Here is a 144,179-nt window from a genome sequence, read left to right on the forward strand (position 1 = left end):
AAGAAACATTAAAAAAAAATCCTAAACTGGGCTGGATTTTTCATTTAATGGGTGGTTTTGAAGCACAAGTTTAATTTAAACTACACATTAATAGTTGCCAACCAGCAAGAAGCCAAATTAAGTACAAAAATTCTGCCGAAATGATGCACTGCTATACAGGTTTATGTTTATTATCTATTTCTGCCTTCCCCAGTGATCGTCTGAACTTCATTTGCCCAACTGCCTTTCACTTTAGATAAGAGGATCATTTCCTCTCCTATCAGTTGAAATTAATTTTTGTCTGTTGCTACCTAAGTGCTCACATAGAGCATTTTCCATCTTCAAAAATAATAATTCAAAAATGATACATAAAAGCCCTTCCACCTTGAAGTAACAATCTGTACAACCAAAGCTAACTATTTAGGGGTCCCTTGCTTCATTATCCCAGAATCTGATTAAAATGCCTACAAATAGGGATTGTCCTTGCTGGACAACATAATTCCATAGTATCTTCCCCAAAAATTTTTTATTTAAAACACAAAAAAATCACGTAACATTGTCTCTTCAATTGACATAAAGAGATGTTTGCTGTTCCTGAGCTTCAGAGGGTGACACCACCAGCCTGACTGAGTGCCGTGGCTAAGCAGATGGAACAGGATGTAACTGATGCAGGAAAGCAATTTTTGAGAGCTGCAGTTTCTTTTGCAGGCAGGGTGAATATCTTTGTTTCAATCCATTTGAGTAGTTCAGTTAAGGACTATTAAAGCTGAAAAACCAACATTAAAGAAGAAAAAGTAAGATTGCCTATTTTCCTCTGTCAATCTACAGCTAAACCCAAGTGTGAGAGGATAAGATCTTTCTCTAAGATTGTCAACGCCATGGCTACCGGAAGCCTCCAATTTAATTCCCCTTCTAGGGGCCATTATTTCAGTTATTTCATAAAATATTTTAAAATGCAAAGATACTTTTGAAATGCATCAAGCGTTTTAAGATAGTTTTAATGAACAATTTTAAGTGACCTCAAATAAATTTTAGTTGAATGTCAGTTTTTATACAAAGACAACTTGATGCAAATCATAAACAACTAAAAATGTCAAGTACTGTTCACCATTTTGTGACAATAGAGGATAATAAATTATTTTTTAAATAAAATATTTTAAACCTAAACCAGATGTATTTAATGTGTATAGATATGATGTTAACTCTATAGATACATTAACTCTCACTAGAAAGAGAAAAATGGCCAGATCTGCTAATACTGACCAGCTGATTTCTGTTTACACGTTCACCAGAAAAGAAAAATCCAGTTCTCTTACAAAAGACAACTAAAATTTAAAAAGTGAAAAGAAGATCTAAATTATCAATATCAAATCTTTCTCATTGTTCTTTTAAGGAATAGTTGAAATTGAGGATTTTCATTTTTCTGTGAAAATTAAGGATTTGCATCCAGCCACCCTTGCCTCACCTGGAACATTTAATCAACATTTTTTAATATTAAAGACAAAAATAAATAAGAACAATGCTTAGCACATTTTATTCTTTCTTACTTTTTTTTTTTTTAAGTAGGAATTTATTACTCATATTTCCCGTGGGGAAACCACACAACCTCAAGATTTCCAAAAAAAGGTGCCTGTAATTACTTTTCTAAGCTTGCATTCATGCATCTGAATAAGTGAATTGATTGTGAGTATGTTCTGCAGCTTCTAATAGGTCCTAACCATTAGGCCGATCAAAAATTTCCCAAGCACATTTATATTGTTGCAAAAGCGCTGACAGGTCAAGAAGCAAACTTTCAAGATAAATACGTATGTTTTGCCAGCAATGGAAGCTGTGGGGGAAAGTTTTCAGGTCCAGTTTTGGAGATCTGAGCCTCTGCTCAGGGCACGGGAACTTCTCGTGGGGTCCCCCTGGCCCGGGCAAAGCCTGAGTGCGAGTTTGGCTCTGCTCGGCAGTACAGGACCGTGTGCGGGGCTCGATGGCTTCTTTTCTTTCCTCCAGAACCCTTCCCAAGGCTCTCTGTTCCACCCTGACCTGGAAGAGATGTGGAAAGTGCAATTATTCTGTCCAGAATGGGTATTTTCCAGCTCGGGATTTTCAGACTGCTGTTTGATCAGCACTAAGTCACCATGTGTACCCAACCCAGATGTAACTCCACTAATCGTTGCTCGATATCCAGCACGCTTGCTTGCCTAGCAGGCGAAACGGGAACGTGCGAGCAGGAATTAAATTTATTCTTGTAAGGATTTGAAATTTTTTCATTTGAGAATCGCTCTGCAGTTGTGCAGTAAAGCCCTTTACATGTAATTCGCCTCTCCTCAATGCATGCGTTTAACTCTCTTGCTCTCTACTCATAATATCATAGGAGTGCAATATTATATATTTATGATTCTACGATGGCCTGATTTCAAAGCCGAGGGAAGATGTGCGTGCTCGGTGCCTCTGAGAAACACACCAGGCGCTGTCAGGGAAGGGACCTTCCCTCGGCCACCCCCGTGTCCCCCTGCACCCAGCCAGGGCCGGACCTCCGGAGTCCCCCCGGCGACCTTCTCGCCCCCCAGCACCTGCGCTGCCGAAGGGACGGGCAGCGGCTCTCTTGGCCGTGGGCGCTGCCCGGAGAGTCCCCCCGCAGACCCGGCGCCAAACTTCCCCCTGACCGCCGCGGGAAGGAGGGAGCCAGCAGCACCCCATCCCCCGAAAGGCCGGCGCGGAGTGTCCCGCCTGCGGACCGCACGCACCCGCTCCCCGAGGCCGCCGTGCCCCGGGCCGCGCAGCCTCCCCTCACGCCGGAGGCGGCCCCGCGCCGCCCCCGCTGACCCGCGCCCGCGGCGGGAGGGGACGGCCCGCGCTCACCGCAGCGCAGCCCGGCCGCGGGCACCGAGCTCCGGGGCCATGCCGCGCCGCGGCCCCGGCGCAGCAGCGCTCCGGCCGGGCGGGGAGGAGGCAGGGCCGGCAGTGGGGGATTCCTGGCCCCCCAAAGGAGGTGGGGGAGGCGGGGGAGGGGAGGCGGGGGGGAGGGGAGGCTGAGCTCCCGGAGAAGGAGACGATCGCTCGCACAAAATCCTGCGTCCTCAAGCCGGCCCCGGCGGGCAGGGTATGTATCTGGGGAGCCCCCCCGCCCCGCTGCCCCCGCAGGGATGGGGGTCGAGGCTGGGGTCCGGGCGGCCGCCCCGGGCGGGAGAATCGCGCGCAGGGCCCGTTCCCGATGCGGGATCGGTGGAAGGCGGTGAGGTTCGACCGCCTCCCCCGGCTGGGGACCGAGGAGACGGGGGGGGGATGGGTCCGCCTGTGTTGCCGTGCGAGGGTCTGAAGCCCCCCCAGCCGCACCCCCCACCTACCCACCCCCAAGCGCGTCAGGGTTTTGCTTCTCCCAACCAAGCTTCCCCTTGGCTTCTTAAAAAAAAAAAATATATATAAATATATTTATATACACACATACACACATATATATACACATAACATCTATGCCCCAAAGCCAGAGAGAGTGAGGCAGGCGCGGGGGGAGCGAGGGGGGGAAGGGCTTTTCTGAGGATCGGGAGAGAGGCGGAGGGAGAGGCGCCGGGAGCCTCGCAGCATCCCGTGCCCCGGCCCCGCGGCGCTGCTGCCGCCGGCCGTGCGGAGCGCCTGCGGAGCAAGGTAAGGGCTGGCACCGCGCTCCGGGGACCCTGCGGGCCGCTCTCCCCGGCCGTGCGAGCGCTCGCTGGCGAGGGCAGAGCGGCCGCTGCCCAGCCGCCAAGTTACTTTGTTCGCAGAGTTGCCGCGGAGGCCGGGCTGGGAGCCCCGGGCGCCCCGGGCGCTGTCGCTCGCATCCCCGCGCCGTGCTCAGCGTCAACCGGGCAGCAGCGCCGAGGAAGCCCCCGTGGAAAAGCCGTGCGCGCCTTCCCCGATAGTCCCCTCGCACTCGCACAGCCGGGGGAAGGGGTGATGGAAGAGGAAGAACTTCCCTTTGTCGTAGGAGAGGATTGAGTGACCTCCAAAGTTTTGTTCCGGGAGGAAACCGCTCGAATAAGTTTGGTAGGATTCATGCCGATTTGCATGTGATTTATTGCGCTGTTATTTGGTATCCAGCACGCTTAAAGCAGTATAGCAGACCAAAACAAAAAAAAAAAAATAAGGTAAAAAGGTTGAGGACGTGTAATAGAGATTTCAGTTCTTTTCATTGCTTTCTTAGGATTAGCGTTTTCTATCTCGCATTTTCAGATGGGTAGTGTGGAGTACATTTATAAATGGGTGTGCTTGTCCGTGGGTAACACTGAGGGTACAGATGGGAAACGTGAAGAACTGGGCAGATTTTAAATGCTTCATTCTCTTTGGCGGAAGATCAATAGTTGAAGATTCCTGCTTGCACAGTCTGTTCCTTAACAATATTATCATTGAGAGATCTGCTGATAATGTATGGTATTGATAGCCATTGCAACTTCAGTTTAATGAATTTTGTGGTTAATTTAGACTAATGTAAAGGAGCTCCGGATATTCTGGATAAATTGATAACTAGGCATGATTATTAAACTTTGCATAATATTAGATTGTGATGAAGTGAACTCTCAGGTTTTCTAAGGTAAATATTTAAAATGCAAGGCTACATTTTAAAAGTGCCTATCTGAAATCAGACTACCAAAAAATCATGCATCTTTTGAGAAGACCAGTTATGGAGTCATTGGCAAATGACAATCTGTGTTGCACCTATTTGGAATAAACAGTTTTGTGATGCCAGACACTGTAAATTCTCTGGTAGTGTACTACAAAAATAGGGGGGTTGCTGATTTCTATTTGTATATAGATTTTCTTGAAATTATTAAATGCAGTAGTTTTCCCTTGTATCATATGTCTGTGAACTGATTAATATTAGTAACTACCCATAAAATTTCAATGCTCTGTTTAAACAGTTTTAGCTTGGCTCTTGGGGTTTGTTTCATTGTCTCAATCTATCTGAGACATCTTTAACAATCTTTAAAATTTCTTGCTTGTACACTATCCCCTCTATCTCCTTTCTTCTCTTCCTGATCTCCTGTGGTATAATTCATGGCAGAGTAACTGCAGAGAATACCTGTATATGTTTGTGTGAAGTAAAATGTCCATTTTAAAGATACACAAATGTTCTTGGTGGACAGGAGCCGTCCCCTCATGCCTTGTATGCAAACCTTCTGGGCTGCTATTAACAAGAGAGTTGCTTTGGTGTTAGTTTGTGATGCCAGACAACAAACATTAGAGAATGCAAAGATAAAGCTGGTGCTCTGATCTTTGTTTAAACAGGTCATGGTTTTTATTTAATGCTGCATGCTCATTATGGGAACTGTCAGCAGGAACGTAAAGCAGACTGGAGTTCTGATCTGGCATACATTCATAGATGACTCTGACATTGATGTTTCTGCTTCTTCACTTAATAGTTCATAGAATGTAGTGTAGTTTTTGGTCATATTTATTTAATTGAATGTACTATATGTACTATAAACCTCCTGCCAGGAGCCAAACATGTTCAGATCTGCTGCCTCAGGTGCAGTCCTCTTGACCTGAAGAGTTACGCTGAAGTGGACTTTTTTATTTAGTAGAACGAGTAAAAGTGTATAAAGAGATCATTGGTTTTTAAGTCAGCTTGAGCTCTGCCACTGAATTAGAAGGAAGGAGACTCAAATCCCCTGAAACCAGGTAACTGCTTAGTCAATTACCCAGTCAGTTTCTTTTTTTCAGACATATGGAAACAATATCAAATAGTAATTAGAAAGTGCATTCATAATTGAGAATTTTAATGCTTTTCATCCACGAGAACAGTTTTCATCTCAGTTGGTTAATAAACATAATACAAATAATCCAGTGCAGTCCATTTGATCCTTGCTGAATTTTGTTTTGAAGAATTCATACGGGATGTGCAAGGTAAGCTGAAGGAAAAGCTTTTTCACATGTTCAGTTACATGAAGGAATATTAGAATATTGCAACATACAGTATGAGCTTTCAAAATAAGACTCAGTGTAGCCCTGGAAACTTTAATTTGGGTGTTCTGGATCATACATCGGTTTGGGTTCTGTCATCATTTTCCACAGGTCAATTTCATCTGTCTGAGATGAATTCTAATTATTATTTCTAACTTAAAATCTCATTTTAAATCCTGGCTATTCTAGGTTATCTTTCAAAATATAAGCAAAGTTGGTTAATGTAAGACAGTTCTTTAAGGTTGCTGGATTGTTATCCTTTAACTTCCCATTAGAAAATCAACTTTTCAGTCAATGTAATTACAAATAAAATAGCATGAGAATGTGATGTTCAGGCAAGGTTGCAGAGTGACAGCCCCTGATAAGATCCATTGCAAAAAGTGGTAGAGCTGTTGCAGTGCTGGCTGTTTCCCTGCTTCTGCAGTAACCACCTCTGGAGTCAAAGCAGTTCATCCCTGGGCGCTGCTCACTGCTTGACCTCATTGTTGAGACTGTCAACAAGTGTGGCAGTTTTGCCATGCTTTGACAAGGCAGTGGGAATTGTATTAGGATCAACAATTAGCCATCGTGGTATATATGAGGCAACTTTCAGTCATAACTGATCTGGAATTCATTATACTAACCTAAACACAAAATGCTCAGTACCTTCCATTCAGTCACAATTTAAAATGCTATGATTTACTATGGGAGTAGAGGCTGAGTTCATAATATCATTTAAATATGCTGTATTCTGTATCAGTGAGGTAAGGGCTCGTCTTTACTGATTGAAAGGTGCAATGCAGAAATGCATTTCAACTGCAAGCATTAGCCATCACTTGTTACATATGTCTAATTTGTACATTTCTGCTAAAACCAAGAGTGTATCACTTTTCTTTGCAAGCCTACTTTTTATGTGGTGTGTCCTCTTCACCTTTTAAATTGAATTCCTCTGTCATGCAGTCAGTCCAGCTTCCCTTACGGCATCTAGGGTCTTGTCAGTGAACCAAAGACTGAAGCCAGCAGAGCAGCTGCACAAGTGGCATATGAAGGAGGAGATTGTGACTGATATTTTTGGTCGTTTTTTCCATGTTTTCCTAATTGGCTGTTTTGCACAAGCCTCCTTTTTTGCCGCTCTCGGAATCGCATTGCTGCGCTTGATGCGCTGTGGAACTCCAGCACCCTGCACGCCACTGGATTCCTTATCACCTTTTCCCTCCTCTCACCGACTCTTATCAGATGCCATCTTCTTCCCACTTGTGTCTTTTGTGATGCTAATCTTGCATTATTTTTTCCTAAAAGAAAATGGAAGGAACACAGTGTGCTGCCATTGCACTGATAATTCCTGTGCTACATTGTTTTCCTCCCATATCCTTTGTTGAGTTTCTGGAGGCTGTAATCTGGGGCAGAGACTGTTTTACTGTAGGGCTGTATCCAGCATCATTTGCTGCTGGATTTCACCTGGTCTGTGGACACTCATAATGTATTTGTAAAAGGATTATTTTGGCTTGGTGGGACAGCCCCTCTTCTGGTTCTTTGGTAGAAAAGCAAAACATTTCTGCTTGGAGGTTTTCTATGCTGTATCGCTGTTCTGAGTTTTGTCCCTCAACACTGTGTCCCTAATATGAGAGGATTTTGGTAAAAGTTTGACACCTTGCCTAATGTAGTGGGGATGGGGTAGATCAGAGTTTAGCTACTGACAGAGATTAACTGGCTTGTAACTTCAACAAGGACGACAATAAATGTCAATTTCAACACATATTAGTGGAAACTTCAGGTTTGTCAACATCAAAAAAAATGTTCAGATTTCACCATGTTGATCAAAAAAACAGAAGGGAAAAGAAAAAAATGTACAATGAGTTCGTTTCAGAATTTGGTTATTTTCCTCCCAGATATTTTTACATTTTGATCTCTGTTTACTTTCCATCCCCAAACTGTGTAGTTTTATTTTAGCTTTTTTTTTTTTTTTTTTTTTTTTTTTTTTTTGTGTCCCATGGAAATCTTTTTACCAGTGCAACTAAAATTTTTCAAGTGAGTGTTTCAAGCAGCCAGTGAATCAGCTGATGGGCAGAGCACAGTTCAGGGGCAGCCTTTCTTTATCTCACATGGACCACGTAGGGGGGCTCTTTGTGGACATGACTTCAGGTTGGGAGTGGTTGTTGACTGTTTTTTCCTTACAACAGTCCTGGAGGCAATACCTGGAAAAATAAAGGTAACAATCCCAGTGACTCCATCCCTGAACATGAATCAGATGACATGAAGGGTTTCAGTGGGATTGATGCAGCTAAATGAGGGAGAAGTGGAAACAGCAGAAATAATATGACAGCATAGTAAATTTTCAAAGTTTTGTGTATAAGAGAAAAAAATGTAGCTGTGAAAGATTTGCTTGTTTAATTTTATAATTTATCTCCAGGTCTTAGTAGAAAAAGAGACACTGATGCCAGAAGTAGTATCACTATAAATATATTTGCATGTGAGCTGTGTTCTACATCCCACCTTTGACATATGTGCTGGTACTTTGGCATTTCATTCATCTTGAACTACAGGGATGGATAGGCCACTTCTCTTCTGGGCTCTTGTCCTTTCAAGAGTTGTTAGCATCAGATTTCTCTCTGAAATCAGATGAGAATATTGGCAGTAGAAATGAATCCACAGCCAAGCAGGGCTGCTGCACAAAAAGGGAAGAGCCTGTCAATTTATTACACACAAATTCCACTGAAAGCAATTTGGATAAAGTGAGTGTCGCAGGCAAGTGGCTTTCACCCAGCAGGACTTGTACTAGGCTAGGAAGTGAGGATGTGGTCAGTTGTCACAAAAGAGTAAAGAATATGAACATTCTTCAATTTAAAATTAAACCAAACTGTGTCTTAAATATGTTTCAGTACTTAGTCTCCTCAGTAAATAATATTTTGAAAGATTCAGGAGTAGATGACATGCTCAAATTGCAAACTGAAATGTAGAATCAAACCCCCACAACCCTAATTTATTTCTGTTGGAATGTCCATTTTTTTGTAATTTCCCACATAACTTGTATTTTTAGCTATTTTCCTTTAGAATGAGTATTCTCATTTGAGGAATTCTAATTTTTCCTGAATGAATATATACACATGGTTTACAGTAACATAGCAGATTATATATTACTGCCAGAGACTAAGGCAAAAGTGAGAAATTATTTTTGTGGCTCTTAGATATTTATTTAAAATTTCCTTCCCTAGAGGTAATTACTTACATAGATTATCCACTCTGCAGGTATTTTTAGATAACTAAAGGTAGTATTGAGTGAAAATATTATATTTTTCAGGAAAAACATTTGGTTTTACTTAAAAAAGTATCCATTTAAATACTTCATTGAAATATTACAATGTTTTTATACATTCAGGCACTATCGTATGTAGGATTATAATAATGTGTTTAGCCTTGACAAATATTCAATCTGTTTGTAAATCTTAGAGCACTCCAGTATTTAAAACATATATTGGATATATGATAAAGCAGAATTTTAAGGTGGAAACAAAGCAGTATTATTAGGTTTTGTTGATTTTTCAAATTGAATAAATGAACAGTTTATTTGTATGGAGGAGAAATTGATTCAGAAAATTATACTTCTAATGAGCGAAAATAAAACTAAATTTTCATAAATAGAATATTCATTTACTGTATAGGTTTGGGAACTAAGTAAGGAAATGAGAAAAAGTAATTAAAAATCAAATTATCATTCAAAAAAAAACTGACAAAGAAGGTTTCTAAGTGGTAACTGCTTTAAATAAATACAGAATTGAATTTCTTAGGTAAATGTGCCATTTTTGTATTTTCTGAACTCAGTGTCTGCATGCTTTCCTGGATGCCTTGTCAGAACTTTGGTGTGCTGTAGGTACAGTATATTTTTGGATGAAACTTCATAGAAGTGGATGTTACCACATAATCCCAAAACCCAAATAATTTATCTCATTTCATACCTGCTGTGTCCATAGAATCTTTTTATTACAGTTAAAGCTCACAAGTATGTTCGTGTTCTTTATAAGAAAAATAATGAGAGAAACGTGCAGTATTCATGTTCGAGAGCAAAGGAAGTAACTAATTTGAAGAAAAAAAATTCAGTGCAGAGTTTTCTCATACTGTATGTGACAGGTCATTATAACCTGCAAAGGAGAGCAATGATGTGTGTTTTAGAATGGTGAGAGATAGCTTGGGGGATTTTGTTGCCTGTTTTTTTTCCTAATGCAGGTTAAGGTGGTTGGAATTACAGAGAAATAATAGGTATGTTTAAGTCACTGGTTGTTTCTTTTCCCATGTTAGAAACCAGATTGCTCAGTGCCCTGCAGATCTGCAGTTAACAAATATGTGAGATATATGATGAGGCACTGAAGTATTCATTGATATCTGAAATATGAGATTCTAAACAGAAGAGGACAAAAAGAGTAGGGTTTTGAGGCTTACAGGTAATTCAGAATTACGTTCCCTCGTTTTGCTTATATGGGTGGAAATAGCCATGACTTCCAGGGAAAAGATGGAGTCACAGAACTGAGTATTATTTGATTGATATCAAATTTAGATTTGCTAGCACAGAAATGTTTTCACCTCAGATGTTTTCTAAAAAGGCCTAGAAGTGCATTTAGTTTTGTTTATTGTTTTAAATGCAATGGGAAATGTTCCTATCTCTGACAAATCCTATTAATTTAGGAAGCCTAATGATTCCATCAGTAGAGGTGTGCATGATCAAACTTAAAATCCTCAAGTGTGTCCATGACATTTGACTGTGCTTCCATCCCTTTAAAGTCCTCATTTGTCAGGTGAGCACTCCAGACTGCCAAGGGGAAGCTCAGTGGTTTTGCTTTCCCAGGACCTGCATTCTGTTTCAGAAGATGAAGAGGAGGAAGAGGAAAGTGTATCTCTCTGGAAAGATTTTAACAGCAGTGTTATTTCCCTGGCTCATCCTTTCCGGCAGAGAAATGCCTTTTTAGGATTATTTCAATATTCATTTTCCAGTAGCAGAACTGAAGATAGCAGACTGATTTCATTGATTGGCCTCTATCTGAACTGTGTGAAATGGGTATTTTAGCAAAAACCCTTAGTATTTTCAGCCTATTTCTCAGAGTAAGTGTTGCTTTTCTAGTCTCAGTATGTTCACTTACTGGTGGTCAGTTTGTAACAAGCGTTTTCAGGAGTTAAAGCAAAAGCAGGAATTTGTGACGGTGGAGCTGATTATTGTAAAAATTTTGCTGTGACAGTTGTGATTTTGGGGGTTTAAATAAAGGGTCTACTTCCTCATGTAAGGGGTGATCTGACAGTTTATGAGGGGCACTGTAATATAGGGAAGACTTGGGTGCTTGTAAAAGCTCTTGAAAGAGTTTCTGCTTAGCAGTGTCCAAGACTTGCATGAGAAGCAAGTGTGTCACCATGCAGTCTATCACAAACTCTCAATGCTCCTCTTTAAGGTGCTTTACTGCTCTTGTCTTACTGGCTTTCCCTGAAAAAAATACAGCTTTGATGTTTCATAGCTGCATGGAAATGCCTCTTTTTTTTTTTTTTTTTTTTTTTTTTTTTTTACTACATTTTATTCTTTCATTGCCTCCCCAACATCAGCTTGAGAGGCTGGCTGAGCAAAATTAACATGTTTTCTGTAGCTGCCTCTTTGCCCCTGACCTTGGTACTGCCTGGAGTCCCAGCATTCTCTTCTCTCTTTGTCTCACTGGTGGTGGAAAATCTGGCAACTGCCCCTGTTCAGCTTCTTGCTGTGATGTGCTACAGTCACACTGTGCTTCTTGACCTTCAGATGTTTGCAGCTTAGCAAAGTTCAGTTCTCAACAGGGAACACCTTTATCGTTTTCTCCCAATTACTGACTTTTAAAAATTATTATTAAAATTATCATAATCAATATTTTATCTTGGTTTCTAATTATTATTTCAGTGACATCTGCTTGATCCATGTAGCTTCAATTCTGGATTCACATTGTGTGCTGCAGGAATTATTTTCAAGAAGTGTCGGTGGTGTTTTTAGACTTGAGACAAAGGGTGGATGATGGAGAGAACAGTGGGGCAGTGGAGTGAGATTTGGGAAGAGACAGTGGTCATGAGAGTGAACCTAGAATAAAGCAAAATATGTGAGTGGAGAAGTGAGATCAAAATAAAACATTGGCTTGAAATGAAAAAAAAAAAGATAAATAGGATGTATAAAAAGGCTGTGAAGTTCATCTAGATGGGGAAATATTTATGCTGGTGAGATATAACACCAGAAATTTCAGGCTGAAGAAGTAAAAAAAAATATAGAATCTTAATACAAAGATTTGTTTGAGGACCTCATAAAGTACTTAAATATATCTGGGTAGTCCTAGCTGCCTAGTCCAGTAATTCTTTAGGAGAGGTGTTTCAGTGCTCACAGTTTATATCCTGATGTGAAGCCTTCTGAAGGCTGGAGCAGTGTCCATTACACATAGTGGACTTTGGCGCCCATTTGAACACACGCTGGAGAAAACAGCAGGAAATTAATGTACAGAGAACATTCCTGCCTTCTGTAAGAAGATGGCTTAGCTGATTTAATAGCTTTTTCTCAGTCTGTGATTCCAACAGCCAGGTTTGTGATATTTATTTTAGTATTCATGTTCTTGCAGTCCTTTTTACATTTCTCTGTTTTTCCCTGGCAGACATCCCGCAGCTCCATAAGTCTGGGGGAAGAGGATGGTTAGCATGTTGTTGCTGTGGGGATTTGAGTCTTAACTCTCTGTGTTGTTAATGCTGGGCATATAATTTTAAAACTTGCATGCTGCAGAAGCAGATAATTATTTCCCTGCTGCATTTTATACTGTGGTTTGGGAAAGCAATACATGTCAGAATATTAAAAGAAAGGAAAAGTTACAATTTGGGGAACTATTGGAAATGGAAAGAGAAAGAGGGGAGTAATGGGTGTCAGTCTGGTTATCAGTCAAGCTGGAAGGAGACAGCTTGTTCTGTCGAACACCAAGAATGTCAGTAGTCAGCCAATCACTTATGCAGGAAGAAAACCATAGACTGAAAGGTAAGGTTCAAAGACATCTGTGTATGTTTCTGAAATGAGCTTGAAATCAGCTTGATACCGAATTATCAGCTTGATACTGAATTATGCTTACTGATCCTGTGTGTTACATAGATGATTTCTGTTTAGCACAGGGCATTCAGGGCATTTCAGTGACTGCTGTTCTTTTTTTTTTCTTTTTTTTTTTAAGATCTTTTCTTCCCTCTCCTCTCCTCTCCTCTCCTCTCCTCTCCTCTCCTCTCCTCTCCTCTCCTCTCCTCTCCTCTCCTCTCCTCTCCTCTCCTCTCCTCTCCTCTCCTCTCCTCTCCTCTCCTCTCCTCTCCTCTCCTCTCCTCTCCTCTCCTCTCCTCTCCTCTCCTCTCCTCTCCTCTCCTCTCCTCTCCTCTCCTCTCCTCTCCTCTCCTCTCCTCTCCTCTCCTCTCCTCTCCTCTCCTCTCCTCTCCTCCCTCCCTCCCCCCCTCCCTCTCCCCTCCCCTCCCCTCCCCTCCCTCCCTCCCTCCCCTCCCCTCCCTTCCCACAACTTCCCTTCCCTTTCCACCTTGTTTTATGGTTTTTATGTGTCCAGGGTTGGCACTGAGTGACTGTCACTGAGCAGAAGACTCAATATACCGTTGCATTTTTTTCCCCTTCCTTTTTTTTTTTTTTTTTTTTTAATCAAAGGAAACAGGTTGTCTTCCCATTTTTCACCTGCATATAGGATAAACATTTTGCTGGGTGTTAGCTGCCATTCTCTCAGGCTGGCCACATGGTGTGTGGTTCACTCACTCTCCGTGGGCAAGGGTGGATTCCCTGCTTAAAAGAGCTCTCCAGCACTAAGGGTGTGTCAAGTGGGGTAGTGGATGTGTTTCTGTTCCCCAAAAAACTTGTCTTTTGAGTTAAATTGTGTTGGTACATGCCATTCCACTAACCCAGAAAGGGGAAGAGAGCCAAAGGGTGGACATTGGGGTACATGCAGGTTTATCTGCAGCAGACTTGACATCTGACTTGTGACAAGCTGTGAAGGACAGAAGCCAAAGAGCAGACTGACAGAAGCTGTTTCCTCAGCTGCTGTGAGCTCCTGAGAGCTTCCCAAGGCTAAAGGGAGATTCTAGGTCCCTAAGGCAGTGCCTTAACTCCTTTGAAACCCTGGTTCAGTTGTGCACAATCCCCAAATTGTAAAAAAAAAGGCTGTGTTTTTGAGGTAGTTTGAAATCCTTATGTGGAGGTGTGGAATCATAAATTATTTCTCTTACTGGAGAATATTTCTAGAGGTCTAATAGTTTCTTTCAAACAGAAGTAGGTTCACTTAGAACAGTTTGCCCCCTATAAAATCTCTGACCTTGACTATTCAAACTTCTTTACAAATGCATCATTTAATACAGGAAGCTCCTTAGGGAAGGTTCTTCACATCTGCTGTCATAATTTCTTATTTCCTAAATGCAGCAATTTATACTTGATTATTCTTACAAGGATTGTGCCTCCCTTCCCTCCCCCTGCTCTGGCACATTCCTTTGTGCTGCTGCTTCTTCTGCAGCCTGAACTCAGCATCTGAGAGTGTTTGAAATCCCAAATTTTCTTTGTTGTTATTCTAGCATTTCCTTACCACTCCGTTCTAGGGGAGGGCATGTAGGAATCTGCTCCTTTATTCTGAGGCTGTTTCGCTGTGGCTTGTTAGTGAGAGCAAGTTGTCATCATCTTACAGCCATTCAGCCAGTAACAAAAACCAAGCTGAATCTTTCATTTGGGCTTCCTGAGAACAAGATTTTGCCAAACAAAAATACTCTGCCACTTCTTGGAGCACTTAACATCTGCGGTAGTTAAGCAGAGGGCAGCAGCCCAGATTTTTAAAGATGCTTAAGTGCTTTACTGCCACTAAACTGAATTGGAGCTAAGTACTTGTAAATAGCTTTAAAAATCTGAGTGACTGTGAAGGCCTCCCTCAGCCATCACTCTCGGCAGTGGTCCCTTCAGAATGGCAGAAAGGCACATCGGCATGGTCACAGAAAATATTTCTAGTCCTGCTCTCCAAAAATCTGCATATTAAGTGAATTGTTGCAGTCTAGCATGGCTTTTCATGAAATATGTCTTTGAATCAGATTTCTTGTATTCCCTTGAAGAAAAGAGCCCCTGCTTGCATGAAAGTCAATATTTAAGTCAGACAACTTTTAAAAAGAATGCAAAGTTATACTGTAAAAATACCCACCTTTATAGCTTATAATCCATTTTTTATTAAAACTGGGAAATAAGAGTAAAATTCACATTTAAATTACTTTCTGCTGTTTCCAGGGGATACTCTTTGCATTCTAGTTGGTTTCACATTGTTCTTCCCCTACCCATTTTTGGTACTGCTGTTCTAGACTTGCATAACCTTTGGGGGAAAAATTATTCCCAAACATAAAACCTGCAGGGATTTTACATTTTTTAATATTTAGTAACTTTTAACTGTGTGTTACCCTTGGAATCACTCTGTTTTCCTGTGAATTCAGAATGCTGGGCTAGTCCTGACTGGAAATTATTTGAAGAAGGGAGCCCTTTCTATATATGTCCTTCACTCAAGGAGTTGTGTGCTCCTCAAGGAGTTCCTTCAGTGATGCTATAAAACCAGGATTGAGTGCACAGAAAGCCATTCACTCTTCTGTTGATGTAAAGAACAGGCACTTGCAAAGCTTCTCTCTAATGTCACAGAGTTTGGGAAAATTTAGTTAAACTAGTTCCTGTTCAATTTACTTGCATTTGAGTGCTGTGCATAGTCATGTATTCCATTTCAGGTTTGGTGGGGGTTTTCTGAGGGAGGATGGGGAATAAAACTTCATCAGTTCTATGAAAAGAAAACAAAGAATGTGAACGATTGTATTGGAAAAATATTGGAATTGATGTGGCTTGGACTTATCTTTTGGGTTTGGATTGAAAGTCTGAAACACTTGAGCTATGTTCTTGTTATAAATGAATGAGCCAATTTGATTAAAAAGGAGAATTTAGTCCATAATTAAAATACAATTGTAAAAAGGCCTCAAGCAAAGATCACATTGGTGCTGAACCAGGCTAACAGCATTGGGTGCGACAGGGGGGCTACTATGGCTACTCTCCTCTGTGCCTCACGGAGAGACAGCTCTCACAAAGTCGTTTTTATACATTTCTAAGTGTAACGAGTTTACTTTTACTCCGTGCTTCCCACCCCTAGTAAAGCACGTTCACCAGGTTGCTGACTAGAGAAGTTTGTGTACTTTGAGCAGTCTGTCTCCGTCCCTCCACCTTCCCCTCCCGTTCCGCACAGCCCTCGTGCCAGAGGAAGTGCTGACAGTGACGCTGCGTGTCTCCCTGTGCCGCAGGTGTTTGCGAGGGCAGCGTGCTGGCCGGGCCGGGGGCTGCCATGCTGCTGGCCCCTGCAGCAGGCAGATAGCAGAGATGGCGGCCTGAGGGCGCCGGGCCCGCGCGCAGACATGGCCTTCGCCCAGTCCCACATCATGGCGGCCAGGAGGCACCAGCACAGCCGGCTCATCATCGAGGTGGATGAGTACAGCTCCAACCCCACACAGGCTTTCACGTTCTACAACATTAACCAGGGACGCTTCCAGCCCCCGCATGTGCAAATGTAAGTATTATAGTGCTGTTATTGCTCCGGCACAGCCTTCGGATTATGGTTATTGCCTTGTCGATGTGGTATTCCATGGACCAGTCACAAAGAATTCAAGGAACGCTGTTTTGCCGCCTTTCTAATAATATTTACTATAATGACAAGAAATCAGGCCATTTGAAAAGTACTTTGTTAAAAGATGGGAGAAAGATTCTCTCACTGGTGTAAGTGTAATACATAGTACTTAGGTATTGAAAAGAGAAATAAAAAACAAGTGGTGGCAATAAACCGCGAGATGATACAAGAATGATACTTTCTGCAGTCTTAATAACTAACGTTTGTTTGCTTTGTGCACTTGCATATTGATGTACGTGGTTGCTGAACATATCAAGCCTGGATCTGTACAGCACACATTCTGGTTGGTTAGTTATTTTGCAACTGCATATAAGGGAAAAATCATATAAATACATAAAATACTGTGGGCATCCATCCGAAAACTTACTTTCCAAAAGTGCCAAGTGCTTAAAGAGTAATTAAAATAATGTGTTTGTTTCTGACTTCTTATATAATGACAACATCAGTAAAATTAACTGCTCTAGATGATTTACTTGTAACGTAAAGTGGAGAATTATAATTACAAAATGAAACCTGCCATAAAGTTTAAAGCCAGAAGGAAGAGCAAAACAGTAAAGCTATTACAAATAAATTAAGTATAAAATTCTACTGTAAAATATTTTTATAGGGAATGAAAATGTCTGCACCATTTTATTGTGTATATTAAAGAGAGAAGCAGCCTTATCTTTAGATCAGATGGCTGGTTTTAATTTTTTAAAGAGAACCCTTTTCGTTTAGGAAGACTGAACAAATAGTCACCTGATTTACATTTTGCGTATTTAATATGATTTGATAACTTAAAAGTGTAGGTCATGATTTCTGCAGTTAAAAAACTCAGCACTTGTGACTGGTAGAAAGCTGTGTGTCTATTTAGTGAATGCTTTTTTGGCATAAATTAGATTATATAAAAAAATCTGATGACTAACATATATATCAAGATGGTGAGCAAACACTTGGTTTTTGGGGGCAGTATATTATGGTCTGTGTTGGGGTTTTTTAGATCCTACTGAAATGCAAACAGTAAAATGAGTTGAGTGTTAGCACTGGGAAACATCTTTTGTTTATAGAGCTGGCAAATGGTAGAAAAAGTACAAACAAACAAATGTGGGTTCTGAAATACTTTTACAAATGAAAATGCCAAATGCAGGTTGCCTGATTTGTTGAGGCTTAGCTATTCTTTGTGAATATTCAGACAGCTCCTGGACACTCAGAAGTCTGTTTCCTGATCTTAAAAGCTAAATGTTTTTCACTGGACTGAAAATAAGTTATTTATTAGTATTCACTTGGCTCTCAACAATATGCTGCTTAAAGTTCTAACCAGTAAGAAATCATGGTATGGGAGGCTTAGGCAGTCAACTACATGATCGAAACCCAGCACCCAAGCAAGGAGTTGAAAATAAGATATCCTTAGAAAATAGTTTCTCAGAAGAGTTTAGCAATCTCTCATGAGTGATTAATACTATTGAAGAAGCTTGTGCAAATAGAAAAACTGGCCAAATCAATTGAAACATGTACCACAATCTGACCTACGCTTTCTCTTTGTACAGAAATAGTAAATAATGTTTCTGAATACCAGCAGGATTGCTTTTTCTTCCTACCAGTGAACAGAATAGTAACAAAGAAGGGAAAAGTAGACATAAAAAGGGTGACAAAAGCACCTTTTATTCACATGATTGTTGTGGGTGAAATCCTAGCCCTGCTTCTGTGCATGCAAGTTTTGTCCTTAACTTCAGGGAGGTGAAGGCTTTGTGCATGGTTCAAAATACCTCCATTAGTGATGTTGCAGACAATCAGCAACATTTCACACAGACCTGTTAACATCTGAACTCTCAGTAAACTACTTTAACCATGGGTGAGGGGGAGCTGAGGGTTGTATGCTCCTTTTCTTCTGCTCTTCCTTGGTCTTCTGTGCAGGTTTGGATTTCTTATTTGATGTTTTAGCTCCCAGAACATGCTGACAGCCCTTTCTAGACCTGTCGTAGTCTGGCATCCCTGTGCTTGTGAGATGACTGGGTTGCCTCTGACAAGGAAGATGGTAAATTCTGCCAGTGTTTTCAAGTCCATCAGTCATTTCTGGAAAGTGCCTGTCTCACTCCTTCCTGAAGTACTGAAATCTAGGGTATAAACTAACCTCTAGAAGTGTTTTTGCTCTGAGATGTTTCAACTTCACTTTTCAGTTTCTCTGCAAGTTTTCCTTCTGATCTAAAGAAAAACAAAAGCATTTGCACAAAAATAATCAGCAGATCTGTATTCCTCTGCTCATGCTGCAAGCTGTGCATTGGGTGTTGGTGTGACAGCTGCTGTGGGAATGCGTTACACAAGAATATGGGGATCGAGCCTTCAGAAATTATTTCCAGTAATACAACTTAGATGAGTTTGTGAAACTTGACATATGCTTTTACCTATATATGGTCTCAGTGCATGCATATCACTTTAACATGAGAAATCTGCATCTCATTTATTTGGGTGGTTTTTTTTATATTGATGCCTTTTCCCCACGAAAATTCTCTGGCCTATTGCAGAGAATTTAAAAGTTACACATACCTCAGCAACCAGGAAAATTCTGTCCACACCTTCCCCATCTCCATCCAAAGCATGTGCATTATATGCTGCATGGGGTTGCCATGGTAAGTCTGCTGTTCTTTCCACACAGCTTCCTATGTGAAACATACACTGCTTCCTAGCACCCGGCTCACTGCTGTGCTGAGCTTTAAAAGATTTCTGAAGGAGAAGCTGTACCTGCTTTAAAGGCTACCCTAGCATGAAAAGACAAAGAGTGGTGTTTTAGACCAGTCCATATCCTTCTGTTTGCCAAGGCAGTATCCATGATTTAAAGCTGGCTCAGTAATGCCATCTGTAACTCGCTTTGGGAAGTGTTGGGCAGGGAGAGCAATAATTCAGTTTACTGCGCTGGTGTTTAATCCTTTTAGCTTGAACAGCTACAGTGATAGCCAAGGTCAGCCCCTCAATCATTTTTATCCAACTTTCCTGGTTCATTTTGTGAACTGACTGCACTATCCTTCACCCAGCTCCCACCTGAGGGCAAATCCTCACCTCCCAGTCGGAGCCCCACCATTCACCACCCACATTCCTCTGCACTCCTGCTGCCTCCCCTGGAGCCTGCCCTGTGAAGCTCTCTCCTCCTCCAAAACAGAGGCATTTTTAACATCTCAGCTCTTTCCTTCATCTGCCCTTCCCCACATGCCCTACACAAGGTGTTTCCAGCTGCTTGGAGTCCAAGCACTGCACTTTTTGCCACCCAAATTTTGGAGTTCCCACTGCATCCCTGCTTACTTATGCCCCTGGCATGTAGTTCATCAGGTAGGATTTGATCACAGCTGGGTTTACCCCTCAGAAAGTATTCAACTACTTTCTGCTTAAAACCTGAACTTCAGAAAGACAGCCTTAAGGTGTTTGTACAAAAAAGCTGCTCCTCCAGCAGCCTTTACAATACAAAACAATATAGAGTTTTGCTATAAAAACCCCAATATTTCTTCTTCCTATGTGGCAAAGATACAAAATAATTGATTCATACTCTGGTTTTCTAGTTACATTGTAGAAAATGCTAAGAACTTTTTCTGTATTTAACAAGGTTTTAGATTTGTTCCTCACCCTATCACTTATCCTGGGAAGTTGTCAAAGCCACCTCAGTTTATCTGCTTATGAATTTCATAGATTTTTTGACACAGGGAAAAGGCTGAGTGATTAAATATTATTATCTTACACCTTTTAAGCTCTAAAATGCTTTTTGAAAATTTACCTAGTAAACAGAAGTAGTATTATTAAAAGAAAATATCTCTGTAATTTTTTCCCCTGAGTTTGTTTATGTAAAAGTAAGCTCCTGAATTAAAGCACAACCAGCAAGGGATAGAAATATGTACTGTATACTGCAACAGGGAGCAAAACTAATTTTATTTGCCCTTTCAAAAGAAATGTTGTAAAAGTAAAATAGTTCGTAACATTTCTGTATATCTCTCTGGTTTCTAGTGACATTAATATAACTCTTGCATCTCTTGCTTTTTGATTTTTTTCCACCAGAATTCCCTAACTGGAGTAGCAGATACAGTATAGCTGCATATAGATAGATTTGCTTCCATGTACTCAAACAAAATATGGATTGAGGTTAAAAAGATTGATTTGAAAACAAGTATTCCTTCTATGGCAGAGGGGTGTTCTCTGATTTCCTCTTGTAAAATATAAGTGAGTCTCATCAAACTGGGTCAGATCTTCTAGTTTCTTCAGCTTTGAATGTAGAGATTGGGTTCTGAACAATGCTGCCTCACCCCTCACAGCATCTGATTTCATTTAGTGTAATTAAGCCCAGAAAGTCGTCACTTTGTCCTGACAATAGTCAGGCTTTAACATACATTTACAGCTGTTAGGAGAGTTTTAATGTTGCTTTGCATTAACACACTGAAACATATCTCCAAAATGTGTTAATTAAATTTGCTCAAATTGAGTAACTTGCAGAAAAGAAGTTATAATTAGGAAAAAAAAGCATCTAAATGTATTTATGTATCTAAAATAAATCTTTTTCCTGTGTACAGTGTAATCATATTTAAACAATGAAATGGGATAGTACTTTTCCTTTGAAAATGGCAATACCTTTTATTTATTTGTATTTGTGTCAGAGTTACTGCTAGAGTCCAATCTTTTTTCCTTAATCTCTTTAAATTAATCTATCTACCCAACAAATACTGCAAATGTTGTGATGTGAACATCAAGAATTTTTACACCTCCCATTAGTGTTAGGTTTGTTTTAACAAATCCTTCCATCAGGCAGATTTAGAAATCTGTGTACTCTTTTGTAAAGGTAAAAAAGTAGTGTCAGAATTGCAAAGCAGACACTAAGGAGTAGGTAAATACTTTATAACCTTGTTATGATGCGTTTCCTGCAGGGTTGATCCGGTGCCCCATGACGCTCCGAAGCCTCCAGGATATACACGATTTGTCTGTATTTCTGATACTCACTCAAGAACTGATCCCATCCAAATGCCATATGGAGATGTGCTAATACATGCTGGTGATTTTACTGAGCTGGGGCTTCCTAGTGAAGTAAAAAAATTCAACGAGTGGCTAGGTAGGTATTGAATTCTGTGTGGATTCGACAGTAAATTTGTTTACTGATTGTATCTGCCCCTTCTGCCTCCCAGTTAAAAACCATCACACACTCAGAAATCATGAATATTAATTTGACTTTTAAATTTGAATGGCAGTGAGCAGAAATCAGATTTTTTTTCCTTAGATTCAACAAATATTTTTGCATTTTTCCAACTGAGCAAATAGGATTTGTGAGACTATTCATCTGTTCTGCCTTCACACTCTCAAGTGTACATTAAGCAACTTCTTGGTGTTAGCAACAATTGAAGTCAGGAGGCTTTAATGATTTGCATAAAACCTCTTGAATACATTGTTACAGCTTTGCTGCTTCCCCTAAAAAGTTGTTGTGACTGAAAACATTTTTCTGTTTAACCCCAGAGGGCTCATAGGTTTGAGGATTTTTTTTATATCTGAGGCTCAGCTGCACCACAGAGATGAATTCTGAACAAAGCAAACCCTGTGTGCCTGTGGTTGCTGCCTTGGATGTAGCAGACCAGATGTAGATGCCTTCTGTAGGCAACTTTTGGCATTGCTAACTGAAATTCTGTTCCACTGGGCAAGAGAGTGATGATTTACATGTGCTTCTGCAATGTTTTGTATATGGTAAAAAAAAAAATAAATTAAAATTGGAAAGCATGCACTGTATCCAGACAAAAACCCTCATCAGTGCTGTTCTTGCAGCATTGCAGATACCTTAATTTAGAATAAAAGTGGCTTCTGGATTTTAGGACTTCATTAATTAAAAAAAGGTGAGAGGGAATGAAGGAGTTGGAGAGTGAAAGTACACAGTTTAAACAGATTTCAAGTTTTTGTGTTAATTTTCTTTCTTGTAGTTGATATTTTTGCATTTTTTTCCTTTTCTTTTTTTTTTTTTTTGCTACATATTGCAGCAATCCTCTAGGAAGGCACAAAGCAGACAGATGCATGTAAGCTGAAATGGAATTTAAAAAGGAAAGTCAGGACTTCACAATTTAAACAAATATTTACTAGCAAATAATTATTAGCAAGGCTGATAAATATTTATTTGAGCTCAGGAACCCAATAATATGCCCCGCATGGAACAATTGTTTTTTTCTGTGACTATGAAGGTAGAAACAGCAAATGGAATAATTGATATAGAGCCATCAACTCTGTCTCTGCACCCAAATGGAACAGGTTGGTTATAAAACAGCAAGTTTTGACCCTATTTTGTAGGTCTTTACCATGTATTATAGTAACGTGCTGAAAATAGCATTTACAAATTATTCAAACCATATGGTTACCCCTTCTAAATAATCCTGATTTTATTTATCTGCTGGTGTGGGAAGAGAAGTGCTTTGGGATATTGCTGGTGAGCAAGGATGGGGCTGTGCTCATTGCTTGCTGCAATTGGAGTTTTTGTCTCCAGTTCTCCATCTGCCTCCCTGCTGGTCACAGCTGTACCGTGTTCTGAAGATGTCTGTAAGCTGAAATCCTCTCAGAATGGTAGGAAGATTTCCCAAGGCATTTCTGTGATGTTCTCTTCATCATTTTTATTCCAAAAAAAAAGGGCTTAATTTTCTGACTTTTCAGGCATGCTTCCAATTTCATGGTAGTGTGCGCTTGGGAAAAGGTGATCTTGGTGTTTGGAGTTATATTTTTGCAAGAGCAAAAGATTTGAGATACAGGAAGGTAGCAAGTTAAAAGGTTTTTGTTTCTTGGCAATTTAAAATAAAGATTTAACTTAAATTTTTAATAAAGTTTTTGTTTGGTTGTTTATCAACCAGTTTATCAACTCTTGAATATACTGAGTGTTCACAAAACCTGCAGTAAATGGCAGAATGGTTAAAAGCATCCCCATTGAGAAGGAATTTCAGAAGGTTTTGCTGATTGTCCATTTTTTTGTGAAGGCGTTAGTCTCCAACAGCTTTGATTTTTCTAGATAGCTGCTTCCAGTACCTTCCATAATTTTGCAGCTAATCCAACCTTCTCCTTTTTCCTTAATATTTTACTGGTTTCTTGAGAAAGTAACTGACAGATTCTGGCACCAACTTTTCCTCCAGTGACATTCTTCCTTGCTGCTGCCAGATTTCCCTGTTTATTCCTTCATGTACAAGGCTCACTTTCCCACTTCTTTGTTAATCCGTGTCTCCTGCTGTCCTTAGATTACAACTTTGTTTTTGCCTTGCAATAAACACCAGGTTTGGTACAGCTTCCCTTGATCTCAGCTTCCCCTCAAGCACGAGATACAAACCCTCCTTCTGCTTTTTCTCCAAATCTCTATGTGCATCACTGATTCCCACCTTTCAGTTTTCAGTTCTGCCATACCCTCTTGGGTCTGTGCCACTCTGATCTCTCTGTTTCATCTTTCCAGATGAACTCGCCCTTCAGCAAGTTCAGATTTTATCTTTGCGCTTTACACAAAACTCCTGTGCCTGTCTGATGGAAAATTTATTTTACATTACCATCATTACTTTCCATGGGCCTTATGGTTCTATCAAGCACATGCTCAAGTGTTGTGCTAATAGAGGCACATTGGCTGGATGAGTCATCCCCTAAAATCTGTTCTCTTTTTCTGACTGTCCCTGGTTCCCAGGAAGGCCGCTACCAGCTCGGTAACGGCGCTTACGATCCCAGAATTGTCCCTGCCTGGGGCTGGTACCCAGGTCCTCTGTTTTGGCAGCCCTTTAGTCACCAAGTTTTATACTTCTGACCCCTAAAGCCCTCTAGTTCATTTCAGTTTGGTCTTTCTGGTGATTAATTGCTTTCTGTCATGTGTGTTTTTCTCTAAGCCCTTTCTCAGGGAGAGAGTTGAGGTTTCACTAGGGCTGGCTTGGTGTCTAATGCTGTGGAAGAGATAAAATGTTGGTGATCACTGTCTGGGCTTATTTTCCCAGCCTTCTCTGGTAGGCAGTCCAGCATTACTTTTAATTTAATACATAGATTTTTCTTCTCTGAGTTTTTTAATTGCATTTTGGGTCTGTGCAAAGTTTGAGCACAGACACAGTTTTGCAGCAGAGTTCCAGAATAAGCACAGTTCATCCCTGTGCTGTCATAACAGGGATGTTGAGATGAACTGTGCTTATTCTGAACCTGTCACCTACTAGTTTCATTTGGTATTTCCTAATACTGGAAGAGGCAAGAGAAAAAATTTATCAATTCTTTATTCAGCTTAAAAATTTTTAGGCTCTTTCCATATCTGCCCCTAAGATATTTTTCAGGCTGAAGATTGTTCAGAAGTCCTTAAATGCCTTTGATCATCTGTGTCACTCTTTGTACCTCTTTGTTCCACATCCTTATAAAAAGAGTAAGACCAGAACTGCATATGTTCTGAGAACACTACAGATTTATTCCCTGCACAATGAAATTTCCTAGTTCTCTTTTCCTTTTTGGTCTTGTGGATTATTCCGTTTTTAACAGAACAATGAGATGGCATTTTTCAGGGTAACTTAGGAAATTAAGGGAATAGAGGATGAATAGTCAGTTTACAAAGCATACAAACAGTGCCAACCTGCTCATTGCCCTCCCTTCTTTTTGTCTGAATAGACCCTTCTCCTGTTACCATATCTCAACTTTTTTCTTTTTTTATCTAGTTTGTTCTCTTACTGTATTTTTCTTCCAAATTTAAAAATTCAGTTTTGGAGAACCAGAATAAGATGAAGTACAAGGTATGTTTTATGGTAGGAATGAACAGAAGGCCAAGAATCCAGGGAAACTTTCTGATGATTTTTAAGAATGCATGGTATGACTTTGAATGTGTGCTAATTTTCCAGCATGTTCAGGAGATTTTAATGATAACATTTCAAACAGACAAAAATAATCTGCAGCTTCTTCATTATTTTGGGTTTTGTTATTTATTCCCTTCCTTACCTGCATGTCAATCAAACATGTTGTAGGACAAATACAAAGACATATGTCCTGCCTTAGTACACTCATCAAATACTGACTCCAAAACCATCTCTATTTTTTATCTCCTATATTGCTGGCACTGAAAATTGCCTGCTTGGCTCAGTTGCTCATGTAATTCCCTTTGCTCAAGCCTGTAATATCATTTCCAAATTGTGTATGCTCCAGGACCCGCTGTCACTTTGAGCTTGTGGGTTACTTTCCTGGAAATTTAACTAAATAGCTGATCTGTGGTATAAGCTGCAACACATACTTCCATCTTTTCTCTGAGAATTCTCTTCTGTGCATGGATCAGGAAGATTACTTAAACTAACACATTGTGTAATATATATTGTTTCAGTGTGTTTGCTTGAGATTTTCCAATTTCTAAGACAGACTTTCTATTTCAGATTCAAGTTCAAGGTAAATTAGAAATAAAAAAAGAGAAAGTGACTTGCAGTTGTAATGGAAAACAATAATTAGCTCTTCAGAGTATTTTCCTGAAAATATTATTACATGTTGTACACACACAAACACAGACAAAAAAAAGGATTACATTATTTGACATACATTTCAGAAGTTAACCTAGGAAAACTCAGCACAAAGGATAAGATTTTTTTTCAGGCTAAAAAATAATTTAGAGTGAAGATGTCTACCAATTGTAATAATTAGCATTACTAGAACATTACCTGTTTCTAGAATTAGATTGTATTTGATCTAAACTTGTAGTATTAGATTCTGTAGACAGAATCAGAGATTTGTTAATAAATATCATCTCTACTTTTTAAAGGTTTTGAAAAAAGATCTTCAGAAAAACTTGTGGTCACTAGGCTTAGCTTTACTTTTGTTTTACTGCTCAGCTTTGCAAAATGATTGTAATTCTTTTTCTTCCTCTCTTAACAGGTATATTTTTAAGTTCAGCAATACTGACATTTAAACCAGATTAAAACATGTTGAAGATGAAAAAAATCAGCTTCAGAGCAGCAAAAGGAATTAGAATTTATATACTGTAGTCATGCCATTTTGACCATCAATAATTACACTATTTTTATGTTAATGTAGAAACCCCTTGAAAGAAGTATTTAAGCATTAATTATCTATTTACAAAAGAATGGCTTTGGAAATGCAGTGAAAAACATTGAGCTGTGCAGGGATTCAGAATAGATGTCAGTTTTAAAAGACTGAAAGCAAATGTTGGTTTTTACTGCTGTTCTTAAATGTATGGTGCCTTGATGCATTTATACATCCAAGGCTCAGACACAGAAAATTGCACTGCAGTGCACTCTCCCAGTATTTCTCCAGTTCTGGGGAGTTAGGATGTCCTAGGAACTTCAGAATATTAAACTGGCTTCTGTGAGGAATATTTAAGTTGCATCCCTGTATTGGGAAGATGATCCAAAGGAACTTTTTTCCACATAGACTTCCTGTGCCAGTGGTGAGAAGCTGTAGAGGTGATAGGTGCTGAAGCATTGTTCCTTCATTTCCAACTTCCAAACCCATGAGCTTCTGGGAGATGTCTTGAACTTTGTACTAATATTGAGCTTGCCTCCTTCCACTTATGCATTGAAAAGTACCCAAACTCCAGGATTCTGAGTCTGAGGTTTCATAAACACCGAGATCCCTGACCCTTCAAATGAGCAAGTGAATAAAAATACCTAGTCTTATCCCAGACTAGCAGACAAGGGCAGCTTTAGGAAGGCAGTGTGGCCCAGAAGTGAACAACCCCAGAACTGGAAAGATCTGGGATGTGAGTCTGTGAACTGTCATTGCCTCTGGCAGAGAGATTTGAAAGAGCCTGAGGAAGACAGGCAACCAAATTCTAGTTAGTCATCTTCAGATTTGACAGCCTCTTTATTTTTCCCCCTTGTGAAATTGTGAAAATGATGCTTGATCCACCTACTACATGAATGTGTTGGAGGATTAATTATTCTCAGCACAGCACTTTGAACACCTATTGTGCAGCACTGTACACAAACATTAAACATGGTTATTAGTGCTGTGCACCTCGTACGCTGACATGACACACGGCTCTTTGTAGTCTTCCCTTCCAGAAGGTGACAAGTGGGAGATGCTGAAAGCACCTCCGTGGGATCTGAAGATCTGAATAGGAATCTGTATCAGTGTGCACAGAGATCCATGTAGGAAGTGTAAAACGTTTTTTAATTGTTACTTTTTAACTCAGTTTTCCCAGCTCCTTCCTTTTCATGGTCCCCAGATACAAGTTGTAACCAAAACTAGAATATTTCAGGGGGCAGAAAAGATGTGGTAGGAATTATATCTCCTCAGAAAATTTAAGATCATAACTATCCCAGGAAGCAAAAAACCCCCAATCAGAGTTATGAAAACGGACTGTGTCTTACATAGTCAGTGATTTTCAAGCCATCAAGTGCCATAAGCTGAGGGGACACATCAAAGGAAGGTTCAGTCCAGGCAGACATTGCAGTTGTGCAATTTTTTAGACATCTCTTACAGACCACAGGTGACAGAAGGTGCAGATCCATGTAACCTTTTGTCTTGATTCAGTGCAGCTACTCTAATGGCCTACTTATGCATTGGGCTGGTTCTGCATAATTGCAGGGTAATTAAATAAACCAGGCTAAAAGGAAGCCACTTTTCCTTTAGAAGTAATTTTGACCAATTATATGTGTGTGGGTGGGTATAAAGCACAGTATATCAAAGAGCCTAAGTTGGATTATAATCAGGTGTTTTTTAGTTTGATTTGCCTTCGTCTATTTTTAAGGAATCCTGTTTTATCAACCTGAGTAGTGTTTTATGTGTTTGCTGTTTTAGTGTTTGGTATAATTACTGGCTTTTTCAATGCAAGAATGGATAGAGCTGGAAGGTTACAGATGACTTCAGAGGGAGTGTTCATTTACAGTATTATTCCAGATTACACACCATACAAAAAGTATGTTAATGTGAATTTCCCAGACATCAGCACCAGTGTTTAAACACAGAACTGTCAAAAAGATGCTAAAAAGCAATCTGAGACAGTTATGCAGTCTTTCCACTGTATCACTCACTGCTGTATTCTAAAAGGTTGAAATGAGAGGGAAGAAGCACTAAGTGGGCACTTACATGATTGTCACTTCTTTTAATGAATACTAAAAATTTTGCTCAGTACAAAATACCAGGAAAGAAGCAAAACACATCTGCCTGTCCAGGTTTGCATTTAGCTCAGCAAAGTTGGGAGCTGATAACCACTGTGAGCTTCAGAGGAGGTCCAGAGTTGATAAAGATGCCTCACTTGTTACAAGAGAAGCCTGGATTATGGACACCATGAGTTTGCTCTTGGATTATTTGCAGTGTTGATCTGGTTTACTTGGTTGATAATAGAACAAGATGAACCCTTAATAACACAGACTTCCACTTTGAACAAGCTCAGCTGCAGAGAAATAGCAAACAGACAGTGTTGCTCAGCAGGCTGCATTATGCAGCCTGTAGTCCAAGTAATGGTTCCCCAGCACTTCAAGTTATTTTGTAAAAATTATGTTTGCCATAAAAAGAACCTACTGGAGTTTGGAAGTAAAAAATTGCTGCAATAATTCTGTAATTGGTGCATAAACATGCAAAAATTAGATGTTCGGTTGATTTTCTTAATTAGTAATCTGCAGTAATGAAAGGAATAAACAAAGATGTTCCTAGCTGAAGAAATATATATGTTCCTATACATATTATATTACCAGAACTGCTGTCATATTCTTATCCTGAACAAATGAAGGCTAAGAAACTTTCTGAGGAAGCTTTGCTGTAAACTGACAAAAACTCCGTTGATGAAGTGAAAAAGTCTGTAAGATGATAACACATCTGGCTATATATAAGTTAAATATGATAACCTGAGCTTGTTGATAGTAAACTACTCTCAAATGATAAGAAATTATATTGATGGAGGAAATTTAGGGCCGATTTTTTTGTGTAAGGAGTTGTTCTGGGAGCAGAGCCACTGCTGCCTGACTTCTTGGTTCTTGTCTTATAGATCTGCTGTGGGTTCCAAGCTGCCTCATTCCTTTGAAACCTCTCCATCAGATTGGGAATTATTTACCTTAGACACTTTCAGGAAATTCAAGGGAACATAATTACCTTTGAGGTCTTTATATAGTAAATGGCTTTTCAATCTGCTGGGCAGTTTCAGACAGATGCAGAGTGACAAGCAGGCAGAAGTCTAAAGCATTGTACTTCAGCAAGTTCCATATTTTCCCTAAGAAAAAAGATATCTTTTTCTAAAACTGCTAAATTAAGGGCAAGATAATGTGTCTCCAGCATTTTATTGCATATAAGGGGAGATTACAAAGTGGAAAGGGGAAAATAAGAGAGGAGCCATAAAGAGTCATGTAGCCAAGAAGAAGGAAAAGGATGGGAGAAATCTCTTATCCCACATTAAGACAGAGGCTGACAGAGGTGGATGGTGGCTTGGAGCCCCATTCCAAATTGGCAGAAGGCAAAAGTTGAATGTGGCCTGAAAGAGAAAGCTCAGAAGCCCAGGGCTGAATCTGAGCCAGTGTGTTTCTGATAGGATTTTGATTTGTAAAGGTTTCATTCCAAATCCAAATAGGATGAAGTAGATATAGGTTGATTATGGAGGAAAATAATTTTAGTTTCTTGCAAATTAAACATTATGAGAGTTAAAAACCCCAACACTTATTTTAGGGAAAAATAAAAGAAATTTTGCCTAGAAATGAAATTTTTATTCACCCCAAAATATTTTAAATGGACATTTTGCTTAATTTTTTTCCTTGGTAATGTCAGAAAGACTGTATGAATTTCTAAATATAACCCATTCCATCCAAGTGGCATTTTAATACAGAAAAAATATTTAGGTAAAATTTTTCCAACCAATTCTAGTTGCAGTTTATGGCCAGATTAGAAGCATATTTTTGCAGAATCTTCTCAGGTGCCAAGAACAGAAGGATACCTGGACTTTGGACAAAAACACTTGCCTTGTTTTGGCTGGTCAAGAGAAGAGATAAGACAAAAAATGTAACTTCCCCCAAATTCATAACTTTTCTTCTTTTTTTTCTTTGTTTGAAATTACATCTTTGACTCCCATAGCATATGTTCTTGCATGTGTTTCTTGGCACTCCTGAAGGGCAGATCTGTTTCTTACATGCTTCCTGCCTTATTTTTTTCTGGGGAATTAATTTTGTCCTGGATATGTGTGCAGGATTCCTGTGACAGCCATAATTTTCTTTAATATCATTGTATACACAGAGCTTCTGTATTAATACTGAGTTTGCTACCTGCCCACCAGCAAAGCCATATGCTAGAATCAAATGTTAATTGGTTATCAGTTGGGGATTTAGTCCTACTCATCTGCTAGATGGATAGTATGAGAAACTTACACCAGAGTTAATGGAACATACTCTCTAGTCTTGTCAAATTGCCCGTCTGCCATAGACTTGTTCCATTACAATCAAAACACAAAATGAGGTTTGGATTTGTTTTAGCTTTGCAGGCTCTTTAAAATTCTGGTTTGTTTTTCAATGTGGCTTGCTTGACAAGAGTCTAGAGAATCAGGGAGGATGGAAGGAACCTCTGAAGGACATTGAGTTAAACCTTTTCCTCAAAGCAGGCATGGTTAGAGACCAGAACCTTGGCCTGATGAACTCAGTGCCTTTGAGGGAGGAGATTTCCCAGCTGCTCAGGGCACCTACTTCACTTTTTTACCATCCTCATGGTAAAATTCTTTCCTTGTGGCATGTTCTCACTTGTGCCTGTTGCTGTTTGGCATGCATCTCTAAGAAGGACTTGCTCTTGCATTTACCTGGGCTCAGGTGGTTGCAGACCAGCAGCAGGGTCTACCCTGCACCTTCTCTGGGTCTGAACAGCCTCAGATCTCAGTCTCTCCTCTCATCCCAACCACCTTGGCTGCTCTCTGATGGGCTTGCCTCAGTTTCTCAGTAGCTTTCGTGTCACTGAATAGCCCAGATAGGACCCCACACTCCAAAGGAAGTCTCACAAGTGCTACATGGTGGAGAAAGATCACTTCCATTGTTCAGCTGGTTTCTGAAAACTCGGTGTGGTGATTAACACAGCCAGGGTGTCACGGCCACAAAGACTCCCTGCAGAATATTTTTGAGTGCAGTTACTCCTTCCTGGGTGCAGCTGTGGGAATAACTGATAAACATGGAAGCATTTGAATTATCTATGATCAAGAGCTGTTGGGATAAAAATGGAAAGTGTGTGTTCTAGGACTGTGCATAGGAACACAGCCATACAACAGCTCTAAGATTATGTGCCCTTGGGGATGTCCTGCTCCTAGCCAAGGAAGCCAGGGCTGCAAATTGTGCAGAAATCTGTTCCTTACACATAACTTCACAGCAGCAGTGCCTAGGCAGGAACAAGATTTCAAAGATTTATACCTAAGTCTGACTTTGTAATTCAAGAGCCCTCGGAGTATAAAGCAAAGCACATTCTAAAGTATTCCAAGGAGCAAAGTTTGAACAAAACATTGCTAAATCTATGAATAAGCAGCAGAAAGTACCCTATTAGTAAAAAAATTAAGATTTGAAAGGTAAAAAGTGTAGTTAAGGGGACAAAGAAAAGAAAATAATTTTACCAAAGCCTGGTGTGGAATGAAAGAATATAACAAACACCTGAGATGCATACTCATCAAAAACACAGTTGTTAATTGAAAAGCTGACAGACCTGTAACTACAGCAGTGCCTCTGGCCGCCACTATAATAAATGTAACTGTACATTTAGAGTAATTTGCTAATTTGCCTAAGTAACACCCACAGACAGCAACATGACATAAATACATTAGTGGAAGCAACAACTATAACCAGCTCATACAGGTTCTTGGCTGCTAGACGGATGGATCAGATGAGCTGGAAAAGATTTACTGAACAGAACAGAAAGGGAGCTGGTAACCACATTGTGGGATACAGGATTTCTTTATTCCTTTAACGCCTGAAGATGCCCCATGTTGCAGCATGTAAATAACATTTTTAACTTGTGTGTGTGTGTATACACACCTAGAAAGCTTGTACAGGTGGAGTACACATCTGCTAAATGCCAAGTGTTTCAGAAACTAAACAGAGAAGCCTTTCAGGTAAATCATTGAATCTTGAACCTTTAACATGCAATTATGAATATCTGAAAAGAGTTTTTGGTAAATATTCTAAAGACATGTATGTATTTGGTCCATAGGAAAGACTGGAACCTGTACCATCAGCTTTCCTAATACAGGTGTTCCAAGTGTCTGAAACTTGTATTTCAGAATTACCCACGTCTTCATCTGGCAAAGTTCAGCCCTGTGTCACCTCCCTTAGGCTAGCACTGTTCTGTCTTCTGTTTCCATAGCTCTGAATCACACTGTTGCATTTTATTCTGAAGTCCTACTCATGCCAACTTTTGCCATTGCATATTAACTCGTTTTTTGTGTTCTCTAAATAGCCTGCCTCCAGGTTAAGCTTGGGCCATCACTAAGGATTTTTATGTTATCAGCAATGCATTTCTAAAATTAAAATCCCAAAAAATTGCTGTTACGCAAGGTGGGTTTAATTTTCAGTAAGATATTTCTTTCTGGTCCCAATCTCCTCTTCTGACCGTCTTGATCCTGATGCAAATTAACAGTGCAGAAACAAAGCTAATGAATGCAGCTTTGCACAGTTTCTCTCTTTGTTTCTTCCAGATGTGCTTAGGAGGTTTGTGCTGAGCTGTTTGAGACAGGCAATGCCAGCTCTCAGGGGCAGAATCCAGTGAATAACCAAATGCAGAGTCAGGTGAAAAGTTTCTGTTTCAGTGCTGCTCTCAGGAAGAGCCCACGTGTGTGGGCATATATATTCTTGCCTTCATCAGGAGGTTGTTCTAAGGTTTTTCACTAAATACGGGTTGTAAAATATTCTTGAACATGAGTCACTTTAAATTATAGTCTGCAGAGCTAAGGGAGTCACTGAGAAAATGGAGCAGGAAAAAAGCCATGGGATAGAGGCAAAGAGTGAGATTTCACTGTGGGATGTGGATTTTTGACAGCCAAACTGAGTCCATGCCTTGCTTGAAGGCTTGATATTAATGTCAGGGCACAGACCCCTCTGGCTGACCCAAGTTCTGAGTGTCAGTACAGGCTGACAAAGACCTCAGCTCTGGGAGAAGAGAGCTGACATGATTTTATGAAGCATTACGGCTGATCTTCTTTGAACCCTAATTTCTGTCAAAGAGTTATCATCACTGTCACAGTAAATGATACTTGCAGCACAAATGGCAATTAACTAGAAGTAAATAGTAGAGCAGAAGTCTGCAGACTGGTTTTTAAGGTTGATGAGTTGAAAGTAATTTCAACACATTAATGCTAAGCATGCTAAATCATAGTGTGCCATGAAAAAGACAGTAATGTCATTTACCTGAAATCAGCAGGAATTACAATAACATGTAGTAGGGGTAGGCTCGATTGTTTCAAATATGTGAGCATATTACAGGAACCGATAACACTTTGTCTATCTGTTTGCTTTTATCAGATTTTTCATAAAACAAGTAATTTGTTTGTTTTTCACTGTTTTAGGTAGCCTGCCCTATGAGTACAAGATTGTGATAGCAGGAAATCATGAATTGACCTTTGACCAGGAATTCATGGCTGACTTAATCAAGCAGGACTTTTACTATTTCCCCTCTGTTTCTAAGCTGAAGCCAGAGAGCTATGAAAATGTACAGTCTCTTCTAACAAACTGCATCTATCTTCAAGACTCTGAAGTGACGGTGAGGGGATTCAGAATATATGGCTCCCCTTGGTAAGCAGGTTTTTAAGCATACATAAAAAAAATATTGTTGATTGCTATCACATCAGCCATTTTGTCTGCATCAGCTGTATTTGAATTGCTGTGTTAGGAAGAAAAGTAACACTCACTTTGATAAAGTTTTTATATTTTCTTGTAATGAATCATTTCTGTGACAAAATAATGTACTGTACGGTGGGTATGGTTAACCAAATAATGATGGGAAAAAAAGATGGTGTGCTCTTCAAACTCTCAGCCAGGAACAGTTGTTTAACAGTCCATGCAGGGGGCTTCTGTGTCATAAAATATTTTTTCTATCCTTGGTGAATTTATTTAATTACAGGTTAATTTTATCACAAGGGTATATTCTTTTGACAATTTCTATCCTACAGAAAGTATTGGAGGTTCATTAGTGTGTACAGTAGTCACTTAATTCAGCAAGCTTATTTCAGCAACTCTGAAGGTCTTTTATTGCATATCCCTCAGAATCTTACTTTCTTTTATAAAGTAATAGCTTTCCTCAAGGTCTAGCTGAGCTTCTGAAGTCAACAACGCAGTGGCAGCTTAATATTTCATGGATTTTGCTCTACTGCATAGTGATCACTTAGAACTCTTGACAGTATTGAAGGCAGATGGACTTTGGTTCCTGACTTCCTTGTATGTGCTGCTTCTGTATCTCTTACTAATGTCCCATTCCTGTTTATTATTTCTGCTGATGGGCCTGTAAATTGAATCTTTTTGTGAGCATTTGGTACATGTTTAAAATAAGTAAAAATGTATTTTAAAAGGCAGAGTTTTAAGGGAATATATTATTCTTCCTTTTAACATCACATCAGGCTGAAATGTAGCAAACAAGTTGTCAAACCTGATGCATATACCCTGATGTGAATTTTCAGTGTGAATAAACTGTGAAATCTCTTGGATTTTTTTTCTTTTTTAGTGAAAATTGTCTTTTTCCCATTTGGTTACTTGAGATGGGTGTTAATTTTGTCTGAGCTTATTATTCTACATTTGTCTAGATTAGTTTCTCTCTTAAATGCACCCTTCTCTTTCTCCCTTTCAGACTTCCAGATCTTTCTGGTTTTTTACAACCTACCAACCTGCTGTTTTATAGTTCATCTTCCTCTTGTGTGTACAATGTATGCAGTCAATGTGCATTTTACTTAATTTTCCAAATTATTTGGGAAGATGTTAGATGGTATCAGTCCCAATATTGACTTCCGAGAAATGCCACTTGGCATATTTTTCCATTTTGATGTTGAACTGTAAATACTGTAATTATGCTCTGTTTTCAATATGTCTGGCAACCTCATGTCTTCATTGCAGTGTTGGTAACCAGGCACCATATTTCCAGTGTCAGTAATAATTTTCCAGGCAGTGAAGTACCAAAAGTTGCATGGAAGTCTAGAAAAATGAAATTAAAACAAAATACTATCTATAAAATAGTACTATGTAGAGGCTAAAGAGAACCACTTGAACTTTCTGTGTGTGATTAGAACTGCAAAAACCTGTTGAGAAAGCCTTTTGTCCACCCACTAACCCATAAATAATGTTTCTGTAAAATCAGCTCTACCACATTCCCTTTGTGACAAATCCTGTCACTCTGCACAAGTTGCCTGAGCTATCTGCCATGATCTATCCTTCAAATAAAAACAACACTTTCCATCTCTTCTGCAACTCCACGTCATGGCTACACTTCCACACTCCATGTTTTACAATGCTGCTAAATCATCTCCCACCCCTTTATGGTCCAGGAAGTTGAGTGTTGCGAGGTCTCCTGAAGATATTTGCTTTCTCCATCTGGGAGAGAGTCTTGATGAAAGTCTTCCAGCCACATTGAGCTTTTTTGCTCGCTATTCAGCAAGGCAGAATGAAGTTTCCATGCCAATTGATGACGTGTCCAGTGGAAACATCAACAGTAGTAATAACAGCCCTTCATCAATCTATCAGGGCAGCAGATGCAGAGTCCCATCAGCCAGGTCACCAGTCAGAAAGCTTGGAAAGGCAAACAGCTCTTGTGTGGGGGTTTGACTAGCTGCTGCTGGATTCCAGGCTGCGGTACACTCCTGTGCCTAGTGAGCACCTCTGTTCTTTGGCATTTCTGTTGCTATACTTTGTATGCCCTAAAAGGAGATGTTTGTCATATCCTCTCTGGGAAACCAATCTCAGTTTCTTTTTACATCATAGTAATGTAATCTCTAAAAAGATACAGAAATTTGCTGAACTTTACATAGTGAATATTTTTTTGAACTAGCATTAAAAACCTTGTCCGCTAGAAAATATTTATCAACATAGTCAAAACCTCACAATTTTAAGTTTTTTAAGGTCTCAGAACTCCATAAGAAAGTCAAATTTCATGTAGTTGCTTGTCTACTATCCTAAATAATTTTCTGTTTCTGCTTAAAAAATATGCATTTAAACTTTCCATTTCTAGTTGCAGCACTGACCTTCTGTCTTTACATCACCTTTTGTAGAAATAATTAGAAGCTAGAGATTTCCCTCATTCATAAAACACGTTGATCAATAGTTGCAAAGTACTTTGAGAACACTGGAGTAAGGTCTGAATGAAAGCCAAGCAGCATTAACTTAGTGTCATTTACCTGTAGCCATCTGCATTTGTATAAATAACCTGTAGACATTAGATTATACTTCTATTTAAAATGTTTTAGTTGCAAATTAAACCATGAGAGCTTGATTGGTTTGTATAACATGCCAGTCTCTAAGGTCTTTTAAATATGTACCACTCGCGTGTGGTTAAATATTTTTAATAGCACTTGGTATTTGTCTTCTATTATTATCTAAAACCAAGTGGTTATTTTTAATTGCACAGAAGAAATGGGACAGTGTTTTGTCTCAGAAACCAGTGCTCTAACTCTCCTGGGCTCCAAGGTCAAGAATTCAAGTGCCAGATTGAGCCTCTACTCACTAAAAAAAATTTAACTGTCTTAATTGTTAATTACACAAGAATTATCATTGAGCAGGGAGCAGCCATTTTGAAATGCCACTTGCAATGCACAAAAGCAGCTACTTAGGAATTAGCACTTGCAAAAGCCATATCTTGGACAGTGGATTATCAGGATAGATGATAAGGAGGAGAAGTGTGAAAACATTAGAAGTTTCATGAGAAACTCAGGAATACCAAGACTTGAAGTGTGTCCAGAGCAATGCTGACTGCAATGGGTAGCTGTTTGGCCTAGGGGCATGATGCTTCTCACAGCGCTTATGGGGCTGGCTGCCAGATCCGGATGGATGAGCAGGGCACCAGTAAGAATGCAATGTGCTTCAAAGAATCCCAGGATGGCTCAGGCTGGAAGGGACCACAGTGGGGCAGCTGGTCCCACCTCCCTGCTCCAGCAGGGCCATCCCACAGCACAGGGCACAGGATTGTGTCCAGAGGGGTCTGGATTGGGTCCAGAGGGCCCCAGCTCCCTCAGCCTTTCCCTGCCACAGATGCTCCAGGCCCTGAATCATCTCTGCAGCCTCCACTGGCCCCAATCCAGGAGCTCCCTGTCCCTCCTGTGCTGAGGAGCCCAGGACTGGACACAGCACTGCAGATGTGCCACACAGGGCTGGGCAGAGGGGCAGGATCACTCCTGACCTGCTGGCACTGCTCTTCTTAATGCACTTCCTTCAGTACAGCTCAGATGCTGGGAGCTGTTGGCTCTTCTTCAGTATAAAGGCTGGACACCCTGATTTATTTCTGCAAAAGCAAGTCATAGGAAAATGCACTCTGGTTTCATCCCAACAAAACCCAGGGCATAGCCAGAACACATTCACAGACCTGGAAACAATCCTGTGCACACACCAGCTATAGTTGCTGTGAATGTAAAAGAGAAGACTTTAGTTTTTCAATAACATTTACTGTAAAATGGAAAGCTTCTAGTTGAAAAGTACTTTTAAACTCCCCTTTTGTTCTGAACTGTTATGAAGATAGACAAACTGGCAGATCGAATAACTCAAATAATTCTGTGTAATAATTCCATATAATATACTTGGGACTGTTAAGATTTCCAAGGATGAAGCCATTTTCTAGAGGGTTTTCATTTATTTTTCAGTAACAAAAAAAAAACCAATCATGTAATAGAAGTAAAAATACAGCCAGCAGGAACACCAGAGAAGTGGCAGAGAAAACACCCTTAGATGTTTCCAAGACTTGGCTAGACAGTCAAGGCTGACCAGATCTAGTGGTGGTGAGAGGTAGTGAGTGGTAAGTTGGACAGCAGATCTCCAGAAGTCCTTTTTGAGCCATCTTTCTGTGATTCTGTCAATCCCACTATGGAGCTAAAACTTTGTGTGAGGCAGACACCTGAAATGGGCAGGTATCAACAAAGGCCTTGCAACAGGGAGTTTGCTGTTGTTATCACACTCACTACAAGCAGTAGATGGTCCCTTGAAGCAGAAGGTCTTTGTCACCACACAGCGTTCTTTGTTATCAGATAGGGTATTAACTCTATGATTACATCATTCATGGAAAAATACTAATAATTTATTAGTGAGTATTTGAGTCACAGATTTTCAGCCTTCTATTGTAGTTCATCACTCCCTCCCAGTACTATGATGCAGGTAAGAGTTTTGGTATTAGCCACACCTTGAAGATAGACTATACCATCCACTCTTATTTCTGTAACTGCCAAAGATTTTAATTGCACAATTACACACTGTGTTTGCTCAAAAAGACCTGATGCATTCAGTGCACAAGATCTGCTGTGCTTGCTGAACAAGTCCACTGGATATTAATCCTTTTACAGTTCTTATTCAGAAATGCCCTGTAAAAAACAAATGCCTATAAAAGTGCATGTGAAATTTTGTATGGACATGGGAACAGGTCTCTGAGGTTTGTAGAAAAGATGTGCATCTGCTAAAGGACTGTGTGTATGTTCTGATCTGGTGGAAAATGGTGAGTGGCCTTTCTGTTAAGAAGTGGATGATTGTGCATTTGTGACAGGATAAGAGTACATATTTTACTTGATGGTGCAAAAGAAATGCAAGTAGCATTTCTTTTGAAGGAGAAGATCTTCTTCTAGCTTTCCATAATAGTTGTAAGCAGATGTATACAGCTGCAGGAGAAACTTTGGTCCTCCTGCTTTCAAGCAGGCATGCAAGGTGGCAGGAAAGCATGTTATCTCTTTCAGCACTTTTTTTCCATTTTCCACCATGTGGGAAAGGAAGGGACAATCACAACTCTCTTGCAAACATAGGACAGTTTCATTATTCTAAATGACATATTGGTCTGGATAACTTAAAGAAGCCCTTTTGGATGAGATTGCCTCCAGACTCTATCCAGAGTGCATTTCTACTTGGCTTCAGTTTTCTGTAGAGATCTATTCTTGTGAAACAGAACCTCATTTTTCTTTTTGCAGAAGTAAATTTTTTTTCTAGTGTCTATGTATTCTCATTTCCTCCTTCATTCTTTTGTTAAAGGCCTTATGAACTCCAGAAACTTTTAATTTCCCAGTCAGGGAAGATGTGAGAGCAAATATTAATGTCAGTCTGGAAAGGCATTTGTGATCATTTGTCCTGCAGAGACAGATGCCTGGGCTGGACTCCTGGGGTTTTGTAGGTTCCCTCCAATGAAACGTTGATTTGATTTGGCCTGGCATGTTTACACATGGATCAACAGCTCTGGTGCCACATTATTTTTCCAAAATTGGGAACTGAGAGAAGAAAGTTAAGGTATGTGGGAAACAGTTTCTTTCTGTTTAAGTCTTGTTTTTATTGAGTTTAGCAAACTGGCTGAGGCCCATCTCACGAGCTCTGGCTTCGCCAGAGAAGATGGATTAATTCCTTCCAGTTTAAAGAACATCAGCATGTAGGTTGCATTAGTATCATCCCAAAGCAGCCTTGACAGGGACCTTATTCTCCAAATCATCATCCCCCTTTGGCTGGAGAGCTGGAATTTGGTTCCAACCTGTTGTCCCTTTCTTGGTGCACTGCAGTTGTCTGGACTATTCCAGCCAAGTGTCTTTACTCCAGTTGTGCATCCAGTGTGGATGCACAACTCTTGTCTCAGTTGATATTTTCTTGTCTGATTTGTGTTTTATCACAGAGTAGGTGACTTTGTTATTTGACTTCTTGAATATGTTCTCTTTTTTCTTTCTGTGTGTCTGCGCATGTGTGTAACTTCCATGTGTAATCAAAACAGTTTCAAAGAGCATGCAAAGGGCCAAACTGAGGCAGCCCTATTTTGGTTCCACACAGACTCCAGGCCTAAGTCTCCATTTCAGTGCCTTTCTCCTCCATCTTTTCAAGAACAGCTTTTCATTCCTCACTGAACTCAGTTTCCATCAGTGAAGATTTATAGATTCATTTCATGAGAGGGACACGCTTTCATTTTGCCAGTGATTAATCACCTAATGTTTACTTTCTGGGACCTTGTACAAATTTTTAGTCATTGAGGTGAGCATCAATTAAAATGAAACTGTATTAAAATAATATATTGACTTCATTTAACATAATAAACCTCCCAAGCTGGGAGTGTGGCTTCCATATAGAGCAGCAGCAGCAGCAGCAGCAGCAGCTCAAGTTGTTACACTGTGGGTTTCACTCCCCAGAATTCCCAGAAAAAGCTTCTGCCTCAAAGTGACCATTCCAATTCTTAGTTCTTATGTCCCCTTTCAAATAAAAAAAAACTGATTTAGCATCTTCCACATAACAAAAATATATAGGGAATCAAATGTTTTATTACTGGACAAAACCATACCAGATGTTTTTCTTAGTAAAATATCTGATCCTTTTATGTTCTTTTTGTGCTGCACTCTCACTTGGTCAAAAGATAAAAATACAAATAACTGAAGTGCACTTGCTTCTGTACTGTTTCCTGAGGAAAATTCCCTCTAAAACACTTCCAAACTTCAGATTAAGTGGATTTCTGAGCAGATGGTTTGTTTTCCATGTCTGTACTACAGTTTTGTTTGGATGGATGCAGAAATCCTGGATGTGGATGAATTCTAGACTGCTGGGTTTGGCTGCTCAGAAATATGTTTTAAAAGTGGTAGATATTCCCTGATTGTTAAAGTTGGGAACTATTTGGAGTTGTTTCAATTAGTGACTTTGAGGCAGGCAATAGAAGTGAGTAATTTAGGTAGACTTGACGTGGTTCTTGAAAAAAATGAAAGTAGTCAATGGGAATAATAGACTCTACTCACTATTTAGAAATGAGGCATCTCAGGTTTCAGAAATTTTTGAGAGAAGTTTGGCATCTAAGCCTACCTGATGTGGCTGTTTTACTGTGGTGAGAATGCTGAAGATATTTTCTTTCAGGCATTCAGTATGAGGTAGGTAAGACGTGACAGATGTGTAAGAAATAGCAACATGTTCAGAAGAGAAAAGTTCATCATCCTGTAAAAATATATCATCAGTCTGAGGCACACAGATACAGGTTTAATTGTATTTTAACAGAATGCTGGAGGCATATATTTTTTTTCCTCTTTCATACTTACAAGAAGCCATTTTCCATTTTGGAAGTGGTGCTTCTAAAACTACTTAAAACCACACTGCACTTGTAGTTTAGTCTGCAGCATATGGAAGATTATAAGCATGGTTTTTCCTGCAAAATTATTTTGATCTATTAAGCTCAGCTGTTCAGGGAAAGTGGTGTGGAGAACTGAATGATACTGAACTTCTGGAGTGTGAAAGGTCTTCCAGTGGCAGAAAGTGAGATTTAACATCCTGCCGTTTTAGCATCAGGAATGGATCACTGGATCATTTTTCTCCTTATTTTTTCTTTTGTTTAACAACAACAACAACAAAAAACAGCTTAAATTGGTGCATTTGATGTGATAAATTTGTCTTGGAAAGCCTTTCATTTTCTGCATGACTTGAAAATACAGGAGATGTGAATGTCATTCAGCAGGCTCTGAGTATACAGGTGCTACTGCTTGTGTGAGCAATCATACTGAATTCAGGAGAGGTCTTTTTAATGAATGCTTCCATACAAATTAAGTGACTGAAATGAATTAGCAAGAATCGTTAACATTTCTGAAAAAAGTGCATGGAAGAAAATAAAAATTTGTTAATTCCAAGTGAATTTTCTATGTTGAAAAAGTATAGTTGTTATTAACTATATAAACTCTGCAGTAGGTATGTGAACAAATGAAAATGCGGAATGAACTACACCTTTTGTAGTCCATAAATACCTCACAGTCAAACCAATAAGTTCTAGTTATTAGGTGTTTCTGAGTCACAGCAATTTAGAATACCACTTTTTTTATTCTTTTCTTGTTGATGACCATTCCAGAAAATGTTTTCTCTCAAATAAAATTTCTTCTCAGCATTGCCTAGGGCTGAGGAGTCTGGAACAGAGCATCACAACAGAGGAAAATCAGTACTTTAGAAACCTCTTGCCTGTTGTGTATTAGGGATATGGACCAGTTCCTTAACACATTTCACTGTGACCTCTTGCAGGGGGAGTTTAAGCAGTTAATAAGCCAAAGTAAGAGCTCACTTTGCAGTAGAGCTCTTCCACCATGTCTGTACAAATGTGCAGGACACACACATGCATGTATGCTGAATATAGACCAGAAATTATGTTGATTTCAACATAACAATTTTGGGCAAATCCTATTTCTTGTAATGTCTGAACATTTTGTGTGGCTTTGGATATCTTCATATGAGTGGAGATTTGCATTTACTTGCTTTTCAATATTCCTCCCTTTAGTTAAATTTGAGAGCAGTTGAAAAGTATATTGCTTTAGTTTAATTAGCTTGGTAGGGAAAAGTCCTTTCTTGGGCAGTAATTATTAGTTGTATATTATTAAAAGGAAGTAGTTCACGTTCAGTTACTTAGCAGAAATAATTGAATCTTCTGATCCAGTAAACTAGCTCACTTTGGATTCAGCTGTTTTTTAATTTAAGACCTGTAGAAGAGGAGACCTGTAATTTCACTATGGGGAATTGGCTTCACTTTCCTGCAGTCCATAAACCACAAGAGTGAAATTGCTATCCCCCACAGCAGTTTTCTCTTTATTTTTCACATTTGCTTGAAAGTTTAATTTTATGAGACAGAGCTGATTTTGAAGTTTAAAGTGCTTTTTTTGTTGTTGTTTTGCTGCTTTTCCCCCCATTTTTTTTCTCCTTGAACAAAAAGACTACCAGCTCTATCTGTAGTCTGAGCTGTAGTCCCAGACAGCAGCAATTTCAGGGTGTTTCAAAGATGTAAACACAGTTGGGCACTGTGATGAGCCCCTTGGCAATATTCCAAGAGAAACACAAATAGCCAACTAGTTCAGAGTGGGTCTATGTGGAGCTGATTCTCAGCTGGAGTACCTTGGCAGTGCTCCACCAGCTTTCAAGCCATTTACACCTGGTGAGAATCAGCTTCCCTACTCCGTGGTAGCTTGTATGTGTGCATTTTCCCCAGGTTTTAACACAGTAAAGGTGTTACTACATCAAGAAGGAAATGGCGGCTCTACATGAAGAAGTGTAAATAGAGCCACTGGCATAGGAACTAATTGTAACAAAGCTGTCTGAGTTCTTTCTCTTTTCCCTGACTGGATTTTAAAGGGAAAAGTAATTTACCACTTGTGAAACTGTTTTAACACAGAACACTTCCTTTGGAATTGCTGTTCATAAATTATTTCATTTAATAAATTAGCATTGTTTAAAATGAATTAAAATGAGGATTTTTCTTCACCACTAAGAAAGCAGAGAAAATTGGAAGCAATCATGGAATTGTTTAGGTTGGGAAAGGCCTCTAAGATCAGGTCCAAACATAAAACAAGCACTGCCAGGGCCAACACTAAACCCTGTCCCTAAGATCTACACATCTTCTGAATCTCCAGGGCTGGTGACTCAACCACCTCTCTGGGCAGGCCCTTCCAGTGCTTGAGCACCCTTTCCATGACAAAATTCCTCCTGATGTCCAACCTGAACCTCTCCTGGCACAGCTTGAGACAATTTCCTCTCATCCTGTCCCTTGTTCCCTGGGAGCAGAGCCTGATCCCCCCCAGCTGTCCCCTCCTGTCAGGGAGTTGTGCAGAGCCAGAAGGGCCCCCTGAGCCTCCTTTTCTCCAGGCTGAGCCCCCCCAGCTCCCTCAGCCCCTCCTGGTGCTCCAGCCCCTTCCCCAGCTCTGTTCCCTTCTCTGGACACGCTCCAGCCCCTCCATGTCCATTTCTTGTCCTGAGGTTCCCAGAAGTGCCCCAGGATCTGAGGTGTGGCCCCAGCAGTGCCAGCCCAGGGGACAGTCACTGCCCTGGCCCTGCTGCCACACCATGGCTGGCACAGCCCAGGTGCCATTGGCCTCCTGCCCCCCTGGGCACGCCTGCCTCCTGTCCAGCCGCTGTCCCCAGCACCCCCAGGGCCTTTCCCATCTTTCCAGCCCCTCTGCCCCAGCCTGGAGCTGCAGGGGGTTGGTGTGACCCAAGGCAGGATCCATGGGCCTTGTGGAATCTCAGACCACTGGCCTGGGCCCATGGATCCAGCCTGTCCAGATCCCTCTGCAGAGCCTTCCTGCCCTCCAGCAGATCAACACTCCCACCCAGCGGGGTGCTGTGCATGAACTGACTGGGTGTGCCCTTGATCCGCTTGTCCATATCATCAGTGAAGACATTAAACAGGACTGGCCCCAGTGCTAGGCCCTGGGGACCCCACTGGTGCTGGCCCCACCTGGATTTATACCCAGTGAAGCAGGGCCCACCCAGGCCATGAGCAGCCGGTGTCCCCAGGAGAATGTGTGAGAGACAGTGTCAAGGCTTTCTAAAGGCCAGGGAAACACAACCACCTTTCCTTCATCTGCTGAGGGGGTCACCCTGTCACAGAAGGAGCTGGGTGGGTCATGCAGTAGCTGTCTGTCCCAAACCCACCTTGGCTGGAGCTGATTCCCTGGGTGTCCTGCATGTGATGACACTCAGCTCTTGTGTGGATCCCATCCAGTCCCAGAGACTTGGGTGTGCCTCAGTGTCAGTGGTGTAGCAGTCACAGACTCTTTCCCCCTGGATTATGGGGCTCCATTCTGCTCCCTGTCCTTGTCTTCCAGCTCAGGGGCTCTGTACAATAAGAACAACCAGTCTGACTGTTAAAGAGTGAGGCAGAGAAAGCATTGAGTATCTCAGCCTTTTCCTCAGTCCTTGTCACCATGTTTCCCCCTGTATCGAATAAAATATGGAGATTCTCCTTGGCAATCCTTTTGTTGCTGATGTACTTAATTTTTTACTGTTTTTTACATCAGTAGGCAGACTAGGCTCTATCTGGGAATTGACCCTTTACTTTTTTCCCTGCATAACCAACAACATCCTTGTAGTCCTCTTGAGTTTCTTGTCCTTCTTCAGAAGGTCCTAATTTCCCTTTTTCAGACAAAAGTTTCCTATTACAACAGGGGGTTGCACCTATGTGTGTCAAATATTTCTAATTGTGTAATCTACATCAGATAGGTACATTTTTAAGGTATCTTCGATTCCTAGATAGCTGAAGGATAGCTGGTAAACATGTACATTTTTGGTATAGAAAGCTATATTGCAGCAGTTTGTTTCCACCACTGCACTGTGGAGTGAATTTAGGAGTGTGGGAAAACGTAAACATGGAATTCAGGATTGCTTGGATTTTGTTCACTTTGGGTAGACACATGGCATATGAACTATCAGTATGTGCTTTTTTAAACAAGAAGTAAGTTCATCTGTTGCTAGATTTGAAACATTAATAATAATACACTTCATGCATATATGCACACATGTTGCAATAATTTATTAGTTTTGGAAGTGTTTTCATGCTTGTTTAAATCAAAATGGATTTGAATTTTCTAAAAGAAGTAAAAGAAGGTAAAAAAAAAATAAAAAGGAAAATCAGAAAAGAACTGGCAGACAGTTAGTCCATATGGCCTGATCACTCCTGGTATTTGGAGACAAGAATGTAAACCTAGTGAATTACTAGAGGGAGTAACTCTTGGGCCTGACTGTAACTAGGGCGCTCAGTAACTCAGTGGCTACTGTGAGAACCTTTTTTGTTGTTTCTCAGGGCACCTATTACATATCCTACATATTTTAGTCATGTTTTATCTGAGACAGCCCCTAAAAGGGGTGTTCCATCTCCTCAGGTGGCCAACACCTGCAGTGTCTTAGGAGACTACAACAAACACCAGTTAGCTGGAAGTGAGGAAGAACATTCTTTTATTTCAGCTGTCTGGGCATCTGACAGTGAACGAAAAGATGCCATGCATACATGGGCATCAAATTTCTTTTTTGTTCTGGGTTGGCCCCTTCTTGGCAGGTTTTACATTTAAAATGAGATGGTGACTGAAAACAGAAGGGCAGTTAATTCCTCTCCTAACCCTTCTTTCTGTGGCTGCCAGCTATCAGTATCTCAAATATGGGCTGGATAACCTGGCTGTATCTAGTTTTACATCCTGAGAATTCAAGAGACTGGGGGAACAGGCTCTGAGATATCAGGAACTCAAGACCTCATCTCTGCATTAAATCCCTAAGACTGTTCTGAAAGTCTGTACAGTTCTACATCTGCACCCTCAGCACTGAATCTTTTGACTAATTATTCCAAATTAGTTTCTAGCTTTGTTTGCTTTATTATTTTTAAAAAATATCAGATGGGGTATAATCATTTGCTTTCCAGAAGAATGAGATAAACTATCTACATTTGGTACTGGCATATTTTAAATTCAGTCTTTCATTAATTTTCCTCCTTACCTGTTACCTTCTTGTTTTCTTATTATGAAGATAAAGTAGATTTCATTTTATTTTTCATTGTTTTATAACAGATTAATGTTTAGAAATGATCAGTTCCTATTAGTCATAGCTCATTCTTTCTTCTTTGCAGTCAGAGCTGTATGAAATCCTTTACTAAACAAAAGATGAATGATTTCATGTGTAACTCGAATTGCAAGAGAAATAATTACTGGCAAAGGGCTATACTCAGATTTTTATCCTTCTTTCCTTTTGTGAAAACAATAATTTAATTTGATTCAGAGTTCCAAGAGTGACAACCTTGGATGCAAAGCAGGTAAGGCAAACTTCCCCATGGAAGCAGAGTTGTGTGTCATGGCCAGTAGAGGATTTGAGTTGCATCATTTCCATTTATTAGTTAGTACAAGGCCTTAACTTTCATTTAAAAAGATCTGGCTTCAATATTAAGAATAAATAAAAAATTCTTTTTTGCACAGTTTAATTCTTTTTGCCCACTGCTATTCTCTAAAAATCTCACCATCCTCTCCTCTCTTACATGGAAGTTACTCATAAGTCTTCTCATGCTCCTGCAGATTTCTGAAACATGTTTTTCCTTACATTTCAGTTATGTTTGGCTCAGATGCCCAGGTACTGAAAGATATTTCAAAGCCTATAAACAAACAGTGCCCGTCAGTCTTAGCACCAATGGCTGATAGCTGCTTTTGTCCTTTCCCTTCCTGCTTTGGATGGCCCTTTGCATGCAAGAAGGAAAAGATAAAAAGCTCTGTGTTATTTCACAACTACTTTAGATGAAATGGCCGATACAAAATAAACCCCAAAAATATGAACTTTTGTGAATGCTTACTTGGCAAGAATGTAGAGTTAAAAATAATAGAAATACTCAGTAAAATAGTTAATTACTTAATTCCTTTAATTCCTCAATTTCCTTTAATGAGGAAAGGCTAATAAGGCAAATGCAGTGATTGGTTAAATTCAGCTTATGCAGTGGTGGGGAATGGAAAAATATGAACACCTGAAGAACCTGCCCAACAGGGAAGGTATGCAGTGTGTATAGTACTGTACACCCATGTTCACAGGACTGTAGCTTGTTGTGATAGTAAGATGATATCAAGACCAGGAAAAATGAGACTTAAATGTCCAACAGACAGTTTTTTGGGCTGGGAATCCGGGTTTGTTGGAGTTTTGCTTGTGTTTGCCACTGTGGAATCTGCTTTTCATGCTCCATGGCCTTTGACCAGCCACTCCTCTCAGTATGGCTTTCAGCATGGGTTGTCCAGTCTTCTAAATATGGAATATTTGCTTCTTTCAGGAAGAGGATCAGGATTGAGAAAAGTGATTTGGTCCATTCTTTTCCCACTGAGTTTCTTGACAGTCACCAACCAATATCTGTTTATATTCCTGTAGGAGAAAAATGACAACTGTTGTGGAGAAAAGACTGAAGCAAGTTGCATGTGTTTCTGAACCTTTGAAATTTATTTGGTAAGCAAAGGAATTCTAGAGAGAGAACGTGTCTTCCAGCTGTGGAAAAAGAGAAGATTTTTATAGGAAGCAATAGAAATTAGGAGGTACAATGTGTTTCAGTTCTGCACTTTTTGCTACCAGGGTGCTTGCAGGATGCTGCCCACCAATCCCATTGAAACACCGCTGCTGTTCAGTCAAACCACCCAGAGTTCCCTGTGGCTCCTGGGCTTTTCCCTTGAAGTCAAAGAGGGTAATTGGTGCCTGCTGGTGGCGAGATTTGTGTTACTCAGCTGGGCAGCCTAGAGGCAGCTGCTGCAGTAAATCTTGCAGCTCTTGTGTTAACTGACATCCCCAGCCCTGCAAAGGGGGGATGTTTCTGGGAGTGCCACTGTTTTCTGCCCTGTTTGTTTGCAGGGGTGCCCAGGTACTATGAGGACTCCCCTTGAGCTGGAAAGGAAGGAAGCCATTCTTTGAGTTAAAAGGTTTCAATTGAATCAAGGCAATGGAGAATCAAATTTCAGTCTTTCATTGCTTGTAATAAAAAAATCCATGTGCATTGATAGTTCTCCCCAGTCAAGTATCCCTTGTTTTTAGGGCTGCCTGTCAGACTGAGATGGGTACCACTGATTTGAAAATGAAAAACCTTTAGTTTTCTCATAAAGGGCAGGTCAGATGTGTGTGGTGTATCCCCACCTTTTGCAGTAGATCACATGTAAAGCTAAGTAAAGCCCCATTTAAATGACAAAAGAGTTCTTGAGCTACATATTAGCTCTTTCCCATAGTAGCTGAATAAAAGAAAAAAAAATCCTAATAAATAATTAGGGTGGTAATATGTTTGACCATTATTTTTTTAGTATGACTTTTTTCTGTTACTATTATAACAGAAATGATCCTTTCAAAGACAACTAAAGTGCTAATGATAGCTAAGAAGGTCATTCCTAGGAGGTTAAACTGGTTTAATTAGAATTTATGAGAAGGTTACTATAGGAGTGCAGAAAGATGTTAAGGGGTTAACCTATAAGAGATTACATTGTAGTCAGTGTTCTGTTAAAGTTTGAATTAATTTTTCCCATGGGTTTTTCACATTCTAATTTTCAACTAAATGAGACATCTGTTTCAGAAAAGGAAAATTTGCTATGGTTGTCATAGCAACTATCATTCTGTAAGAAAATTATTCCAATGGTTACTTTAGAACAGAAAGATAGAAATTCAGTACATAAAGCAACATCCGATTTCTAGCACAAACTCTGATAATTCAGCCCTTTTTGTGTGGCAGATTATTTGGCCTGCAAAACTTGTTCAAATGTTTTAAACATAAGGTTAATTGTGCTGTAAACAAATTCACCTCTGATATATTTTCCCCCTTGAATCTTACACGTAGACAATCATTATTCTTATCAAAATAACGAACCGGTTGAATTTCAGTAGAGTGTTGGAAACACTCAAGCTGTTCTCTTGAAAAAGGTAAGACCTAAATCAAAGTACATTTCTACAGATGAATGCTTCACTTCAAAGGTGAAATACATTAATGATGTATGTCTTTAATTGCCAAATAAATTTTTCTTGGGTTGGTTTCTTTTTTTCTGATGATAGTGAATTTTTCTCTTGTAGAACATACCTGGCAATATTTTCTTCATCAAATGTAAGATTATTGAAAAATACATTATAAAAATAATTACACTTTTCCTGAGTAACTTCTAACTGGGAATACAGAAATTCCATGTACTCTACATAAAGAATTTAACTTTGCTTTCAGGTTCTATCATAAATGCAAATTTTAGACAAAGTTGTCTTTGCATGATATTCGGGTCATGGGCTCATTAGTGGGTATTAGAGAAGAAGGCTTTTTTTCCTTCTCAGAAACTTTTATAGCTGTTTTGTAATAAATTTTCAGAAGAAGGGGCTTGGGGATTTATAAAATCCCTATATGCTTATAAAGATGGTATTTGCTTTGGGGGTGGGGGCACTGAAGTGTGTGATTTGTCTTTCTTCTCTCCAATGTAAAGCATGCCAGCATCCTCCACTGAATCCTTTCTTGGACCTGGTTTTTTTTTTTTCTTTTTTTTTTTTTTTGCCAGAAATATTCCAGACATTTCCTTCCATCTCAGGATTGTCACAAAAGACAGCATAATGGCAAATCACACAAGTTGTAACATCTCCCCTTCACAAAAGAACAGCTCCAGCATGCATAACTTACCAGCCCCGCTGCAGTCACCACAAAGGGAGCGAGGGAGGGAGGAGGGAGGGACGGGGGAAAGTGCTTCTTGTCTTAATAAGCAGATCATGCCTATTCATAAGGGGAAATGGGCTTTTTTAGAAAGTGGCCGTGTGTAGTCCAGCCCTGGTAGAGGCAGGCAGAGGCTCTCACAGCTGCCTATGTGGTTTGTGGTCATCTGGATTTCAGCAGAATTAAGCTGACTTCTGGTGAGACCTGTGGCAGTCATGAATATTTCTCTTTAAAAATGCTTCATTGTAGTCTTAAAATAATTATTTTGTGAGTTTTTGACCTTTGCTTCTTGGGCAAATACTGGTCTTTCCCCTTGGTTTCCTTTCTCCGTCTGGCATACCTATGGACAGTACCTTCCCTCGCTTCCCATCAGGGACCCAGGGACAATCCTTTCCCTGCCCACTCCTGGCATATCCATTGAAACTGTCAGTGACTTAAAATACATGGTTTACTGTGCTGACACTTCTTTTGTCACGTATTTGCCCTTGCAAATATTTTGTCAGTGAGATCTTGCTTCTAGAGAACTTATCCTGGGCCTACAATTTGCACAACAGTTGAGTATTCTCAGTGAAGAAAAATACTTGGCCTGTTAGCTGTGGAATGCAATCCCAAGGCAGGAAAGGATGAAGAGTTTAGAAAAAGCCAACCACTGTATGAAGCCTTCCACTTCTGTAATATCCAAGAACCTCACAAACTTCAGGTTTTTATTTTCAAGGCATTCCTGTGTGGTAAAAAATAATTTCCTTATCTCAGTGGTGAGCTGAATGTAAGGGGGGGCAGATACAGCTCCACAGAGCTTGTGTGGTTGCGGTGTGGCAATGTCACATGGTAACATTGCTGGTACCTTGCTGCACAATAAGCCAGTTAGGAGAATCCCATAATTGTTTAGGAAAAGACCTCTGACATGATCAAGTCCAGCCATAAACCTGATGCCACTAAACCATGTCCCCAAGTGCCACATCTGCACATCTTTTAGATGCTTCCAGGCATAGTGACTTAGCCACTTGACCTATCAGGGAAGAATTTTTCCCAATATCCAATCTAAACCTCCCCTGGTGCAACTTTAGGCCATTTCCTCTTGTTCTATTTATTGTTACCTGGGAGAAGAGAACCGATTCCCATCTTCCTAAAACCTCCTTTCAGGTAACTTCGGAGAGATAAGGTCTCCTCCGAGTCTCTCTCTAGACCCTGGCAGCAGGAAGGTGAGGAAAGGCTGCTTGGAATGCTGAACAGGGAACCAGAAAAGTGTGACTTTGTGGCCTGATGTAGGGATGTGCCTTAGCCAGCTGCCTTGGCCTGAGCAATGTTACTCAGAATAAGATTTCTGTTTCACTGCTAGTGCTGTTGGCATTTCTCCTTCACACACCTTCTTCACCTCCCTCATCACAGCTTCTGGAGGCTGGGACATATATTTCTGGTCCCAATAGCAGATGTTTGAAGATTCACCTTTTTTTTTTTCCCTGAGACACCTATTTCTCAAAACCCTGGTTATCCAGGGCATGTGATGAAGAGGCAGGGGATGAGAAAGAAAGTCTTTCAGTCATCAGTAGTTGAGCCTTTTTTTGTCTGTGGAGGAAAAATCTTTTGTTCATTGTTCTTCAAATATGAGTATGGCCACAGGACGTCAGTCAAGAAATTATTAAAACTTCCAACCTAAAACTAACCCCTCAGTTTTATGACCTAGAATTAGAGCCTAGTCAGCAAGACATAATTTAACACTGTGGTATAATTGCTGTGAAATATAGTTTTTTAATCAATGGGATAGCAAGATACAGATAAATTATATTCTGACTGGCAGTGTTACAGTCCTGCTGCTCCATGATGAGCTGCTCCATGAGTGTGTTTGAAAAAATGTAAATGCCTGTCTGATAAGGAATCCTGAATATGGAAAGTCTTACTTAAAAGTAAGTCAACACACCAGAGGACAGAAGAAATTTGTGTGTAAGAGAAGCAGCAGCATTCTTGTTCTGGTGGGATGTATCCAATTAGGGAAACAAAGCAGCAGAGATGATGTCTCTGACTTTGGAGCAGGATCTGTCATGGTGCCAGGGTCTGTCCTTGCCCAGCTGGTCATAGGCTAAGGGCCAAACGTGCTGGGAGCCAATGTGAAACATAAATCACGTGAAGGTGTCTGAGACAGCTGTTCTTCTAAATGTTGTGAGAGTCAGCGTGATAATCCACACATGGAGATCTTGGTATCCAGGCCTTGTAAGTAGTTGGAGCAATACTGTGAATATTTTACTCTGTGCTGCTACTGAAAGCGGGGAGGACTGCTCGTATTTGCCATACAAGTTAAACTACACTGCTAGTATGGAAAGAGGGGATTACTGCGCACACAAAGAAAATTAATGCTATTTGTGTCTTCAAATTCCATGGTAGCAAAGAGGCAACCTCAGTATTTTAATTAGATAACCAGTACATGGAAGTAGCACTGAAGACATTCTCCTCCTCTCTTGGCAGGCAACCTTGGTTTTATGGCTGGGGCTTTAATCTTCCACGAGGCCAAGCACTATTAGAGAAATGGAACCTTATTCCAGATGGAATAGATATTCTTATAACACATGGACCACCTCTCGGTAAGAAAATAATAGTGCTCTTAGCTGTGTATTTCAGATGATTATATGGTAACTGATGGCTCTCCTTAGAAAAAGAGTGCAATCCTCACTTACAAAAGTCAAAAGCAACATGCATACTGATTTCAGCAGCACCAGGACTTCAGCTCATGATTACCTATGATGCCTCAGCTCAATGGCAGGGAATTAAATAATGGCTTTAAAAATAAAATGTTAACACATAAAGCCATAATGAGCTTTACAAATTAGCAGGGTCTAGTTTTCCTATGCACATCTCTAATCTGCCACTGGTGAAATTACTAGATTGAAGGCATGGAGCCTGTTTGAAGAGAAATGCAGGATTAGGATTTTATTTTTTATCACTGTCTCCCTGACTTGCTACTGCACTCTCCCACCAACAAGTACCCAGAATCTCTTTTTTCCCTCATTATGCTGAGTTGGTGCACCTTCTGCCTCACAAACCCAGATGCTCCCCATTGTTTGCCTGTTCTTTGGACAGGATGGCTGAATTGCTTATCTGTAATACAATTTGGCAACATGAAGAGTTTAAAAAGAAACAGTTTTGCATGTACATTTTCCAATTATTTTAATATAGGTGATATAAAAGCTATCTATCTATAAGAGATTTCTCGTATTCCTAGAAAATTTGGACATTAAATTTGCTACATAAATAATACAATCACACAAACTTGTCCAGATTCAGTAAAGGCTTAAGGCTTTTAAGCTTTTTTTCAATGTATTTAACATACAGCAGTCTATATTTTATGTGACTGTGTGTTTGACTCTCACTAATTTAATAAGTGGACATGAACAAGAAGCTTGTACTCAAGTATTCTGCTGAGCCTTACTGTGCTTTGCGTGAAATGGAGGCAGTTGGTTTCTTTAAACCTTTAGATTCCCCAATTTCATGAAGCTAAAACCCTCATCTTCCACCCTTTCTTCTCTTTCAGAGCTTGGAGGAGAAAGTATCTAAAGGGTTTGTGTTTTGTTTTCTTTAGAAAGACATGTTTGCATTCCACTGCTCACTAATCCTGGGGGAAAGTAGTTCTTTGTGAGCAGTTTCTCACAGTTAGGGGTGTGTGTTTTGATTCTTCACCTAAGTGGAGTCTCATGCCATGCTACAGACTGATTTTAATATGAGCCTGTATTGTAAAAGTGGATGTCAGAAATTGTTTCAGCCCTGAGATATCAGCTCCAAGCCATTGGTATGGGGGTAATCTCCCCTAGGTTCCAAGGCACAATGCTGTGCCTTTCATGTAGTTTTATTTATAAGTCATATTTAAAACTTTTTCAGAAGCTTTTTCAGCACTTTGAAAACCCCTTTTAAAGCCAGATGGCCAGGTGTAGAACAATTCAAACTTCAGCTGACTGGAGATTCACTTGAAATCTAATGTTGGAAAGTGGAGATTCAACCACCATGCTGTTTTAGCCACCAGGCCTCTCCAGTAGCCTCAGGCATCAGCAGAGGGAGGAGGACCCCTAAAGAGCACTGCAGAGCTGGCACTCAACAGACAGACTTCAATAATAAATTTAATAGTAAATGTAATAATTGAAAAGTAAATTAATAATTGCAGTAATTCTGAGGAAGGGCCACCCATCTCCAGTGATTGTAATGGAGTAATGTGAATTCCCCCTGTCTCCATGGCTCAGTATATGGGGTTTTTTTTTCCCCTTTTAATTCTTTATCTTCAATCATCCCCCAAGAATTTCCTTTAGTTTTTTAGAAGTCCCTGTTTCTTTGTCTCTCTCTTATTGATGCATTAATAGATGGCTCAAGCACAGAACACTCTGCCTGAGGGCAGGAGCTGTTGGTCTCCCTGACACCCCTGGCAACAAATATATGACACTTCAAAGAACTGAGCACTCTGCTTAACTTACAGACCCACCTCATTGTGCAGCTCTGTCCACAGACCCTTTGGGAGACAGGATCCCCCTTGAACCTCCCAGCCAATTATTCTAACCAGAAAGCTGATTCCTGTTGTTCTCATCTTGGAGCTCAGAACCTCACTAGCGTTGTTCCTAATGACCATAAATAGCAATCAGTCCTCTTGCAAATTCTGGGCTTTTTTTCTCCAGCATGGCTGCCTTAATTCTGCCCACCATCCATTTTCTGTGCTCCTCTCTGATTCTCTCACTTCAAGAGTGTGCATCCTCCTGAACTAATTAATAATACATTATTACATAGATTTGAAATGGTCTGATATAGATACAGAAGAACCATTAAGAGTTAATGAACTTTGATTTTCATTTGGCCATGTAACAAAAATCCAAGTAATTTTTCTCTTCTGTTCTAGAGTAGTGCTTTGGGATGAAGCACTACTTCATCCCAAAGCACTATTCTAAAACAGAATAGATGGGAGGTTCACAGAGGATGGGAAAAAAAGGTTAAAACATCTATTTTGGACCATTTTATCAGTAACCTGTTTATTATTATTAACAAAGATATGCAATGTATTTCATAGCTTATGAAATATAGAATTTTTGATTATGGGATCAGTGTTAATGCTCATTTCCATATCTGCATATTTTTGTTTCCTAAAGATCTCCATTTACAATTCTTTTATTTCTCTTCCAAAAGTTCACTTTATTTTCTTTGGTTTTAATTTAATTTCACCTTTAAGTCTTCATTTGCAGCTGTCTGCTTGATAGTCTGTGACAAAGATTTATACTTTCCTGACAGCTGCAGAAACCTGTTTCAAGTAACCAAACATTAAAAAACCCCTAAGATGAACTCTAATTGTTAGCTAGGTGTAATCAATTATTCTTAGTCTGTGTAGTCAGGTGTACATAATAAGCTGCAAACATATGGGAAGGCTTCAGAAGGGTGATAATGCATGTAAACAAAAACATGTTCAACATAAATAATGCTTAATTTAATGGAGAAGTTAATTTTATGGATTTTTGTTTGTGAAGTTTTTGAAGTGGAAATACTTTCGGCTTTATGTTCACCGCAGACATTTTGACAATTAACTGTTTCAAATCACTGGAGTAATAAAACCTATGGCTATAATATGTTTACTCTGAAAAAAACCCCAAACATGACTTTATTCCAGAGGAATGGCTGGCCTCACTTTAACATCATAAGTGCTGTTTTTCTCTGGTGAATTTTGACCTCCCTTCGATGGCACATGTGAATTCAGGAGGAGTGAGCATTGCTCAGCCTGGCTGTAGTTCAGCAAGGCTTTCTTTTTCAACATTCCCTGACAGGGGCCAAACAGCACCTTCAGGTCTTTGACCATGATGAGAACTTCCTCTTTTTGGCACTTAGGATGCCCCACTCCCAGGTTTGTTTTTCTTTTTTCTGAAAATTGAACTCTGAGTAGCTCTCTGAGTAGCTATGAAACAAGTGCAAACTTTAGCCATTTTGGTAAAACCTCACAGTTACTGAGCCCAGTTTTCAAGCACTGGCAGCTAAAGAGGTATTTCTCAATGTGTGAACCTACCCTGAAGCTCTAGCAAATCTGAGAGCTTTTCCAAGAGCTTGAATACCACACTTTTGGTCTTTTAAACCAGTTGGTTGGCTGCTTAGCCATGCTTGAGTGGACATCAAAAGTAAATGTATGAAAAACAGGTCCAGGCTCTGTACCTCTGGCTAAAAGCACAATATATTCACACTACTGCAGAAAATCCAAGAGATGCAAAGCTATGACAGGCACACAGGGAAAATGTCAGAACAACAAAATAAAACCAGGAAGATTTTATCTTCTAGGTTTCCAAATCTGAGCCTGATGAAAATGACTGAACAATAGAGAGAAAACAGATTGATTGTTGCAAACACTCCAATACAACATCCTCCTTATACTACTACTTGGAAAGAAACATGGACTTCAGTTGGCAGTAAACTTCCCCCTGCAGTATTTTTAGACTAAGAGGCAGTTGATGTAACATTTCTGTCTATTTTCATAAGAAATACATTTTTACACAATTTTTGTGCAAGAAAATGCAGCACTTAAATCCATCTTCTGCAAAAGTCCTGAGTTTCTCTTCCCATCTGAGATTCATCAGTTTAGGGAAGTGGGGCTTGCTGTGCCATGAAGTGGTTTAACTCAAGGATGTCACTTTTGGGCATGTAGTGGATTCCTCACCTGAGCTCCCCTGCTGTAGGATTAAATGTAATAACAGTAGAGTTGTAGTATTGGCAGCTCAGATTCCATTACATTGGTTCAAGTGTTCAATATAAAAAATAGGTCCCAGGACTGGTTTTAAATAGTTAAATGTTCTTTTAAATTCTTTAGAGGCTCGCTTTGGATTTACTGCACTTTACACCTCATTCTCTTCAGGAAGAAAAAGGGGTAAAGCATTGAGTTCTCCCATTAACAACAGCGCAAAAAATGCTTTGATTGCAGTGATTATTTTTATTCTTTTAAAAGAAACCTGGAAAGTGTTATCATAGTCCTTTTTATCCAGATGAGCTTTTATGGTTTTCCACCAGTATTTTTCTTTCCTTCCTCTTCTGCATACCAAGGCAGACACAGCTTTTGCCATTTCAATTCTCCTGTGGCTGTTTGTAAAAAGCCATGAGACATGAAATCTCAAAAATTCTGTATGACAGCACAGCTTTGTGGATCACCTGTCTTCTCTTAAAGCTTTCCTTTCTTTTCCAAAGGTTTTCTAGACTGGGTTCCTAAGAAAATGCAACGAGTAGGATGTGTTGAGCTGCTGAACACAGTCCAGAGACGAATACAGCCAAGGCTTCATGTTTTTGGACATATCCATGAAGGTCAGAGCACATTTCTTTTTATATGTATGTTTTCAGAAATGGCAAACAGAGAAATCTTAACCAGCATTTTCAAACTTGAATGTCTGAACTGAAGCACTTGAATTCAGATACATATTTAGCTGTATATATAGAGGTGAAATTGGCTGATATCCACATTTCAATACTTGTACTTGAGCTTATCTTTCATTTTCTACATCTATAAAACATGTTGATGCTTCCTTCACATGGATGAGTACTGTGAATTTTAAAATAAGAATACAAGTCCAGTAGTTACAGAAAGTGACTAAATATTAGGATGGAGGGATTTTTTTTCCTTAGCAGAATCTGTGCTTCACAATAATTCATGTAAGATCTCTGTGTGTTAACTTCTGTGCTTGTAAAAGAGATAGGTATATTTTGAGTGTTGCTTCTAAGGCTTGATCTTCAAGATTGTACAATAACTTTTCTCTCCCCATCCGAGTGTATATGAAGTTGAAATCAAGAGGGGTATCACCACTGACTGGTGTAGAAGTTCCAAGATATTTATGGATGCATTTAGTTGCTTTGTCAGGGGAAACATTTTGTGCTTAGACAAAACAAGTGGTTCTATTGACTATTTGATATTTAACTGGAGGGAAAAAAAAAAAAAAGTTCTCTTTGCACAAGCCAAGTAAATGGTGACAGATATGCTCTGCTGAAGTCAGTGACAGCAGGAGCTCATCTCCAGGCAAAAGGAAAGGTAGATGCTGCCTGTCCTGTTTACAGAGCAAGGCAGAAGGCTTCAAGCAGTGCTGCCACCCCAAGCAGAAGCAGTGGGCTGTGCAGGAGTGAACCATTGGCATGGACGTGTGTATTATCAACTGCTCCAACTTACTGGCAGGAAAAGGTACTCCACAGCTGCCAGTTTTCTGCTTCTGGGACTGCTCCAGCCTTTGCTGTAAGATCTCTGTGGGTCTCAGCAGGGCAGAGATGGAAAAACTGGAGGAGCTGGCATTAAGATACTTCTGGTTTTGTGAAGAACCCTTCCTAAGATATCCCTCTCTGACTTGCTGCTGGAGGCTTTCACCGCAGCACATAGAAGTGACATGGCTGGTGGTGTAAAATTAATGGTTAAGATGTTCAGATCATTATTTTATAGCTCAAGGATTAGGTCCATTGTCCTCCTGTGTCTCATCTGCAGTGACCTATTAATGCCTGGTTAATGTCCAAAGTGCTGTTAAATCACAGAGTAAACAAATAATGCTGCTAGAGTAGTCTTTGATATTCCAACCAAGAGAGCTGGTGAGCACAGTTCAAACTCATTGTCATTTCAGAAATTATAAGCCAAGAGGGTTGCAGGGGATATAAGCAAACAGCAAGCCATGAAGCTTCAGGCAGGTAAACAAAATCACATCTGCTATAACCAAGTCCAGCTTTGGCTCTCAAGGGAAGAGAATGGCACCTCCATAGAATAGTAAATCCTGTGAATTAATGTAGTTGGCACAGTAGGTATCAAAACACAGAAACAAGGTACTCTTCTTGTTAACTATCATAATTTAGAGAAAACAAATGGGGAACTGCAGAGCCTGTTTGTCAGTGGGATGCTAAATCTCTGCAGAGGAGAATTCCCATTGCAGGCAGCCTGTGCAAATGAAGCTGCACTTTGTAGAGAGAATGCATGATTTGAACAGATGAGTTCTTTCTCGGAGTGAGCATAGCTACATCTGCAGCAGTCATTTACTGAACATCTGGGGAGAAGAGGTGCTTATAAGAGATGTTTCTTCCCTATTCCCTCTCTGCACTACCATGTCTGCCAAAAACTACCTCTGCACATGGGCTCGCTGCTGATGCACCCATGGAAGGGACAAGCAGCATGGCAGAGGCTCTGGCTAAAATTCTGGTTTTCCCAGTATAGCCAGTACTCCACTGAGGTCATGACCAAGGAAACCCCGCTGGCAGTGGGACAGGAGTGAAAGCTGCAGCATTAGGAATCTTCCAGCAAAAGAAAATGTCTGGTCTCTTCAAATATGTAGCCAAGGAGACAGAAAGTCCCAGCCACGGTGCTGACTCTCCTCCGTGCATTTTGTGTTTTCCTCAGAATAGTCATTCCATGGCAAACAGAAAGGGATTTAAAGAAATTCCTGTGACAGGAGCCTGACAGAGTTTTCTTCCCTCCCTGGGCCCTAATTATAGTGTAGTTTTTCCATGGAAGGTGCAGGAGGCCCTGCATTATTCAGGGTGTATCAAGGAACCAAAAATAAAGGAATTTGGCTACTGTTTCTTTGCTTGCAAATTATGCAATTTTCAGTGCTGTGAAAGACACAAAATTGCATTCAGAGAAAACATGGGGTCCTCAGCACCTAGGATTTGAATAGCTAGAGCTTAGTGTGTATATAGCAATGAATACATTTCGCTATTAACTTTATGAAAGGTGAGATTGAATCTTAGTGCAAATGCTTTCCACCAGGTGATTTCCCCAAAATCACGTATTTCTGATGTCAAATGCAGTTCTTCATATTGATCATAATATTTCAGTGAAAGTTTCCAACATTAGGCCTTTGTCTTTCATATAATCAAGCTTATGGTTTTTTTTAGAGATTCATTAAAAGATTTTTGACAATGGAGAGTGTGTTCTTTTTCATAACACCAAGGTTGTCAAAGGGCTTCTTCACTTTCTGAAACAGCATTTCATTGTACTTCTACAGGAATTAGAACTGAAAGTTTGGTTTTCTGCAGATGTAACTCTGGAATTGTTTGCCTTGTGTGTCTAGCCAGACATGAGATGTAGCTGAAGCTTTTTCACCGCTGGTGAGACACAGAGATGTGTGTGTTCTCCTGTGGAAATGTTCTGGTGTTTTAGGGTGTGAATTCACCTTGTCTGTTAGACAATGCACTCAATAATAAAGCCATCTTTTCTCAGCCTGGGCAGGCATTTTAGTGCCTTTCCATCAAGTTTGGTCAACAAGTTAAAAGACATAGCAAGAAGAGGTTCCTACTAGGCAAATCCTGCCCTGATGCACATGCACACATACTTGCTTCAGTCAAGCAATGTTTTTTTTTCATTGGTTGCTTAAAGGATGTTCAACATAGGGCAGGAAAAAAAGGTGGGAAGATTAAAATTGCCCAAAGTTTGCTGCACTGATGACTGCAACCCTAAACTATCAGAAGCATCCTTTCCAAAACTAAAACGGTTTTAAGAGAAAAATCTCTGCAGAGAGAAGTATCTGTCTTTCTAAGGAGGCTTAGTGTGCTGGCTGCCAGAGATAATAGCCACCAGCTACTGAAGGCCCATTTTACTTTTCTTACACAATTTAAAAAGTTATTCTGTAGGAAAAAGATGGTATTGATTCAAGGAACATTTATGTTTTGCTCAAAGATAATTTTTAAATTCCTTCTGAGTAATAAAAAATGTGGCACTTATTGTGTGATAAAGGTAATTAAAAATGAAAGAAGATAATAAGGAATAATGAGAGTAACCAGAATTTTTCTTCCTTTTTAGGTTATGGTGTCATGGCTGATGGAACCACCACCTATGTGAATGCATCTGTGTGCACTGTGAATTACCAGCCACTTAATCCACCTATAGTTATTGACTTACCTACTCCAAGGAACACATGATTATAATGAGGATTTAAAGTTGTACCCAACACATAAGCAACTTTATATTGCTGGCTGAGAATCCCAATAGGGAACCATTCAACAAAAAAGCAAAATCCTTTTTTTTCCTGCTAGCTCTTCACAGATAAATTTGGAATAACAAAAGTGGACAAGGAACAAAGACATTTTGGTGCCAGAACCAGATTAAAGACTAACATTTCACCATTAAAATGTTTGTGAACACAGAAAAGTGAATGCATTCCACATATATATATATACATATATATATATCTATATATATATATCTCTAGTAGGGGCTTTTGTACATACCGTATACTGGACTTTATTAAAAGAACGATGTCTTTCAAAGGAGTGTTTCTTTAAGAAAGTTTGCGGTTTAAACGTAAGTGTTTAGACTAGGATTTCCTCATTTCAGATGTTTTTCAGTGAGCTCTTGTTAAAAAAAAAAAAGATGGTAAAGATGTTTTCCCTTAATCAACATGGCAAATATAAAAGATGATGCACAAATGACCAGTCAAAGGAGGAAAGCTATTTCTCCAAGTCCTCCAGGTCTAAGTCTTTGCATCTATTCAAAACCAATGCAATACAGGCCCTAATTCACTGTACTGAAATGAAGTTTTACTACATCTGGCATTACAGATGGCAAGGGAAATGGTGCATATTGCCAGCATGCTGTAAACAGCTCAACATTCAAGAAGGGAGACTGTGTTAAGTGCAGTATAAACTCAGGAATTTGTAACCTGGCCTCGCCTGTTTGAAAAGAAAAAAAAGGATGACATTTCCCTTAAAAAAAAAAAAGAAAAAATATAACTGTGTTTTCATATGGTAAAGAGATATGTAATTGTATTTAAGGAAAAAAGAAAGAGAAAGGACCTGCAAAGAGCCCACCCAATGATTAGTAATGGTGTTTTAAATAAAACCTACTGGGACCATTGGTTTACAAACTGCTAATGGGACATGCAGCCAATGATGAGATTACTGGTTTGAATTTGGCCCTGGTCAGGAGTGGTTAAATGTCATTGTGATAATGTTGTCCTTGGGAAACATGGATGTCAAGGGAAGGTATCAACCCAAGGTGTGGTTCAAGCACTCCCTTTTGGGTGGCTGTGAGTGACAGGTACACACCAAAATGTGCAGAGCAGAGGTCACCTCAGGGGACCTGGTATTGCTGTTTGCCCACACGTGGACACTGCTGAGAGAGGCTCAGCACAAACCCAGTAGAAACCCATCTGTTGTGTTGCTTTTGGCACCAGACAAAGCAGGGAATGTGGCAGGAGCTGGTTGGGATGGTCCACAGTCATGGTACTGCCTGTGCAGCTCTTCTGCAGGGCTAGCAGAGTTATTGAAGCTGCTGAGATTTCAGTCCTGTCCTAGGCAGAAGTTTAAGAATTGATTAGAAAGCTACCAAAAAAACCCCAGGGCTTCAGACATGTCCTGCGAGAAATGGATTTCTGTCTTGAACTAACAAATACGTCCTTTTGACTTGATGGAGATAATTTAACTGCTGTATTCTGAATGTGGGCATCCTGAATACGGGGCTGACAGCATCTAGGCATTAATCTTGTTCACACACATTGGGCACACCACAGCACTGCCAGCTTAGAGCTGATTGCAGATTTGTGCATAGCCCACACCTGCAAACGTGCATTGGAGAATTGTGTGTGTTACATGGATGTAAATGTGTTTTATGTAACAGCTGCATGTACATTCTACAAATAAACAATTTAAAATACCTGTGTTGCAAAACCAGGCCATGTGAGCCTCGACTCTCAGCTAGGTGGGCACAAACTCTGCTTTTCACTGGCTTCCCATGTGCAGGAGCTCTTTCAGGTGCTGCCTGGAGCCGAGATGTTCAGGCCTAGTAACTGACTCATGCTGTGGACCCACAAGAAGCCACGAGACCCCTCAAAAACATAAGTCACAGGTCTGTCATTTTTGTAATCAGTTGGGTGACCATGTGTCTAAACTAATGTGCTGCTTTTTTTTCCTGAAAATGAAACCCAAAACAATAGGTGACACCTGCAACTGGTTTTTGGGGGAGTGGTTCACAAGTGCATGAGCAGTCTGCCATTAAGTCAGATGGGGCCACTTCTGTCAGAGCTACTTGTATAGAAATTTCAGGATCAGCTCCTAAATCAGTAAGAACTGAAATTCATAGTTGAATATGAACTCCTGTCATCATTGGGAAGATGAACAATAGCATGTAGTTAGAATAAAAGTGGCTTATCTAGTCACAATTCAAGTGGTTTGCAACAAATGTGGCAGGAAATTGGCTGTATGTTAAAGTCTGAAATGTTTACATTCGCTCACGGCACTTAAATGTTAAAGTGAAGGGAAGAGGTCGTTTTATTAGCCTCAGCAAAATTTCTATGTCAACCATAAAATATTCTCTTAAAAATAATTTTTCCTAAGGTATCTTCCAAATACTGTGTATTTTTATGTGGAAAGGATATGAAAGCAACTGTTACTTCAAAATATCATTTAAAGTACTTGAGGTATGAAAGCTTAAAGATTATTTAATCATTTTGACATAACTTGAGTGTTGTAATTTTTGGTCAAGCATGTTAGATGAATAAAGTCTTAAAAAAAAACAACATACAACAAAAAATAAGGTCTCTTAATGTGCAGCTCATGTGATCAGCTCCATGTTGGAATGACTGTCATCTTCTCCAGGGGTAGGAGCCAGGCTGTGGGACATTAAAGTTGTTATGGAGGGGGCTCAGCAGAGGGTGCCCTGCTCTTTCCCCCATCTTCCAGCCACCACATCTCCTGCAGAGGGTAACGAGCTCGAGGTTTGGGTTGCAGAGAGGGGAAAACAGCAACCACCACCTGTAGTGGATGTATTTTGGTGGGAGAATGTGCCAGGTGGGCCTGGGAGGCAGGGAAAAGCTACCGTGGGAGTGCTGCAGCAGAGCTCTGGAGAGGTCAGGAACTGGGATGCCATCCTTTGGGAGTGGGCAGCAGTTGGGGGAAGGAAAGTTCCTGCTCTGAGTTGGGTGTCAGAACACATCTTCACACAGAGGGAGATTAAGGCCAGCTGAGTATTTTTATTTTGTGGGCACAGAAAGACCTGAGTTTCTGATCTACCTCAGATAAGGGAGGCCATGAAAAGAAAGATTTCCACAAATCTGGCTGTGCAGTTGTCAGCTCTATTTATTTGGGATGACCTCTCAAGTAATTTCCTGCCCCACCTCCCCTTTGCTGACCTTCACTGATATTTATCCTGGTAGCGGTGCTCCTGAAGGAAGGTGTGCTGATGTGTATCACTAATATGTGCATTCCCATCACCAGGCAGAATTGTTGGCTGAGATTAATTCTGGTTCATTTCAGCAATGAATAGGGGAGATATCACTGTACGTCAATGAAAAAAAAAAAGACAAGATTATTTTTACCTCTCTCAGTCACATACGGCTGAGGATGTGAAATGTTCCTTGACTAGAAGGAAGGAGCAGGCTGGAACTCAGCACCCACCCAAGCAGCTGCTTTTGGTGTTCCAAGAAGGATCAAAAACTCTGTCTCAGGGTCATGCTGGGGACACAGCAGGTGGGAACGTGCTCTGCTCTTGCTGCAGGAGGGATCCAGAGGAGATAAGAAATGGTTTGTCTTTTCCAGTCACTGACTGCTGCCTACAGTCAATGCAAATACTTCAGAGGAAGGAGGAATGAGACATCCCTTAGAAGGCAATTTTTGGAATAATCTACCCATGGGGACCTTTGCCCCCATCCCATTTATTGTTGTTTGTGTGAAAATTTCTCTCTTAAAAGCTATATTATTGCTTTCTGCTCAAGTAACTCACACAGAGCAAATATAACTGCAAATGGTCTTTCCTTTCAGGTATATTCTTGTCCCTTTCTTGCAAGTCTCTCTGCATCTGCAATTTTAGTGATATTTTGGAACAGGGAGCACCCTGGATGATTATGCAAAGTGCATTAGAACAACAGTATTTTGCTAATCCTTGTACATGTACTGCTGCTTGGGTTTATTGACTGTCCCTTTGTTCTCTTTTTATGTGCAAAGTGAAAATAGGAGTACTTATACACACCTCTTTTGTGCATTTGTTATTTTGTATATTGGCCATTATGTTGCTTTTTACTCACTTCTTCTAGAAATTAAAATAATTTCAATTCTAGCTAGACTCTATTCCTAACTTCCTTACTTTCCCATCTTGGAAATGCTCCCCTCCTCTCTTTTTGATGTGTCATTTGGGAGTTGGTGAGAGGCAGCAGTGCCAGAAGAGGACCTCCTCTTCCTTCCTATCTGACCATTTAGATACAGTTCTCTGCTACTTTCTCTCCTGAGTTTTATCCAATATCTTCTCTTTTTTTTTAGGAGTTTTTGGGATAATAGCATGTATTTGTAACCCCCAATGGACACCTGTGGTGAGCTGCCCATGGCCCTAGCTCGGTTTTCTCTTCAGCAGGCGAGAACTGATCTGGACTTAGCACAACTGTCCCTCCTTCCTCTCAGGGAGCCTTGCCCAGGCTGTGTCTGTGGTGAGGATCTTCTTCCCCCACTCTGGCCTGTTCCCCTGGCTTTGGGGTGCCCCTGGCAATCCTCATCATCCCTGGCTGGGATAAGGAGCTGTGTGACATTTGTGTAGCCTTCATCCTGCTTTTGAGGTTTTTGTTTCTTAGCTGCTGCCTAAACCATGACCCTTCTATGCCCCCCATGAATAGCTCTTCCACAAAGGTCTTTATCAAAACCTTCACAATTGTCTACACCAATTATATCAGCAATAGCTCTTCTGGCCAGGACTTTGATGTACAAAAGCTTTCAAATAGATTAAAAGAGCAGGCTTTTCTGTACAAATCAGTCAGCATTGTTTCCCCTCACCCAGTGAAGTGTATTCCCTCTCCAGAGCACCATGGACTAAAACTGAGCAGAGCAATTAACCTCACCACATGTCAATGGGTGTGTGCACACCATGCCCTTGTGCTCTTTGCTCTCACCCAGGGCCATGTGGGCCTGGTTAGTGGACAAATGCTCCCTGCTGTGGGAGAAGAGCCCATTCTCTCCCTGGTCTTGCCTCTGCATGGCCTCGGGAACAGGGGGATGGTCATGGGAAACCCCAATGAGACAGGTTGCTGTTTCCAGAGCTCTCATTACATTTATCCTGTCAGTGTCTCTGTGTTCTGAATGGGATGAGCAACTTGAGCAGGGCCAGATGGGAAAATGCTGGTCGCTATAAACATGTTGCAGTGGCTTATGGTAGAATGAAGCTTCAACATCAGAGTAAGGGAAAAGCTTTGTTTAGCCACATGAGCTGCCCAACACCCAGGAAAGGCTGGGGAGAATCAAAGGTGATGTAAAGCACCCTCCTACCAGTGAAGCCCCACGTGCCCCTTCCCCACTGCAGTTAGAGCCTGGCTGGGGGGGGCTAGGGCTAGCAGTCACTGACAAGTGCAAATTTGGAATACTAAAGATATCAAGATTAGTGGTACAAAACTCTCCACAGAGGCCACTGGAAGGGTGAGAAGGGGTCTCAAAGGGTGCTGAGATGCCCTCTCTCAATGAGTGCCCCCTTGTCTACAAGGGAATATCTGCATGTGTCCTGGTGGGGACACTGCCTGTGGAGGTGTGGGGTGAAGCTGATGGAGGGCACTAGGGGACTCCTGTACCTCTGCAGGGCACAGAGCCAGATGGCCACAGTGTTGTGTGAACTTCAGAGAGAGGCTTGTCCCTGCAGGGCTTCTCTCTCAGCCTGGTGATGCTGCTGCTGTGCTGAAACACAAGGGACAGGAAGCAGCAAGGTCAGGTCCTGCACAGCCCTGCACCTCCGGTGTGCAGAGGAGGCCTTTGTGCAGACAGAGATACGTCCTCTGTGCCCTGTAGTAACCCACAGTGAAAAATTACAGAGTCTCCTGGCAACTTTACCTCCCACCATGATGACCTGGGCCAAATTTTCTAGAAAATAATAAAATTATGCAGGATAAAGCAGATTAATACAGGCAATTAAACCTGTATTTCTGTTTCTTTCTACTCTTTTCTAATGGCACAGCCATTCTGGTTACGTCTGTTATGTGGTATTCTAAAATGCTGCTTCACTGTGTCAGCTGCTGATTATGTTTCCTTTGTCACCAGCTCCTATGCTTCCCGTGGTCACTCCTGGTGGTCCCTGACATTTCACAGCACTCACATTGGGGCTCCCTGAGAAGCATCTTGCCTTGGACTCTCCCACTCTGGATATCTCTTTGGGGTTCCCCAAGGGTGAGGGTCAACCCATCCTGGCCTTGTTTTTGAGCCCACAGATAAAACTCAACACCTTCCCCAGCAGCTTTAGCTCCAAAGACCTGCAACAAAGCCAGGAGTGGTGTAGGAAAAGGAGACAGGTTCTTCTGCTTGGGAGGAACCTGGAGACAACTCCCACCATCACCCCAAGCCTCTCCAGGTGAGCCAGTGGCTGCATACAGGGTAGGTTCCCACCACTGGGAAGGAAGAACCCTGTCCTGTGGGAATGAATACCAATGAATACCAATACCAGACAGAGCAAAGGCAGAGCAGGACAGCAAGGTAGAGCATGGCAGGGCAGGGCAAGCCTCCAGAGAAAATGACCCAGTGGGGTCCACAGCATCAGAGCTTGTCCCATCAGTTGTGAAATGACACAAACCCCTGGCACCCCAATGACCTTGTAGCCTGCCCACAGTGCTTCCTACCCCTCATTCACACACCAGTGGATGCAACACTTCTGCCCTTGCTTGCAGTGACATGGATCCCCTGTAGTGACATACACAGGAAAGGGAAAGCTGCCCTGGAGCCACCAAGGAGTCATGAGAAGGAACTGCTTCCAACCTGCTTCCCCATCACCTCAGCCTGTGCTCTCTGGATGCCCATCTCTGAGCAGCAATGGTTTACCCCCATGCCTTCAAAAGCACCTTCTTTCCCCACCTGTTCCAGCAGTGTAAACATAATTATGTGTATCGCTTGCTCAGAAAGAAAGAAAAGCTCTGAAGAGTTACCTATCCTGTTAGTTTCTGCAGACACCCTTAACAATAATTAATCATGTGTATTAACATGGGGTCAAGAGACTTGTCAAAACTGCAGCCCTTGAGTGGTAAACAGAGCTCATGCAATTAGCAGTCCCCACTCTGAAAATGCTAGGATTGATTCATTGTTCTTTCTAACACCTAAGAAAGTCAGGGAAGAAATAAATCATGAAAATATAGACAAGGCACTCAGCAAACTATGATGAAGACACTTCATCAGCTGCCTGCAGCTCTGCGTCAGTGTGTTTGCACTGGAGTCAACACTGAGCTGGTTGCACAACAGCTGGAGCCACCAGGCACTCACAAACACTGCAACAAACTCCACAATTTTGTGCCCTCTTCTGCATTAAAAGTAAGGTCTTTCTTAACTGCTTTTAATCCAACTGCTACCAAGCTTATGCTATCCCTGCAAATAAAAGTACAAGCTCTTTTAGTGCACAGATTTTAATCAGAATAGCAGGACTTTCTCTGCCATCCACAAGGCTGTGTGGGGAAAAGGGTGCAGCTGCATTTGCTGGTCAGGCCAGGGTCCTTCCATCTCTACATGAATTCAGGATGCCACAGTGCAAGACACCTGTGTCTCCTGGATCCAGGATGTGCTTTGTTAAAGCAGCCCCTTTTCACTTGCAAAAAAAAAAAAAAAAAATTAAAAAAAAAATCAATATTTGCTAAAGGAATAAAGGAAAAAAGGACAACACTGGCAGAAAAAGAACAGTTCCTCCAAACTTTGAAGCTGGTGTTATCTATTAGAAACAACAAAAGGAACTCAAAGCTGGGAGATGGAAAGCAACAAAATGTATGAAAGCAAATTACTTGAATGGGGCTCTCAGAAGTGATGGTGATGTTTTGTGCTCCCTATTGGCTTTGTTTCTGTCTCTGAGTGAAAAAGGAGAGCCTACTTTAAAGAACAGCCTTGTCTCAGTAGTCTCTGCTTGGCATTATTAACAGTGGTTATGTTCTGCAGTTGTGATGTTGGTCTAAAAATCATCAGGAACTCACAGCCCCCATGTAGAGTTGAAATAGGAAGGTGGTATGTGGGTTTTTTCTTTAAATTTTTTAATAAAGACAAAATAAAGACTTTTTATTCTTTAAAAGGTCCTTGTAGTTGTAAGAGGCAGTTACTTCTCCTGACTCCTTCATGATTTTAGAGGCTACTCCTTTCCTGTGTACATGACTTCAGAGAACTGCAAAGCTGTTCCCACTAGATGAGAGTGCTGATACCAGTGGGAGTGGCCTTGCCAGAAGCCCAGGATCCATTGAATCTGGAGAGCAGCTGTGGAGAGCTAAATGATCCAAGTCTTTTTTCCAAGTTGCTCAGGTGAGAGCACCTCTGGAAGTATCCAGCCTAACCTCTTGCTTTAAGCAGTGGCAGCTTCTCAGGGCTGCTCCAGCTGAGCTTTGAGGATCTGCAAAGGTGCAGAGCTCATCACCCCTCTGGGCATCCGTGCTGGTGTTGAACCCCCTCATGGTGTAAATGCTCTGCCTGTGGAATGGAAAGCTCAAGCCCTGCCCTCCCCAAGGAAAGCCACCTGCCTTGCTCCCCAGCCATGTGGCTACACAGTGGCATTCTTCAAGGTGATGTCCAGAGGGGTGGCCAATGCCAGGCAGCCGCCACATGCACCTGGCTGCCCCAGCCACTTCAAATCTTAATGTACACAGAGAGCTACAGCAAAACCCTGGGTTCTGCCAGTTCTCTTTCTGCTGCTCTGATGTCTTCAATGCAATAGTTTGATTTGCATTGGTTGTTTCAGGAGAGCAAAAAGAAAACCTACTCTGAAGAAGTAGGTGCTGGTCTTGGTCCCTCTCAATTCAGCAGAAGAATGAGCACTGAGCTCAGCAAAATGAGCTTCCAAATGAGTCAAAGGCATCTTTATATGACCCTCCCCCTAAGGTTTATTAAACTTTTCAAGACGTTTTCAAGAGAAGCCTGTTCATCTTTGCCCCCTGCTCTTTTCAGGCTGAGGTGAAGAAGCCAAGAGTGACACACTGTGCTGGTTTGACCAGGAAATGGGAATTCTGGGATGCTGTGGTGAAACCAATGGGTGCTCAGATTTTGATATTGGCACCTGATGTGGCCAGTGGGGTTCGGACACACTTCTGAGAACACAGAGGGGTTAAAAACCAGAGCTTCGGCTCTGGGAGGCTCTGTTGGGACTTCGGAGGCAAAGAGGTCAGATCTCCGTCCCCTGTCCAGCTGCTGCTGCTGGGCGGGGGAGGGGCAGCCATGTGGCAGGCCTGGACCTGGACAGAGATGGGGGTGAGAAGGCCCTTGAGGATGGAAGGGTGGAGGAGCAACAGGGGGCATCGGGCAGCCACCCCCCCGCCCCAGCCCTCCCAGGAGAGAGAGAGGGAGAGCCGGTGTCTGAATTTGGTAGTGGCCAGCCCAGGAGAAGAAGGAGGGGTAGTGTGGCGAGAAGGTGCCCAGCAGGGCAGCGTGGGAGTTCCGGAGCTCTGGGACAGGCAGAGACTGAAATTTTTAACCCTTTTTTTGCATGATTGAGACCTTGCAAATGCTGATCCTCCTGGAGCTGAATGAGAAGAGAGATAAGAGATAAGATAAGAGGGAATGGGCCATGAGGGAAGTGCAGAAGACTGTTGAGTGGGGGGAGAGATGACGGACTGGCCTTTTGGCTGGACTTTTCTTGTGCGGCCATAGACTGAACCATTTTTTTTCCCCTGTGACACAGAGACTGCATTTAGGGGGAGGCAGTGCCTCAGAACCAGGAGGGTTCAGTGTGGGCACCCCTTGGCCCCAGGGGGTGAAAAAGTTGGGGGGGGGGGGAGAACAGATGTCCCAAAAGAGAGACTGTGCCTTTTTGAAGTGAGACAAGGCATCCTTAAAAGACAACCCTAGAAGCAGCTCTGGTCCATGCACAGTGGTGAGACCACTGGGCATGGAAGGAAGGCGTCACGATGGCAAAGGACTTTCCGGGCGGTGCTGAGTGACATGGAAGCACACGAGGTTTCAACGTGTTTCCAGGGGAAGCCTATGGTGCAAGAAAGACTCCTCTCCTCTTCATGGACTGAAGATTGAGTATTCTAAAGGGTGGTGACGGACTGAGAGTTGGTGATTTGGGGGAATGTATTGCATTGGGAAATTTGGGGGGGGGGGCGGGGGGGGAGTAAAATGCTTTTGTAAGGTTTTCATTTTCCTTGTGGTTTTCTTTCTCCCTCTTTTTTTTGTAGTTTAGTTAATAAAATTTTCTTTATTTATAAGCAGGAGCCTGCTTTGCTTATTCCTGGTCACATCTCACAGCAGACACCAGGGAGAGGGTATTCTCATGGGGACACTGGCTTTGTGCCAGGGCTAAACCATGACACCCTGTGCTGGACCTTCACTTTCCTGGGCTGCTTGACATCAGCCTCCTTTCTGTGGGAAAGGTTTGGCTGGGATATGAGACTTCAAATGCAGGAACTGGAGCTATGGCAAGAAAAAGATCTATTCATTGGGGAAAGGTTTTGCTTTAGAAGTTGTTCAGTTGATGATTGATAAGTAAATAGAGTGCACAGCCTTCTTACTCTTTCCCCAAGTCTGAGGGAATTTGTGTACTGGGACAGCGGAAGGCAGAGAGCATTCCCTCACTGGGCACCTGGAAGAAGCAGGGAAAGACAAAACCAGGGAGGAAGATCAGCTCCTGTTGCTTGGAGAAGAGGAGGGAAAATATCCTACAGAGGACAGGCTGGCACCAAAATGATGAGCTGACAGTGGAACCACAGCACAAAGGACAATACCTCCTGAAAACATTGCTGCACTGATTCATGATCTAACTGTATAAAATTTACACTCAGAATGGGACTGAGGGAGAGGCATGTCTGCTTGGAGGAAAATGAAGGAAATCAGAAGATGCAAGGACCTGACAAGTAAAAATGCTGCTTAACTGGGAGGTATAAATTAAATAATTTTTGCTTTTTAGGGCAACAGAAAAACTGCATGGCTCAGAAGAGCTCCACTTCTGCAGAAGACAGGGCTGTCTGGAGATGCAAGGGGAGGTTTCAAATAACAGAAATGTCTGAAAAGAAGGGACCACCAAACCCTAAGACTGTTCAAACTCTCGGTGTTGGCAACACATAATAGAGACAGACTATGCTGTGCAGAAATTCCTAAATTGATTATGTATCAAGATTAAAAGCCCAGGTAATAAATGCAAGGAATAGAAATTGCCTGTTTAGAACCATGCATTAGAACTAGCTGATATTAATGAAACCTAATAGGATGACACATGACAGGAATGTTGATTAAGTTGTTTATAATCTCTTTAGAAAAGATCAACTGGGCAAAAGGGAAATGAAAATGGCTCACACTATAAAATGTTGATGCTGGCAACTATGAAGTTAGTCAACTGGAATATTTATTCAATATTATCCACTACACCTATGAAGAAAAGCTTGTGGTGGCCCTCCAGGTGATACGCACTTCACACATTACATTCAGTTGAATCATAGAATATCCTGGGTTGGAAGGGACTTGCAAGCATCATCAAAGTACAACTCCTGGCTCTGCACAGGACAAAGACAACCCCAAGAATCCCACCATGTGTGTGAGAGTGTTGTTCAAATGTTTCTTCCATTCTGGCAGATTTGGTTTTGTGAGCACTGCCCTGGGGTGCCTGTTCTAGTGCCCAGCCACCCTCTGGGGAAGAACCTTTTCCTAATATACAGTCTAACCCTCCCCTGACACAGCCTCATGTCATTCCCTCAGGTTTTGTCACTTGTCACTAGTGAGAAGAGATCAGCTCCTCATCCCCCGCTTCCCCCCAGTTGTGCGGAAGCTGCAGACTGCGAGGAGTCTCCCCTCAGTCTCTTCTGCAGCTGAATAGGCCAAGTGCCCTCATCCACTCCTCTGAAGACTGTCCTCCAGACCCTTCCCCATCCTTGTGGCCTCCTTTGGACGCTCTCCAACAGCTTAATGTGCTTTTTATTTTATGCTGTGGCACCCAAAACTGCCCCCAGGACTGGAGGTGAGGCTGCCCCAGCCCAGAGCAGAGCGGGACAATCCCCTCCCAGGCCTGGCTGGCCATGCTGGGCCTGGTGCCCCAGGACTGGGCTGTTCCTCCTGACACCAGGCCACTGCTGGCCCATGTCCAGCTGGCCACAGCCTGGAACTCCCAGGTCCCTTCCTGCAGCCTCTCATTCCCAGTCTGTCCATACAGCCAGGGGTGCCCCATCCCAGGGGCAAAATCCCCTTGGAACCTCACAGAGTGGGAACTGCCCAGCCCCATCATTTGTCCAGGGCTCTCTGCAGGGCCTCTCTGCCCACAAGGGAGTCAGCAACTCCTCCCAGTTTGGTGTCATTGGCAAAATTACTTAATATTCCTTCAAATCATTAATGGGGATGTTTAATGAGGATGGAACCCTGTGGGACCCCACCAGTGATCGCTGCCAGCCTGGTGTCACCCCAGGTACTGTCACCCTGTCTGCCTGACCCCTGAGCCAGCTGCTCACCCGTCACAGGAGGCGTTTATCCAGCTGTGGGCTGGAAAGTTTGTCCAGAAGGATCCTGGGAGAGGCAGTACTGAAAGCTTTGCCGAGGTCAAAAAAGGTTACATTAACTACTTTCCCTCGATCAACAGGTGGGTTACCCTGTCATAAAAGGAAATTAAATTGATCTTTTATCCCTGTAGAGGAAGACGACTACTCAGCCTTGTATCAATATTGTTTGCAGCATGCCCCACACTTGTCATTGTGAGGCGGCTTGTTCTGAACGGTAAAAAGTGGAAATTTCAGTCCGCCAGAATTTCTGAAGTCCCCAGATGGCAATTTTCTGACAGAAAGGCTACTTCCAGCTGGGACATCTACGTCATGTCTCATCTTGGCGGACAAGGAGAACTCGTTCACAGAATGAGAGTGCTGAAGCAGCTTGAGGTATCAGCAGCACAACTTTGGTCACATCCACTGTATGAACATAAAATAAGGAGATAAACCACGTCAGATATACTCTTTGTCTTTCAAAAGAGAAATTTCATAAAGGCAAATGTTAACACACCAGTGAGGAGGAAGAACATTTAAGCTGGAAAATAGAGATGGTATTTGCAAACTTTTTAATCAAGTTTGCCAAAGAACAGTCCCAGAATAAAGAGAGACTCAGATGAGTTTCAAAAAAACCTCATCCTGGTTGGGAGGGTAAATAAAAGCAGACTCAGAAAAAAGATATGTGAAGGGAGGAATTTGTGTTAAAAAGGAACAAGTAAAACAAACACACGAAGATGCTATCAATGGCTTAAACCAGTAATAATAACAATACAAAGGCAAATGGAAATGGGAGGTATTTTTTAAATGGTGGAATTTTAAGATATCTTTGCTATTGCAGACAAAATGGCCTGTGGTGCTGGTGAGACATTGCACACAGTTACTTCTAAGCCTAGCAGTCCTGAAAGAGCATGTTAAATGGCAATTATCAAATTTCTTGATTCAGAATTATATCTGAGAAGGTAGGTTTTCTAAGCTGCTAATAATGAATGAATGTTCAGACACATTAGCACATGAGAGAAGTCTCAGCAGTCCAGAGAAGGCTGAAATTGTGCCAATATTTTTAAAAGGGTGAGAGAATGGCCAAAGCAAGAGAGCATTTCCCAGACTTTGATCCCTGGGAAAAAAAGCAGTGATGGGATTGATTGTGCAAGGCTTTAGCAATAAAGAATTAAAAGAGACTAATAAAATTAAATGCTAATCAAGGTGGGTTTAAGGTAGATGGATCTTCTCAAACTAATTTGATATCTTTTTATGAGATTACAAGTTTGGATGACAAATGAATTAGTGTTAAGGTAATAGACTTGGTAATAGACTTCTGTAAAGCACATGACTTGGCACCTCTGTCTGGTATTTTGAGGAAGAAAGAGGAATGATATCATTTCAACATGGCACACAATAAATGAATTAAAACCAACCAAAGGAAGTAATTAAATAAGGAATCATCTTGAAGAGGCTATATTTTTGGCAGGGTCATCCAGGTACTGGTTCCTGCCCTGATATGAATTACATGCTACATCTTGATCAGGAAACCTGCCTCCCCCAGCCCAGAAGGTGTCACTGAAACTTTCAAATGAACCAAGTGTTGGACTGCAGGAAATACTGAATGGGATGTCTCACAAAGACACTCCGATCCAAAGTGTTTTAGAAAATGAGGTACAGCAAATCAGTTCTACATTTCAGCATGGAAACGTATAAACCTGAATCCCTCATCACAAGGATATAGAGAAACTTGGCTTGGGGAGAAGAGCTCTAAAAGAAGAGGCCTTGGATGTTTGTCTGGCTGGCATAAAGTGAGCCCAGAAGAGCAAATGCGGCAGTTGACTGGGCAAAGCTGGCAGGGAGAGGCTGCATGTCCTCTGCTTTTGGCATCCTCATGGCTGAGATTTGAAAATGCCCAGTTCAGACATCCCTGACTTCAGCATGAATTTGAGGAGCTGTAATTGACTCCAGGAAAGCCTGTGGAAATGGGGAAAGGGCCAGAAAATTTGTTCTAAGAGGTGAAAATCTTAGAAGTTGACTCTGTCTTGCTGAAACCAGAAGAGGTTTAAGTTGATTTTGCTGTGACCTTTATGTAACTGCAGGGTGCACCAGCTGGAAGTCACACAGAGGCAAGTTCATATCTGAAGCAAGGACACCATCTTAAAAATGTATGTATTCCTATGTATGGATATGGTATTTTCTTTACAAAGAGAGTAATTAGCCACCAAAACAACCTTTGAATGATTGCACTGAATCTTTGCAACTGGCAATTTTAAAATCAAGGTTTCATGTGTATCCTCAGACAGAAAATAATTATGGGAGTCCCATTAATTAACAACAAATAAGCAAACAAACATCCATGTGAATCCTTTCAACTCAAATGATTGTGATTTGGATCAGGCCCTGCCTTAGCTGGGGGAGAGGCTGCAAAATGACCAGTGGCCAGGGTGCTTCAGCCTCACCGGGCCTGTGCACACCCCTGCAACTGAGGAAAATGCTCCTTTACCTAGGCATGTCATTTCACACCCCGGCAGGCAATTAAAATGCAAATTAAAAATGTTAATTAGAATGGTTTCAACATCTATTCTAATGCACAAGATGGGAATTCTGTACAGTGTACCAAGAAAGATGCATTGTTCCTTAGGCAAAACCCTCCCGCCACTCTTGCTCTGGAATGAGCAGAAAGAGATGCCTTTTTTTTTTTTTTTTTTTTTTTTTTTTAAACCTGAAGGAAAAAAAATAGAAAAGAAAATGGAATGCTGAGATCTGATCCTGATCTCAAATGCTGGCATAAATTTCCCAAAGCCAGAGGAGTGGTTGTTAATTTAAGGAGGTCAGGATCAAGTCCTGTGAAATTACTTACACTGAAAGGAGGTGGAAAAGGGTATATCTACCCCACCATGGAACATCTTTGTAGGAATTCATTTTACTATTTTCCTCCTGTCCTTTTTTATTTAAAATCACCAGTTTAGGTGTAGTGACCAAGACAGACTCCAGCTAACCTGAGGCACTGGAGGCCACCTTGTTTCAATGGGGATTTGGGAGGGAAGGAGGAGGCTGTGCCACAGAACTCAGCCTCCATGGCTCTGCCTGCGCAGCACTAAAACTCTGTTTTTACACTGACAACAGCTCTGTAAATGCACATCAGCAGGTCTCCTTGCCACGTTAAATATGTAGTTGCTCATCCCATTAAGGCTCATCCCAATACACCCTGATGCTTAAGACAACTTTCTTCCCTTTCCTACTTAAAATCTACCTACATCAAAGATGAAATCTGGATGCTCCCAGAGCTGTGATGAGGTTGTTTTTACAGCTATTTGAGCAGCATGTTACACCTGCTTATTTGAAGATGATGATATTTGTATTGTTGCTAAGAATTCATGCCAAGCATAATTTTGGGGCGTTGTGAAGATATCATATTTGCATATTTTAAGTATTGATATAATACAAAATTCTCTTTATGACTCTTTTCACAGCATAATAATGCTCTTTCCACTGCATGACAGCCTTTAGCTTAGAAAAACTCAAAAACAGAAGGAAATTATTTTTTAGAAAATGGATCTTCTTTATAAATCTGATTTTCATTTTCCCATGTTTAGAGCATCCCTTACTGCTCATGACCTGCTGCACATCATTCTGATAAAAACAGTAATTGCACAAAGATACAAGGACTTCACATAGTAATGTCTTAATCAAACAAATGACTGCGTTTGGAGGAAGTTTGATTTTTTTTCCTGAAGCACACTCTGTTTTTAGCCTTGCAGAGCCCATGCCAGTTGTCCATGTAGAAGATGGCTCACATGAATCTCAGGGTGGAAGCACAGGGGCTCTCTCCAGCTCCTCCTGGCTGCATGGATGACCCTTGGAAAACAGGAGCAGTTGCCAAAAAAATCCCCAGCTCCTCTTCTATTTCAGAGCTTATCCATCCAGCAGTTTGCAATTTTAATATAAAAAATCACCTTGGGTTTCTCAAAATGCTGGCAATTGAAATTCAGTTTGTTGGGGTTTTGTTGGGGTTTATTTCTTCGAGGTTGTATAAACAGTTGGTAAGTGACATCCCTGCCTTTAAGAACTCAGTAAGAGAACCCAGCGTGATTTGATTTGTTTTTACAGCAAAAAGATTGTTCTTTAATCCCTTTGGAGTTGTTGGATTTGATACTCCTGCCAGTCGAACTAATGAAAAATCCTCTGGCAGAGTGTGTGGAAGCTCAGAGCCATCCATCCCCTCACTGCATTGCCTGTCCTGAAGATGGTGGAAGCTTGAAAACTGCAGGGCAAGGGACAAAATTCCTGCATCCCTCCAAGCAGCTGCATTCCATGCCAGAAACCAGTGCAGAGATGGAAATCTTATTGTATTTGATACAAAATTAAAAGCAGTTATCAAACAGGAAGTACAGGAGATTCGGGGAAAACAAAAAGCAAACAAAGAAAAGGCACACCCAAGCGATTACACCCAGTAATCTTGAGTAGTTAATTTTTTTCTCCTTGGTTATAAGCACTATTGTAAAAATAATTTGTGCAGTATTTGTGTTAATCTTGGATATCAAAGTAGCAATTCACTGTTTAATTAATATGAATGATAAATTCCCTATATAAACTGCATGGAGTAATAACAGAAACCATTTTTTACTAATGGAACTAATGGAATTTTTTGTAATGATCTATTGTGAGAGAACGTCCCTAAATAACAGCAGTTTCAGTTTCCTCTGGTAATCAACTATCTAAGCAGCAATTTCAGGGACATACATATAGGCATCAATTTTGGGGGAAAAGTCTAGCAAGCATTTTTTAATACTTATTTTCCAAATTTATCCAATTCCAAATGTATTTATTTTGTAGTAGAGTACTAATTACACAAATCTTAGAAGCTAAAAGAGGAAGAATATAAAGCACCCAACCTTAGGCATCCCCAAAGCTTTTTTACCTAAAACCTTTGCAGTATTTCCTGAAAAATTCCAAATGCAAACAAGCATTTTCCCAGAAAATAAACCTCTATGTGTTAAAATGTTCTGCACTGAGAATCTTTCAGATTCATGCAATGGTTCATACATTCACTAGAAATAATAAGAAAAACAAGATTACATTCGTCTACTCTTCCCCATTCCTAAGACTTTCCTTGAGATATAAATACATATTTTTATGTGCATTTGGACACCTACAACTTGCTCCATTTTTTCTCCCCATAATATCTGTTGACTTCTATTTGTGTTTTACTTGGGAAAAAGAAAGATACTAAATCAGCGCAGCTGACAAGGGCCCTTTGGTGTTCTGATGAAAACTGATTTAGGAACTAGACAGTAAAATATTTATCTAGCAATTCTTCAGAGTGGGTGTTTAATTGTTGATATAATCCCAGGAAGCAGGCTCTGATGATCATGTTAGCCTTTAATTATCACAGGAGTTCAATGGTCAAACAATTATCTTTTCTTTCCCTTGCCAAGATCTAAATACCTCACAAGGTATTCAAGGAGGATTTCTTTCTAGTACTGGTAATCAAACCAGAGTTTTTTGTCTGTAATTCAATTGACTGTTTATTGTGTAAATACATATATATATTTATATATTCAATGGACTGTGGTGGGTACATCCCTAATCTGTTCCCCTCCCTTCCCCATCCTTGGGCCTGCTCTGTGATCTCAGAAGATCCTGATAAGCCTTGACCAAACTGGTGAATGATGCCTTGAGGAAACCAATGGAGCCATGAGGCATTCACTGATTGTACCAGGAGCTCCTGCCTGGCAGAGGTTGGACCATCAGCTGCCCAGCCAAAGTGGGAAACAAAGAATAAACAATTTTTTTTTTTTTTTTTTTACCTGAATCATGTCCTGAGTGAAACAGCCCCACTGGGAGTTATAGCCTGAATGAAATGTTACAATTGATGCTGCACTTTGGGCAGGAGAAGGGCAGTAGTTACCAGCTTGGGTTACTGCCAGGATGGAAACTTAGGGGTGACCAAAATCATCATCTGGAGACCCTATAAACAGCATTCAGTCCTGAGTGAGGCCCTCTGAGCTCTCCTGGACTGCAGTGGCTGTGCCAGCAACTCCCTCTGAGTGGGACCCTTGGTGGGGCTCCAAACCCTCAAGCTTGTGATGCACAAAGAATTGTTACTGACAACAATATCCCCCAGCCCACACCTCCACAGGCCTTGGGTGCAACCCTTCCCTTTGGGAAGCTCCAGGGGATTTGATGTGGGTATTTCACAGATCCCACGGGGAACTCTAGGTAGGTGCCTTTGCACACACAGGTTTTACCTCTGTGTGTGTGAACTGATTCTGGTATGAATGTTTCTGCCTCAAATCCATAGCTAAAGCACTGGTATAATTCTTGTGAATCCTACTGAATTGCTTTGAAAATGTTGAAGTCATTAAATGCTGCTAAATCTTTTGTACCCTTATCTTTGCATCCATATCCTTTGTACCCTGACACTCTCTTGTATTCCCAGCTTCCCTGTAATTCATTCCAAATTGCTTCTAATTTGATCTTCCTGTGGGTGTTTTAATCTGTACAGCAAGTAATAGTGTGGACCTTGCCACCAAGTTTTGTAAAGTCACATTTTCCCAAATTCAAATTGTTCATATGCTTTTGCCAATACTTTTGATGATGTCCTAAAGCAGCCAAACCACTCATTTGCAACAAGGAGAAAGATGTGGTATCCACACACAGCTGGCATCAGCCCAGATTTCAGTGCTTGGTCCATATAAACATGTACTTAAGAATACACATATGGCACTGCAAGCAGGGGAAAAATATGCATGAAGAAATAGGATCCCTTTTTTCTGAATAATGAAGGCAAAATTATTAGAAGTAATACAATTGGAAAATGGCAAATGAGAAAATTCAATAGTATATCTTGTAAACCTTTTTAGTGAAGGTGTGCAGTAATAAAATGCATAAAGTTTAAAAATAATTTCCTTAAATGAATTGCTTTTGGAAATGTCTTAGGAAGCATTATTTTGACAATGTTAATTGTTGTCTTTTTCTTTTTTGATAAATGGATTATGCAAAATTAATTCCCTCACTGTGTAGATTTAATCCACAATACAGGACCACTGTCAGAATTTAAAACTATTTTGAGTTTTCTTATGAATAGATACAAAAAACCTGTACTCAATTAATTTATTAGTTTGAAATTATAAATCAGTCACTGTCTTTATCTAGAGTTTTCTGCATTTGGCCAAATCCTACTATACAAATGCCCAGAGAAAATAATTATAGGATATTTTTGAAGTTCTATCATAGTTTTCTAAAATATTGGATGACTTCCCTTCCATTATATCGGTGCTTTACTCATGAAGAACCTACAAAACACAGAGACAACTTAAAAACTTATTCCAGTGCTTTGAGTGAGAAAGAAGTCAAACCATTAATTTACTTCACTAAAATGTCTTTAAAAAATAATTTGATGATCCAGGTTCACTCTTAATTTTCCAGGACTATTAGCAAATCAAGCCTTCCTTTATTGTCTCTTACTCTTGCCATGCTAATACTGTCTCCCTGAATGGAGATAAGAACACCAGGATTTGGAGGGGTTTTGTCCACTTTTGCTGGGAGTGGGCACCACCCCTGTGCAGAGAAGCTAATTTACAAAAATGAAATGTTTAGAAGGCTTTCATTATTGTCTGGATATGAGGTGATGAAAAGGTGAACTGTCTTCCTCTCTATTCTCCTTGGGTGATCTGCATTCAGAGAACAGAAAAGATAATCCAATCACCCAAACTGTGCAAAGCCCCAGATACATATCACAGTGCCCATGATGCAATTTAAATTTTAATTTTAGCATTTAATTTCCATGGGAAAAACGCTCAGCCTTCCTAAGTGAGAGCCCACTGGAACAGGGTTCATCTGGTTCACCTGATGCTAAAACACAGGTGCATGTGCCTGACACCTTTCAGGTATTTCACCTGGTACATCTTTCAGCACTTCAGCAGCTTTAAATATTCTCAGTGCCCTCACAGGAAAGAATATATTGCATTAATTTCTGAGAGTTACTTCTGTGTTTAGATACACTGAGGAATTTAAACCAGGCAACTGGCCAGTGACCTGATGTGTCCTTCTGTATTATGCTGGTTGTATTTAGTTTCCTGGTAAATTCAGATTAGTCTGACCCTTTCCCTGTTCAAACTCAGCATCAGAAATCACTGATTACCTCTTGCCGATAGAACAGCCATAAATAGCAGTGTTAGTACAAGAAGTTAGTACAAAGCTAATTTCCCTGTTTCAGTAAATTAAGTTACCTAGGAGATAAAGGGATCTCTATAGCCCCAAATCAATTGATATCTTGTCAAGCAGCAGGTCATACCTGTCTGGTAGGATTTTGGAATCAGAGGGTGTTTCTTGATCTAGATTTAGTGTTGATTTTATGACTTTTTTGTTTGTTTGTTTGTTTTTGTTTTTGTTTTTGTTTTTTTGTCTAGATTATGTCACATTAGAGAGCTTGTCTTGAAAGCTGTAGCCATTGCTCTAACTACAAAAGGTAATCCTCACATCCTGGAGGTGTCCTAACATGTCCAGCATTAAATGGGTTCAGAGCCCCACTCTATTTCTTTTTCTTACAATTGGATAGTAAATATTCAGAATTATTCCTAAACAGGTAGTGATTATTATTATTCTTAGTTTATTAAAATTGTGGAATTAGTAAAGTTAAGCAAAATTCAAATGTGTCACGGATCCAGATGAAGACTCACTGATATTCAGAATATGTGAGGGTGTATTTGCTGTTTGAGGAGATATAAGGTACCTGAATACTTGCAGAGGAGACAGAACCCTTACCGAGTAGAAAATCATGAAAATTTTCCATCAGGAAGCTTAGATTAGACAGCTATTAGTTTTAGGCTATTATTTAATAAATGCAACTGACTTGTCTGAAATCTGCAATATTTAACATTTCATACAACTTAATCATAAAATTTAAAAGTTTTCTTCATTGGTGTCCAGCAGTGCAGCATTTGGGACTGAATTGGCTCGTGGTCCAGGACTTTGTGGGCCAACAAAGATGGATGAAAATGACTGGCATTTACTGACAGCATCATAAACACAACTGGGCAGAACTGTAATGCAGAATGAAAAGATGCTGGATTGTAAGAATGCCTTGGTCTGTGACTGGCTGCTGAATACTTGTTTACAAATTATTGCAAGATTCTGTTTACACAAGATTATTTTAACCTATAACATTTTGATATTCTTGGGAAGTGCAGATGGTATATTTACTTAATCACTGTCAAAGCCCTAACTTTTTATTATTTTAAACTGATTCTGAAGTCAGTGTTACTTCTGCTCAGTGTTTTCACATGTGTTACGCTTGCCTTGTTTCAACTCTTTTTTCAGTCATTTTTTGTTCTCACCAGCGTTCATTTTTTCAGAGTGAAGTTTTGCTTAAAAGTGACTGAATGTATAAGCCAACAGTGGGAGTGGTAAGGTATTTAAGAAAAAATGACCCCACTCCTTCCTACACTCCTTGCTGTGTTACCAGGTTTTGAACCTTTCTATGGTTCTGCTGCTGGACCATGGGGTTATTTTCCCTTGGGACATGTTGTGACCTGTTGTTTTAACCTGGCTCAACTTGTTACATTGCTGTACCCTGAACTGCAAAATTAATTACATAACCTTAACACTGGAGTGATGAGTAAGGGGCTTTTCCCAAAGGCAGCAAGCTCCAGTCCTCTGGCAGGCTCTGGATCTGATCTACCATGTGTTTCTTCAAAAAATACATCTCCATCTCCACTTCTCCCACTTTCCTGGTATTTATTGTTATAATTGGGTGCCAGCTGTACATGTAAGCGGAGCTGTCACAGGCAAAGGAATGAGAAGGTACACAAATAATGCAGTTTCCAGCCCAGAGTACTGAGTATCCCTGCAGACTGAATGGAGGGAGAAAGCAATTTATGGTGACTGCAACTTGGGTTATTTTCATTGCTCAGAGTCTGGATGCTTCCATGAAGCCTTAGGCTGTTTATTCTCTCAGGCTTTTGAGAAAGAGAAGGAATTGTGCCTGACACCAAAAGAAGAGGGCTTTATTTGGGCTTTTTATGATTCCTCTTGATGTGTGTCTGCGCACTTAGGTGGAAAGGATTGAGAAATCTATGAGGAAATTTAACTCAGAATATTACCTTATATAAAGGTGCTCAGATGTGGATTGAGACCTTCGTTATTTTTTCCTGAATGGAATAAATTTAAAAAAATAAATATTTGAAACAGCTGCATAGGGATTTAAATATTATTGCTTTATCCTCTCCGGAATATTGGGATAGAATTTCACAGTATAGAGTTTGTGTATAAAGGAAACCTTATGCAAGATAATGAGGTACTTTGAGGCAAAACTTAATGGCTTTACCTTACTCTTCCTACTGGTAGTGAATACTTGATAATTCCTAATGATGCTTTCTTCATACCTTCGTAGCAATATGTTCATTCTACATCTAAAAACAGTTTGGTAATGTAATTTCTCTATAAAATGCTGCTACTAACCGTATCTAAACTAATTAGGCACAGTCAGAAACAGCCTAAAAATGTAGCATGCTCGCTGAATGAGCAGATTTGGAATTTGGCACTGTTCCTACTACAGAACTCGACTGGGATGCTATTACTGATGCCTTCCTTTCTGGGCCACTAGAGCCAGATTTCTGTGTCTCATCTGATCCCCTGTGCCCTGGGGCGGCACTGTGGGCAGAGGGGAACAGCTTGTGTGTGGCTCTGGTGCTGGGGCTCCTCTGCCTCTGCATCACAGCCTGGGGAGCAGAAATGTGGGGCAGGGAGAGCTGCAGGGGCACACTGTGACCTGACCCGTCCTGGCTGCTGGCCAGGTCATGCTGTGAGACCACCACGGGCAGTGCAATGAGAGCCTCCTCTGGGCTTTCCTTACACTGCAGCAGAGGCAAAACTTGCTGGATGTTGAGGCCATACTATTTCTTTTTATCTCCAGCTTGCTTTTTATTTTAAGAAAAGCTCTTAAATCATTAGCTCTTGTGTTTTCCCAAATTTTAGGAAATATGGCAAATGTACCATGTGACTTTGGTGCACAGAGCATGATCCCAAGCAGTTACATGCTCCAGTTGAAGGATTTACCAAATAAATACTAAGCCATTAGTATAATGGGATTTAAAAAAAGGAAAGAAAGTCCTTGCATAAAATGACTAAAGAAACAGGTCATGAAATATCCTGTTAGTACAGCAAAAATTTATTCTCCTGTGTGTCCAAGTCAGAGTACATAAGCCATTGTAAGCCCTTTCAGAATTCTTGTTGAGCAAGTTGATTGGGACCTTACCACTTGGGTCAGTTCTAAGTCTGATTTGCATTTGGCCTGCAAAACTCTGGGTTAAAAAAGTGTATTTTATACTCTTAGTGTATTCAAAATTACAGTATTCATTTAATGGGCCATGACCATTTTTTATCCTTTTTGCTTAATCTGTAAATCATCATAGTTTCCCCAAGATCTTGGTTATTAAGCAACAGATACTGTGTTCACAAAAAGCACTGAAATGCCATCTCAGACCAAATGCAAACCAGTGCAAAGTCACAGAGTTAGGAGAAGGCTGGTTTGTCACTGGGAGGGCTCAGGGGCTCTGCAGTGATCCTGTGCAGAGCCACAGCTGGAATAGCTTGGGAGGATCCTGATATTCTGTGTCTTCCATTGCTGCCTCAGTGGGACCAGGGGGGAGGTAGGAGCAAAACCTCAGCCCAGAACGCTACAACACATGCACACATGCTATGTTGGCTTCTAGATCCAGCATATAACCTCATTTTTTAGAGATTTCCCAGTGCTGCCCAGAGGGTTTCACTGGTGCAGGCTTGCTGAGGCCTCACCAACATTTCCATGGAATGAATGTTGCAGGAGCATTCATCACCATCAACGTTCAGGCTGGCTGGGATCTTTCCAACAGCCCCAAGTTTTGGGACATTTAAGTTCTCTTCCTATTGTCTCACACTGCCCAGTCTAGCATTTGCAAATATTAATAAGGAGTTTTCTGTTGCTTTCTCTGAAAGTTGGATCAAGTCACAAAGGACACATGCAGCTGATTGTCTGGGCTTTTCTAAGAAAGAACCTATAGTTAATGCAATGATTGAGCTCACAATGGGCCAATGTTTAGATTTACTAGCACTGACAATTTGTTTGCATCTTTAATTTGTTCAATCTGTTATTTCTTTTTTCAGTAGCTAAACATTTCCATGTAGAAGTAGTCAGAAAACTCAAGCATGTTCCAGGCAATGAAAAATTCTAAATATTTTAAATTTTTTTTGTTGCAGGTTTGGTTGTGCTAAAGAACATGGGTCCAACTCTGCAAGGGGGATGTTTAATTTTTCTTCCTGGAATGATTTTCCCACTTTTCTGTGAATCCTATCACTAGGCTGAGGTCAGTATGGCAGTGGAGAGGACCAAAGTGCATTTTTGATAGGATCTATAAGTACTGATGCCAAAATGGAATGAACCTACTACATTCCTAATCCTCTTGCCACTCTCTCTCTTGCCACTGGTCTTCATGGCACGTCTGTCCCTTAGACTCTAAGGCACTAACAGCTGTAATTTGGCATCCACCAGAAAGTGGGAAAATCCAGCAGAATGCTCTAGGACAGGCCACCAAAAACACCTACTGGAAAACCTCATCTGAAAGCTCTGCCTAGCTTTTTTAGATGACCACAGATAAGCTGCTCGCATTTTTTTTAATGCTGCTTTTGCAGCTATTAGGTCTTTTTAATTTGGGGTTGGTTTTTTGTTCTCAAAAACCTGATTATGCTTGAATGCACAAATTTTATTTGTGTCCAAAGGATATGAAAAAACATATCAAAAATAAAGGGAGAGGATGCTTTGGAATAGAAAAAAATCTAGGGTCCATCTTATTTAAAAAAATAAAAATACAGTTAATTTGCCAAAGCTTGCACAAAACTGGGAGAACAAGGAAAAAAGGACATTTTTAATTGAATTGGGCCCTTAGTGTGCTGTTGAAACTACTAAACCACGTGATTAGACATAATGATTGAGCTGCAGTATAGAAGAATAACTCTTCAACATCAGATGTAAATCTAATATGTGCTGCACTTGCATCCTGGCTAAGTACCATTGAGGGGAATTTCTCCTGCTATGGGGTGCACCTGAGTAATGCCACCATCTCAGAAGGCCATTAAAGTTCCTCAGTTGTTGTTTTCGCTCCAACAAATTATTCCATCCCGAGGACAAAAAAAAACAAAAAGGAAAAAGGAACATAGAAGATCTTCCCAGCCTTTAGGATCATGTATATTGTATGCCAAACAACACTATCTCTACAGAAGAGCTGGGGACTCTTGCTCCTGCTGGCCTGGCACCCTCTGAGCTGTGTATGGAATTGTAAGGCTGAGGCTGAGCTGATTTCCCACTGAGCAGTGCTTTATTCCATAAGTACGGAGTAAAGTGGGACTCATGACTTAAGCTACTAATCAAAGCAAAGATTATCAGAGCCTGCCCTTAAATGAGCTGCTCTCAGTTCGTGACTGTTTTGAGAGCTATCAGTATTGCTTTTCAGGGCCTTCATTATTGATTTTTAATATAGATCTAATTGGGAACCTCAGACTGCTTTTGATTTGATCTTTTTCGGCAGAGACCTAAACCCTGAAGGAAACTCGTCACCTCTTTGATGCGTGTGCCAAGCTGCCATCAGACTTCAAAGGACAAAGGATACATTTTGAATTTCTTTTCAACTTTCCCCCATTGGCCTGGCTGCTGCCACATTATGAATTATAAACAATTCTATTTTGTGCTTGTCATTGCGCTTCACACTTCATACGAGGATCTCAAAGTGTATTACAAACTTCAATTAAATAGAACAATACCCCAGTGAACTCAGTTAGCTACAGTTAAAAACTATTCCAACACTCAGTGAAGTCTAGCCGTTTGAGGGACTGCAGATAGTACAAGCAAGCCAAGGGAGTTCAAGTAGAGAGAAGAAGAGTGCCTGTGGTAAAAAGGGGATGTCATAAGGCGAGATATTAATCAACACCTCACTTGCAGCATGTTTACCATCCTTAGCCTTTCATTAAAAAGGTCACAGTATCAAATTCAGAAGACCAAGAAGCCAAACTTCAGAAGGGAATTCTTCATCTACTACTTGAGACAGACTCCAGCTGAGCCTTGCTAATGGCAAACAGTAAGTGGCCATCATCCAGGAAAGGATAAAAGAAGACATTTTCTGTGAAGTTACCCAGACTACGACTGTCAGTAATGTTCTGTAACAGCTCTGAGCAATGACAACAGGCAGAATGGCAGGGGTTTGGATTAGCAGTGGCAAAACCTCTACCCAGATTGGAAGGCTCTCCTGGGGCATCTTCATATAGATCTATGTAGGCATATCTTTGAGGGGCCTGTCAAAATCAAAATATCTCTGGAAATACAGGGCTTGAATCTCACTCTCACAGAGGCTGGTGCTTACATAAATGAGGCTCCTCAGGCCTGCCTCTAGTTACTATTATGGATGACAGTTTCTATCAAGATTTTTTTCTTCACTTGTCTGAGGTTCTTTTAAGTATAAAATAGCTCCTGTGTCCTTTTGCTTCTTCTTGAGCGCAAAGTAGAAAGATCTAGCCTGGAGGACTCTTCAGCTTCCTCACTGTTTCCAAAAGGGAGTGAAACAAAGAGGTTTTCCACAGCTCAGGAAGGTGTTTGTTCTCCTGCCTCATCCATTATTAACCTTGAGGCCACCCTGGCATTTCTGCCTGGTGTTTCAGAGGGAGGAGCAAAGAGCAGGACCACGCTGCCACTTTGGTCCCACCAGATGTCGAGGCTTCGGGTTCTGTTCAGCACTTGCACTTGGGAGCTCACCAGAACTGTGGCCACTGGGATGAGAGCACACAGGCTGTTTTAGGGGAGCTTTATGCTATTTTCAAGGGGGGAAAGGAAAATATTTTTAATTTGTTTTCAGTGCTTCCATCTGCAATTTTACACCTCCATAGGAGTGCCTGATAACATGGCAGACTGTGCAACCACACTGCTGTAATTACAAAGCAGGCCCCACTACTGCCTGCCATTTATAGTCCAAAATGTTGGAACAAGAGCTCAGAGGGGGTATACACAATAATCTAAGTACCAGAGCAGTGTTTTGTAGTCATCGACAAGTCTGAAAGGTCTGTGTCTTGTCCTTCAGTTTGCTTCCCAATGGCAATGATGCATTCATGGGCAGGAAGGTGAGAGTGATTTTAAATAAAACCTGAAATCTTTCAGTCAACGTTCCTTCTGCTTTACCTTAGTGCTGGGAGAAGGAAAAAAATCACATTGAATCAACATTGGCAAAGATAAACAAAAATATTTTTTCATTTTAAGCTCAGGAGAAGACAACCCTTAGGACAAACTGGCCTCTCAAGGTTCTCCTGAGATTAGCACTGGGCTAATCAGATGGTTTGTGCTGCCCGGACTTCAGCAATTCATGCTAATTTTAGGGTTCTGTGAACTATTAATGCTAATCTGATGGAATCTTTAAGGAGAAAAGTAACTGAGAGGTGGCCAGGAAGTGTCAAATCCTCGCCCCTTTCTTTGTCCAAGGAGGGCAGGACAAAATAGCTATTGGGAAAAAGGAATTTGCATTAGCTCCCATGGAAATACTTTTTATCCCAGGCTTTTTTTTTCTCCATCAACTGGAAGTGAATTAATTTAAATTGAGAAAAGGAAACTTTTAAGATCGAAAATACACAGATAAAGAGCTAGAGAAAGAGAACTACTGTGCTTTAAATTCACACCTTCAGTATTAGCAATAGCATCTCCGTGACTTTGCTTCAGAAACCCTGTGATTATTGCAGTTCATAACCGTACTCAGAGATAAGGAAAAAAGTAATCTCGCACAAATGCAGCAACAAATGTTCATGGAATGATAGTCTGAAAACATTTTCATTTCATCCAAATTTTTAAACTGCTTGCCTACACATAGGAGTGTGCAAACACATGTCTCTAGCCACAGCCAATTTACCCAGTTGTACAGTTAAATTAACAAGACAAAATAATACAGTTTTCTTACTTGTTCTTCAGTTAGCCACTGGAAATGCCAGTTACATGCATATGTGCTCCTCTTTTTGATACTGTATTATCTTTCGAAGAGTAAATATCTTGAAACTCTTGTGCAACTGTGTTAAAACCAGCAGTCAGTACTTCTGGTATCTGTGAGGGTATGGCTCTCCCTGACAGCTCCCAAGCAGATTTAGGCTGAATGACTTTTTGCCCTTCCTCAGTCTAGACAAGAAACATACACAGAGAATCGCTAATGGATCCACTGAATAAATTATAAATCGTTGGTGTGGCATTTAGCCCGCTGAAGAGGGAAATATCCATGGAGAAGGCGGCCTCTGAGATCCCTCAGGCAGTAAAACCTGCTTCCATGAATTCTGGCTTGCACCACAAAAGAGAAAAGGGGCTATGCAAGTAGTTAAAGGGGAAAAAATAGACTTTAAGTCTGGTGACAGGCCAACAAAAGCACAGGATTCCAAGACTGACCTAAACTAAAAAAATTGGTTTAAAACATTCGGTGATCTTACAAAGAGGGTTATTCTGTTAATGCAGAAAAAAGGGAAGTGAGTGCTAACTAGCCCAAAAAATCCTAAACGTATTCTTCTCATCTGAATAGTCTTTAGCAAGTAGTGGAAACCTCTTTGATTGAAAAGGCACTTCAGTCCTGAGATGAAAGAGAGGGCAATTATGTCCCTTTCCTTTCTAAGTTCAGGTACATTTAGGGCGGTACTTTTTCATCTGGTCATCCACAGTAGCATTAGTGCAGTGACACGATGCAGCTGAAGGCTGTAAAGGTGCAGAATGTGTGAGAAGGGGTGGAGGAAAATGTGTTAATGCCAGCACAGGATACACACAATCCCCTGTTTTTTCAATCTAACACTGGTGTTTGGCTTTTAAAACCTGCCACTGGGGCTTATTACTGGCTAAACTCCCATTGTGAATTCTGCAGAGTGGAAATGCACACTTTGGGTAAATACAGGAGAAGGTCATATGGCAGGCAAAAATAAATAAGACAAAAGGCAGCTGGTTGTAACAAACTGCAGAGTAAAGCACTGCTAGGTTGTGATATGGGCACACCTGAAAAAGCCAAAAATCTAACTACATGCAAAAGGCTACATTTTGTAAAGTTAAATATCAATGAAATCTGTTCAACATTTGCATTCAACCTCCAGAATTAGCAATTTCAGTTTTTTAAAATTAAACCAAGTTTTACTTACAAAATAAGTCTCAGGAATGGCACAATATTGAAGAATAAGAATAATAACAATTTTAAAAAACACTATCAGAATTTTGAAGAAGAAGCTGCTTATTTTGGGGAATGAAAGCTGACTTTCCACCCACTGCGCTGTCTAAACTAAATATGTAAAATATCTTGAAAGCAAAGTTTTCACAAACACAAGTAGCAGCCAGTTTTACTATAGCTGTGGTAAGAGGTCCTGGTAAAAACAGCAACAAGAAAAAAAAAAAAAGTCTTTTTGGTTCAAAGCTATTTCTTTACAGCATGTTAAATATTACGATTGCATTTTATACCCCCATGCTGAAGCATAGAATCTTTGCCACCTTCTTGCTCCATGCAATATGAAACACCAAAAAAGAAACAGATGGCTTTTGGTCCTGTGCTCCTGTTTCCTTGTCACATCTCACATGATCATTATAACTGGATGGAAAAGAAAATATGTTTCTTACTGCAAGAAACCTGCTTCCTAATCAGAAAAAAACTCCTCTATCTTGAGAAACAAGTACCACTTTTCAGTATGATTGAAAAAAACCCCACTATTTCAGTATTATTTTAGAGAAAACATGCATATGGGACAGGCATTACTGTTAGATTGTAAAGAGAAGAAATTGAAGGGGAATTGTGCCTGCAGATGCAAAACTGGACTGTGCCATAGAAATGAGGATTGCAGTGCACCTTCAGCCTGCCTGACATTGCTGCAACTAAAAAGCACTGTACTGCTGCTTTTAATTCTTCTAATGAAGTCTTGGGGAAAGTGTTTCTTCTGTAATCTTTAAACAAACCGTATTTTATAAGTGCAAGCTTTCTTAATTTATTTAATCTCAAGAAATGTTCAGGAGACCTAGTGCAATTTGATCTTAAAATTGTTGGAGAGCCAATAAAAAAATAAATCACTTGTTCTTGCAAAGCATGGATTGAAAATTCCTGTACCATGTACATTCAGAGTATATCCCTGACTCCATCATCCATGAACTAAAATATTCACAAGCACTGAAGTAACGGAGCTGGAGATGAAAATCTCAGACTCTTGACCGGGCACCAGGTTATTTAAGTGTCATTTCTTGCATTTGAAGCAAGCCTAGGACACAGTGTGGGTTTCTCTGTCTGACTTTCAGCTCATGGATGAAAGGGAGCAGCAGGAATGAACTTCAGGGCTGCGCAGTGTTTGCCCCAGCAGTGCTTACAGGACATACATAGTGGAATTTCCACAGGATAGAAAAGGGTTCTTTAGTTCTGTTCTGCTGTTCTAGAGGTTTTTGGCTATTCACTGCCACATGCCCAGTTCACCCCAGCAGGCTCTGTGTGGGGTTTCAGAATTCAGATTCCAGGGCCATGGATTTCCTTAAGGGCCACCCTAGGTAGCTCACTTGCTGTTTGAAGCAGGGCTGTATTTTTCTTTAGAAAGTTCCTTGCACAGCCTCATGTCCTTTTCTATAAATGGCATAACTGTGCTGATTAGTAATAAAAGAAGGTTCCACCACCCACACCTGCTCAGTGAAGCTCCATTCCTGCAACTCCTTCCTGCTTCTGGAAGATTTTTCTGTTAAGAGCAATTCTTAAATTAGTTAGTAAATCAGTACATCAAGATAAACTAGAATTTTTCTGGACCTCTCCAGAATTGCATTGCTCTGTCACAAGTCTGACCTTCCCTTTCTGGAAAAGCTCAGAAACCAAAGACCTTGGGAAACAGCTTACATAAGAAGTCCCTTGTATCTTCCCCGAAATAAAATGCGTTTTCCTCTTGTACGTGAGAATGACCTTGGCCATAAGGAATCACCCTTTTGACAGCTCACACAGATTCAGAGGCTTCTGAGCTTAGCCCATGGGTGCTCCTTTAGCCTCACAGCACAAATCTTCAAGTTATTTTATACAAATGCTCTTCCCTGAAGATGTGTGGAAGCAGTAGGCTTAGGTGCCTGAGCACAGATTGGGCTGGAAATGTATTTTCCTCTCATGTTCATATAACCAGTAATTCACCAGCCAGCCTGTCCCAGCTCTCAGTCTCAGCATTGTAGAGAAGTTTGTGTTTTATCCCTGGTTTACACATGGAGCTGTCCCCTCATTTGGCAATGATCAGGCTGGCTCCTTAACCTGAGTGCTGATTTACACCTGTTGAGGGTTTGATTGCTGCTGTGCAACAGGAGCTTGCAATAATAAACCCAGCTACAAGCAAAAGATGAAAACTCCATTGAGGATCATATTGTAAAGGACCATTTTCCTTTTGACCGAATTTTTTCAATGCACAGATTGATGTTTTGAGGTTAGACTTGCAGGATAAGATATTCTTGGGAGTGTTTGGAATATGCAAAATATACAATGGTTTAACAAAATTATTTGACACAATGAGTCAAAGGGGGCTCACGTGCCTTTGTCTGTCTTTGAATGTGGGGAAAAAACCCAACATTCTTCTAAATCCAATTAAAATAACTATTGTATTAAATAACTATGAAATATTAAGTGCATATTGAAGGGGGTAAAGAAATGGGAGCCACAATGAGGCTCTTTACATATTCCTGTTGCAATTTCGCTGTAGAGCAGGTCAGTAAAATCAGATTCAGGTCCCCACATGTGAATGAAGGACTGGAATAGTAACCTGAATTTAGGAAGGGAGGTTGTGGAAAGACTGATGATACCTTGTGAAGGCTGACCTAGAACAGAGACTAGACAGAGCTAAAGAACAAAGTAGGTATTTATTAAAAGGCTTCAGTGAATACACCTTGGGCAGCACAAGAGCCCAGCCAGGGCCACACCCAAGATGTGGGGACATAAGCTGCAAGATGAACCCAAAATAATCACAAAATGGATGACCAGCCATGGGATCTCACACTTTTATAAGTTCTGGTCCATTTGCATATTGCAGTTAATTGTCCAACTATAGCCTTTGCTTATGAAGTCCCATCTTTGTTTTTCTCTCTTCAGTCTACTGTTTATGCTCTCGGGCCTGAAATTTGGATAATTTCTCCTTGGTCCCCAGCTAGAGAAGGAATTGTTTTGACTACCTACTGTGTGAAGAGAGCTTACTATCCCCTAATACGAAGCTCAGAACTAGACACTAAAGAAGTACAGAATCTGAAAAATATAAAAGGCAAAACCTGAGGCATCACTGAGGATGTCACTTCTCTGCTGCATGGGGGTTTTGAGCTCCACAGATTCAGTGTGGAGTTGCACTCTGTGCACTCCATCACTCGCAGGCAAATGGGTGCTTGGGGAGGCACAGCACAGCCACTCTCCATTTGTGGAGCTGGTGTGCCAGCACTGTCCTCTCTGCTGATCTAGGAATGGCAGAAACTTCCGTCCTTGGGCCTACAGGTACAGATCTCACAGTGCCAGACTTCAAGAAGAGATGCAAATTTACTGTACAGGAGGAATCCTCTCATGGGTACCAGTCCAAGGAAGAGCACTATGGATGAACAGACAAGCCTGCAGTTTTGCAGGCAGGTTGATTAGATGGCACTGGCTGAAAACAAAAGGCACACAGCCACTGAGGAAGGCACTTGGCAGCATGAGACAGACTGCAAAGAAGCTCAGAACAGGAAGCTAAACATGAGCAAAAATAGAGAATTAATGTGGAAACAGGAAGTTCAGGATGAAGCTAAGCCAAATGCCTGATTTGATATTGAAATATTCTGCAAATTTTTATGCAAAGTCTTGGAATTCAATCTGATTTCCAAATGTCATCATTTTATATGAAAATACTTTTTTAAAAAAATAAAGACATTGCTTAGTCTGTTTCCATTCATTCCTGTAATTCCCTTTGCCAGCTGAAAGACACAAGTGTCAACAAACCCCTGGTTAGCTCAGTTCCTGCCCTTGGGCAGGCAGGAGTGGTAATTTGTCACTTCTGCCTGTCATCTCAACCTGACCTGCCCTCTCTCTCCTCACTGTTGGACTTGAGAGGAGAAGGTTTGCTCTGCTTCCAGCAAATCACTCAGCAGCCTCAGCTCCAAGAAGGTTAAACACAGTCTGGTCTTGATTATAATCCATCCTTTCCCTATACATTCCCCTCTCCAGGCAGCTGTGCTGATCCTGGATGAACACCTTGCTATTCTAGGCCTGACCAGCAGGCCCTGAATTAGTGCTTTTAACACTGTATTTCTTCTGCTTCCACCTCTGGAACAGCTCACAGTGGGGAAGGACATTCTGTTCTGGGGGCAGCCTGAGTACTGGCAGCAGCTTTCACTAGTTCTGACAGCATTGGCCACTTGTGCCAAACCAGAAGATCTCCACTCAGGCCTTACTAATCACAAGACTGGCAGACCAGCCAAGAAAAGTGTGTGTTCATAGCTCCAGGGGCTGGGTTCTTTCAAGTATTCTTAGAGAATCCACCTGTGGTTCATGGAATCTCACCTAACCAGTGCCCTGTCTGTCTCCTCCCTCAGCTCCTCTGCAGGCAACATCCAAGCTAAATGTCATTAACCATGATTCTTTCCTGCTGGAATATTGAGCTGCAATCACACTGGTTAAAAATTTTATATTTCTTTAATTCTGTTTATGTGCAGCGCAGCCTTACAACTCTACACTGATGTATTTCAGTGGGCAACCTGCTTTTATACAGATGCTGTAATGTCTCTCCTAGAGAGTTAATCATAATGTAAAGCTCATCAACATATGTCAAAGCCATCAGAAGATCCACGTGACACACGAAACATTTAGAAATAATTGCCATAAGATTTTTTTCGTCTCTCCTTATTCAGCTGTTTTCTAGGGAAAAAAACCCTCACAACTTAAACCTGTATGGCTTTTGGGTTTGTGAATGTTTTCCTTTGTGGTTATGGGTTTTATTTATGAGGTGCCATGTGAGACAAAAGTCATCCCAGGCTCATACTTTACTAGTTCAGTAAATTTTCCATACTTTAATGATCAAGCTGCATACTTTACTTGTTACTTTTTAATATACTTCAGTGATCAAATTGTATAGCATAATGATCAGTTTTCCTAATGTGCCTGAATGAGTTGCATACCTCATTAATTTACATACATATTTTACGGGCTAAAATTGGAGAGTTTGGATGAAGTGAATAATTTAACAAGCAGCCTTTTCTCACAACCTGCACAGGAGCCCAGGAACACATGTGAACCAGGGTGGGATGAAATTGTAAAGGTGTGGGTGGGAAATGTTGAACTCAAAATAAAAACAAAAGATTTCAGAGCACCTGGAAAGCTGAGCCAGCACAGCAAACCTGGTTTGTATTTGCTTTGTCTTTTCAAAAGTGCTCCCTTATGGACTAATTTTGGATTTTAATGATAGATTTATCCGTTCTGCCACTACCATATCCCAACAAGCTGTTCAAGGTGAACACTCAGTATTTTAAAAAAGCAGTTCAAGCTGCAGCCTTGTCATGGACCAAGTACCTCTTAAAAGATGTGGAGGCACTTTGTTTTATTGCTTAGTTGAGGTGCAAAGTATTGGGGGACTGTTAAAAGAGACCTCATGTAAAAACACACAGCCCTGTAGAGTTTGACCCCATGGATTGTGCAGCCTGGGGAGTTATTAAGGATGCTTAACACCTCCTTGGAGGAGGAGAAGACATCACAGCCAACCCTGCCCTAACAAAAGCAGATGCTGGTTCTAAAGGTAGCCCGAGAGCTTGCTGGTGGGTCAATATTACAGCACAAAAATAATTTCTTTCAATAATTATACAGGCACATTACAGTTTATACCAGTGGTCTTTCTATTGATATGACTCAGTTGAAACCTACTGAATTTATTCCAGCATAAAAGCAAGAAAGGGGAAATGTGGCATTTACAAACCTTTAGAAAGTATCCCACTATTCCATACCTGAGAACCTATTTGTTAAGATTGCGTTTAATTTCAATGAGATGAAAGCATAAATATTTTTAAGTCCCCAGCTATTTTTTAAATAACTATTATTATGGACAAAGTAACAGTTGCACTACTATAAATATTAATGCTGTATTTACAGAGAATAAAATACATTTAAGCAACCTTATAAAAATTTTAATAAAGCTACACTTACAATAAGCACTTTGGTAAAACAGCCTATTGCCAACTGACACACAAAGTCTCTAACCAGCTACAAATGCCTGTAAAACATTACAAACATTTAGAAACACACTGCAAACTTTTGGAGCTGTTTATTGATTTTCCTTTATTTGAAACCTGTAGTCCTTCCTCTTGTTTCTCTTGTGCATAACTCAGGCCCTGTAATTTTGATAGCTGACAGACTTTGACTCGGGATTTGGAGAGGCTGAGGCAGGTCTCGCTGGTTTTCCAGCTTCTTCCTTATGACAGAAGGTTTAATCTCTGTATAGCTCTGTTTAGCACAACATTCCAGGATTGCCATGGCAATAGAGATGTACAGTTTGCCATTGGATGATAATTTTTTTTTCATTTTACTTGTGGTTCGAGCATGTACTTTCAAAAATGAAACATGGTTCATTTCTTAGGACATAACCTGCAAGTTAGTACTCTTTTCTAGTAACCAGCTTTCACATCCTTAGCCAGGTTCAGAAATTAGCTGTAAAGAAATCATTTGGACTCCTGAACGCTCAGATCTACTCACACCTGCTTCCTGCTGGAAAAGGCAGACTGAGAGGTGTTGCTGCAGGCCTCTAGCTGGGTAACAATTAGCATCGACTCCATGATTCTCCAAAGGCTGATCAATCACTTTATTACACTACACTTATTAAGAAACCCATTGCCCTTACAGACAGCCACAATACAGGTGGACCCAATTGTTCCATCGATCTAAACACCATCACCACTGGCCAATTCAGAAACCACCCTTTGGTGCGGCAAATCTCCTTAACACATTCCACATGTTCACAACAACAGGTGCAGCAAGTGAAGATAGCAATTGTTTGTCATTCTTTTCTCTGATCTTCTCACAGCCTTTTCCAGGACAGTGCCTGGGGAAGTTGTGCATTGCTCTCTGTGGCCAGAGAGCTGCTGCTACAGAGAGGGGAGAAGACAGAAGAAAGGACAGTGAAAATTAGCAGCACACAGACTTCTTTGGTTTACACTTTTAATAATGTTCCTCCTATTTGCAAACATGGTAAGGATGGCTGCACTGACAGGACATGATTATGAACTGAGTGATCTGCTCCTGCAATCTGCACCAAGTGAGACACTCTTGGCACTGACCTCTGCAGAGAAACAGCAAATCTGGTTTAATCTGAGTTGCTGTAACTCTCATATTCAGTACATCAAAAGACCCTGTCCATAACTACAGCCAAGATTTTCTCTGTACTTGATTAATCTCTGTATTTGACCTTCCTCCTACACCTACTCTGCTATTCTAGTTTGGCACCAAGAACCTGGTGAGATTCCCACTCCATTCATTTTTCTGTATGCTCCTGCCAGTCCATCAGGGATCATTTGACATACTTGGACAGTCCATATCCTGCATCACCCACATGGGCTGCATCCATGGTCATGCTTCCAGCTTGCAACATGTCCAAACCAAAATCTAAGTGAGTGTACAAGTTAACTTATTAGAGCAGTTTGAAAGAGGGTAAGGAATTTGTGGAGTTAAATAGAAGCCAACAGAAATATGTGTGACTTTTTGAAAATATGTGAATCACATGCTTACTCAGTCATTACTAACACATCCAATCCTATCTTTTAAAGAAATGTATTATAGCTTGGTGGCTCTTCTGATGTCTGAGGCAGTTTATATTTCCCAGAATACTTCCCAGTGTACTGTGAAATACTCACAAAAGCTGGGGTTCTTGAGAAGGTGCCTGAACTGTTTGTCTCATCATTTAAAGGGGAAATGGCCAAGTACTTGATGAAATTTCAGTTCTTACTTACTCCACTGTTATCTTTCTCCAACAGAGAAAATGCCTGAGAAGCAAGAATTCTAATTATTTAAGCATACCTAGACATTCCAGAAGAGCAGTCTTTTTTAGTAGCCATTTAGCAGTTCACATAGAAACACCTGAGATCCATATGCCTTTTAATTGCAGGTGGTTTTTAATGAAGAAACAAATCACATTTCTCAGAACCACATTTAATTTGAAGCATGCTTTTATTTTAAAAATAAGTTGCAATTGTTGAAATGAGCCAAAAATAGTTTGCGGTTCTGTGATGTGTATATGTAAGTACGAAACAAACAACAACCTGCTAAAAGGCATTATAGCAAATATCCAAACATTCCAGAAAAGGTAGTGGTTAAGACAAAAGATGAAGCAAACAAAAATATCAGAGGGCTTCCTTAAATAATTTGCATTAAAATATTTTTTAATTAAACTCACCTGAGTATATTCAATTTGCCTTTTGTCACTCCTACCATGACTGTTGGTGAGGCAAGTTCATTTTCTGCTCTATAAAGGACTCAATAGCCTTTCATCCTCATTAACTTCAGGTCATCCTGAAGGCTTACTTTCTTCTCATACTCCCTTGCACAAAATCCCCAGCCTATTCCTTGTGGGAGTTTTCCATAGGTTTCCCAGGGGAAACTATTTAGGGAAGAGTTGCAGCAGCAGCAATTTGGAGACAGCAGTTCAAGAGAGTGGCAGAAATACCAGAGTCTAGAAAAGCTGTGGGTCAGTTTGTTGTGATCAAAGTTGTGGCAATGTGACCCCAATGAGTTTGGAAAAAACATTCCAGGAGCCTCTGGATAGTGTGAAAAGAGATTTCTGTAAAGCAGCAGCACCTCTGTGGAACTCTTCTTTGGGTTCTACTTCCAGGGACATCACTAGCAGTGTGTTTGCTGGGAGCTGTGTTATCCTTGACTGCACAGATGAGGTTTCAGAAACGAAGCCATTGATAATCCACCAAGTGATGACAGGAGGTTTCCATCCCCATTGTCCTCCCAGGGACTGTTCCTTTTCCCTCCCCTGTGCAGGCAGCAGGTCTCTTGTGGCCACACACAGCTGGCCAGGCTTTTACAACATTGATGCTCCTTGCCTCAGGTCACAGGGCCGGAAGAAAAGTGCTGCTTTTGACCAAGGCAGAAGGCAGGACCACACTGCTGGGGATACAGGATCCGCCTCTAAAAGCACGAGCTTAAACTGGGCCTGAAACTGCAGGTGCAGATGACACAGCTCTAGAGTTCTTTGTGATGGCAGGGTTTTCTTCAAGGTTTTTTTGATTATTCTTTCCCATGCTTGATAACAATCTTGCTGTGCAGGAAGAGCTATTTCCTCTAGAGGATGCTGCATTTCAGTAGGCTGCAACACAATGGTCTAAGACTACTTAGCATACAGCTTTTTTTTTTTTTTTTTTTTTTTCATTCAGAGCTTTCCAAATTCTAGGGAGAAGTAGTTATTTTTATTGTTCTCATTTTACAGGTGGAGAAACCAGGGAACATGCTGCTTGACAGCTAATGCCTCTTATCTGTCTGTGTCAGAATCAGAAGTGGCCCAGAGCATAAATGCAGATACTTGCAGAGCCCCAGGTGACAGGTGATAACTTCTGCAACCACTATAATGTGCTCACATCTGATCAGATGTCTTTATCCTCAGTTGCTACATGCTTCTTTTGCCTGATAAAACCGTAATGCCTGCCTGCAGTAGCACATTATATCTAGTTATAACAAATCTCAGCTTAGAAAAATCAACAGAGCTGTTTGGGAGATGGGATATTTACAGGCTTGGGACACAATTTACAGACAACTGGAGGAGGAAAAGGTTTAGGGGGTTTTTGGGGAGAGGAAGGCCCTGATAATTTGCTCTTTGCTTTTTCCCTTCCAAATCTTACTGTCACAAAACCTCTAGGCTTGATTTGATATATTTGCTTTGTGGAATTATCAGAATACAATAAATTAAGAATCCTGATGTTGTCAGAAGGTGATATTTCTACATAGGCCAAGGTTGTTGGTAGCACTCAATAGCAGAAAAGTTTTGAAGCCTTTGTGGTAGTACCCAGCCAGGCAGAAAAAAATAGACATTAAGTAAGATGAAACTTACCTTATACAACAAATCCTAAGATGATGTAACTGTTTCCTTTATCTTTATTAGGGTTTGTTGTACGCTGAGCTCTGCAAAGCTTGCAGGTGGTACAGCCTGCTTTTGTTTCTGCTGGTATTCAGATGCTCTGCCATCCTCAATTGCTCTCAGGAAATCAAAATAAGAGAGCTTGCTGTCATGAATGCTGATTCCCAAGCTAAGGGAAAAACACAGAATGAGATATCAATGATTTTAAATCATTATCTCATGTTGTCTGAACTGATTAATTATTTTGATGTATTATTTGTACTGCAGCAGCACTTCAGGATATGCTTGTGGTGTCCGTGTATATATCTTGTTAGTTCCAGCCCAAGCTTTTTATCAAGTCCAAGATACCCCTCCTGTCATTTAAATTCAACCACAGTCTCAGATGCAGATCCAGGCCAATCTCCAGGGGCTCAGGAGGAGACCTGCTTTAGCCTGGGCCCAAGAGCAAAACCTTCCTGTCCATCAGCAATAACTCCTTGCTTTTTAAAAGCAGCACACTCTTTGGATCCCCATTTACTGGTGGGCTCACCATCCTGAATGTGGCTGGAGGACATGCAGTTTCCCAGCTTTTTCTGCAGAATTCTCCTTCTCATCACAGTGCAAGCACAATCTAACAGACTCTGTTCACGAATGGACGTTCTTGGTGCCAAGTGCTGCTACTGGCCCTTGCCTTTCAGCTTTACAAAAACACCTGTGACTTGCAGATGCTCCAGTGTTGCTTGACCCTCCTAAATGCTGGGATCATTCTGAGAGGAAGCAGCAGAACCTCAGGCAGCCTTGCAAGCTGCAGCACCTTTCTGTGCTTGGCGTTGTGGACATGGCAACACAGATCTATACTCACAATTTCTCCACCACATGGGAAGTAACCAAGCTCTATTCCATACAGCGCTTCTGCCTATGGTTATGGCAAAGGGCTTAACTTCTTTCTCAGCCTGCACTTCACTTGGCATGGCTTGGCAGGCCACTAGAGAATTATTTAACACTTTCTTGGCAGGGCTTTAGACCCATTGTCTCAGGCACAGGCCCTGCCCTCTTTGGGGTGCCCAGTGAGCTGCACAGAGGGCTGGTGCATTTGGCCCCACTGCTGGTGCCTTGTGGTTGGAAGTGTCCAGCAAGGGTTCCTTTCCACTTCACTTGTGGCCATGCACATACTTGGAAGCCCATCCCATACCAGGGAGTTCATCCCCTACATGGGAGCCCATCCCCTACATGGGAGCCCATCCCATACCTGAGAGCCCATCCCTTACATGCGAGCCCATCCCATATCTGGGAGCCCATCCCGTACCTGGGAGCCCATCCCCTACATGGGAGCCCATCCCTTACATGCGAGCCCATCCCATATCTGGGAGCCCATCCCATACCTGGGAGCCCATCCCTTACATGGGTGCCCATCCCAAACCTGGGAGCCCATCCCTTACATGGGAGCCCATCCCTTACATGGGAGCCCATCCCCTACATGGGTGCCCATCCTAAACCTGGGAGCCCATTTCATACCTGGGAGCCCATCCCTTACATGGGAGCCCATCCCCTACCTGGGAGCCCATCCCATATCTGGGAGCCCATCCCCTACATGGGAGCCCATCCCTTACATGCAAGCCCATCCCATATCTGGGAGCCCATCCCCTACATGGGAGCCCATCCCTTACATGCGAGCCCATCCCCTACATGGGTGCCCATCCTAAACCTGGGAGCCCATTTCATACCTGGGAGCCCATCCCTTACATGGGAGCCCATCCCCTACCTGGGAGCCCATCCCATATCTGGGAGCCCATCCCCTACATGGGAGCCCATCCCTTACATGCAAGCCCATCCCATATCTGGGAGCCCATCCCCTACATGGGAGCCCATCCCATACCTGAGAGCCCATCCCCTACATGGGAGCCCATCCCTTACATGCAAGCCCATCCCATATCTGGGAGCCCATCCCCTACATGGGAGCCCATCCCATACCTGGGAGCCCATTTCATACCTGGGAGCCCATCCCATACCTGGGAGCCCATCCCCTACATGGGAGCCCATCCCATACCTGGGAGCCCATTTCATACCTGGGAGCCCATCCCCTACATGGGTGCCCATCCCCTACCTGGGAGCCCATCCCATATCTGGAAGCCCATCCCCTACATGGGAGCCCATCCCAAACCTGGGAGCCCATCCCATATCTGGGAGCCCTGCCCATGGGCTCTGCAGGCTGCACTCAGAGCTTCCCAAATTTCTGTCACCTGGAACATCTGCTGGATCGGAGGCACTGGAGAATTCTGTGTTCTGTCACACTGGAAATGGAGTGGGACACAGCTGACTGCAGATAGCTCCAGGTAACAACACTGAATATATTTTTGCATCAGATATCAGCAAGGGGAATCATGAGATCTTGCATATGATTGGGAATTTTTTTTTTTTTTTTTTTTTTGCAGAGGACTTTGTTACCAAACTAAATTAAGTTTTATTTGCATCTTTTACTATAGAAGGACTGTAATTCAGGCAAGCTTCACTTATACATAAAATATGTGACTATAAAAGTGATTTAGCATGAAAAATTAAGACAAGATGAATAGCACTGACCACTACATGAAAAGCTATTTTCAATGTTCTGTGACTTGTGGTTTCTTAATGAGAAGGCACCTGATATATTTTAAACAAGGACTCCAAACAAGCCCAATGAGCTTGTAGAGCTCATCACCACAATGGATATAGGAGCAGGGACTTGCTCTGCCCTTGTTTGCCCTGTATTAAGCCAGTGTAGCCAGAATTGGAATTTCTGCTCTTAGAAGCAGAACTGTGGAATTTCCTGCTTTTAAAAGATCACCAGAGAGTCTCCAGAATACAATTTACACCAGGCATGTTTGATACAGGTCCACTGGCTGCCATGGAACTATTCCAGACTGATGTTAGAGTTACCATCTTTGGAGAGGTTTATAAAAGACTTTAATAATTTTATAGCAAACCATCAGAACTATGGGTTCTTCAGACACATGTGTTAGGCAGACAAGTCCTATGCTGCAGGGGAAAGCCTGCATTTTATTTTCAGTCTTACACTCAGCTTTTTTGTTAGAATTATGACCATGGCAAGTCCTAGAGAGTCAAGGTTTGACGGAGGAGATGGCCCCACCACACAACCCCGATTTTCTGGTTTAAAAATGAATTACTGTAACACACTTTTATCATCTGTTTCCACAGTAAATCAGCAGGGCCCAATGCCTCAGCTACCAATCACCAGAATATCCAGTTACAAGAATGTCTAATTAATGGGGAGAGCCAGTAAAACAAAGAGGAAGCTTTATAAAACAGGCTGGAAAAGAAATTAACTATAGACCCCATATCTGTTAGTAAGAAAAAAAAACATTCAAGAGCCCTGATTTTGCATCTTGCAGCTGCACAGCACTCCCACATACTACCCGTGTCAAGCTGGCTCCAATATTGGAGATAGTGTGTGGAAAAGGAAATAATCAACACCATTTCAGTGGAGAAATAAATTGCCAAGTGGGCATTAAAATTTTAGTAATAAAACTAAATGCATATGCTAATCTACTCTGTATTATTTAGAAAAGACTATTTTGGATCAAGAAAGGAATAATCTGCACAAAATTACAATGAATGGAGGTGTTTATCATCAAGAGGTCTTTGAGAAAGAAACAAGCAGCAGATTCCTATTAAGGTTTCAATTCATAAAAAGTTGATCACCCAATTAAAGGTGAACTGTGAAAAGACTTTGTTAATTTTATTTCAGAAATGAGTCTGGTGTGGCAGGCACTGGAGAACAAAACCCAGCGCTGCCAGGCATGTGACCTCTGGGGGCTGGCTTGGTGCAGAGAACTGCAGTACCCAATGCTGGAGCAGGTCCTTTGTGTTCTTCAGCTTCTACAATAGAGATTTTTCTTCTTTCTCATATTAATACAGAGAATGAAAAGGATAGCTTGTCGTGGCAGCAGCACTGAATCATTTGAAAGCTAATGTTATCTTATAGCCTGATTTAATTGTGCTTCCATTTTGAACAAGATGTTGCACACCCTTGCTCAGTTAAACTGAAATGAAAAAATTGAAACAATCTAGCAAAGAAATGCACATACTCAAAGAATACTTAAAAAAAAAAAAAGTAAGAGGCTATTTAACTTTTTTTGCCTGCAAAATCAATTCATTTTGCAAAAATATTTTTCACACATCTGCAGTTTTAAACCTGTGGGTATCTCCGTTAGCTTTAACAGAGTTTTTCCATTTACTGAACACTCAGTAGAAGTTTATAGGCTTCGGTGGGTGTGAACAAAGAGGTCCTAAGGAGATAATCATACAAACCTGTTTAGAAAACTGCTGAAATCATTATCATCAAGATAAGGCTTGAATTCTTGTAATGTCTTGTGCAGGCCACACATTTTTACATAGCCATCTCTATTTGTATCCTTTATGGAAGGTGTTATTGAAATCTTGGAGGTAATCCCTGAATTTACCCCTGAAAGACAGCAGAAGTTTATTTTAGCTCCTTTGTTACATGGGCTAAAAGGATACAAACAAAGACACAGAACAGGGGTGGAGGAGCAGGGAAAGATTTTGAGCTTTTATCTAGGTGTGGTAACTTCATATTATTTATTCAATTGGTCAGAAATAGACTTTAAATCCAAGATGCCCTCCATTTAATTTGTATGTGGAATTGTATGGCTCGGGCCTCTTGTTATAAAAAAATGTTACTTGGGAAAAGAACTGGTTCCTCTCGCCATTCAGAGCTGCAGATGCAAAACACAGTTCTCTCTTTTAAAGCCTGTCCTGATCAGAGTTACAAAATGTTTATTACTACTACAGCCATTAAAATTACAAGGGTTTGGCACCATAACTCTCTAAAATGTTTGAGTCTCCTGAAACTCTAACACAGCAAGACAACTTCAACAAAACCTGCTGGACCTGACCACCACCTGGAGCAGAACAAGGCCTGATCCATGTCCATGTGCTGGACTTCAGATCGGGACCTTCAGTCCTTTCACTTCTTGCACATGATTAAATTCAAGCCTCAAAGTCTTGACTTTTTCTCCCCCTTCATTTTGTCACTTACATTTCACTGACATCAGGGACTTGGATCATATTTGGAAACTCAAGCAATGTGATTCTCTGCATGTTGACTCAATTAAAAGCCTCTCTGCAAGTTGTTCTCAGCTGTTTTCCTCTCCGCTTTGCAGGATCCTTGGTTTTCTATTTGTTTTCAAGAAGCTCTAAGTTCAGTCTAGCCTTTACAAGGACAATGCATTTTCCTTGCCTAGTTTTTCTCCTAAGAATCCAAACTTTTGGAGTTTGTGGTTCACAGGAACAAAGAGCAATTTTCCCATAGCCCTCAAGGTCCAGGAAACAACATTGTGTAAGGAATCACCCACCTTTGAAAAGTCAGAATTATGATAGGACTTAGGTGGGTTGTTAGCAGTTTATTCATTACGTGCTTCAGGTCCACTGTACCTTTCACTGTTACGTGGACTAACTCTCTCCTTAACCAAGTTTCACTGGCAAGAAAACATTTTTTTCAACATTTTTCTCAAGTTCAGCTGAAAAGTATACATTATTTCTCAGCTTCACAGCTTGCTTGAACTGTATTTTAACAGTTTTGGCTCAGCTCAGTGTTGTATTCAAAATATCTGGAGATTCCTTGAATGCTCTGTAAAGTATCTTCGATCAGTGGGTTTTTCTCCAACCTTAACTATATTAGAAGACTGAATGGTTTTACCTAAAAAAATCCCCAAACCACTAAAAGTCACACTATTTTCACATTCTGGAAGCTGGTCTTTCCTTTGCCTGCAGAGTGGTTTGTCTCAGCTCTGACCATACAGGTGGATTAGCAAATATGTGACATTCCTTACAACCAGAGAGCAGAGCCAGAGCTCTGCTGATTCTAGAAATATTCCACATTAGTGAGAGCCAGAGCTTTGCTCTCTGTCTGTGCCCCAGTCCTGGTTTTGACAGGTGTCCTAGAAACACAGGCCACACAATTCCTTTTTTTTTTTTAATAATACTGCCTGTAAGCCATCTTTTGAAGACTTTAAATGTCTTCTAGTGCCAATATATGTAAGGCCAGGGGTAGTATTTATTAATGCTTTTAATTTGAGCACTTGTTTCCCACATTTACAGCTCTGTAAGTCCATTTTGTGTACTAAACCAAAAGCTACTTGCACAGATTTCCTGTGTGAAATGAACTCTCATGTAACATTCCTGTGCAAAGTGGCTCTGCACACCTTTGTTATCCTTGTGGGTGGCATTTTTGTAATTTCTCGGGCTTGTATTGTTGACAGTTCATCTTTTATGATATTTCTCCTCCCTTACAGTTGCATTTTTGTCTAATGACATTCTCAGGCTCTCAGATGATTTTCAGATTCCTTGCTGGTTTTCTCTTTACTCAACATCTCCAGTTTAATCAGGACACTTCAAGTGATTGGCTCTCCCTGTGAAAACTCAAGAATGAACTTCAAGCCTCAAGGAAGTCTTTGAAAGAAAAACCTCCTGTCCAGGGGTCAAAACTTGCAAGGCGTTAAACACCTTGGCAGACACAAGGAAGTTTGCTTAGATCCAGCAGAACAAGTTGGATTTTTGATTTTTGTAAAAAATTTACTGGTATTTGTAAAAAGGTGCGCAGCCCTTTTACCTGAAAACATCCTTTACAGGACAGTGGCTGCCCTGAAACAGATACTGGGTCCCCAGAACAATCTCAGTCACCTCTCTTTTCATCTTGCTGTTGCTCACTAGCTCATTTTCAAACTTCCCACCATTAATGCCAAAGAATGCAGCTCCTTTAGGAGCTTCTCTCTCACAACCAGAGGGATGCTCCCAGCAGCATACACTGTTCTGAAGATACAGCTCTGCTTTCTGCGTCTCCTTTTTCTCTGACACAAAAGATTTCTCAGAGCTGATCACCTGTTTATGGATCCTCCTCAACTCAATGCTTTAATCAGGCCCAGGGATAAACATATTTTAAAAACCAAACTCTTTCTGCCTATAAATTTAAACTACCCTGTTTATCGTTTTCAAATTAAGAGCATTCAATTCTTTGATACAAATCAGATTCTTACTAGACACCCTCAGTTTCAATAGTCTTTCCTCTACATGGAGAGATTCCTGGGCCAGATATTTTGCAGTGTGTTTGGAGGTAGCAGTAACTGAGCACCACTTTTTAATTTAAAGGTTGTTTATTCTTAGTCTGCAGCCCACTTTTGAAGCTTGTGCACAGCATTTCTTTGTGATATTTTGTTGTATTGCATGCTTGTGCACCATCACATAGATCTGGGGATATGGAGGGTATTCTCTTTTGCCTCTGCTTTTTCAGTTGCAAGGTCCTGCAAAATAACTGTATTTCCTATAGCTGCTGCAGAGTTTCTAAACTCCTGAACATAATGTGAATCTATAATTTTCACATATGTCAATTCGGCGATTTGCAGATAGCTCTAAGAATCTTTAAATTTTTCTTGTTTCCTTTTCTGACAGAGAGCATGTCCTTCTCCCCTTCTAGTATTTCCATATTGCCCCCTAACAACTGTCCTAGCTGGACTAAACAGATTTTTCTAGCATGCCTTTTTTTATTTTTAATCCTACTTTTCTGGGATCTTTTCTGTATCTTTGGATCTTTGATTTGATCCTTTAAAATGGAATCTCTGAAATGTCATAGCTACTTGACTGATCTGTTATTTTAAGATCAGCCAAAAATTCTTCAAAGGATTCCTCCCTCTGCATTCTTATATGAAACCTGTGTCTTTCAAAAGTTCAAGTTTCCTTGTGAGTGCAATATTCCTCCAACTTACTTTCTGTAACTGCATGGATTGCCCTCTCACCCTGGCTTGGTTTCATGCCATTAAAAACTTTGATAGCTCCTACTCCTGCAATATTCCAGAAAATAGTTGTGAGCTTCCTTATGATTAATCTGGGCACTGGATATAAGTTCCAAGGCATGACGTGAGGCTTTCCAAGGAAACTGCAATAATGCCTGTGTGATTTAGAGGCTCTAAAAGCCCCTGAAGAGCTATGACTTTTTCTCTCACTTTCAAATCTCTCTTTTTCTGCTTAATTCCTTCCTCTCTTTCACATCCTGCTGCTGATGCCATGTGGCACTGGGCTTACACTCACAGCGAGCCTCATGTTGGGAAGAGTGTGGAGGAGCTCTGCAGAGGGTGCCCAGCAGTCAGGGTGCACTCGCAGTGCCCTCCTGCTGGCTTTGCCCTCCCCAGTTTCCATGTTCCAATTACTGACTAACCAGCCCCAACTCAGCCTCCTTGTAGATACCCGACCCTGGAGAGCCAACACTGCTAATTACATCTCTAGATTTCAACTTTTATTATGTTCAGAAGCCTGCAGACTTTCCAGCAGAGCAACAGTCCAAGATCTCCTGTCAGAGGAGGGTTTGCTTTTTTAGAGCTTTACAGCAATGGGGTGGTGGTGGAGGAAGATGGGGACTGAGGCCCAGCAAGAGGCCAGGAGAGTCACAGCAAGGAAGCAGGACAGCAGCTAAAAATCCAAAGCCAGCTGACCACCCTAAGGACAACTTGTGATTTCAGCCAGACACTGATCTCTGTCAGCCACAAAGTCTGCTCAGCACAGCCCCTTCCAGCTTGCAGGGGTGGGCTTTGAAGGGTTGATATGGTCCACGCTGGACCCTCATTGCAGGAAAATACAGCAACCCTTTTTCAACTATATTTACTTTCAGTGCCACTCTTCATCACTGCTGTCATCTTCCACTTAAATCTTCACAGAATAGTCCCAATGAAAATAGAGGCTGAGATTTTGAGATTCATATTTTTGGAAAATTGAAGCATTCAACATTTTTGGTCTAATAAAAGATTTCCAGGTGGTAATTATTCCACTCACAGCAATAAATATCTACATGGGGAAAATGAGGATTAAAACCATAGATCAAGCTGCAATGCCAAAAAAATAATATTTTCTTGCAAATGTTTCGTATTTTTTCTTGAAGATCTGCAGAGCCACTGCACACTGTTCAATGTCTGTTTCTAATTTGGGCAATTTGTTCCAAAAGCAAAAGGAAAAAAAAAAGAAAAGTGCAAGGCAGTATGTTTTGAATTGTAAGATGCCCAGAGCTTTTGTCTGCCTCACAGTGTGCAATCACAGGGCCCTGAAATGCTCCAAAGCTGTGGGGTGAGGATCACAGCCCTTGCAGGAGGGCAGAAGAAGGACAGAGGCTGGGGACAGACACTGGGCAGGGAAAACGCCAGGGCTTGGGCAAGGTCACAGAAGGGGGAGCGGGTGCTGCTCCCAGTGCTGCTGAAGTGGGACCTTAAACAGCAAATCCACTCTGCAGGCAAAGATCTCCTCCCTCTCTGAATGGGGAAGGTGAAAGGGATCAGTTTCCCAAACACTGAGAGGGAAGTGGGGGCTGAGGCCCATGGGAACACCCTGGCTTGGTTTTGCAGCCCCTTCTTCAGTCTTGCTGACCGAGAGCCGATCTCCTCACACCCACCTTAGAGTCAGAGGGACGATCTCCACCCTCTGCTCCTCACAGCTCAGCTTTCTGAGCGACACTGGGCTGGACTCCTGCCTTCACAGCCTCCACACACATGGATGTTTTCATCCACTGCGCAGGGACTCCAGCTCTGGAGTAATTTATGGCTTTCCATGCCCTTACATGAAATCTGAGAAGTTCAGAGGTCTGGATTCAACTTCTCTTGCACATCAGATATCCAAGAGAGAAAACCAGACAGGCACTGCTGGCACAGGACTGCTGCCACTACCCAGGAGGTGGGTGAGGAAGAGTGGGAGGCAAAAAGAGAACATACAGCAAAAATGAAAGGTGGTGATAATCAATAACAGGACTTACTTTTGCAGACCATGAGGGATTAAACAGTGAACTTGTTCCCAGACAAAGCTGCAGATGACAAATTTCAAAGTATTAAAATCTGAACTGGGCATCCTATATAGAAAAATCAAGAAAAGCAGAATCTAATAAATAATTAGAATGCAATTTTGGAAAGGGTTATAAAAGTCCCTTCTGCAAACTGTCAGCACTCAGGATGAGGGAGCCCCCAGTGCAGGGGTCAGAATATTCCATGTCCATTTATTAGAATGCTGCTCTACCTCAGCCAGGAGCATCTGGCTCCAGCTGCTAGCACATAACTGCATCCAGGTCTGTGTGCCCCAGTCTCCAATTTCTGTTTCCCAAATAAAGGTTAAGCAATGTGTATCTGTGAGTGTGGTGGCAGTTCTGACCATGGTTGTTGTTACAATAGGTTCACAACAGTAAATAACTCTGAAGGATGCAAACCTGCCAGCATCACACATCAAGACTATTTCATTTTTACCTGGCATGTCTTCTCCATTGATTTAATTACTCTCCAGCTGCTTCAGGAGTATTTTGCATCTTTGAGCCACACTGTATAATTTCTGCTTGCAGCACACAGCATCTTCCTGACTTGCAGAGCTGCTTCTTATTTATAGCATTGGAGGCAGGGCTGCCTTGCACTTGGCATTGCACTAACAGGAAAGAAATAGAAGGTTCCTGACCAGAAGAGCTCTTCATCCACGTCGGACTAGAGATAACTGATAACAAGAGCTGGTACAAAGAATGGAGTGGAAAAGCCCAGCATGAGACAGTTTCACATCAAATACAATAATAAACAATGCCTGCAACTCAGCAGCTGCCTCACCATCTCTGCTTTATATTATACAATTCTTTACAGGTGGAACTCTTGTTGATACCTGCGGGTGTCATAAGTGCAGTTTATGCCAGAGAGCTGCAATGCAGGTGGGAGAGACGTGATGCTGAAAAAAAAAAAGCGCAGTTTTGCTCTTATTCTTTCAGGCTATTTGGGATACTGAGAAACAGAATTTTAAAAAGCAGGGGGAAAAGGCAAAAGCCTTATCTTACAGGCTTCTGTCTCTTTTGTGGGGCAGTTTTGAGCTGATTTCCCAAGCTGCCTCTTTATGTGCAAGACAAGGCTGCTCTTCTCTGTTTATGAGTATATCAACTTTGCCAACAATGTCATCGGGAATTATCTTTCTTATAAACAATAATTTATTAGTTTCTAGAACTTCCAGACCCTTTCCAAGTACAAAAGAAAGCAAGTCTGTGCTCCTGGGGATATATTTTTACATGGGTTTTGTTCCTAAGGGTCTATACTCCTAAATAATAAATAAAAAATATAATACATTTCAGGAGAAGAGTGAAAGCACAAGCAAGAAACACGGTAAGCATCCAGGTAGTGTTTATCCACAGAAATATGAAGTTTTTACAGCACTGTGGTGGGGCAGAGGATTCTCCTGCTGCCTCAGTCTGCTGGCAGGTGCAGGGACCTTAGAGGAGCAGGAGCAGCAGGCTGATCACTGCTGACTCTCTGGGGCAGGCACGGGTCATTAGGCTCCACTGCAAGCAGGGGATCATTTTGTCATTTGTCTGTCAAATGCTCTTCTCAGGAGCAGTGACCTCCCAACTGTGAGTGTTGATTTTGTGTCAGACAGAGACTCACACACGAGGTGCTTGTTTCTGTCACATGGAACCGGGGTCCATCCTTGTCAAGGCTGGTTTTGCTGCACTCCAGAGCCATTTCCTAGCAGTTTAAGGAGCTGCTAGAGGTATGTGAAGCTGAGTGTGATTGTCACCCATCCCTCATCCAAGGGACACGGAGTGAGACAGGACCACAGCATCCTACACACCCAGCCAGCCCAGCTGCAAGGAAAGCCCCTGGTGAGCAAAACCAGGTCCAAGCCAAGGTTGTCCAAAGCAGACAGGTGGGGACAACCTGCCCTTGTTCTTCTCCTTCAGCCTGAGCTGACAGCAGTGCTGGGGCTGGAACCACGAGCTGATAACAATCAAGAGGCCAGAGAGTGGCCCAGGCACAGGGGACACCTGGCACATCTCTGCCAGGGAATCTTCTTGTTGGGAGTTTGGCTGGCTAAAGACTGGAAAAGTACAAAACCGTGGCTAATTCCAACTCCTGCACCTGCAAAGATAGTGTGTCCTTGGGCCTAGCTGTAGTAGGATAACAAACAGTGAAAGCGACATGAGAAAAGAGAGATGTAACCCCTAAGGAATGAGGAAGAGTTCATGGTATAGTTTAACCAATAGATTGCTTGGCTTACAGAATATTCATAAGCTTATTATTTGCTGTATAAGTGTTTGATACTTTCTTCACTAAAATGGACCTGTGATGAACCATCTGGTGTCCTGGTCCCCTTCCTACGACACCTTCTCAGCCCCCCAAAGGGAGCAGCTGCCTCCAAAGTGCCCAGGAGGAGCTGTCCTTGGGGCAGTCTTGCTCCCAAGCAGGGCTTGGGGGACATGAGCTGTCACAAGTGAAAGGTGTGGCAGCCCAGCACCAGTCTGGGAATGTCTCTGGACTTTGTGCTTTGCCAGTAGAGATGCTGCCACAAGGTCTGTGTAGTAAAGGATACAACCCATGGAGAATATCTGTGAAAGAACAGTGCACACTAGCTAGGCTCATCTCCAGCAAATCAAGGGAATAGTACTATGGATCAGCTTGGTCCAGCATCTTCCAAAGGCTTTTCAGAGCCTTTTTATTTTAGTAACATTGTGTTTGTATTGCTCACAGTGACATCTTGACAAACTAAACACAAACACTGAGAGTTAAATGCTAAGCTCATAAATAAGTTACTTGGTCTGATTTGTAATTTCTTTTAATGCAGAGCTTTATTTTCTTCTCTTCCCTGCTGATCTTTCAGTTTTGAATGCTTCTTTTGTTTATTATTCTAATAATAAACAAAATTAATGCTTGTAAATGTGCATGGCTGTCATCCGTGATGTGTTGGCTGAGCCTGAGTCAGTGGATGGAAACTCTATCCCCAGTTTCTTAAAAATTCTTGGTGAGTTAGTTATCCCTTTTCATCTGTATCATACCTTGAAAAAGAAATGCTCTTTTTAAATATTCATGTGTTCCCCATAGAAAGGCATTACAGATGTCCTTAACTGACTTAACAGCTTAGCTCTCACTAACTTCCCTTCCTTACAGAGGTGCCATACCACACTGAAAATGAATGAGTGACTTCACATGAGGCTCAAAAGATGGGGCTTATGCATTGTAATCACAGAGTCTCTTCTAAAAATACTACCCTGAGGAGCAAATTGCTGGGAGTATTCTCCAACTCTCAGTGCTGCAGTCTTTCAGTCTGGTTTGAGATGCAGATCTCCAAAAAATCCATTCTCAAGTGTCTCAAAGTGGTCACACAAGATGCTCAGAGTTGTAATCCTTCAGAAACATAGGTTTAGCTTCATAAACACTTTTCATATTTTCTTAGGTATAAATCCTTCCATAGTCTGTTTCCTCTGGAGTTTCTCTCCCTGCCAGTGCTCTGATGCATGGCAATGCCTAATTTAGCTTCAGCTTCACTCTAGTTCCTTTATTCAAGTTGCAGACATATCAGGCACGTAAGAGATTTTAGCTATTCTCTAAAAGGAGTGGCTGATGGGAGTGAAGTTATGCAGCAGATAACTGCATGAAAAGGACACTCTTCAACGTGCCATAGGAAAAAGGAATAAGAATGGGAAGTAAAATCTAATGGAGTAGAAAATAGTTCATAAATGAATCAATGCTAAGAAAAATCGATACAGTTAATGCAGTTTGTAACTAAAATGCAATACACTGAGATTCTATATATTAGAGTGATTACTTTTCAAAATAGAGCTGTAATGAAGGTAGCTTTTTATATAATGTCACATACAGCTGACATCTATCCCACTGCAAATACAGTTTATAGCACAGCTCCTCTTTGTTCAAGGCAGACAAGCTCCCCCCCCACTTCACAACAAATTACCTGCCTATAAAAACATTTCACGATATTTCTTGAAATCTTTACACAGCATGAAACTGCCTTGCTTTCTTTTGCTAAGTGTTCAGTAGGTGGCATTTTTCTTTTGACTGTGTTGCTTTTATTTAGGTTGAAAATATTGCGAGTAAATGCAGTGCTCTGAAGAGGTTGTGCCTTCACCCAGGTGTGCAATGTGGACTGTCCACAGACTCCTGCATGGAAGCTGTGTTTGCAGTTCCCACCTGACCTGAGATATCTGGCATTGACTTTAACCCAGCACACACTGAGCTGGGTATTTGTGTGTATAAGAAAAAGTGCTGGAAAAGAAGTTAATTTAACCAGTGACCTGCAATGCCATCTGAAAAGAAAATGCATGTTCAATTAAAGGGAGCAGAAATACTGAAGCCTAGAGGAAGTTCTATCTTTGAATTCATTGGAAACTGATGGATCTAACTGAACTTAGTATGATAAGACATAGCCTTCTGTAACAGAGTGTTGTGTACTGAGGTCACAATCATAACAAAATAAAAGATTTCTTGTACAGAGTAATCTATTGTCATTCACTGCAATACCAAAGGCTCTGTAATCCTATAAAAGATGCATTATTGCAAGACCTAATCATTTACAGTTGTTATACCTTGCCCAAAGCTGCTTCAATCCTTACAGGGTGACTGGAATGCCAAATGGGAATGAGAACTTCTTCAAGTCCCTTGGCTGTATAATGCCATTTTCTTCACTGTCAAACTCTTGAAAATTCTGGAATGCAAAAGAAATCATCACTAACAAGAACCAACAAGTTTGACAAAATGTCTGATCTCTCTGCAAGATGAATAAATAATGGGAATTGAGAAAGAAACAGAAAATAATAGAATAATAGAATACTTTGGGTTGGAAGGGACCTTCAAAAGCAATTTAGTCCAATCCCCTGCAATGAGAAGGGACATCTGTGACTGAAAACTGTGATGGGAAGCACTGAGTGTCAGCAGAGGAGAAAGCTGTGTTTGTGCACAGCCTCAGTGGTCAGGCCTCAGGTGTATCCCATTAACCCTCTTACAATGGAAACATTAAATAAAATTAACAGTAGAACATGAAGAAAGTTTTAGAAATAACCATAGTAGCACCTACTACGTAATGAACATTACAAAAAATGCATATTATTCAGACAGTGGATTTCTTTTTAATTACAGAGTAAGTTTTCATCATTAATGAGCTATTTTGCACGGGTCTCTTTGAATATTTATAGAATCTGAAGATCAACATTGCATGATGTTCTGAAATCTATTAGTGCTGCTTATTTATTTAAAGAAAACATTCTTCTTACCCTTACCAGGTCATACCATCTGGTTCTTGCTTTGATAACAAGATAGTAATGAGCGTGATCACAAGCTAGCTCTGCATCCGTTATCATCTGTTTTTTTCACAGAGAAGAAAAAAAAACAACAACTAAGTATGTTATACGTTAGTGGGAGCTTTAATCTCCACAAGTTTCCTTCCCTTTTGTTGTTCTTCATGTTGGTAGTGGTTTTGTTTTCTAATTTCTAAGATACACATTAAAGATTGTTACTTCACATCTGTGTAAACTTAATTCTTTAAATATTGCCTTATTTCCCTGGCTGCAGGTTAGCAAAGATATTTTAAATTTTGTAATTCCCTATTTATTTTCAAATCAATGCTGTTCAATTCTCCCTCAAACTCAAGACCCAGCATGGATCATTTATACACATAGAAGGAAATGTTAATTATCTCAGAAACAATTATATCCTGGAGTGACTCCAGGAAGATTATCCTTGATTTACATCAATTACATAGACCAAAACTATCTCTGTGAGTCACCAAGGCATGGCTAGAAATGGGGAGTAAGACAAAAAACATTTGCAAATTCAGCCATCATTGCAAGTGCCTAAATTTTGGGAGCTGGCGGTTCTGATTGAATCCAAGCACACAGAGGAATACAGGAGACTCAGGTTGCAGCACTGCACAGAAATCTGACTAAATCCGTGTGCTGTACAAGCACTGCCACACCTGAGAAGCACTTCTTGAGAGAAGAGTCCATAAACATAAACAATTGACCAATAAAATAGTCTGAAAACTTAACTGTGAAAATGCAAGTGCTCTGCAGGCTTCCCATCACTGTGTGTTCTTTGTTAAACTTCTGAATCAGCAAGAATATTTGAAATGGGGAAGTTCTGGAGCTAAAGTCAAAAGATTTCAACTTCTAGCTATGGATAAACTGAAACAGAAATGAGAGTACAACAGTAATTAATAATCTCAGATTTCAACTGATAGGAAGATTCAATTATAATTTGGGAGGTTCAGGTGGGATAACAGGAAAAATTTCTTCACTGAAAGGGTGGTTGAGCATTGGAACAGGCTTCCCAGGGAAGTGGTGGACTCATTGTCCCTTGAAATGTTCAAAAAATGAGCACTGTGATGTGGTTTAGCTGCCATGGTGGTGCTGGGTCAGAGGTTGGGTTCATTGATTTTGGAGGTTTTTCCCAGCTTTAATGAATCTGTGGATATCAGTTTCTTTTCTTGTTTTAGACTGATGTCCTTGATTCACTCAGTTGTCCAATTCAGCAAAAAATAAAAACAAACCAAGCAGATAAATATTACTACCATTAGAGCCAACAGTAAAGCAGTAAGAGACAAATAAAAACTGGGAAATAAGCCTATGTGTATATATCACATCATCACTGCCACAGTGGAGATGAGTTGCTGATCAGGAGATTTTCCAGTCCTGTTGTATCTTGTCATTATTTTTATGAATTTTTCTGTCTTTTCATAGCTAAACAGAGTTTCACACTGAGCTTTTAGTATTACTTTTTTTATGGCTTAAATTTTGTTTATCATTGAATTTAAGCTCCAACTTTAAAATTACAGACATTTTAAGCAGTATTGCTTCTCACAGGAAAGGAAGATGTGACTCTCTGTCCTCCATCCACTCCATGGGGCCTCTGCACGTCTCTCCTCATCTTGTCTGCTCCTGGTGCTCTGCTGGCGTAAAGCTCTGGAGCATGAGGCTCCACTGTTCTGCAACGCTCTGGCAGCAACATTCGTGCCAGAACTCACAGACACTGACTCAGACAGGTAATAGCCTGCCTGCACTTCCCTCCAAAAGCACAGCTGATTCCCAAACCATGTTCCCAGCCCCAAGATGCAGCAAAGCTGTCCAGGTTGGAGGCTCACTCAGCTCTCAGGCTTCAGCTGGGGCACCAGTTTATGTGTTTGACCTCACAGACTGAAACAGCCACCAGGGGTAGTTCTGGCACTTCAATCCAGTCTCAAAGGACTCAATGTCTAACCAAATGCAGCCATAAATCACTGAGAACTCGGTAGAGCTCCCCATTTAAGCTTGATAAAGATGTATTTTAATATCACATCTTCATTTATACCCACTATGAGTGTTCATGCTGTATATTCCTTTCTGTAAACACAGCAGATTACTGTAGGTGCTGTGCAACTTTTTCTTGCTTGCTTGTGAGATGGCAAGAGCCAAGAAAGTACTTCCTTAGCTGCTTGGGTGTGAAACAGTCAACAGAATTCTTGCTAATGTAACGTGGAGGTCAGGGTTCCTTCCCAACAAACCCAGTGGGTACAGGAATTCCTCAAGGCAAGCAAAAGCTCTTCAGGACTTGCTGATACTGTCACCGTTGCTGTCTGCTTCACAGAAGGCAGAATAGGTGTCCTAACAAGGAATATTTAACTAAATATATTAAACTAAATATATTTAACTGGTCTACTGCATATTTTTAAAACATAAATAACGCAGGTTTGCTCTCAACTTGTACTCATAACAGGCAAGCATTTTAATGCAGTTTAAGAATGCAAAGCATTTGTAGCTTTGCCTTACAGAAAATAATAACCAAATGTAAAAAAGCTGGAAAATCAACTCTCGATTAAGATCACCGTCTTGCAAACTTTGGGGACTAAGAACACCTTCTTGAAGGACCATTCTCATGAATAGATGGGCTGTTCCATGAATGAGTAGTACAGAGATACTCTTTGTTAATTGCAGAATACTTAATAGCTATGCTCACAAAAGGATGGGAAAAAATAACCCAGAATGTATTTTCCTGGCAGAGACTGCAGAGAAAACAATTAGGAATAAAAAAAGGTTTTGCCTTGAACATGAAATGTATTAGAACTGGAAGTTTCTGAGAACACAGAAGCCTTGAAATCCAACATAATTTTAGAGCCACTTTCCCAACAGCTCCTCCAAACCAACTTTTAAAACAAATGTTTGGATCAAAATAGCTACCAGCTTCACTGCCAAAAACAAACCAAAGCTCGATGTATTTACCCCACAGACATCCATCAGCATATCATTAAGGTGATTGAAATATTCCTCAGCAGTCATGCAGTGATATTTAGCATCATTTGCTCTGTGGTTTGGGCTGTTACATAATGTAGCTCCCAGCCCATTCAATCTCCCATCTGCAAGAATGAAATTGAAGCGAAGCAAATATTGAAAGTATATTAAAGATAAATAGCACAGTAATAAAGCATAAACAAACCAAGAAATTCTACAACTGAATACTTTACAGCACAGCTTGACAAAGTCCAGCAGCTGCCTGCAGCATTACTGGTGACCACCCAATTTGCTGCAATGGCCTTGGGTGCTGTAATTTCCCCAGCACACGATGAAGAAGGAAATCTCAAGCTGAAGAAAGCCCTGCTGCAGTCTGAACCAACTGAGCTGTATCAGGGGATTTGCCCTCAAAACCCCTCGGCTTAACAGAGCATCACCCCTGAAACTCCTCTGCCTGATGTTTTGGCAAGGATCAGTCCCACACAAACAGACACACAAACATTGTCACAGGTTTGTTATCCCACAGCCACTTTCCCAGCAGGGCACTCGTGTACTTCCAGTCCTGAAGGACCAAGGTTCTTTTTTGGCCATAGAAAATCTATTTTGGTGACTGACTGAGATCTGATCCCTTCTGCTCATTGTGCAGTGGTACTCAAGATCCTGTTTTGCCTCACTTCTGTGGGGAAAAAGAGAAAAAGCATCTTGTGTAACCTCTTGAGCATTTTAGGAGTTTTCTGCAACATATGAGTCACAAAGAGAAGAGAAGAAATTCATGACAGATTTTAAACTGGGAAAAACTTGCAATGAAAAATATACACACTGACATTTCACTACACCCTACTCCTGATTGTGATAAAAAACCACTAAGATAATGGTCTTTCATAAAGGAATGTTTCATTTATTTTTAAAATATTTCCATACGCTGGCCTGTATAACAGAGTTACAGAGCCTGTATAACTGCTCAAAAAAATCACTAAATAGTTTTCACTGCATCATTTTAACTTCTCCTAATTTTACTCTTTAAACCCTGTTCTCCTCTACAGACTTACACTATCCTTTCTTTTTATTTATTTATTATTTTTTTTTTAATTTGAGTTTCTATTGAAATACAGTCAAGAACATTTGCACTTATGTTATCTTCCTACTAGAGATTATAAGAAGAAGATCAGGTCTCTTTTTCTGTAACTACAGACCACCCTCTACCCCAGTGAATCACAAATCATAGAAAAAGAAAAAAGTTAGGAGGGTTTTTTCCTTTGCCTTCTGGTTTCTGAGACTCACTTTATATTAAATGTGGGTCACACTTCCTTTTACAACTATGTGATATAGTAACATATGGAAAGAAAAGCTGTGATTCTCATAATTGGCAAAAGCTTTAAATACAGACAAAACACTGTTGATCCTTGATTTAAATCAAAGAGCTGGCACACTCATTTTTCCTGAGGTCAACCTGTTTCAAAAATCTTTTATTGTGCTCCTGGATGTAAAGGTGCATGTATTTTGGTGGATACCTGATTAGCTGGCTGCATTCACAAACTACATTCACAAACTTCTAAACTTCAAGGCCTGAATGAGGAAAAACCTGAATATTATGTCAGCCACCCACAAGTCAGCTCTTCCTCTTGTCTTACTCCTAAAAGAGAAATAATGACAGCACAAAATAGTAGTAACAGCATGAAAAGAGTAAATGCAGCCTCTGAGAAAAAAATTACAGAAGCACAATACAGAAGCTAAAACAGGCCTTGAAACCAATGACAAAAATGTCTTCAGTGGCATCAGAATTTCACTCACAAATTTAAACCTGAAACATAAATTTAAAAATAAATGATGAATGGATAATTACTAACTAGCTCTAGTCTACACTGAGGCTTCCACCCCAAGCAATTGGTTCACACTGCATAAACTTTGTCGTTAAGGGCTGAAAATGAAAACCCTTGACTGCAGTGCCTTGAAATCAGTGCAATGACTGATGGGGTAAGGCAAGCAGCTGAGATTTAAAAAGATGTGCTCCCAAACTATGAATACACTCTTATTCACTCTTTAGCAACTGTAAATCAGTGAAGACCAGATCCTGGTTATACGGGTGGACAACACATCTGTACCTACACCAACAGCAAGCCTTGCCCTCTTACTGGGATTCTTGATACCCTAATAAAACCATCAATTTCATTATAGGCAACAGCATTTCAGCATTCTCTAGTAGCAACATTCCTTAACAGCTTAAAAATCCTAAAGCAGTATTTTAAATTAAACCCAGGCCACATCACAGATTTCTCACGGTATGTACTGCCCATAGAACTGGGCATAAATATCTTTCCTTAAAGGACTGGTTACTGTCCTCTGGCTTTTTACACAGAGTAGAAAAAGCTTCTGAACAACACTGTCATAAACCATCGACTATAATTTAGGATATAATAACTCCACAACTGTGAGTAAGAGTTTCAAAATGCTGAGAACGAGGATCTGCTCAAGACAGAGCAATCAGTCATTTACTCTTTGCAATCTGTTAGTGGTGACAACTCCATAGCAACTACCTGTGGATCTTCATTCACATCCCACAGGTTTCAGCCTCCCTCTTGGCCTCATCAGCAGCTTAGCTGGATCAGGAGCCAAAGAATACAGGCAGTGTGCTAAAAATTACACCACTGATCTCTTCCTAATTTCACCAATAGCCTTCACTTGAAATACAAAGCTTCTAGATCTCTCAGGAAAGGTTTGTTTCATGCTTTAGTACTGTTAAGGTTTTTTTTAAAACTTCCAGTATTGCCACAAGATCCAGATAACTCAACCTTCCATCTGGTAACCCTAAATTCAATTAACTAACAGTAGATTAAACTGACTGTGATCCATTGGCATGCCATGATCTTCCAGCACATGCTGGATGAGAAATAAAATAATTCCTATAATGACTCTTTTTTCTTCCAAATATGCTGTTTTGAGTAATAAATATCTGTGTGTTTTATCCTATGGCTCAATTTTAAATTACACTGAAAATTATCTCTCTTCCTTGCATTGACAGTAAGCTATTTAAATAGAGTACTATTGTGTACAACTTCAAATCTGTCCAGGAACAGTCAGAGAGCAAATTTAACTATATTTCTGAGACTGGTACTTCATCAAAAGCACTGAGCAACAAGCTAAGATAAAACTTCACCTGGAAAGCAACAAGTGCCAGAAGAAATCACAATAATTCATTTAGTAAACTTGAGGAAAAGTGTCATTTGTAGAATTTCCTGGTGTCCCTGTTCCTCATGAGCCATAATTAACTCCTGGACAAGAAATGCTGCCGAATGGATTCAGATCCCAGAACCACACAGATCTGCAGGGAGGTGGGAAGCATGACCCCTTCAAAGCAGATTCAGGGATCCATTTGAGGTAATCTGTTTTAGCAAGGAACTTTCTCATCTTCCTCCCATGTGTCCTTCTCTTTCTTTTTTCTGCGTTTCTGCAACTAAGAGGAGCAGCAGTCTTGAGTGGCAGCAGTCTCTCATTGTGCCCCTCTTAGTGTTACCTATCCCTGTTTTTCTTGCACTTCTCCCACCTCCTGTTTCCCTGAAAAGCTGTAGTTGCAGCCCCTCCTGATGCTGAGGGTTTTCTCCAAATTTTTATGTTTCCTTCAGCTGCTTTGGAACTCCTGATTTGGATGTATTTTTTATAACTATTCTGCACAGCTCTGTCCTAACTTCCCAAGTGTTCCTACAGTGATTATTCTTTCCATTATATTTTACTTAATTATACAGATTAAAAGAAAAAAATCATTAAATAACTGAACAGCATAAGGAGTGCTAAAAATTTGAGAATAATTAGCAAATTATCATTCCTTTCTATGAATGTAAAGCTTCTGGATAAGCAAGCACATTTTATGTTCAGTTGAACAAGTATTTTCCATCAGATCAAATGCTTAATAGCAGTGATAAAGAAATCTGGCTGCACAAATCCAATCAAAGCTGGGGAGAATCAGCCACAACAGTAATGTTGGTGACGACAGTCTCAACTATGAGCACTTTCATCTGGAGAAAAAAACCCAAACTGATGAAACTCTGCTGAAATTGCATGCAAGATTAATTCATATTAAATTGTGGGACTAGGTCATTGTTCTGTGCTCACAAAAGGCAAAGTGTCTTCTTATTTAAAAGAAAGGGATTGATGATGACCTTACAGGGAGGAGGTGTTGAAAACCTTTACCAGAGGGAAGTCACACATAGAAATGGTGCTTAACACAGCTGCAGGTACCATCTTTCTGATTTTGAACCACATCAGATGTCAGGCAAGTCCAAGGGTGCAAAGGAGGGTCTGCACCTGCTTGCCCAGTTCCTAGAAAAGCCAGGTCAGCCATGCCAGAGATACTAAGGTGCTCTTTGGAAAAGGAGCTGAGTTTGGCATCCTCCTTCACTAACATGCCTCACACAGAATCCCAGACTGGCTCAGGCTGGGAGGGACCACAGCTCTGCTCCAGCCCTCTTGTTCCAGCAGGATGGGGCTGTCTGTTCCAGGCAGCAGGACTGCCCTCTCAGGGCAGTCTGTTCCAGTGCTCAGGAAAGAATTGCTTCCTTGTGTTCAGGTGGAACTTCCTGGGCATCAGCTCCTGTCTGTTCCTCTTGTGCCATTGCTGGACCCCCATGGAGCAGAGCCTGGGCCCTTCTTGGACACCCTCCCTACAAAACAAACAAACAAAAACCAACAACAACAAAAACCACAAACCAAAACCAAAACCAAAACAAAAACAAAAACAAAACAGGAAGAACCAACAGTATAACCCTGCAAAGGATAACTGGTGATGATGTCTGCATCTCTGGGTTGTTCAGGCAAGCCAAGATAATTACCCCTCAGAGGGTGCATTCTGCTCACTCCTACAATGCCACTGTAGCATAATGTTATTCAGATAAACAAAGCTTACCCAGTTCCATGCTGGGGACAGCTTTTGCCCACTTCTGTGGCTTGGTCTGGAATAACAAATCAGAAAGCAGGTATGGTTTTGTGTTTACCATTGTCACAGCAGGCTATCCCTGTTGGAGTGACCTGTGTCACCTCTGAGGAAAAGCAGCCCTGCCCAGCCATGCAGCAGCTGCCTGGCTGCTCCAGAGAAAGCTGTGGATGAGAGAGCAGTGGCAAACGTGCCACCAAGGTGGGCAATGGCCTGGGCTCTCCTGCTCAGCTATGGAGCCAGCATGAGAAGCAGTTGTGCTGCCTGGGCAGGGATTGCTGAACCTCTTGATGGAAGTGTCAGGGAAATCAAAGCAGGAAGAATGTGAAAACTCCCAGCTGGAATACTACCTAGACTATGAAGTAGAAACCCCCTTACTTTTACAAAAGTTGCAAAGATCCTTAAAGGCCACAGTGATGGAGAATCAGTTTCAGACTGCATTTCCCTGAAAACATATATGCCCAGGCAGTTACCAGAGACATAAGGTAGTCTGCCACTTAGTTCTGACAATGAAACCCATTTAACCAGTTTATTCACACAGAACTCTCAGCCCTATTCATTCCAGGCTCGTTTCACTCAGCACAAGCAGGGCAGAACAGGACTATTGCAGGGAAGCATGTCCCATCTGAATGATCATGAACAGCAGCAGGAGGACAGAGTTTCTGGGCAGTCTTAGAATCATAGAATGAATTGGGTTGGAAGGAGCTTTAAGATCAGTGCATTCCAACCCATTTGGCACAGGCAGGGACACCTTCCACTATCCCAGGTTGCTCGGAGCCCCACCCAGCCTGGCCTTGGACACTTCCAGGGATGGGGCAGCCACAGCTGCTCTGGACACCCTGTGCCAGGACCTCACCACTCTCACAGGGAACAATTTCTTCCTCATATCCAATTTAAACTTGCTCTCTGTCAGTGTGAAGCCATTCCCCCTTGTCCTGTCACTCCAGGCCCTTGTCAAGAGTCTCTCTCCATCTTTCCTGTGGGCTCCCTTCAGGCACTGCAAGGCCACAGTGAGGTCACCCCAAAGCCTTCTATTCTCCAGGCTGAACAATCCCAATTCCCTCAGCCTTTCCTCCCAGCAGAGCTGCTCCATCCCTCTGCTCCCCTTGGTGTCCCTGCTCTGGCCTGGCTCCAGCAGCTCCCTGTCCTTGCTGTGCTGGGCCCAGGGCTGGATGCAGCCCTGCAGGGGGGCTCAGCAGAGAGGGGCACAGGGGCAGAATCCCCCCTGCCCTGCTGCCCTGGGGCTCTGGGTGCAGCCCAGCACAGGGGGCTCTGCGTTGGGGCAGGGCCAGCTCTCACCCACAGCACCCAGGTCCTTCTTCTAGGGCTGCTCCCTCTGCTCATCCCCTGCCTGGATTGATCCCAGGGGTTGCCCTGACACAGATCTTACCAAACCTTATGAGTTTTCCATGGAACTGGACTCTGTTGAGCTTGCACAAGCCAAGAACATCACAAAATAGTGATGCATATCCCTGACTACATGTACATGGTGATGTTTTATCCTTTGCGCATTGCCAAAACTTGAGAAATGCACCATCCCCAGTGTAATGAAAGAACAATGGAATCACAAATACTGTTCAGTAGCTTCTGGTGCTTTTGTCTTTAAGAGTTGCTGCCTGTTGTATATCTCTGTCCTTCAGCGTTTTAATTACTTTATCAACAGTTGTATTCTAGGCATATTTGTTGGTTTGGGCTTCAAGCTGTTTGAATACAAAATTGAAAGATCATGCATGAAGACAAGTCACTTATTTTGTGGTTTCAAAGATTTGATTCCGCAATAATGAGCAGGAACTGCTGTACTGACAAACAAGACAGAGCCATGGAAGAAACAAAATTATAGGTTCATCAAATTAGAACAAATTGATTCCAAGGCCTATGTTATGCTAACTTTTCCTTTACAGAAAAAAAATTAAAGAATGACTGATACTGTTCTGAATTACTTCCTTTGCTAGTGGAGATGCTCTACCCCCATATCACAGACTTAGTTTCTAATGAGCCCAAGTTTCTCCATCAGCTAAGGAGCCACCTTGATCCCTTAATACCTCCTCAGTTAGCATGAGATGGCTAAGCTAACATGAAAGAAGTTAATGAAAGCATTTCCATTGAATTTAAAAGGAAAAAAAATTATCTTTTGACATTTTATGTCCTTTAGGATCCCAAGTAAATCACTTCCATGCTTTTTCCCTTTGGAGGAATGTTCATAATACTTTTCCTTCTTGGACCCCAGAAGAAAGTGCATAGATATGGACTATATACCCTTCTTGCTGAAATACCACAAGCTTCATCACTGAGCCATTAAAATATATAAAAATTAAATATTTAATAATTTTTAAAGACAGACTGAAATTAAATTAAAGTGTATGCAATGTGTCCCACTTGTATCTATTTTACATCCATTATGGATTTACTATAACCCATGAAAAGAAAAGTTAGAACAATTATTTTTGTTAAATTTTAGAGCATGTATTTCCATATAAGCAAAATGCAGAAATATTCAGCAGTCTCATTTTATAGATTTATTAAGTGTGTTTTATAGTATTCCCTAAACTTGAAGATAATCTTAACATTTTAACACTTATTCTAAAAATATGCTAATGAAAAGAATTTGGCTTTGATCTGAGCAGCACACAGCAGATTAAGCCTCCAAAACAGGGATCAAAAGATGACAGTGACTGGTGATTCCCTCATGAGGATCTCAGATGGACTCATGTGCTGGAGGCCCCTGGATTCTGAGATATCTGCTACCCTGACTGAATGGGAGACATGGCCAAAACATCACCAGCTGTTCTGTGGCGCTCCTGCCTGTCAACATGGGCCTAGCCATGGGCATCCCTGAGGAAAATGAACAGGTAATTAAAGCACAGGTGATGATGACAAACTCAAATCTCCTTTAGACCTGTTCTCCCTGCTGAAGTTCAAACCTGAGCCTTGTGTTCTGGAAGTGAGTGAGTGACCCTTGCAGGGTGTCATTTAAAATCCATTTTCCCTGTCAGGATCTTGTTCACAGAGGAGTCCTCTTTGTCCATCAGCTTTCTAACCTAGGAGGCAAGCCTTAGAGCAGACTGAAGAAAGGAGCTGCCAGAAAAGCTCACCAAAAGGGATTAATCACAGCCACTCAACAGAGGACCTAAAATTACTTGGACTTGGGTTATGCATCACAGGGTCATATAGGAGACAAAACCAGACATCACAGATCAAGCATGCTGGTTGTCAGCACATGAATATTTGATATGTGGTATAAAGAGCAGGACCTAGAAATCTTTATGGACAATAGTGTTTAGATTTGAAGCTCTTGGAGATTTGGAGATTTTTTTATCCCCTAAGAGTAAAAGAGCTGTTTTTAATTGGTTGAATAATGATTACAGCAGAACAGGGGTTGTCCAAAAGATCATTGGAATGTGGCAGTGACATCCTGTTGATGCCACAAAATCCAGTGAAGGGAAAGTCATTCTATATTTTATCCTGGTTAATGCAGAGAAACTACTTGAAATGGTGAAATACACCTTAGGCAGGAATGATGGTGGAATGAAAAAGTTATGACATTTACAAAAGGAAGGCAAGAGAAGAGTGGGAAAAAATGTAGATTTCTACCTTCTTGAGGAACTGTAGTCTCATGGGAAATGAGTCTAAAGGGAAAATAACTTGAGGATAGCTGGAGGTGCAGCAGTGAAGCATATCAGCACAGTATATAGGGCACAGTATATATAGTATATGAAAGTCCAGAACACAATGTGAAATTCAGTATTAAAAAAAAAAAATCAAGAATAATAAGAATTCTTATTAGTGTAGCATTTGTAGAATGAGAGGGATCAGGAAAAAATCTGGCTTTATATTCAACAAAGAAAGAGCACTACCAACAGATTGCATTAAGGGTATGAAACACTTAAAGCCTCTTTTGTATCCAACTTTGATAAAAGTCAAATATCAGCAGGTTTCCTGAACAACGAATATCAATAACAAATAGGGAAATAACAAATTACAGAATATTGCTATGTATTCATATTAGCTCTTAAAGAACTAGCTAAAATTGTCTCCTAAATCTATGCAGAAATGCAAAGACACTACCTAGCTTTAAAAAAAGGGAAGAAGAAAAACTGGAGACTTACTGACATATTTCTAAGAAATCTATTCCTGCTTTCAGGCAGTAATTACAGAGTCACAAAGAGTTCAAAGCCTGTTAAGAGACACAAGAGTCACTGGGGATCCTTGAGATCTATCCAGAGTTCGGGCAAGCTTATATTTTAAATTATATTCCCCTCCAACATGCAACACTTTCAGCCTGCTTTCCTAGGAAAACAAGAACAACACAATCAGCTTTTTCATTCACATCTGTCAGCCTTTCCCCTGAATTTGGTGTCCATTTAGCAATTTCAGTCAAACTGAAGAGTGCTAGCGGCCTTCAGACACAGTTATTACACGTCTTGTGAAACTGACAGTCACAAAAGGGAGAGAGACTCTTCATGCTCCTAGCTGGGAAGGCAGATCCATTATTTTATCCATGCATTAGCATCTAGCCAAGCAGCCAGCATATGTGCTCCTCTGGGCTAGCCATGGACTGTCTTGCCCAGCTGCTTGCAGTGAGAGGAATCTTGTTTTTCCACCTTGAAGGAATAAGCCACAAGCTCATTTTCCAGCTGTGTGAGGCACCAAACTCACTCCCTGCACATTCCCATCTCCCTGGGGCTGGCTCATAGAGCTCTTCTTCTTTTCTCAGGCCCAACCAACCCAGCCCAACCCTCTGCTCTCACACACCGGTTCTAGGTGCCAGGAAACTTGTTGAAGGTGTGGATAAAGCTCCAGATGGCGGCTGGGCAGAAGATGGGGATGGAGATATTTATTAGTGAGGTCGCTGGTTTATGTTGAATTTAGTGCGCTGTGTCCTACTGACAGAGCTGTATTCTATGTTGGTGAGTCATCTGCATTTTTTGTATCTTGCCAGCTCTCTGCTTTGACAGTCTTCAGTGAGAATGCTGTTGGACCTCAGTAAAAATAACTTTGAGGAATTTCTGAAAGCTCTTTTGACCTCAAGAACAGGAAGGACAAACTCAGCTTGCAGGAAAAAACACCAGGTTTGATTTCTTGACTGATGTACAACTCATATTGGAGCCAATCTTGGAAGGCATCTGTGGGAACACTCGGTACTCAAAAAATATTACATAGAAGGAGCCAACCATAAGGTCTTAGATATATCCTAGTGTCTTGCAAAAACAAATTTAGAAATTTCAGAGCCAGAAGCAGCCTGCTAGAAGTTTTGAGGAGTAATGAAGGTCATGTGGAACAGGATCTTTCACCTTAACCACTCCACCCTGTTAAAGAACTTACAGATGGAAAGTTGTGGAAATATCAAGATTCCACCCATTACAGACCATTGGTCCAACATCACCACTGTAGTAGAAGAGGCCAGATTTGCTTTCCTAGAGACTTCATGTAATATTAATTTCCATTACTGGTCACAAATTCTCACTAAAGAGAGGAGCTGGGACACTTAAGAAACACAAAAAGGTCACATCATTTAGGAGTAAATGAGGAAGGCTGAGGAGTGTGACAGTGTTCACAGGGGTTCTTGGATGAGGGGAGAGACAAGAATGTTGACTCCATGTTCACAAGGCTTGATTTATTATTTTATTATATATATATTACATTATAACTATACTAAAAAGAATAGAAGGAAAGGTTTCCTCTCAGAAGCTAGCTAAGCTAAGAATAGAAAACAATGAATAACAAACGTCTGTGGCTCGGGCAGAGTGTCCAAGCTATCTGGTCTGTGGCTGGCCATTAATTGTAGACATTCAAGATGGCCCAATCACAGACAAAACTGTTGCATTCCACAGCAGCAGAAAACCATTGTTTACATTTTGTTTCTGAGGCCTCAGCTTCTCAGAAGGTAAAAAATCCCAAGAAAAGATTTTCACAAAAAGATGTCTGTGACAGAGGAGAACTGAATCTTGCTTCCTGTCTGGGTCAAGGGCATACTCCTGTCTTGAGATCTATTGACAGAAAAGTGAGCATTGCATAGGGTTCTGTTTTATGGAATTCCATATGTTTTATGGAATTCTGTTTATGGAATGCCAAAACCCAAGGGAAGATAGGGAGTGCCTCCTAGGACATATCAGAATAAAGCATTATCTGGGTCAAGGGAAAGGAAATGCTTTTGTCCTGGCTCTACCACACATGGAGGTTAGCATGCAACTGCAAAAGAAATACTTTTAGGAGAAGCTCACCCCATAACAAGGGACAATTTGTTGGTGTCTGTTGTGTCCCCATTGTTCTCCATTCCCCCATGATCAGGCAGGCATTTGCATATATTCAAATTAAAAGAGAGGCAGTCAATAGGTGGTACCTGTGTGTAGCCTGGGCACAGCATTGGTGCCCCAGGTGCCACAGGGGTGTGGCTGTGCACACGGGGGTGTGACAGCAGTCACAGCCATCAGATGTGTCACAGCTCCCCATCCTCTGAGAACATTCAAATCCAGGTCCTGAACCATGATTCTGCTGAAGATCACAAGCTTTCTCTTCAGCTGTCATCACTGGCAAAACCCCAATTTTTGAGTGAGGCACTGAGAGATAATCCTTGTGGGCCCTGTAAAGTGAGCTCAACATTTGTACCTGAATCCCGAAGTCTTTGGTGAAGGATCTATGTGTGTTTGCTCTCCTGTTGCAATGCTTTGAGAGTTGTAAAATTTTGAATACATCTCCGTGAAATGAGAGATCAGCCCAGGACAGTACTTACCATTAGAAAAACAACATATATCCTCAGTCTATCTGAAAGTCTAATTTCTACACATATTTTTTCCTTATATTAAACAGAAAATTGTCTATAATAACAGTAACTTTTGAAAGCTCTGTTTGCCTTTTTTCTTCTCTTTGGTGCATTTCTTTTGATATATGTGAGCTGCTACCACTTAAATTCTCCAGGAAGAACAGCAATTTTTAAGTTATCCAAAAGCATCTTATAAAAGATTCTATCAGAAGGTTATCCTTCTATTTATTGTATAACCTGGAAAAAATAAGAAGATAAAGTAACTGGGGAGGTTGAGAACAATATATAATACAAATGTCTTAAGGCAAAGATGATCAAGGCAGTAAATTTCCTTTTAATACACAGCTAAGGGCATTACTAAGAAAGCCATCCTTGGGAACTCGCCTTTCCAGGCTCCTTCTGTTAACTACAGAGAAAACAGGAACCTAATTTAAGCACTGTATCATTACCTGGAAGAGCCTTATTACCTCTAGAAGGAGCCTTAGGATACAAACCTTTGTGAGTACCCTGCATAATTAAAGCTTAAATTGTGTGGTGGAAACTGGGAAGAAGCTCGGCTCACCTGACACTGACCTGTCAAATCAGCTGCATTGGTGGCAGAGGGAGCTAAGATCACAGGCACTGCACAAATAAATCAGTTGGAAATCATGAATGAAAGCCCTTGTTTGCCTTCATTCAATGCCTGGTGTATGAATACAAACTGAAATCCCTGGCAGGCTAAGTCAGTGCTCTTGGGTTTAACCAGGCACGCTGTTTGCTCAGCCCCTCATCTTGTTCTGAGGGAACTTCCAATGGAGAGGTGGAGCTGGTATTCCCTGTTAAGTGACCCTCTGAAATCACTTCTGTATAAATTAGCAGTGCTCAAGGATCAGAGCCCTTGTTATCACTGTGTCACTGCTTTCCTGAGCTGTTTCACCTTCCAGGATTTCATTCATTCTCATGAAGCTTTGGAGCAGTCTTGGATGAAAGCAGAAGGCTCTTGTGGACACATGGCATTCTCTACACTTCACTTACTCCATTTCTATTTAGAAGACACTAAAAAAAATACCTGTGGTAAAAAATCCCATTTGTAACTGAACATATCAAGTACTTCCTTCCTATGCATTCCTTCAGGGGAAAAATAAGAAGAGAAAAGAAAACAAAGCTTTCATTTCTCTTCAGAAACCAATCCACACCATATATACTGCAGGAGAGGAAGTGTCAGGGGAGTGACAAGGAGAGGAAAGAGTCACCATTTTCCAGCAGTTGTGAAGCTCTGTTTAGCTAAAACAAGTGTAGCCTTCACACAGAAAATGGCTGTGAACACTACACAGCAACATCTGCTTTGTGATTCTAATCCATAAAAGGCTTCCAAACGCCCTTAAAAATTGTTCCCTCTTTTCCCCTGTCTGAGTGCCATCTCCCAGGAAGCCATCTGGGACAAGCATGCCAGTTATTCTGCTCAGCGATGGCAGTATTGTCCTCAAGTGCCTCCGGATGAGTCACATCAATGCAAAAGTCCAATTATAGCAGGAGCCCCCCAAAGCAGAAGTATCATTTCAAATAAATAAGACTGATGTAGCTGAACCACTGGAATTCAGAATGTAATTCAGTCACTTCATCACCTTTTGCTCAAAACCCCTGCATCCCTTAAAGCACCTGTGCTAAATCCCCAATCTGGTTACAACATTCCCAGCACAGATGTGATAGTCTTAAGCCAGTGTGTATGCATTTAGAGGAGTCAATTACTTTTCTTTTTTTCTTTCCTCCTTATTATTTTAAAATACAGCCTTTTTAAAACTGGTATTTCTTACCATATTAGAGTAGCGAATGAACAGTGCCATCCACTGTTTCTCTACATAATCCACAACATTTTCCTAGGATGTCTTAAATAAGATTTAACATAAAAATTCATGCCACATTTGGAACTAAGAAATATAGATTAATAAAAAGGTATGAGGCAAAATTCATGTTTAAGGGGTCAGGCTAAATATAGAGTGAGAAATCTACAAGGAGATTACAACAAAGGGAATTTTATGAAATATCTCCTCACCCATGGGTGAGCCATTCTAACCTAATTAGCTATACCAAATACTACTCCAATCAAGTAGGTATTTTTTTATCTTGCTAAGTGTAAATTCTCTTTTCATCTTATTCTAAGAACTACATCTCTTCTGCAGAGCAGTCATCAGCTGTCTAGACCATGACCCTGATGAACAATACTGCTAAGAACGGGTGCCTTAAGAGATGTTTACCGTAGAAGAATTAATGATACGGTGTGAAGGAGACCCTGTTTTCTAAACAGGGCCAGTGCAAGGCTGGATGTCCCTGAATGCCCCCGGCAACGGGGCACAAGCCTTGTCTTTCAGATGTGCAGTTCAGAGGCTGCTCCTATAGGAGGATTCCAAACTCATCCCATCCCTGGTGTTGCACATCTCACTGGGCAGAATACCTGCACTTTTCAGCAATGCCACAGCTTAATAATGCGAATATGCAAATGTGCTCCATGTTCACCCCCACAGAATCAGCAAGTGTCATTCCCACAGCTCCCTGCACTGCTGGAGCAGTCTCCATGCCCAGCATTTTCCTAGACTGATCTCACAAGGCTTCTCATTCATCCTGTTAAAACAAAAGCAGAACAGCCATTGACCACAGTGATGAATGAATTAAGCCATAACAGTTTGCCTCTCAGTACCTTACTCTATATTATTTTCTTAGAGGTAATGTTTCGAATTTCAAGGAAGGGCTGCTTTCCAATTCAAAGTGGCTACAATTCCTGACTTTTCTTACAGTACAGATCTCTCATTGACACAAATAATGGTAGAAACATTATTTAGAAAATTGTATAACTGTCGAGTCTCAGGTAATTCAAAGGATAATTACTTGTTCATGATCAATGACTAATTATATACTACACAACACAGAGCTATAAAACTGACAAATGGTGAAAGCACATAGTTATTGCACACTGTGCTGGGAACATGACTTCCATGAACCTGGTGCATTATACCCAAAGTTTTCTCTTAAGATATTTATAGAAAGGAAAATGTGTGTGGCAGAATTGGTTGCACTGAGCACGCTTAGGCTCATTAATATTTCAGGATAAAAGATTGTTTTCCAAAAATCATTTCCTATTGATGTTGTTTTGTTTGGTCCTCACTCAGAATGATCAGCAGGACACTAGGCTGTGAGGGTCAGACTGGAAATTATTTCTTTGATTTTTCTATTATGTTTTCAAAGGTAAGAGAGAGTTCTACATCCTTCTGAAAGTCACTGGCTGTAAGCAGGGAAAACACAAGCTCCTGAGAGTGTAGATTAGACCTGATTATAAACTGACCTGATTATGTAATTGAAACGTAATTGCAATAAAATGCCTAATATAATTTTCTGGGTTTGGGGCATGGATATTTTGACCCCACGCTACTCATGCTTGTAGCTCTTTGGACTCCTCAGGGTCTCCTTTGGGGAACCTGTTTAGAATGAAAATTACATTTTATGTTGAGAATATTAAATTTTCATTTCTTGCTCTTAACACCAACAGTTTACTGAAGAAAGACATTAATTTTGATTTCTTTGTGTTTGTTAATGCTAAATAATATTTGATAATGTCATGGATCTGCAGCATGGATTTCCTTTGTTGAGAAAAGGCTTGTCTCACCTCTGAAATGCTGACATCATGTCAAACTCACAAGAGTTTCCAACATTCAGAGCCTAAATAAGTTACAAGCTTGTCCCATGAGGAATGGTGAATCTCTTCCACCAATCTTCTCTTTCTGATATGCTTAAGGCAAACCAAAACGCTCAAAATCTCCAGCTATAGCTGCCATATTAAAGGACAGAAAGTAAGTTATGGTGAAAAAAAAACTTACCTTAAACCTGTTACAATTCGCACACCATCAACTTGCCTCCCAAACTGTTGATCTGGCAAAGAGGGACAACACAACTGTAGCTGTAGAAGCTGTAGGACTTCTATTCATTGTGCCTGTACACTCAGGATCACAGGACTGCAAAACATTCTGAAAATCTTTCTGGTTTTCCACAAATTTATCTGAAAGGATCTCCTCCACCTAAAAGATGAATGAATTTGTAATGCTGGTATGGAAAAAGTGTTCCTGTAGTTTTGATAGCATTACCACATGGAAAAATAAACTAAAATGACATATTTTACACTTAAAATGACCTGGGTTATCACTTACAGTATTACAAGCTGGAACAAGAAAGGCAGGTTTCTTATTTCATATGTTCCATTAAGATATTTGCAAACCATCTAAGCTAAACCAAAATTATGTTCCTCCTAAAAAAATTAGCTTACTAATTTCAAAGCATTGTGCAACATCAGGCCCAGAACTCACCCATGAAAATACTTGTTCTGAAAACAGACTGGAAAGGCTGCAGGAAATCATCCCCTCCTCTCCCTTCATAGATTTGCTTCTGTAAGTGACTGAAGAAGCAGATCTGTGTCTGCTGAGGACACTGAGCTTTTGCTGCCTGCTCCTCCTCTCAGTCCTGTAAAACAAAACCCCCTAGGACTGAGTGCATTGCAAGTGGCACTCAGGTCACTCAGGGCATGATTTGAGGACAATGGCTTTTATCAGGGGAAAATGATGATGAAATTTGGCCTACTGAACCAGCTTTAGAATCTGTCTGTAGCTATAGCACTTAGATTAAAAATGTTTTTCATGCATAAATTGGGTGTGTTAAAAACAGAAGGTTCTGAGAAGAAACAAAGCCAGGATCCTGTTTGGATAAAAGAAGTGTCAGCATAACTGCAGATCTGACCAAACATTGTACTACGCAAAATTTCAGGTGACCTTGAAGGAGGTGAAGAAACCCCTTGGGTTGTCTTAGCTGGCTGGGGACCTAGATTGGTTCCAGGTTCTGGTTCTACCAAAAACCAGCTGGAATGAACTTGAGCAGCTGCACCAAATGGTGCTGTTGTTGGAGCCACCAGAGTAGAAAATTAGCCTGATACAGCTACTAATATCCAAATATTTCAAAGCAATGCACACCATTCAGGGCTGTTCAATGGAACCTTCTTTTTGTGCATTTAGTATCTCTCTTGATACCTGTGTACTCCTTTGATGTCTTTGTTATCTCTCTTGACACTGCTTTCTCTCAACAACACTCCAGAGTACCTAAGACAAAGCTAAATATGGAGTCTGTTCACACACTAATGCAAACCTAAAAGGGAGTTGATATTGAAAATTATGAACAGCTTCTTTACACTAGGCAGTAGATTTGCAACCTGCAGCTTAGGTTATTTCTTGGAATAATTCAGTGAGCAAAAGAGTATTTATTTCTGTCAGGGAAAGCAGGCTAAGTGTTGCCTGTGGGTTTCAGCAAATAACCTCTCTGTACCTTGGGTGAACGGTTCCAAAGGAAAGCCTTGTAAGGCAGCTGCAAATTCAGAAGTGTCAAAGCTGTGCCCAGGGAAATATGCAATGTCTGTGTAGTACACAGAATACATTTTCATGGAATCACAGAATATCCTGAGCTGGAAGGGACTCACAAGGACCATCAACCCCTGGTGCTGCCCAGGCACCCCAGCAATCCCACCCTGTGCATCCCTGAGAGCATTGTCCAAATGCTCCTGGAGCTCTGGCAGCCTTGGGGCTGTGACCATCCCTGGGGAGCCTGTTCAGTGCCCCAGCACCCTCTCGGGGAAGAACCTTTAATGATATCCACCCTAACTCTCCCCTGACCCAGCTCCATGAAGTTCTCTTGGATCCATTTGAATCTATGTACATTATAAAGAATTATAGATATAATAAGAAGTAGCAAAATATCAGAAAAACAGATCTGACAACACAAAGCTAAGAAATACTACTATGGTTCCTCTGCTTCATTCACATGAGTCAGCTAGAGATTCTGCTGGGGTTTTCAAAAACTTCTACCAACCATGAGATTGCTTTGCAACTGATGCTTCAGAAACAGAGTCTAGAAGTGATGGTTAGGATTTTTGATTGCTAGAATCAACCTGTTAGTGAAGTTAGTGAAGTTTTTAGCTAAGTTAGTGAACCTACTAACTTAGCTAAAAACTGTACACAGAGCATAACATTTTACAAAACCACAGTCCAGCATTTTGCCACAGTCATTATAAAAGAGACTACGATTACAGAATTAAAAAGAAACACTTACTACTGGTTCTTTTTCTTCAAACAAGCCTTTAAATTTATGATAGCCAAGCTATCCAGTCTGCTTTGGATCAATTAATTAACTCCTGGAAGGCTCAATTTTTTATCTGAAATACCAGGTTCTCTAAAAGCTGATGAAGGTAACTTCTTGTGGCCTTTTCCCCACAAGCATAAAAAAGAATAAACACTTACCAAAGCAATGCTGATTCCAGCATGTCACTCTACACTGCCAGATCATCCTGACCTACAATAACTGAGAGGTTGCACATGTTTCAGTAGCCTGCATAGTTTTTCAGATTGTTTTTTTTATTTTCTCTAAAGAAACCTGAGGAGACATAACGGGCAGAAAGAAGGAAAAGATGAACAAAGGATTTGGAACAATAACAGAAAAATTAGGAGTAAATAGTTCCTTTAGTGATTCGGTTTTCTTGGCTAAGCACTAGACAAATAGCTTTCTGTTCATGAAATTCACCCTAAGAAAATTCTGTTTCCCTTTAGTCCTCCACAGAGATCCAGGGTGGCAGTAATAATATAGAGGATGAGCAATTATTTACTTCATCAGTTGGTCTGGGAAATACTTTAAAGTTTGGCAATCAAAAGATAATGGTCTTGTGAAACTACTATTGGGTATTTGAATTTTCTTTAGAGACTCTTGTCACTGCATTAAATCATATGGAAGCAAAACCTGATAATGCACCTACCTCCTCCAGTAAATAACTTGGGGAATCTGGTACTGAAGATACAAAGACAGCTTGTACTTCACAAGAAACAATTGTACAGACTGGCTAGATCTTACCCATGAAAGTGAAATATGATAAAAAGAAATTGCATTTTGTTCAAAACTTACATAATATGGGAATGTTAAGACATACTAACTACTTCAGGATTTATTAAATATTTTCTTGGTTGGCCACTTTGCAAGCTCAAGTTTATTTAGTCAAAAGGATTTAATTCCATTGCCCAGACCATTTTCTAAGTCAGTCCAACATCAATGATGTGACTGTAGATAGATGTACTGATCTATTCCAACAAAAAAAAATCATAACATTATGTATAAACTATTTTCCTTGTCTTTCTTTCACAGTGGGAGTCTCCAGAAGCTGGGGATTAAATAGTTCTTTCTTCTGCCTGTCTTTCCACCATCTCCAATACCTCTGCCTTTGTTAACAACCGCATTCAGAAATGCTCCTGTTCAGTAAATGAATAAAAATCATAGTAGTAAAGTGCTTTACTGAATCATTGCCTGATTGTTGTAAGCATTATTATTATTATCTATTGCCATGTATGAAACTGATTTTCTTTTCCTATAAATTGCTAAATGAATTCTTTCCCTCTGAGGTCACACACGTATATGTATATGGATGAAATACTGCAGAGCTAAAGTGAACAGTTTTTATGTAATTATATTAGAAAGGAATTGTGATCTATCATCTATATAAAACCATCTAATAAAAAATGCCAAGAGTGCTTCTGAAGATATGCCCAGTGCTTCCTTTGCTTGTGTCAACCAGACTGAGAGCTTTAATTTTTTCAGACTATTATTTGCTCACTCAATTTAGAAATACAGAGCCTACAAGTTAAGGAGTGCAATATGTAGCAAATCAAAGTAATGAAAAAATACAGCTTTTCCACCAAAGAAATGATCACCCAAGCCAGTATGGGACACATAACATGGCACTCCATCATGACAGAGAGAAAGGCATCCCAGCACAGCTCTGTGCAGCATGAGGACTGAGGAACTGGCAAAAACAGGCAGTTCTTGCCAGAGCTCATCTCCCAGACCAAACACACAAAGGAATCCAGACTCTGGGAGATGCTAGATGAAGGTCCTGCTGAAAATGGAGGGAGCTGTGGGACAGCAGGTTCAGCACTGCCAGTGTCACACATGGTGTTACAGTCCAGCTGGCAGATGGGAAACTGCAAACACAAACCTTTCACACACACAAGAGTACTCTGTTTGTGTTTCAGAATATTATCTTACAATAATTGTTACATGGGTCTGACTCTCATTAGCTTAGTCTGTCATGCTGATTTTATCTCTTCACATGAGGAGATTTGCCTGTCTGCAGTTCCTCCCCTGTGCTCAGGGGCCAAAGGGGTGTGCATCCATTCCTAAGTGCCCTATCTGGGTGTACACACCCATGACACCTGCCTTGCTTCTCCAAAGTGCTCTGTCTCAGGTCAAGGTGCAGCTTTGTCCTGCACATTTTAATGCCTGCCCTTCACTGAAGTGTCACTCTCAACCCATTGGTCTCCTTCAGCATGTGATGTTTAATAGGTGTTCATGCACTGTAGTTCTGAGAGATAATATTAAACCCACTGTGCTCCGTGAAACCTTGTAGAATTCTCTGAAAACTAAAGTTTACCTCATGCCATGTTTCAGAACTGGAGACAAACCAGATTTGTTTCTCTGATGCATATAAGAGCAAGAGTAAGGAAACTTTCCAATACCACCTGAATTCCTTGCCCTGAGATGAACAATCTCCTTTTAGAAGAGACTGGGAGAAAAAAAAATAAGAATAATACTGCAGGTAAAAGGTTATAACTTGATACTGCAATTCCAAATTTCCAAATTTTCAGGAGATGCAACAATATGACTCTAAAAGTAATTTAAAAAATAATGCTTCATCTTCAAATGACACAAGTGCCAATGTTTTAGGTGACTGAGTGACCTCATATTATCAACACAAGAGCTAAAAAATCATTCATTTCATATAATGCAATGTATAAAAATAATATATACAGCAAGAATATTTTTTAGTTAAAAAAGCACAATTTATATCAAATATTCCCCACTCAAATTATTTTCATACCTTTTGGTTTCTGTGTCTCCATAAACCTGAGAAACCCTCTGAAAAGATTATAGGAGGCTAGAGAAGTTGTTTATTCTATTTCTTTGGTGTTGAAATACTTGCCTCACAATTTTTTCTAGGATCTGAGATTTTAAGTAAATCACAAAATATTACAAGACTCACAATGGAATATCAAAGGGTGCTTCGCTCATCCTTTTATAAAACATCAATCTCATTCAACATTATAAATTCAAATTTGTAGTACAGCTAGAGGGTATATTATATTTCTAGCTTGCACATTAGAAAGCTCCAGTACTAGGCTGGGGTTTTGCTTTCAGGATATGGATTAAAAAGGTAGGGACCAGTGGCATTTTAGACTCCAACACACTGAGAATATTTTGGAAAGAGCATCAGCTGGAAGAAAAGGGAGCAGGCCATTACCTGTGAATTGGGAAGTGATATGATGGAACATTAGAAGGTTGCTGCATGAGCCTTTTAAAATTTTTTAGATAAAAACATGAATGGATGTAAGTCCTGGAGCAGAAGACATTCAAGTTCATACCTGCTTCTATCTCCTGAAAAAAAAAAAAAGGGAAAAAAGCAGGAAGCTTCCTTTTGTTGTCTCTAAGACAGGAAGAAATATCTTTATTTGGTTTATATGGGCTTTTCACAATAGCTGAAAATCTACTCATATTAACATAAATTTTTAAGAATAATACAGCAGCTGAGCAGGAGAACAGTATTTGTTAAATGTTACTGTGCAGATCTTAGTGTGAACAGAAAATATGACATCCAAGAGGACTTTTCTTGTGTTGATCATGTGTGTCTGAATATTTTTCATAGCACTCCTTCTCCATTAAATGCCAAAGCCAGTCAGTACAGTCAATATTGCATTTCCTTTCACCCACAAGGGAGTCAGTTTTTCTGGGAGCTACTACACTTTATGGTACAACACAGATAATAATGGTGGACTCAACAAAGGGATGCCAACAGCTGCAAATTTACACATCTGGATCCCTATATTGGCAGTGGCAGATATCAAAGTGTGGTGAGTAACAGCACCAGGTAACAGAAACCTTCAAATACACTTGTGGACAATAACCCATTCTCAGCTAGGTCTGTTTCTAATGAGGTTTTGCAGGGGCTGATTTTTAGCCCCGTTCTATCCACACATTTTATGCACACACATCCATGTATGTGTGTCTCTCTGTGTGTGAGGGTGTATAAACTGAGTAAACACATCCCTCTCCATGGATATCTATATAAATATATACATACACACATCCACAAATAATCTGAAAAAAAATACCCTCTCCAAAACTTTGAAAGACTGGGTGACCACAGATAACTGAAAAATTAGTGGAATGGTAAAATTATAAAAATAAAACTTCACTAACACAGCACAAGTGGGAAGAAGAAGGAAGGAACAAAGTTTCTAATGAAGTCCTGCAATGAGAAACAGAGAAAATAGGCCAGAATAAAAAGGGAAGCTTGATTACAAGCTTTATTACGAGATTTACAGTTCATAACATATAATCAAAGCATAAATAAATTGCCAGTATGATTCTAGGCACAAGGGATTCAGGCAGTCCTTGGCTGTAGAAACAGAGGAACACATAGCAGTACCTGAGAAGTTATATTACTTATTTTTCTCATCCCAATGTAACTTCTGTGAAAGCACCAACTCTCATTTCTGCCATAACATTTCATGAAATGTACAGAAAAACTAGCAGGAGTTCAAAAGCAGCCACAGGGAGGATTAAACTACTGGCCAACATGACTTAAAGCGAAATTGTAGGAGGTCAAAAATTTTTGGTCATCAAGGAAGTTATTACAGAATATTTAGTCCCCAGCTGCACATATCTATATTAAAGAAACTTGAAAAACAGACTCTGGGCGTTGTTCTAACAGGAAACAAACACTGGCAACCACCAGATGACTTTGAAGAAGATAGGAGAAAAATGCTTAGCTGTAATAGTAATTAACAGAGGCGGCACATAAAAATAATTGCTCCTAACTCATCAAGCGTAAAGAAAACCTGCTTTAAAGAGGGATAAACATCTTGGATGTATCTGCACAGCTTCTGAAGAACACTGTCACTAGAGAAATGTTTATCTCCTTTAGCTGGGTCTATTTTGCTAGAGGAAAAAAGAGTTTGCAATGCTTTCATGTCTCACCCTCTTTCACTCACTATATTCTTCTCAGAGCAGGAAAAATAAATGACCTCATTAAGACTTTAGGTTTGATAGGATTCGAAATAAGAATGCACTTGGAGGAAGCATTTTTTAACTGAATTTAATCAAGAGTGATCTCTGTGTGGATACACATCTCTTTTTCAATAAATATGTAGCCACAGGTGACTCACATAACAAATAGGAGCTTACAACTTACTTATGTTTGCTTTTTCTCAAAGAAATTGTCTGCTTTTCAAAGGTGCTCCCAGGATCCTGGAGTTTTTCTCAAAATTGTTGCCACGCAATTTTACCTGTGGCTTTCAGGCTTTGTGTCCAAATCTGATTTTTTAAAGTAAGAAAAATGCTTTTTATAGACTTCCTTATAAAAATATCCTACATTCCAATAAAAATTTTGAACTAGAACATCACATCATCACTATGATGCCAGTGTGTGCAACTCTCATCATTAGAGTAAGCTTGCATAGTTTTTTTTGTTGCTAAATATGTAAACTGAGCCAACTTATTTTCTCCATTCCAAGTGCCTGACTGTGGAATTCATCTAAGCAAATGCACACGCCTGCACCTGAGTGAGCCACTCTCAGGTCCCTTTATAGTCATTGGGGAGGAAGAAGCCCTTTCTGGACAGGATTCATCTCATCTGAAAGCAGACATCTCTAACTGATTAGATGAATCCTGCCCATTGTTCCTCTCCAGTGACTATAAAACAGAGTCCAGGAGGGGCAGTTCAGGCATAGATATTCACATTAGAGATGTCTACAATGAGATAGTAGTTAATGCATCTCTTCTCATTATTTACACATAACAGTAGAGAAACTAACTAGGGGGAATAGGATATTGAGCTGTTTTAATGTTATGATGTACATTGTACCCAAATTTGAAAGCATCAAAAGTACTGGAAATGTTAAACTACATTAAAAATTCTGGGAACTTAACTAGTATCATATTTCATAGGTAATTACTTTAAAATCAATAAGGACCTGTGTACATAACTCTCCAAACCCTATCTCCTCTTCAGTTTCAGTGGTACTGCAGAAAGATCCAATGGCTAAATGCACTCCTGCTTCAGATGGTTTTGCAGGCAGCTACATCCCTCAGGTATTTTTAGAAATGTGCTGAGTTCCTACTATTGTCACCTCAGAAAAGCTTTTAAAACTCCTAATGCTCCTCAAAATGGTGGCAGGCGGTATTAAGAGCATTTTCTAACCCAGGATGAAAAGGCCAAAACTAAAAAACTACCAGAGGTATGCCAAGTTTCCAGGATCTTTTACAAAAACCTCCTGGTTTTGGACTGTCCAGTAGTTTGCTAAGCTCAGCCTAAACAGCCAGCAAAGCTTCAACACAAGTTAGAAGAATCACACAGTTTGTTGGTCAACTGCAACCTGACAGCATGGGGTGTTGAGGGAACCTGACTTTTTCCAGTGGTGCTGCCTGTGAGCAGTAGATGCCCCATGGCTCAGGGGCTGAGCATCTTCCACTGCCCAGAGCCCAAAACAGGGGCTGGGAAGGGCCAAGCACCAAACACTCAAGATAAATGAAGACAGAGGCAGTGCTGGCATTCAGATTTCACCAGGGAGTAATTTCATTCCCTGCAGGGTAGGGCTTTGCCAACAATGCTGTTGAGGAATGAGTTCTTAAAAAAAAAAGCTGTGGGAAGGATAGATATTTCATGTCTGATTATTGTCTTGGATAAATGAATATGAAACAAACAGTATGAAATAACAGATTATTTTTAAAATTAAGGCCAAGATAATAACAGTTATTTTGAGCCCCCAGCTGAGATCTCTTCACACTCAGAAGTCTATGGGCTGCTATATCCCTCAAATCACACTGTAGAGAGCAATTCTGCACTGAAAATGAGCAACCAGGCAAAGCTGTGTCAGTCAGAGCAGCAGACCTCTCCATTTCCATCTCCTTGCTCAGTTATCCCACAGTTGCTTTTCAGATTCAGCAGTGACAGCTGCCAAAATCCTGGGAGAGCTGGAGGGAGCTCAGGAAGAAGCACCAGTGAGGATGTGTGAAGCTCCAGCACTCCTCAGTCCGGTTTGTGGTGCTGTTGATCCGTCCACCAGTTGCAGTGGTTTTGCCACATATTGCAGATTGAGGAGTGGATTGTGGAGCTCTTTCAGTGCTGCCTGTGTCTGGCCAGCACAGCACATTTCACTTGCTGATTTTATCACAGAGAGGGATGAATTTGGTCCTTCCAGGAGCTGGGGTGGGGAGCTGAGGGAGGAACTCACCAGCATTAAGCTTTGGTTTTAGATAAAGCTGAATCAGTTGGTATAAAAACTGAGAAGGAATTTCAGAGGATTTGTTTTTTTAATTTCAAAACATTTCCTCCTTATACTTATAAAACTGGCCTTCAGATTTCAGGCTGTGCTAGAAAGGCAATAAATACAATATTTAGATGCCATAGGTAGAAATACTGAGAAACAGAAATATT

At 40.9% G+C, this 144,179-nt stretch overlaps 1 protein-coding gene across 4 annotated transcripts; it reads left to right on the forward strand.

The window, feature by feature from the left end:
* The first annotated feature begins 2,993 nt into the window (after positions 1-2,993).
* MPPED1 (metallophosphoesterase domain containing 1) lies at positions 2,994-63,153 on the forward strand. Of its 4 annotated transcripts, XM_064701747.1 has the most exons (8): positions 3,593-3,612; positions 3,729-3,990; positions 16,198-16,460; positions 21,455-21,636; positions 34,000-34,225; positions 52,986-53,101; positions 57,705-57,818; positions 61,276-63,153. In XM_064701747.1, exons 3-8 carry the CDS (start codon positions 16,309-16,311, stop codon positions 61,392-61,394), a joined length of 909 nt encoding a protein of 302 aa, XP_064557817.1. In that variant the 5' UTR covers positions 3,593-3,612; positions 3,729-3,990; positions 16,198-16,308; the 3' UTR covers positions 61,395-63,153. The 4 variants fall into 4 exon arrangements, with proteins under 4 accessions (XP_064557814.1, XP_064557815.1, XP_064557817.1 ...); XM_064701744.1 differs by lacking the exons at positions 3,593-3,612; positions 3,729-3,990 and adding an exon at positions 2,994-3,070; XM_064701745.1 differs by lacking the exon at positions 3,729-3,990 and having other exon boundaries at positions 3,517-3,612.
* The last annotated feature ends 81,026 nt before the right edge of the window (positions 63,154-144,179 follow it).

The sequence above is a fragment of the Zonotrichia leucophrys genome, chromosome 1A (assembly GCF_028769735.1).
Source record: "Zonotrichia leucophrys gambelii isolate GWCS_2022_RI chromosome 1A, RI_Zleu_2.0, whole genome shotgun sequence".
In the NCBI taxonomy this organism is placed as follows: Eukaryota; Metazoa; Chordata; class Aves; order Passeriformes; family Passerellidae; genus Zonotrichia; species Zonotrichia leucophrys.

What these genes read in the sequence shown, in the direction of transcription:
- MPPED1 (XM_064701744.1), top strand. Translation starts at nt 16,309, where the DNA reads ATGGCCTTCGCCCAGTCCCACATCATGGCGGCCAGGAGGCACCAGCAC. An exon ending in CAGCCCCCGCATGTGCAAAT is followed by an intron (nt 16,461 to 21,454) that starts GTAAGTATTATA and finishes CGTTTCCTGCAG; the next exon opens with GGTTGATCCGGTGCCCCATG. An exon ending in AACACATGGACCACCTCTCG is followed by an intron (nt 53,102 to 57,704) that starts GTAAGAAAATAA and finishes TCTTTTCCAAAG; the next exon opens with GTTTTCTAGACTGGGTTCCT.